The 124,077-nt window shown below is 40.1% G+C and overlaps 1 protein-coding gene across 2 annotated transcripts; it reads right to left on the bottom strand.

The window, feature by feature from the left end:
* Positions 1–14,470: 14,470 nt before the first annotated feature.
* GASK1B (golgi associated kinase 1B) lies at positions 14,471–94,901 on the bottom strand. Of its 2 annotated transcripts, none has more exons than XM_027567223.1 (5): positions 94,701–94,901; positions 92,354–93,497; positions 73,856–74,070; positions 21,867–22,093; positions 14,471–18,398 (listed from the first exon to the last, which is right to left on the bottom strand). In XM_027567223.1, exons 2-5 carry the CDS (start codon positions 93,261–93,263, stop codon positions 18,191–18,193), a joined length of 1,560 nt encoding a protein of 519 aa, XP_027423024.1. In that variant the 5' UTR covers positions 93,264–93,497; positions 94,701–94,901; the 3' UTR covers positions 14,471–18,190. The 2 variants fall into 2 exon arrangements, with proteins under 2 accessions (XP_027423024.1, XP_027423023.1); XM_027567222.1 differs by lacking the exon at positions 94,701–94,901 and adding an exon at positions 94,205–94,431.
* Between the last annotated feature and the right edge of the window lie 29,176 nt (positions 94,902–124,077).

Consider the following 124,077-nt stretch of genomic DNA (forward strand, 5'->3'; position numbering starts at 1 on the left):
TCAAGGCTGTATATTGTCACCCTGCTTATTTAACTTACATGCAGAGTACAGCATGAGAAACGCTGGGCTGGAAGAAGCACAAGCTGGAATCAAGATTGCCGGGAGAAATATCAATCACCTCAGATATGCAGATGACACCACCCTTATGGCAGAGTGAAGAGGAACTCAAAAGCCTCTTGATGAAAGTGAAAATGGAGAGTGAAAAAGTTGGCTTAAAGCTCAACATTCAGAAAACGAAGATCATGGCATCCAGTCCCATCACTTCATGGGAAATAGATGGGGAAACAGTGGAAACAGTGTCAGACTTTATTTTTTGGGCTCCAAAATCACTGCAGATGGTGACTGCAGCCATGAAATTAAAAGACGCTTACTCCTTGGAAGGAAAGTTATGACCAACCTAGATAGCGGAGATTGAAAAGCAGAGACATTGCTTTGCAAACAAAGGTCTGTCTAGTCAAGGCTACAGTTTTTCCAGTGGTCATGCATGGATGTGAGTGTTGGACTGTGAAGAAAGCTGAGTGCCGAAGAATTGATGCTTTTGAACTGTGGTGTTGGAGAAGACTCTTGAGAGTCCCTTGGACTGCAAGGAGATCCAACCAGTCCATTCTGAAGGAGATCAGCCCTGGGATTTCTTTGGAAGGAATGATGCTAAAACTGAAACTCCAGTACTTTGGCCACCTCATGCGAAGAGTTGGCTCATTGGAAAAGACTCTGATACTGGGAGGGATTGGGGGTAGGAGAAGAAGGGGACAACAGAGGATGAGATGGCCGGAAGGCATCACTGACTCGATGGACGTGAGTCTGAGTGAATTCCGGGAGTTGGTGATGGACAGGGAGGCCTGGTGTGCTGCAATTCATGGGGTCGCAAAGAGTCAGAAATGACTGAGCGACTGAACTGAACTGAATAGTAGTTATTTTATATTATATTTCAGTACCATTGCCTAGGCATTTTCTTTTTTATATGTTCTCAATGTTACATTCTGATAGAAAGATTTTATCAAACATTTCAACCCTAATGGAAGAATTCTGCATTTTTTGATACTTTTTATGGATATTTTTTAATCTTGCAGGAACTGAAAGCACCTGGGTAATTTCTTCTGCTTTCATGGATTTTAAATTTCATCCATATTTTGACAATTCCCAACTATATTTCTAAGCCATTCATTCTCAGTCAGTGGTGGTTTTACCCCTGAGGACATTTGGCAATGTCTGCAGACAGGTTTATTGTCAGAGCAAGAGGAGTGTCACTGGCATATGGTGTGTAGAGGCTGGAGATGGCACTGAACATTCTACAGTCTCCAAGATGTTAACTGGACCCAAAATCTCAAATGACACCAGTGTTGAAAGGCCCTGACCAGCTCACACCTCACATCTATATTTAATGTCTCCACTCAAATGCACAATGACTTCTGTCAAACAAAATATTCTTTTTTTTTTAATTCACCAAAGTTGTTTCTCACTGGATAGTTCCCATTTGAGTCAAGGGCAACATAATGAACCTGATTACTCAAGTTAGAAACCTTGTGGTCATTCTTGAAAACATCATTTTCCATCTGGTAGATGGAAGATACACTTTAAATACTTTAAATTCACTGATTTTCCATCTCCACTCCCCATAATGGTTCACCATCTCTCATTGGAGCTGCTGGGTGGCCTTCTGTCCCATCTCCCCTCCCTCCACATTCGTTAGAAAAATTAAAATGGAATAAGTCATGTTCAAGTTCAGAAACAGGAAAGCAGGACTTTGACCTGCCTGGACATTGCCTGGATTCCATGCCTACAAGAACAGCAAATCAGATGGCACTCTAGATAAGAAATGGAGTGGGTCTTACAATTCTTGAGCCCCTGGAGGTCTAGTCAACTCCCAAGGTCTAACAAAATCCTATGACTCACAAGGTAAAACAAATAGCATTGCAAAAAGGTTGAAGTAAAAGTGGAGCTGCAGTTTTGCATGCAATTTTGATGATGATATCTGTGGCCTGGAATTATAAGCAGGAGACCCACAAACTGCAATTTGAAGTCTTACCCATGGGGTTGATCCGCCACTCAGGAACTTTTCCCAGTTAGGACTCCAGATTGCTATTAACAAGGGACTTCACAGAGCTGTTTAAGGAATGTTGGTCGGCCCAATTTGGTGATGTATGTGCTGTTACTTTTCTCTATTGTTTCTATTTCTTTTCTTTTAATGACTGCATATTTAAATTAATTCAAATGATCATCTATAAAAATTTAAAACTATTTGTGTGTGTAATGAGTGGTGTCTTTTGTTAATGAATCCTTCAAACCTAAAGCAAAAGTAAAACTTTCAGGAAAACAACATTGCCTGTCTCCCACTCATTCTCCACATGGACTCTAGAGTGATCTCACCAAACCTGGGATGTAATCCAAATTACTTAGCAAGGTCTTTGGGTCAGAGGTGCACGATCTTGGCCTCTACTCTCATCATCCACCTGCAGTGTCTCTCCCTCATTTGCCATATTTCATAAGAGCTTTATCTCATTTTATGGAGGACATGGAATATTTTTCCACTTTCAAGGTTTTGCATGTGCTGATGCTTCTGCCTGAAATGTTCTTCTTCCCATTCTTGGGGTAACTGCTTCTCAGTCCTCTGACCTCAGCCTCCACATCCCTTCCTCTGGGGGCCTTCATTTCTGCCCTAATCAGTAATACAGCTCTCTGCTCACAACTTTCACTGCAATTTTCAATGTTATTATACATATTCTTCCCTAAATATATGCTCCAAAAAGTCAAGAATCATATGTGTTTAGTTCAGTACTTCTTTTTGGACTTGAGGATATGGCAGGTGTTCAGGAAATATTTATTGAAGGAATTAATTAACACATACCAGAAATTAACCAGGAGTGGTCACTTGATAACACCAGCTGAAGAGTTTCTGAGGATCTTGAACTTAGAATGACTTCAAATTTCTGGTGTATATGCCTGGACATATGCTGTGAAATGTTATACACAGTTACTAAATAGTTAATGCATTATATAATGTAGATACATATATGTACACTATGCACATCATAAATGCATGAGTGTATACATTATATAGGGCTTCCCTGGTAGCTTAGTTGATAAAGAATCCGCCTGTAATGCAGGAGACCTGGGTTCAATTCCTGGGTTGGGAAGATATCCTGGTGAAGGGATAGGCTACCCGCTTCTAGTGTTCTATCCTGGAGAATCCCCATGGACAGAGGATCCTGGCAGGCTGCAGACCATGGGGTTGCAAAGAGTCAGACATAATTGAGTGACTTAGCACAGCACAGCACAGCATACTTTATATAAACATGCATGTGAGTATTTAATATGTATATATTTTATGCATCTGTGTGTATTAAATATATTGTTGTTTGTTATTCAGTCTCTAAGTCATGTCCAGCTCTTTGCAGCCCCATGAACTGCAACACACCATGCTTCCCTGTCCTTCATTATCTCCCAGAGTTTGCTCAAACTCATGTCCATTGAGTTGGTGATACTCCCCAACCACTTCATCCTCTGTTGCCCCCTTCTCCTCCTGCCATCAATATTTCCCAGCATCAGTGTCTTTATATATACATATCTATGTATATAATATATGTAAACATAATATGTATTTTCTATGTATGTATAAACATATAGTGCATTAAATCTCTATTTATATATGCTATATGATAAAGCCTTTGGCTTTAATCTTAAAGCTAATATTAACATTGGTGAAGCTTAATGCCGCTGTGACATTGATGACATTTCTCTCACACATTTGTCCATTTTCTAATACATCAATTGTCCTGGTCCTAAAAAGCTCACTGATTTTCTTCTGTTTTGTGAGGTCCTATACACCAAACTTTTCAGAAGAATCACTCTATTTTTCAATCTTTATTTGCTATGGGTCAAAATTCAGCTTCCAAAAGTTCATCATTTGCATTTTTATGGCATAAGTGTTTTGTTACTTATAGCTTCAACTGGGAGCAAGTGAAACCAGGTGCTTCAAGTCCTTTTGCAAATGACATAGGGACAGACATGAATAAAAATAAATCAGTGCTGTATGAATGCATATCTTGATAGATGGAATTGATGGAGCTTTGTTTTCCAACAGTAGCCTCTTCTAAAATGGGTCTTGGACTGACCAGTTCTTCAGGTATTGCTTCTCATATTTACATATGGCATTGGAATGGATTTTGATAGCCTATTGTCTTCATGAAAAAGAACATAATATTCTAAAACAATACCTTATCTCCCACACAAAACACTGGACTGAAGCCATGGATTTTATACTGTTCTGTGCATTACAGGCTCAGATAGCCCCCCGGCTATGAGCTTTGACATGGTTTCATGCTCATGATGAGATAGATGTCAGGTTGGAGAGTCCAGTGTGCTTAAAAATCTGCTCACAACAATAAAAGGAGAGATGTCTATTTTTAACTCTCAGTCTTCCACAATCCTCAATATAAAAGTTCCAGAATTCCACATAAACCAGCTAGTTAGATACTGGATTGTTAAATATATGGTGGGGACTTAATATCATTTTTAAGAGTATTGTCATTCATACAACTGGCAACAGGAATGCCAAAAAATGCTTCAATCAAAGCCATGTTAAAAAATTTTAAAAGTATCACTTCTTGATCATGAAAATAAACATTTTTATATGCCTCTCAGTGAAAGTAAAAATTTGTCCCCAGAACAGAGCTGATTTTATATGAGTTTAAATCTGCTAATTGTTTTTTCAATCTCTCGCTTTAAAACACACTAACTAATCAGTTGAACAAAGCTCTAACTGGCTATTATATCTACTTGCAAACTAGCAAATTCAATTTTCGACATAACAACACAAAGTAAAATGAAGTGGAATGCTGTGATTTTAAGGGGGCTTTGCCCTCCTTTGTTCTGTGAACTTCACCAGCTTTCACACCACAGCAATCTCACAGCCCTTTGTTCAAACTCACAACATCGAATGTAAAGAATGGCTTTACATTGTGATTTTCTTACCCGAGGAATCCAAATGCATCAAGAAAAATGCTCACCAAGGCTTGGAACAGAAAGAGGTATTTATTTCACATGTGCCCGAGTTCTGTGTAACTCAGCATCATGGCAAATGGATTGAGATTGCAATTCTGAGCTGAAATTCTGTCTCCTGTGAATCAGGAGGCCAAGCATATGGACTAAGAAGATAACGATTTTAAAGAGTAGGTACCCATCTGGGAAAATGGTCATTGTCATTTCAATATGCTTGAGTAGAATCAGACATGAGAGGGACACTGAAAAACTTGAGGGGCTGACCCTTCTCTCAATTAGATGGCTGTGAGACAATGTTTCCCCTTCAGCACCTGGCCAAGGTTTCAGTTTATCTCGGTGTGTATAAGTGATACAAATTCTCTCAGGGAAATGAGTCACTGTGACAGAGTGGAGAGTCCTGGGTCGACTTGTGTAGGCCATGTGGCCTGACTGTCACAAGCGGAGCTTGTAAAGTTGGGTGGATTTGGATATGAATCTCAGATTGTCATTTCCTGGCTTTTCTTGGACAAATTATTAACTTCATTCTTTAATTTTCTCTTGTGTCAGAGTGGAGAGGACTAAAGTAGATACTATTTTTTGAAATATATCACAGTATATATAGCAGCCTCAAGGTGTGAACCTGAAATGGTAATTATCTTTTTTTTTAATTTTCATTTTATATTGGAGTATATTTAATTTACAATATTTGGTTAGTTTCATGTGTACAGCAAAGTGATTCAGTTGTCCATTGTCTTTCAGGTTCTTTTTGCTTACAGGTTATTACAGAATAGTGCCCTATGCTATATAGTAGGCCTTTGTTGTTTATCAATTTTATATTTAGTAATGTTTATATGATAATCCAATCTCCTGATTTTTTCTTCCCTTGCTCAATCTTTCCCTTTTGGTAACCATAAATTTGTTTCCTGTGTCTGTGCGTCTGTTTCTGTTTTGTAAATAAATTTATTTAGACTTTTTTTTTTTAGAATCCACATATAAGTGATATATTTGTCTTTGACTTACTTCACTCAGTGTGACAATCTCTAGGTCCATCTATGTTCTTGCAAATGGTATTATTTCATTCTTTTTATGGCTGAGTAATAGTCCACTGTACATATGTACTGCATCTTCTTTATCCAGTCAACTGTTGATGGACATTTAGGTTGCTTTCATGTCTTGGCTATTGTAAATAGAACTGCTGTGAACATTATTATGTTGCATGTACTTTTTGAGTTTTGCTTTTCTCCAGATATATGCCTGGGAGTGGGATTTCTGTGATCATATGGTAGCTCTGTTTTTAGTTTTTTACAGTGCTTGCATAGTGGCTGCCCCAAATTATATTCCCACCAACATTGTAGGAGTGTTCCCTTCTTTCCACACCATCTCCAGCATTTTTTTCCAGCATTTATTATTTGTAGAAATTTGATGATGGCCATTCTGACTGGTGGGTAGCTGTCATTATTAAATTAGGAGATCTATGTTGTTACAACCTTCTATAACTCACAGATTATCATTTTCAAAATATAAATGAAAATTGATACCAAATGAGCCTACATAATGACCAGTTCTCCAAGTGTCTCATTCTACTCATTATTTGCCTCTTTCTTTATGTCCTGCTCTTCTCCGTTGATTCAAATGGTATCCAGTATTTATTTAAGAAACTTCCAAAGAGCTGAAATATAAGACAAACAAGAGGTTTGTATTCATTAGACAAAGCTGATTTAGTTGTCATTGTCCCAGGCAGTAGAAACAAAGCTATGCATTTCTTAAGAGAAACAAGATGAGAGGGGGAAAAAAATGGGTAGTTTTTAAGGGAAGCAGGAGAACAGGACAGAATATCAAGAGCTATATCTCTGTATCTCAGAGAAAGAGGATAAATCTGAGTTAGTGGAAAAGGGAAAGAACCACTGGAGATTTTACATAGATGAAATGGCTGCATATGGCAGAAAAAGATTCCAATAGTCAGACATTGCATTGAAGAGGCTTTTTACCTAAAACAAAATAGAAGGTAATGATTCTGCAATGCACTAAAAACAAAATGGAAAGAGAGGAATACAACTGATAATGGAGGAATAGATCTAAGACACTGAAAGCTGTTGAAGGGGATGATGTTGCAACAAAGGGAAGCAGATTTACAGGAACTGGCTTCTTGAACCTTGCTGTCTGGTTCCCATTACTCTTTCTCTTCAAAAAAATGTCACCCATTCCTTTCAGGGCAGAACATTTTGCCAAATATGCTATTTAAATATTGATTTTAGAACATTTCCTTGATCTGAAAGCATGCTACCCAGATTGCCATAAATCCAAGTTCTTTCTTTCCAGAGTCCTTGTCATGATTTATTCGAGGAGTTTTTTTGTTTTTTTGTTTTTTTAACCAAAGATAAAAATCAAAGAAGAACAGACCATCAAGGGCACAAAATACACAATTCCTGACAATAAAGTGCATTGGCTGGAGCTATCATGAAGGATATTTGAGATATTACATAAGAGATTTTGATTCATAAATATATCTGAAAAATAACATGCCTTTTTTAGTAGGAACAGTTGAAGAACAAAAAGAAAAGGCTAAAGGAACTCTATATAAAATTAGTTTTTCTTATGTGTGAAAAAATTAGCTAATGATTCTGATTTCTATTCTACCACATATAGACAGATATTAACCTTTACAGTTTCATGATCAAAGATTTGAAGAAGGAAGCTGCTGAAAAAAAGTGATCCCTTATTTTCCTCTACTAAATCCCAAGATCTAAGGCAGTGCTTGGCACATAGTTGGCACTCAAGAAATAGTTATCACATGAACAACTCAATAAAGCCTTAAGGAAATAAAGTTAAAAAATTATGTAGTCATCACCAGTTAAGAGCTAATTATACCAGAAAATCCTGAGATCTGGTTTAATCTCATGGTTTGGGGCACCCTCACTTAAATTAAAAGCCTCAATTCTGATAATAGTAAATCACTTGGTTTTGAATCAACTGTGAAATCAGCCTTTTCATCAAGGAAACCCTCCCCCCCCCCAAAAAAAAGAAAGAAAAGCAATCTACCTCTTTATCTAGATTTATTGTCCTATGTGTGTTGTGTGTGTGTGTGTGTGTGTCCCTCAATCTTTCTGAATCTTTCTCAATGATACAAACTCAGGTGACCTTCTCTGGTAAACATAGTTCCCTTTAGAGATGACTACTGATGAGATAACCACAGGTGCATAAAATGAATCTACGCCAGAGCAGACTATTTCTATTGCATGGTGTTTCTGGAGTATCTTTTCATGTTATCTGCCATAGCCATGACAGTTTTCTCAGAATGGTTAGTTAATTCCCTCCAAATCTCTATGTAATGGCCTACAATTATGTATGAAAACTACTTCAAAATTAGACCCATCCTGCCTCACTCCTTGATTTCTTTGTAACTAAGTAACTTCTAGAGCTTTTAGATCATGTTTCCACATCCTCTCCCCCAACACACATTCCAGTCCACCCCAACAGACTCTTTTCTCAAATGATTCTCTCCTTTAAGAACAGAAAAACTCATTAAAAAAACATGGCAAGGGATAGAAGACATGTGATTCTTCTTCAGAAACCACTGAAATGAATGAAGAAGATGCAAAAGGGAAAGAATGATGTGCCTAGTATAAAGCTATAAGATGACCATCACCAAAAGCAGAACGCAGAGTGCAGATTTCTTTGAAAATAAACAAGGGTCTAAGAAACCTAACAAAGAGAAAATGGGATTATACCACCAAAGACACCGCCATTTTGAAATCAAAGGGACAGAGAAAGCAGGATAGAATGAAGGAAGGCTGTCAAACTCGCTAACTGCAAATCACAGGACTACTCAGGCTGCATGATTCTACAACACAGGACTGTGAAGCTCTTTAGTTATGAAGGTACCCTCTTCCTCAAGGAAATGGAATGATGATGCTGAAGGTGATTAAGAGATCATCAGAGCTGATACTCTTACCACAGGCTCGGGGGCCACAACTAGTTCCTTCTGCTTTCACTGGGCCAGGATGCCTCTGCTCACTGCCCTCCCAGACATCAACATGAGCAGGACCCTTTCAGAGAGCAACAGGGACAGAGCTGTGGGGGTGATGCTGCCACCTCAGTGATCCCAAGAGGTGGGGCATAGAGTCAGAGAAGGTTATTCGCAAGACTTAAGAGCCAATGAAAATCACCTTTCTAGGTTTTGGACTTGCTTGGCACTTTTCCCTCCTCCCTTCGTCCCTATTTTTCCCTTTCTGAATGGTAGTGTTTATCCTATGCTTGTCCCGTCATAGTATTTTGGAAGCAGTTAACTTGCCTGGTTTCCCAGGTTCACAGCTGGAGAGGAATTTTGCTTCAGGATGAATCATAACTCAAGTCTCCTATGCATGTGACTTCGATGATTTTTAAATAAAACTTTGAACTTTTGACTTTAGAGATGATGCAGAAACAATTGAGGACTTGAGGGTTGTTTGCGTGGAATTAATGCATCTTTTATGCAAAAAGGATGTGAAGTTTGAAAGGCTAGTGCTATAGAACGAATTGTATCACACTTAAAATTCACGTGTTGAAGCCCCAACTTCATGTGATGGTATTTGGAGCTGGGGGTCTTTGGGAGGTTTAGAAGAGGTCGTGAGGATGGAGCACTCATGATGGGATTCGTTCCCTTGTGGGAAGACACCCAGGAGCTTGCTTCCTCTCTCTCCACCTGCACACCCCCAAAAGGCCATGTGAATACACAGCAAGGAGTGGCCATCTGCAACCCAAGGAGAAAGCCCTCCCCAGATACTGGCCCCATTGGCATCGTGATCTTGGCCTTCCCCCTCACCAGTACTATGAAAAGTAAATTCTTGGTCTATGGCATTTTGTTATGGCACCCCAAGCTGCCTAAGACAGAGACCAAAACCCTAACCTAGATGTGTTACCTGGCAGATGAGGTTAAGATAGAGATTGGGGAACAGCAGCTGTTGCTGAGGGTGGCACATGAAAATACACAGAGACACCTGTGCTCTGCAGCAATGCTAGCCAGTAGACATTCTATAATGATGGAAACATCCTCCACCTGTGCTGAGATGAGGACAGAGTATCCATTAAAGCACCCATGGCTACTGAACATTTAAAATGTTGCTAGTGTGACTGAGAAAATACAATTTTAACTTTATTTCATTTGAATTTTACTTGAAAATTTTCAGAAACTATTTCCTACAGCCTCTGAGAAAATTCTAAAACTCTTTGAAAAACTATTTCACCTAAAAAGATTAAAAATTTTTAAAAATCAACACAGAATTAATATAGAAGCAGAAAATTAAAACTGAGTTTTCAAAAAAGGAAATTTGAAGATAAATTCATTTAGAAGAATTAAGACTAATTAGAACCAGTAAGAAATAGGATACATACTGCTGAGATAAAGTTGGAAATATAAAGAAAACCTTTGAGAAAATAGTAAATTTTGTGAAGGAAAAATATAGAGAAAATTAAGTAAATAAGGAAAATACAATTCAGAGGCAGATTCCATACACACATCATACATATCTCTTTATCTGAAAACCTAACAAATAGAACCAAATAATATTCAAATATATATTGTAAAAGTATTCCTGAAATGAAGGAAAATATAAATATGTTGATTCCTTGTGTTCTAGGAAAATCTGATGTAGAATGACCAGCTTTAAGACATGTCTTGAGAATTTATTAAAATTAAAGAATGAATAAAAAACACAATGTGCACCAAAATTTGTAAAGCAAATGACCTACAAGTTAGAAGAATCCAGGGTGACCTCAGAAATCTTATTAGTAATGTTCAAAGCCAAATAATAGATTTGCAATGTCTACAAACCTCCAGGGGCATTTTTGTTTTGAAAATAAAATATGAAATCCAAATTTCCTATCACCAAGCTGTTGTTTAAATACATCAATAAAACACTGTTATTCACAAATGAGGATGTCTCTGTGAATATAGAACTCGTGAGTAAGTCTGTAATAATCATCTGATGAAGAAACGTGTCAGCAAAGAGATAAGGAGGAAAAACAAAGACCTCAGGAATGCAGAAGCTATAATTGATGGCAGGCAGGAAATCCATGCACACAAAGCAATAAGGCACCTGTGAGAGGCGGAAGCTAGAAGGTAAACAGTAAGAAGATTAACAATGTGAGCATGATGATACATATTTCAGAAGTTAGTTCATGAAGGAAAGAAGTAGGGGAAGAACATCTAAGAGCATGGACATCTTCATCTGTCATTGGAAAAAAATCATGACATGCTTTCCAAACTTGGCTTAGAAAAAGACCTAAATCAGAGATGTTTCTGTTGATTGCAAGCATTAGAAAAACAATCAACCTAGATTAAGTTGAAGCAAAAAGGTGAATCAATGAAAGATACTGAGCCATTTCAAGGAAAGAACAGGAAGGCATCTCCAGGGCAACAAAGGCAGCAGAAACAATAAAACCATGGGCTCAGCTACACCCGTTGTCAGCTCACGAAAAAGAAAATCTGACTAAGATCTCCAGAATATTGCCCATTAGTACTTTAGTTCTGTTTTTTCTCTTTTCCAGATCTAAAATTCTGAGGCATATTCTCCTAGTCAGTCAGGCGTTCAATTCTGAACCGATCAATGATGACAGCAAACGAAGCTAAATAAAGAGATGTTGTTTGCCCAGTGGAAATCACACGTACATCCCTGAACCTCTCAAATAGGGCCTGAGGGCCCTGACAGAGGGGAAGTGACACAGTGGGTTCCAGGTCCCCAGAAGAAGAGGATTGGTGGATAGACAAAATAAGATGTAGGTTGTATTTGCTTCAAATATAATGAGTCACCATTTATTTAATAGCTCTCACCATCCACTGTAGTTACCAATGTTATTCACCAGATAGTTCATTACCTGATTCTCAAACTGCTTTGTCTGATGACTTGTAACTGAAAGTACCAGCCCTTCAGAACTTCCCTTCACTCAGGCACAGCAATGGAAACATCCAGGCTGCTCATCTGCTTGATTCTCCAGTTTTTATGAAAAGCAAAGCCTTCCTGCCAAGCCGGAATGGACATTTGCCAGTAGAAATCTAACTTAGTGGTTTCCAGCCATGGAGATTTGAAGGTACTTTGTTCCTGTGACACTACTTGATCTATTATATCGATATTCTAACCTTTTCTTAGATTTCCCATGTGATTATGCTTTGCCCTTTGGCTGCAACTGCACCCTGGCCCAACAGTTTCTTTCTAATGCACTTCATTTCTCTTTCTCCTCACCTGCTAATAAGGAAACACCTGCCACAATGTCTGATCTTCTGTCAAGGTAGAGGAGGAGGTTCCTAGGACTGTTAGGTCCTGAGGAGAGAATGCCTTCTTTACAGACCAGTCTTCATGTCAAAGGACACAGATACTGGCCCCAGAGACAGAAGAAGGTAAAGCATTTTTACCACCACTCAACCCAAAATGTTTGCCTTGGCGTTTAATTATTTATCATACTGCTACCAAGTCCAAGCTCACTCTGCTCACTGCACGACAGGCCAGTAAATCCAAAAGACGAAGTGTTGAGGGAAGGAATACAAAGTTAGTAGACTGAGAAGATGGCAGACTAATGTCTCAAAACAACCATCTTATTGGGGTCTGGATTCCAGGTTCTTTTATAAAACAAAGATGGGAGTAAGTGAGGAGGAAAAGTAAAAAGGTCATTAATCTTGCAAATATCTCCTGGAATGGCCAGCTTCAGGGAAGGGGTGTTAATTTCTTCCTTACTGCAGCCATCCACAGGTGGACAGGGTCCTGAACAAAACATTTTGGTTTAGCATTCAGGCAGAGGGGTAAGGGTTCCCTGAGGCAGGCCATTATGTATAAACAGTATCCTTTTAATGAACAAAAGAAATGGGAAGCAAAGGTTAAAGTGAGAGAAACAGATGCAACATGGAGTCAGTTCTTCACTCTAATAATATGCTCCCAGATATATTTTTCACCTAAAATTTGTATTGATGAGCCCAAGGTATCTCGTCCTCATGATTTTCATGTGGCTTATTTCTAGACCCCTTCCCCCAAACCGTCAAACCTCTTGGGAATCTGATTGATGCCATAAAACATGGCAACCCATTCTAATATGAAGAATTGGACAATCTTTATGAATGTGAGAAGACAAAAGAAAATTAAAGGTGTACCTTCTATAGTGGGGCAGGGGGGTGCTTTTTAATCAATGGACTAAAGCTGTAGTTCTGAACCTTAAAGTGATAGCTTTGCCTTTCAGGGGACAGTTTGCAATATCTGGAGATATTCTTGGTTGTCACAACTTGGAGACCTGTTACTACTAGCATCTGGTAAATAGTCTAGGGCCAACATCAAAATTTAATTAGGAATCTAAGTCCTTAATTAGGAACTTTCTACTTTGGGTGCCACCATGTCACTTCTTTTTAAACATATTCTCTCTGCTTGCAACTAACAATACAGTAAAATGGAAATGACACAAATAGTACTGCCATAATTGTCAGTGAAACTCTCAGGAAAGTCCTATATTTTAACTGTCACTTGTTACCTGATTGAGAGAGAAGACTGACTCTCTCCTAGGAGATGCTATCCATTTTTCAAAATTCTCTTATGAAAGACCTAAACTTTGCAAGTTTAACTGTAAAGTATTTTCACCAAGTTAGAGAGGATATGTGAACTGCAGTTAATTTTTTTAAAGTATTATATGGTCAAAAAATAACATTGACTTCAAATTTTAGTACTCCTGAGGGCCTGAAATGAGGATGTAGAACAAGATCTCTTGTTCTCCTAAACAGAAGTTGAGCCAATAACATAGAGTACTTTATGAGCCAGATAATGTCTGGTGTCCTGGAGCTAAAGAAAATGTTGGCACGTCTTGCAAAATCACAGCTGTTTCAGTCTTATTTAGTGACTGGCCACAATCCCTGCAGCCCAGTTTGCCTTTTGAAATATAGCTCAGCTAGCTATTCTGCAGCATGACAAAAAGGCCCCTGACAAGGAAAGGTTTTTTTAATCTCTTTGTCTCAAAAGCTTTAAAAATCTTGACAAGCACTGCTAAGAAACACACATTATTTTTTAAGAAGATGCATAGAAATTTCTTAATGCATGCAAAATTGTGTATGTTTTTATAAACAAATAAAATGCACTTTGGAGACATGAGGGTAAAAAGATACCTTTCTAAGAAGAAAAACAAAATGTTGAACTAATTTAACTATATGCAGTGCTAGTATAAGAAAGGATTTCTGTGACTTCGTTCATGTACAATGTGCATTTTAGACTGCAAAACAAAGTCTGCCTGTAACCCATCTGAGTCAGACCTTTCAAGCAGATAATCAACTAACAATTTTTAATCAATTAAAGGATGAAATGAAAATAAACTTAAGCTGTTGATCAAATGGTAGCATTTAGTTTTTTAAATGATGTGACTCTGTTTTGAAAGTTGTTAAAATTTCAAAATTTTAAAATCATGACACTCAAGTAAATACAATTATAAGACTCTACAGTCAAAAGTTTATTAAGCCAAAATCTTAAAAAAGGTAAAACCGCAACTCTTATGCAAATATAAAATGAACATATTCAAAGATTTTATTAAAATAATTAATAACAAGAAAACTAGTAAGAAGACACTATGATTTCAAGAGGGCTTCAAAAGCTAAATATTTACAGGCAAATGTTAGGATAAGATTATTGGACAAATTAAAAAAAAAAAAAAAACTGGTTAATGTCCAACAGGGTAATAATTTGTAAAGCCATTAAGGTAGGATTGTTTTATCCACCAGACAGAAATTATTTGCATCTCCCTGGGGTAAAAATCTACAAGTTAACCTCTGCCCTAGAGCATTGTTAAATAGTCCATTCAATTCAAAATGAAGTCCAGCATTGCACTGAAAGAATACTTGGGGCTATTTCCAAGTGTCCAATACCTTTTCTGACAAGTCAAATCATCTTTCATTCATGAAAGTTCCTGATTCTTGATAACATTATTTATTCTTGAGAGAAATACCGTCATCATCTTCATTTGACTTATGTATCAATGCCATTTCCATATCATATTTTCAGGCTAGGGCTCTAATGTGCCTTATTTAATCTGTACTGAGATAAACATTAGAATTTCATAAGACAATATATAGATGAATCTACATTTAGGTTATTTTATTTCAGTCACTGGATATAATTTACCATATATCTAAAAGCACAATGGTATAAACAGGCTATTACAGAAGTTTAGAGATTATAAATATTTTGAACATAAGTCTAAGACATTTTATATTTTAATAAGTTCCCCAGGTGCCTAATAAATTTAATAAATATGAATGCTACCAAGGAAGCCTTAAATATAATAGTAAGACTCACATCAAGCAAAGAAAACCCCAAATTAGTATCTTTTTATAATTTATGATATCTGTTAGTAATTTGCATACCACCTAAAAGAGTGCTAAATGTACACCAAGGGAAGGCATAATATCATTATTAATGATATCAAATATATGCATACACAAACACAGTCTAGTGTAAGTCTCGACTATACAATTGTTTCTTTTATCATGGATAAAGGTAGCAAACACTCCCCCAAAGTTCACTTCTGAAAAGCAGTTTACCTATAAAACAAGATAAAAACAAAACAACAACAACAAAAACACTGACAAAATAAAAAACACACATCTTTAATTTTTAACATTTTTATGACATATTTTTAAGATATGTATTTATTTTCATAATATCAGTTTAAAAAAAGAATCACACAAGAATAAGCTTCGGTATGTCTGCCTACGTAAACTGCTCTATTTTAAATTTATCAAATTGTAAATAAAGCCCATAATGTGCAATGTGAACCAAACTGCAGCCTAATGAGTACATTTGAAAGGCAGAGTATTCTCATTGTTTCAGTAAGAGAAGAGTATTACTTATTAGAATGAAAAGCCTGGCCTCAAGTCATTCATCATTCAAAAATAACATAGCATGAATTATCCACTGATTCTAAAACAACATATACTGTTAAAAAGCAAAGGTGACTAAATTAAACATGTGTTCCTGGACCTGTCATTTGATACTTTGCATTTCAGAAAAACTGGAGGCAAATAAACAATGAGACCCACCAGCTGGAGGACCAAGTTGTCCAGAAGTGGTATAGGTTAAGATGCAAAATCAAAGCCACTTCTGAGGAACCTGAGATTTCCAGCACCAGTATCACAAAGTTGGACAGGATGGTATATTCCATGAAAGGCATATTAAAATGCAAATATGTCACCTAGATTAAGACAAGGTATAAGGCAACTTGACAAAGAGTTATTTTAATGTAGAGTTTGCATCTCCAGACTTCTGTTAGGCCAATTTCTCATTAATATGCTGATTATTGAGACACAAAGTGATCTTAAAAGACCAAATATAGCAGGTAGCAGTGGAGACTCAGCAGAGTCCACATGTACTTAGAAAGTATGGGGCGGAGGGTGGGAGAGGCGCACTCAGGGCTACGGAGGGAACGCTGAAGACAGCATGGTCTGGAGGCCAGCTCTCCAAGGGTCAGCTGAGAAGTGAGGGTGCTAAAAAGTAGGGCTTGAATGTAAGCCTAGAAAAGTTATAGAGGATCAAATGATTCCCTTTTCCTTTGACTATGTTTTCTTATAATCTACGTTTTATTATGTCACTTTGCCTCAAACGTTTGTATAAATTAAAATCTATAGATAGGTTAGCCTTTATCATACTGTCTTTAGTAGTTCTAATCTTCAGTGATGCTGAGTGACCCTTATTAGAACACAGAAAATGGGATGCACTTTAGGAATAACATGCAGAATTGAGAAAACAGAGGATAGAATGCATTATAAATATTCTTAAGTTATTTTTTTAAACTGAAAGAAGTCAGTATAGTAGCTTCTTAATAAGAGGTGAGGGGGGAGGGTCACAGCCATTTGTTCAAGACTTCAAATCTCTATGTGAACATCTATCAAACACCATGATGTAGATGCCTCCAAGGATATGTGGTGCAGTGGTAAAGAATCCACCTGCCAAGCAGGAGACATGGGCTTGATCCCTGGATCAGGAAGATCCTTTGGAGAAGGAAATGGCAACCCACTCCACTATTATTGCCCGGAAAATTCCATGCACAGAGGAGCCTGGAGGGCTGCAGTCTATGGAGCCTGGAGGGCTGCAGTCAATGGGGTCACAGAGTCGAACATGACTTAGTGACTAAACAACAGAGTTCAGAGAGAATTGTTTGAGGTTAAATATCCTCCAATTTCCTGTTTCTAGTCATGTGATTTCACTTGAGGAGAACTGATCAGAGTTGGATTTTAACTTATTTTGCTCCTATTTTTCATATTGGAATAAGTCAAACAATGTATTCAAACATACTCAATATCTGGTCCTATTGTCAATATCTGGACAATATCAATTAATTCTGTTTAAATATAATTACAAAGAACAAGCTTGAAGAAATCCACTATTATTTATGAAATAAGCAGAAATTATAGCCTATCCTTAGTAAAAATGACAAAAAATGTAAAAAGAACATCCGCCCAACCAAAAGACACTCAATAAGCGTAGTTTCACATATGCAACTTCATACCTAAACATTGAATTTTTAAGCCACCAGACATAAGTTGGACCAAAACAGAGAGTAAAACTACCTAATGTATAAACTCTCAGATGTAGGTTTCTATACTGATGACAAAATGTTAATACATTTCCAAAAGGGAATGGAAAATGCGATTCTTGTGTTGAGGATCACAAAGCTGGCTGATCATTTTTAGACACAATAGAATATACACTGGAGGTTTTACAAATAAACCAACATTTCTCCTTAAAATTACTATAGAGTCTGAAGTTTCTGAAGGTTATACACCTCCATTTTCCAGCGTAGAGTTGCCTCTGGGTAGTGTTGAAACTGCTGTCTGTTCTAACAATCAACAACAGAAAGATATCCAGAACTGTTCCCATTAGTATTTGGTTAGACCAGCAAATGGCATCAAACCTGATTTATTAAAGGAATCACCACTTCTGGTTCATACTATCCTGTTAACCGATGTGACAGATGCTTTAATACAACTAACTGGGATCAAAATTGCAACTATTCTGTGCTCAGATGTTGAGACTCCGAGTCATGATGTTAAAGGAAAATGTAAACAGATACATCTTAGCAGTATATTTGCAAAAGCTTTTAAAGACTGCTATTGTGCTCAGGTTCATCGTATTTACTAGATTAAATTCATTTACTTTGTGTATTCATCTCCACTGCCTCATCTCTAAAAGGACTGGACCGCTAGCCAGAAGACCTTTTCTTATTCATTCATAGGTAACACTTTGGCCCCGTGTGCGTTGATGTAGGTGAGCAGGATTTTGGCTCTCTGTTCTATCACATCGATTAGCTTTTCGATGCCCTGTCTACCTCCCTGACTCTCCCAGTAAACTTTATCAAGAAACAGAGACTGAAGGAGTTTCTGCCGTAAGTGTTGGCTCTTCAAAACAGAAACTGCAGATTCGGGAAACCTGAAAAGAGAAAATGATATTTCATTCTTCGTAATTGCTTGGAAATATTATGCCCTGCCCAGTGGTTCAGCCAGTCATTAATCTGTTATAAATCATACTATCAGATAATATCTTGAGGATCGAAACATTTCTGTCAGCGTCTAGCTTACACTTCTCAATAATTATATACTAGAAGAACAGATTTCAAAGGGACTGAGTTTTCTATACCACTGAGAACTTGACATACCAATGTCTTACTTAAGATCATTATATGTAGGCAAAGAGAGGGACAGAATTAGCAAGAATTCTGATAATCTGGAAAAGTACTTTCCTCAAATTTAAACTCCATTGAGCCCATAAGCGAAGAAGGCAATGGCACCCCACTCCAGTACTCTTGCCTGGAAAATCTCACGGACGGAGGAGCCTGGTAGGCTGCAGTCCATGGGGTCGCTAAGAGTCGGACACGACTGAGCGACTTCACTTTCACTTTTCACTTTCATGCATTAGAGAAGGAAATGGCAACCCACTCCAGTGTTCTTGCCTGGAGAATCCCAGGGACAGGGGAGCATGATGGATTGCCGTCTGTGGAGTCGCATAGAGTCCGACACGACTGAAGCTAAATAGCAGCAGCAGCAGCAGCACCCATAAGAAACCACTTTAATCTGTTGAGTAGAATCCTATCCTCTTAAGTATCAGCATGAGATTATATGCAAGAAAATATGAGAAGCAAAAAAAAAATGCTGACATTTCAGTAAATTACTCTTCCTGAAGCAGAGTTGCATGAATGAACTTAATGAGAAATTATACAAAATACATGTGGTGTAAAGAAAGAAGTCACACCAAAATGCCCAATTAAAGACTGAAATGCTTTTTATTCAGATAATACTTCAGAAATTCTAAGAATCTGGAAACATTATATTAAACCAGAATATTAATTTATTGTCAAATAAATTTAACAAAACTCAAGTTTGAGGGCCAGGGCACTCCACAAGGAAGCACCTTTCTGGAAAACCTGAGGTCAGTTTAGAGGGATCCTTGCTGAATTCCCTAAAGAAGGGCATTATGATTCCTGCTTTTCATTTAGAAATAATAAAGGCAGGGATACAGCACATACATTATCTAAAGGATTTAGTAAAATTTCTCGTTCAAAATTATAAGCAACATTTTGCTGAATCTCCAATTTGGCCTCTCTCCCAGCTTTCATTAAAATGCTGATGAAAGTACAGTACAAATACTGGGGTTTAAGAGTAAATTTAGTAGTTCCTTAAAAACTAAAACAGAATATATATTTGTTCCAAGAGTACAGTTTGCCAAGAGCTTCAGTCCTCTAAGCATCTTTTCCAAATGTCAATGGATCACGCTGGGGATGGCACTGAGGGGGCATGAATACAGCAGTCCATATGTTCCAGCATTTCTGATGCTGCAGAGAGACCAAAGGCCAAAGAGCTGGACATGCTTAATGAGTCTGAGTAAGTGTGGAATTAAATAATGTTAATCAGATGCTCTGAGCACCCCAAAGACATGTCCTTTATAGTTTAGTAACCATAGTATTAATTAAGCATTTTTGCTATAGGAAGTATTAATAATCCATGATTTATTAATTCTCTGGCCCTTGAACTAACTTAGCTGTGGCAGAATGTACAAGATGAAACCACTACATTCATGGATCTCTTTAGTGTCTAATCCTTGCATAAAGGAAAATCAAAAAAATTACCTGACTCTGCGCTATGCTGCTTAATGGAAATATTCTATGCATAAATCTGGTTAGTGAAATCTTCATTTTTGCCTTTGAATGTGGAAATTACATATTCAAAGAAGATTTAACTTTAAACCTATTACTCCTTATAATGCATTTAGGGTTAAATCTCCTTTGAAAGCATAAGTAAAATGTTACTCATATTTTTATGAATGTATGAGAGAGATGGATTCTCCAGGCACTATTAATTCTAAGAGGAAATTCAGGGATTTAAGAAGACTCCATAATATCGACTCAGTAAGTGATGCCACTGGTATGTAAATTTTCCTACACATAAAATTTCCTCACCTCAAACACTTAGCAGACACTTATATTTTACCTTCCATCCACAGAGATATAAGGAATGGGTATTAATAGAGAAAGTCATGGCAAAAACTCATGAAAATGGATGTCCTGAAACTCATTAACTCTAGCGTTGGAAATACATAAAATTCCCCATTACCTAATTCATGGTGCTAAGAATTATTAAAATATGCTTCAGAGTTTTGTTAACAAGAGAAATAGTAACAGCAGAAATGCCACAAGTTACTGCAGAAAAATGACTGGACTTGGTGTTGGAGGACCTGGGTTCTACTCTCAGTTTTAGACTTGCTCATGTGTCCCCAGCAATCCCTCGGCTTCACAAGGCTGGTGGACTGTTTCCCTAGAGCACCCTTCTATTTTCAAGTCTCAGACACACCCCCCAGTTTCTTAGTGACCCTGATTTCTGACTAAGGTTGAAAGACAATGAAGGGAACTTCCCTGGTGGTGCAGTGGATAGGAATCCACCTGCCAATACAGGCGACACAGGTTTGATCACTGATCCAGGAAGATTCCACTTGCCTTGGGCAACTAAGTCCATGTACCACAACTACTGACTCCACACTCTTTACCCTGCGAGCCACAACTACTGAGCCTGTGCTCCACAACAAATAACCCTCATTCACCATAACTACAGAAAGGCCGCATGCAGCAATGGAGACCCAGTGCAAACAAAAATTAATTAATTAATAATTAAGAAAAAAGAAAGAAAGACAATGAATAGGTGCTTATGAAGGGAGGCCTGAAATGTAGCTTCAGTCCCCATGTTTGGGGGTGAATATCTCAGACTCTACAGTGAGGTCCCTGCCACTATGGAATGTCTTAGTTTCCTTTATTTCCAAATACTTCTTGAGTGTAAGCTCAAGATACTTGTCCCCATAATCTATGTCTACAGAAGGATTTCCAAATGCTCAGAAACCCTCTTACCTGAATTGAACTGCCATTATTCTTGGCTACTGTGTTCTACTCAGCAGGTTGCCTCTAACTTCCCATGTGTTCATCAAAGTCACTGAGTTTATTCTGCCCTGGGATATCCTGCCTTGTCAGTATTTGAATGTCTGTTGGTTTCCCCATCCTGCACCCTGGTAATGGAGCCCCTGTGACCTGCTCACCTCCACCAGGCTAGCTCCTATTCCAGAAATGCCTGCATGCTTCCAACCTCATACCACCTGGATTTTCACATGAGGGCCAAGCAATATGATGCCTGTGAAATGCAGCAGGACCTCTGTAGGTTGCACAGGCCAGTTACAGTGAAACCTGGCTGCACCTTTTTTCTACTTCCCTTGGGTTTGGTTCCCTTCTCTGGGCCTCCATTCCCAGATTCTCTTTAAAGGTTAAACTGATCAGACATAGGATATGAGTCTTCTCAAAGCTTACTACGTATTCAATAGAAATGCAATGTCCTGCAGATGTTACTACATCAGGAAACTTACTCTCTGATGCCTTCTAGGAGTTTGAAGTTCAAGTTATCTTCACTTCTGTCAAAGAAACCCTTGTTATCTATAAAAACCAAGTGTCTTGGGTCCTGCTTTCGCTGGACAATGTGGGCTAGAACCACAGTATCCTGGTTGTCGCATTTTGAACTCTGTCCACTCTGTACACAGGTATCTTCCTTCCGAGGTCGGAACCCACAGCAATTTGTATCCAGGCGGTTATAAATCTGAAAGGGAAAGCAAAAACAAAATCTAAGATGCTGAGTAAAAACAAAACTTGGGAAAGTTAGATGTCCAAAGAACAAGTACTTTCTAAGTGGCTGACTTGCCAGAATTTAATTGGGGCCAGGTTTGTTTAATTAACTGTCAGAATAAGTCCAAATTTCATATCCTTCTGATCCAGCTCAGTTAACAGCTCCACAGGCAGATCATCCAAACTAAGCATCTCCACCCTTCACATTCAGAGTTCCCACTGACATCATATGTCGATGCGTGGCCAGAAGAATCTCTGATGCTACTTGGGACAGAAGATACAGATCACTGTACTTGGATACATCCAGAAAATCTGGGTCACCTCAGTGGCTCTAAAAGTTTACTGCATTCCCTAACTCTCTCTGGATTTCAGTATTACAGTATAAAACTTTAAGTTACTGAGAATAAACCTATGGAAAAAACGTGATAACCGATAATGATAGCCAAGAACACACCACATATGGAGCCCACAGTTAGATTCTAAATGAACAAGCAGAACACTTAGGCTTATTGGGGTTTATTGTGGGAGTAGGGCGACCACCCTATAGAGGGCAGACACTAACTAGGAAAGGGAGAAATGGGTTATTTACATGTCTTTTTGGAAAGGGAAAAAATTATATTAATCATGGTAAGTTAAAGCCTAGGCTAAGGAGTTAGATACATTTAAACTCAAGTCTCCTCTTTGCAGTTCCGCAAACTTGTATAGCTCCCTTTACGTTACTGAGTCTCAATTTAATTTTCTGTATATCGGAAATCATACTATTAGCCTTGTACTTTTGATGGGTTAAGGACACAAAAGTGTCTGGATACACCCCAGCCTGACCCAGGCATCTAGAAGATACTTAAGAATGGAAAACTGTCATTACTATTGTTGAGACACACATGTACACAGTGTATGAAATGATTGACCACAAAACAAGCTTCTGAAACAAAAGGTAGTTTCTCCATTGCAGTGAAGGAAAACTGAGCCTTGGAGAGATTAAATATTGTACTCTGCATAGAATTTTAGTAAGTAGCAAAGTTAAGATTCAGACACAGTTGTGTTTGTCTTTGAAGTGTACATTTCCCCCTAAAACACCACATTGAATAGTTTGTCTAGTCAAATATTGTACGTATGCTCAAGATTCAAAAGATGGCTCGACACAGATTGTCTTTTGTTTTTTTAATTTTTGGCAGTACCACCCAGCACATGGGATCTTAATTCCCCGACCAGGGGTTAAACCTGTGTCTCCTGCATTGAAGCACAGTCTTAACTACTGGACCAGTAGGGAAGTCCCCAGGCTGTCATTTCCATTCTTTTGTCATTTTAAGTCTTTTATTTACTAAACTCCCATCTTTTCTCTTCCTCCTGTTTTTTTCCATATCTTATAGGGCTGGTCACTATAGGTAGTCAGTTGCTAAGACAGAAATGCAGAAAGAGTAGTACCAAAATTGAGCCTACGTTGCAAAAATCCTGTATTTATTCATCCAACAAATGTTTATGTAATATCTTCTACCACCCAGCAGTGGGCCAGGCACTGAGGCAAATGTCACCCAGGGCCAGCACCCCGCCCAAACCAGCACTACTTCCAGAGGGAGATGAATCAGTTTTGCCTCGCTAACACAGCAAACCCACTACCAGACAAATGACCCTCCTCTCTGTTTTCTGCAGGTAAGTAGACTTCACATCAAAAAGCATACTTCAGAAAGCAGTGATTATAAGAGAAGTTAGCATAAGCCAATTTTCTATGAAATTTATATAAAAGTAGTCACATGGGATGAGGTGCTCCATGAGCCACCAGCCTCTTGGACAGATCAGAGGGTACGGTGCTGGTCAAGAAACAGTCTACAGATCAGGGGACCTTGGCAGAGCTAGCTTCAGGCAAGCTGATCTGTGGGGTCATGGGCCTAACCAGGGGTTTATCCATAAATGTCACACAGGCTGTCTCCAGGGCACAAAAGCTCCCAGGGCTGGTTGAATGTTTTCCAAAGGTGAGCAAGAGAGCCCCAACCACATCACTGTAGGTTAAATGAAAAAAAGCATAAGCTGGAAAATACTAGAAAAATGAAAAATGAATTGACTCCTTTCTCCTCAATTTGATTCCTTTTATGTGTTATCTTGACAGATTTGAGTATAAGGGAAATCAAATGATATGAAGAGATGGTATGTGCTTGCTAGTTAATCAAGTTACCATCAAGAGGTCAGGGAGAATGTAAAAAATAACTCTCCAGGGAGCTGATTCTCATTTAATGTCCCTTTTTGTTATATATAGTAGCTAATAATTCTCAAAAAGTCTCTATACCTTATTCCTGTCATCATTGTATGTTTTTATCCAATTATAATGACACTATATATGAGAGAAAGCTCAATCTTACTTCACTTTTGCTGTAACATCAATGTGTGTTGTGTTGGATAAGTGTGTTTAGAGCTTTACTTGTAAGGACACATCTACCAACCAGTTCTTAAATGGTCTCTGAACCCTAAGCTCTTTCTCCATTGTTGATTTCTAGTAGTGGGAAAGGACCAAAACAAATAGCATTTCTGTTGTCACACAACAAAGCCAGGGGTATCACATACAATATTGTGTGATAACAAGCAATGTACCATCTAGGCCCTAACCTCCAGTACTCTATAAATAAATTATATCTTTCTGTTTTTAGACTACAAGAAAGCATTAAGAGTTAGAGGTGAGACAGAGCAACTTGGAGAAGGCAATGGTACCCCACTCCAGTACTCTTGCCTGGAAAATCCCATGGGCAGAGGAGGCTGGTGGACTGCAGTCCATGGGGTCGCTAAGAGTCGGACACGACTGAGCGACTTCACTTTCACTTTCCACTTTCATGCACTTTCCATGGCAACCCACTCCAGTGTTCTTGCCTGGAGAATCCCAGGGACAGAGGAGCCTGGTGGGCTGCCGTCTATGGGGTCGCACAGAGTCGGACATGACTGAAGCGACTTAGCAGCAGCAGCAGCAGCAGAGCAACTTAGAGCATCCTTTTAAAATTATTATTGGAGTATATTATTGGAGCTTTACAATGTTGTGTTAGTTTCTGCTGTACAACAAAGTGAATCAACTATAGATATACATATGTCCCATCCCTCTTGGATTTCCCTTCCACCTGCCATCCCACCCCTCTAGGGTCACAGAGCACTGAGCTGAGCACCTTGTGCTATACAGCAGCTTCCCACTAGCTATCTATTTTACACATCATAATGTATTAGTTTGGTGCAGAAGTAATTGCAGTTTTACATTGTTGGACTTTGCCATTTGATGTTGGAATACATTCTTAAATAAATGGGGTTGTGTTATACATCATTTTAACGCACATTTCTTGCTTTATTTATTTTGCTGCTGCTGCTGCTGCTGCTGCTAAGTCACTTCAGTCATGTCCGACTCTGTGTGACCCCACAGACTGCAGCCCACCAGGCTCCTCCGTCCCTGGAATTCTCCAGACAAGAACACTGGAGTGGGTTGCCATTTCCTTCTCCAATGCATGAAAGTGAAAAGTGATAGGGAAGTCGTTCAGTCGTGTCCAACTCTGTGCGACCCCACGGACTGCCGCCTACCAGGCTCCTCCATCCACGGGATTTTCCAGGAAAGAGTACTGGAGTGGGGTACCATTGCCTTCTCCATTTATTTTGCTAATGACTTATTACTTGCTGTTTATTTTATATTTATTTTAGACTACAGAAATGATGTTAGACACAAAGCAAATTCGAGTGACTTTTTATTCAAGTTCAAAATGGGTCATAAAGCAGCAGAGACAACTTGTAACATCAACAGTGTATTTGCTCCAGGAACTGCTAATGACTCTTCAGTGCAGTGGTGGGTCAAGAAGTTTTGCAAAGGAGACAAGAGCCTTGAAGATGAGAGCGTAATGACGGGTCATAGGAAGTTGACAAGGACCAATTGAAAGCAATCATCTAAGCTTATCCTCTTACAACTACAAGAGAAGTTACCAAAGAACTCAACATAGACCATTCTATGGTCATTGGGCATTCGAAGCAAATTGGAAAGGTGAAAAAGCTTCACAAGCAGGTGCCTCATGAGTTGACCACAAATCAAAACAATTGTTTTGAAGTGTCTCTTCTCTTATTCTATGCAACAACAATGAACGATTTCTTGATTGGATTGTGACATGAGACAAAAAGTGGATTCTTCTATACAACAACCAGTGGATGACCAGCTTAGTGGTTGGACTGACAAGAAGCTCCAAAGCACTTCCTAAAGCCAAACTTGTACTAAAAAAAAGTCACGGTCACTCTTTGGTGGTCTGCTGCCGGTCTGATCCACTACAGCTTTCTGAGCCTTGTGAAATAATTACATCTGAGAAGTATGCTCAGCAACTTGATGAGATGCACTGAAAGCTGCAGTGCCTGCAGCCAGCATTGGTCAACAGAAAGGGCCCATTTCTTCTCCACAGCAACACCAAACTGTATGTTGTACAACCAATGTTTTAAGAGTTCAATGAATTGGGCTACAAAGTTTTGCCTCATCTGCCATGTTCACCTGACCTCTCGCCAACTGACTACCAATTCTTCAAGTATCTCAACAACTTTTGCAAGGAAAATGCTTCCACAAGTAGCAGGAAACAGAAAATGCTTTCCAAGACCGTGGAATCTGGAAGCATGAATTTTTACACCACAGGAATAAGCAAACTCATTTCTAGTTGGCAAAAATATATTGAGTGTAATGGTTCCTATTTGATAAATAAAGATGTGTTTGAGCCTAGTTATCATGATTTAAAATTCACAGTCCAAAACTGCAATTACTTTTGTACCAACCTCATAACATGTTTCAAAGCTAGTCTCTCAACTCATCCCACCCTCTCCTTCCCCTGCTGTATCCACAAGTCCATTCCCTACATCTGCATCTCTATTCCTGCCTTGCAAATAGGTTCACCCGCACTATTTTTCTAGATTCCACGTATATGCATTAATATATATATTTATTTTTTTCTTTCTGACTTACTTCACTCTGTGTGACAGACTCTAGGTCCATCTTTTTACTGCCTTCCCAATGTGAGATTGTTTCCAACAGTGTATTTATTGTTTTGTTTTGTTTTGTTTTTGTTATTTTTTTTTTTTAATTTTAATTTCAAATTTCAGGTATACACATGCTCCCCATCCTGAACCCTCCTCCCTCCCCCCTCCCCATACCATCCCCCTGGGCCGTCCCAGCGCACCAGCTGGGACCAACAGTGTATTTTTAAAGCATTTTGCCTGATCCAATTTGAATCACTCAACAGTCTATGATAATTTCACCGCTTCCCTGTCAGACTGTTGTGCCCTTCAAGTCTCACAGACCTTGTTATTGAAAATAGGTGTGTGATTTCAGCCTAACTTCTCTTCCAAAAATGTTTATCACTCTTTTTATTCAGATAATGCATGTACTTGGTGGGTATAATACCAGTTTTCAAATGTGAGCTTTGTGTGTGTGTGTGTGTGTGTGTGTGTGTGTATGTGTACATATACAGAGAATCACATTGTTAGGCTTCAGATAATTATTTTACTTTGTTTTTCTTAGCCTCCAACTATAGTAAATTATGTCTTTGTTTACTGGCCTTGTCTCTTAAGGGCCTAGTTCAGTTCAGTTCAGTCGCTCAGTCATGTCCGACTCTTTGCGATCCCATGAATTGCAGCACGCCAGGCCTCCCTGTCCATCACCAACTCCCGGAGTTCACCCAGACTCACGTCCATCGAGTCAGTGATGCCATCTAGTCATCTCATCCTCTGTCGTCCCCTTCTCCTCCTTCCCCCAATCCCTTCCAGCATCAGAGTCTTTACCAATGAGTCAACTCATCACATGAGGTGGCCAAAGTACTGGAGTTTAAGCTTTAGCATCATTCCTTCCAAAGAACACCCAGGACTGATCTCCTTTAGAATGGACTGATTGGATCTCCTTGTAGTCTATGGGACTCTCAAGAGTCTTCTTCAATACCACAGTTCAAAAGCATCAGTTCTTCAGCACTCAGCTTTCTTCACAGTCCAACTCTCACATCCATACATGACTACTGGAAAAACCATAGCCTTGACTAGAAGGAACTTTGTTGGCAAAGTAATGTCTCTGCTTTTGAATATGCTGTCTAGGTTGGTCATAACTTTCCTTCCAAGGAGTAAGCATCTTTTAATTTCATGGCTGCAGTCACCATCTGCAGTGATTTTGGAGCCCAAAAACATGAAGTCAGCCACTGTTTCCACTGTTTCCCCATCTATTTCCCATGAAGTGATGGGACCAGATGCCATGATCTTCATTTTCTGAATGTTGAGCTTTAAGCCAACTTGTTCAGTCTCCTCTTTCACTTTCATCAAGAGGCTTTTTAGTTCCTCTTCACTTTCTGCCATAAGGGTGGTATCATCTGCATATCTGAGGTGATTGATATTTCTTCCGGCAATCTTCATTCCAGCTTGTGCTTCTTCCAGTCCAGCGTTTCTCATGATGTACTCTGCATAGAAGTTAAATAAGCAGGGTGACAATATACAGCCTTGACGTACTCCTTTTCCTATTTGGAACCAGTCTGTTGTTCCATGTCCAGTTCTAACTGTTGCTTCCTGACCTGCATATAGGTTTCTCAAGAGGCAGGTCAGGTGGTCTGGTATTCCTATCTCTTTCAGAATTTTCCACAGTTTATTGTGATCCACACAGTCAAAGGCTTTGGCATAGTCAATAAAGCAGAAATAGTTTTTCTGGAACTCTCTTGCTTTTTTGATGATCCAGTGGATGTTGGCAATTTGATCTCTGGTTCCTCTGCCTTTTCGAAAACCAGCCTAAACATCTGGAATTTCACAGTTCACATACTGTTGAAGCCTGGCTTGGAGAATTTTGAGCATTACTTTACTAGCGTATGAGATGAGTGCAATTGTGTGGTAGTTTGAGCATTCTTTGGCATTGCCTTTCTTTGGGATTGGGATGAAAACTGACCTTTTCCAGTTCTGTGGCCACCGCTGAGTCTTCCAAATTTGCTGGCATATTGACTGTAGCACTTTCACAGCATCATCTTTCAGGATTTGAAATAGCTCAACTGGAATTCCATCATCTCCACTAGCTTTGTTCATAGTGATGCTTTCTAAGGCTCACCTAAGCAGCTCTTAAATATCACTCCCTGGGTCTTCCCAGAATTGTTTTTATAGGCCTTCTTTCTAACTGACATTCAATGTATCCAAAATAATTGGAACACAAAATCGTTATCCACTCCTTTAAATTAAGTGTCATTTTGCTTGGCATTTAATTCAGTTATAACTTGAATATATTTCTGCTTACTTTGAGTAGAGTTCACCTACTTTTTAAGCCCTAACAAAGCATATTCTAGCCATCTATGTATCCATAATATGGTTTTAATATATTCACTTGTCTAGAGCACGCAGTAAAACAATCTTTTCATTTAACTATCACATGATCAAAATTGCAGGAAGAAAGATCAATAACCTCAGATATGCAGATGATACTACCCTTAAGGGAGAAAGCAAAGAGGAACTAAAGTGCCTCTTGATGAAGGTGAAAGAGGAAAAAACTGGCTGAAAACTCAACATTCAAAAAACTAAGATCATGGCATCTGGTCCCATCACTTCATGGCAAATAGATGGGGAAACAATGGAAACAGTGAGAGACTTTATTTTCTTGGGCTCCAAAATCACTGTGGACAGTGAATGTAGCCATGAAATTAAAAGGCACTTACTCCTTGGAAGAAAAGCTATAACAAACCTAAGCAGCACACTAAAAAGCAGAGACACTGTTTTTCTGACAAAGGTCTATCTTGTCAAAGCTATGGTTTTTCCAGTAGTCATGTATGAATGTGAGAGTTGGGCCATAAAGATGGTTGAGAACCAGTGAACTCATGCTTTTGAACTGTGGTGTTGGAGAAGACTCTTGAGAGTCTCTTGCACTGCAAGGAGATCAAAACAGTCTACCGTAAAGGAAATCAGTCCTGAGTATTCTTTGGAAGGACTGATGCTGAAGCTGTAGCTCTAATACTTTGGCCACCTGATGCGAAGAACTGACTCATTAGAAAGGACCCTGATGCTGGGAAAGATTGAAGGCAGGAGGAGAAGGGGACGGCAGAGGATGAGATGGTTGGATGGCATCACTGATGCAATGGACTTGAGTTTGATCAAGCTCCAGGAGATGGCGAAAGACAGGGAAGTCTGGCGTGCTGCAGTCCATGGGATCGCAAAGAGTCAGACATGACTGAGCAACTGAACAACAATCACATGATCAAGCACGATAGTTACCATCTCCCTGACTATGTTTTTAGATAATAATCCTACAAAAAAGCCAATTTGGGGGGAAATCTTGTCAGTTAAGCAGTTACGTGTTGATCACCATTGCAGCAGCTTGCTCAAATTCATATCTTCTCACTCCTTAAAACAAGGAAAGTCTTTTGCAAAACTGATCTTCTGAAGGCTTCTGAAGATTGATGACAATCATTATTTTCCATAAAATTACTCTTTGCTCTTTTAGAAAAATATATATTTTCAATGTTTACCTAATTAAAATTATACACAGAAAATTCAGGTGTCCCAGCCAAATATTTTGTTGGTGGGGGTATTTTTAGATATCTGGCCTTTGTGAAGTTTCTTTTTCTAATCCCATTTTCCTTTTGGTGGGGTAAGTTTTGTCTATAAGAAAAAGTATCTGTGAGTGACTCAAGCTATGTGTGCAGAGTCCAAACAAGGAAGTCTTAGCTGCCCCGACTAGCTCTTTAAAACCCAGAAGAAATCTGCAGAAATCCAGTAACTTCCCAGACTTCTGAATCCCACCCATCCTAGCTGTGTCTTCAAAACATGGGTCTGTCAACACAATTGTGGGAGTTTCTTATCTCTTTTTTCTCAAAGTAAAACAGTTAAATGACTAATTTTATTGTGTGAACAAAGGCAATTAAAATATTCCAAACTTGCTAATATTAATAATGAAAAACATAATAGCATTCATTGATTGAGTGCTTTGTATATGCCAGGAATTGTACACTTAAATATTTACATAGATTATTCAATCTTCATAGCAACCTTAAGACCTAGGTGCTACCAAGGGTCCCATTTTATAAATGAAGACATTGCTGTGCAGAGAGGCTAGCTGATAACTCAGGGTCCCTCAGTTCATACGTGATGAAACTCAGGATTCTAAAGCAGGTGTCCACCCCTTCAAAGTGCATCTCTTATCTATCCTGAGTGTATCTCCCAGGGACAGCCTTCAAAGATGCTATAGAAAGACATGTGCGTTTGAACAGAAGGTTAAATGATCCTACTTGCAATAACCACTGGTCACAAGGTTTCTGCAGAAACACAATGAACTTCAATGAAAAGTTCAGGCAAAATTCATATAGGAGAGGATATTACAGTTGGGATTTAAGAGATAGGTTCAGTTCCGTTCAGTTAGCTAAAAAACAGGCAAAGGCATGAAGGTAGGAAATCAAAAGACATTTTAGAGAACCTGAGGGAATGTTAGATGGGCACTTCTCAAATGACCTACGGTGAAAAACCTGGTATTTTTGTCTTTTCTCTCCCCAGACTTCACATTCCATGTGGACTGTTGCTTTGTTAAAAAACAATAAAATAGATATCATCATATTAACTGAAATAAGACAGAGAAAGACAAATATCATCTGATGCCACTGATACATGGAGTGAAAAACAAATTATATAAATGAACTTATTTACAAAACAGAAACAGACTCACAGACATAGAAAGAAAATTTATGGTTACTGAAAGGTAAAGGGGGAGGGATAAATTAAGAGCTTGAGATTTATATATACACACATAAAACATATACACATATAAAACATAACCAAAAAGGGCCTACTGTTCAGTACAGAGAACTATATTCAATATCCTGTAATGACCTATAATAGGAAAAAAATCTAAAAAAGAATGTGTATCTACATTGTATAACTGAATCACTTTGCACTACACCTGAAATTAACCAACATTGTCAATTAACTGTACTTAAATAAATAAATAAATGAACATCATCACTCATAGTTAGAAGTGCTTCCATTAGATTCATCTAATCATCTCAAGAACTCAGGGAACAAGAGCTTCATAAAGACCACACTATGATAAATGTTCTTACAAATGTATTCACTGTCCTTCTAATGAAACTTTTTTTAAAAAGATAATACAAAAGAATAAAACAATTTATTACAAGAGAAATGGAATTTTAAAAGATACAAAATACCAACCAAATATCTTGTTAGACTCAACAGACAAAACCACTCTACTAAACTGATATCAAAGTTTTTAAATGTTCATCTGCAGTGTTTGCCCTTCTCTCTCCGTGGATGGGTCTGGACTGACCAGGTGCCTGAACGCACCTGGAGCAGCACAGTCTGAGCCCATTTCCCGTAGGTAAAGGGGGCATGAAGCCAAGGACTCAGAGCTGGAGAGGACCAAGGGCCCGATGCCTACAGGGAAAGCTGAGAAATGGATGTATCTGCAGGCTCCACCACCACCTCCTTCCCAAGGCTGGAATAGAAGAAGACAGGGAGCAGGGCATCAGGAGACATCAGAAGAACAGGAACAGAAGGGAACCAAGGCCAGATGTGCTCAGAAGCTGGAGAGACTAAAATGAAGAGATACTTTCAAACAGAGATGAGAAACTCTCCAATCCAAAAATTTCATTCATTCAATTCTTTTAGGTAATGTTATCACCCTATTTTTTTACCTGTCTTTCCACACTTATTTGAAGGTTTGAGTGAGCACACGCATGTGTGTGTGTGAGTGCTTCTGGTCTGTTAAGTCAATACCTCAAGCTTCTCATCATCTCTTTTCAAATTATTTGTTTTAAAAATGCCACCTTTTGGGGGGAGAGAGATAAATTGGAAATTGGAGATTAAAATATACACATTACAAGGTATAAAATAGATAAACAACAAGAGAACACAGGGAACTATAGTCAACATTTTTTAATAACCTCTAATGGAAAGTAATATGAAAAAGAAATGTGTGTAAATGCTCAGTCGCTTTAGTCATGTCTGACTGTCTGCGACCCATGGACTGTATGACCTCAGGCTCCTCTGTCCACAGGATTCTCCAGGTAAAATACAGGAGTGGGTTGCCATGCCCTCCTCCAGGGGATTTTCCAGACCCAGGGATCAAACTCACGTTTCCTGTGTCTCCTGCATTGCAGGCAGATTTTTTACCACTGAGCTACCAGGGAAGCCCCAAAAAAGAAAAAAAAAATATATATATATATATATATATAAACATATATAAAGCTGAATCACTTGGTCATACACCTGAATAATTATAAATCAAATACACTTAAATTTTAATGTTAAAAATTATAAATAAATAAAATAAAAATTAAAAACTGCAATTTTACAAAGAAAGCTGCATTTTTAGAGAGAAAGCTTAAATTGTGCAATAAAATAGGTAAAGTGTTAGCACAGTAACTCATCCAATGCTTGGCACAGAGCAACCATTTGATAAAATTTTATTGTTAAGAGAATTTTCCTGATGATTGGTATCCACTTTGTATCTGGCTATTTACAAAGCTCCTCCAAAACGCTCTTCTTTAGGAAGAGTCAAGTAAATAAAATCATGCTGGCAGAGTAAGACATGGGTCTTTTAAAAACAGCATCCAGTATTAACTGGAGTGGGGAAAGATGGGCAGGGAGCAAAGAACAGAGCTGCCTGTGCTCGTCATCCCCTCCTGGTCGGCGTCTCTATGTGGATTCAGTGTCACTAGCGAACCAGAAGTCTCACATCCCACAGGGAGTCCACGTGACATCCTGCTTGTAAGAGACGTTTGATAAACACTTGACAAGAAGATGTGACAGAGGTAACAAAAGGACTGCAATTCGCAGTTTTCTGGAAGATTCCTTTGAATTTCAGTGATCTTATTTGACATCTCATTTGTTTTTAGAAAATGTGTGAGAATCACTAGCATTACCATCCCCACCCGAGAAAGAGAGAAACACAAACAGATGGGCTTATTTATTCATCAGCTAATAATTCACATTAGAAAATCCTTGTACTTGGGTTTGTCTTGATGTCGATCAATACATGGTTGCCATGTCATCAGTGGAGCCATATTTGGATCCCTGTGGTCTAATAGATGTGTGGATCTCTACCGGATCATAGAGAAGGGCAACTTCAGACAAACCCCACAGCTCCCACAGTACCTGTGATCACAGACCTGGCCTGATACCTTGGGAACTCGACAAAGCAAAAACAAAAGCAGAGGTTCTCACCAGCCTGCATCTGTCTTGCTGGGGAACTCTCACCTCAGAAAAGAATAGGTTTCATTTTTGTTCAGTGTTACCATGGCAACAGGTAGACTGTTAAATGAGTATGCATGCCAATGCCCAGCAGAGCAGCTTACGAACAATAAGGAAAGTAAAAATCATTTACAGTACATACATCTAACTATGGGCATGAGTTCCCCTGTGCTTTGGCCTCTGTAAACAGGCTTTGTACCACCTATGCTCCAGAGCTCAGCATTTAACAATAACAATTATTGAGTACCGGTTCAAGACAGACTCTCCAGCTTACATCCCATTGCTGAATAAGTAAAGACATAATAGTATTTTTTATATATAAGTAAAGCTATTTTTAATGCTACAACATATTTGGATCTGTTTCTACAGATAGAATAATTTTGTTTGTTTGTTTTTGTTTTGACCATGCCACATCGCATGTGGGATCTTAGTTTCTAGACCAGGGATGGAACCCGCACCCCCTGCAATGGAAGCACTGAGTCGTAATCACTGGGCCTTTGGGGAGGTCTCAACAGATGTGATATTTTGAATTCATGTAACTCTAAATAAATACCAGAAATCAAACATCATCCTGCCACAAAAAGACTCTGGAAAGAGTCACCAGGGAAGTGACAATCTATTTTTAGAGAAAAGAAAATTCACGTTCTGTAATCTGCACAAGTAGGGCTGCATGGAAATAGCCTCTATCAAAGGTGCACCCACCGACCGTAGTGCGGGGGGAGGAGCCAAGATGGTGGAGGAGTAGGACGGGGAGAACACTTTCTCCCCCACAAATTCATCAAAAGAGCATTTAAACGTCGAGTAAATTCCACAAAACAACTTCTGAATGCCGGCAGAGGACATCAGGCACCCAGAAAAGCAACCCAACTCTTCGAAAGGAGGTAGGAAAAAATATTAAAAACAAACAAAAAAAAAAGAGACAAAAGAGGGAGGGACGGAGTTCCGTCCCGGGAAGGGAATCTTAAAAAGAGAGAAGTTTCCAAACATCAGGAAACCTTCTCACTGCCGAATCTGTGCCGAGCTTTGGAAGCACAGAGGGCAACATAACAGGGAGAAAAAATAAATAAACAATTTAAAACTCGCAGATTGCGAGCCCTACGGTAACTCCCCCAGCAGAGAAGCAGCACAGACGCCTGCATCCGCCATTAGCAAACCGGGGCTGGGCAGGGAGGCGCGGCGTGGGCTGCATCGCTGAGAGTAAGAATCTGGCCTGAATACCCTGAGCGCTATCTGAGCGAAATAATTTGGGCTAGCAAACCAGACTGTGGGATACCTACCACGCGAAAAGCCAGCCCTAACCTAAGACCGCCAGGCCCGCGCACGGAACAAAGGACTGAACAGAGATAGCCGGCTGCAGACCTTCCCCCTCCGGTGACAGGCAGCCAGAGCCGGAAGGGGGCAATCGCAGCCCCAGAGAGACATTATCTATAAAATTGTAAGCAGGCTTCTTTGCTAACTAAAACTTCTTGGGGGTCTGGACGGTCAACATCTGCCTGAGAAGGTGCGCCGGTTTTACATCCAGATAACCGAGTGGCGGGGAGGCGATAAGTCGCAGCATTGGCGCTCGCCTGGGAAGAGCAAATTGGCGCTCGGACCTGGGAAGAGCACAAAACGCAGGCCCAACTGAGTCTGCGCCTCTGAGGACTACCCGAGTGCCAGAACCTGAGCGGCTTGGACCTGGGAGGTGCATGCAGCCCAAGGCCAGCCTTGGATTGTTCCCGGCGGAACAACCTAGAGTCCGAGCAGTGTGGACAGGGAGGCTACACGCGCCGTGAGCGGGGGCAGACCCAGGGTGGCTGAGGCACTGCGAGCCCACGCCAGTGTTATTTGTTTGCAGCATCCCTCCCTCCCTCCCCACAGCGCGACTGAACAAGTAAGCCTAAAAAAAAAAAAAAAAAAAAGTGTCCTCCACCGTGCCCTTTGAGTCAGGGCGGAAACCAGATACTGAAGAGACTAGCAAACAGAAGAAGATATAACAGAGGGAAACGCCTTGGAAGCTACAGGCAATAGATCAAAACCCTGTGGTTACTACGGACTACATAGGAAGGGGCCTATAGATCTTGAGAAATATAAATCTGACCAAGGAACTAGCCAAAAATGAACTGAACCCACAACACCCACAAAAAAAAAAAAAAAAAGTCCTAGATATATTTTTATTATTTTTACGATCATTCTTTCTTTTTTTTTAATTTAAAAAAAAAAAATTTTAAGTCCTCTATTGTTCCTTTAATTTTCACCTTTATATCCTATTACTTTGCAAAAAAAAAAAAAAGACCCTATTTTTTTCTTCTTCAACAAACTTCATATATATATATTTTATAATTTTTTGACCTTGTTTTTTTTTTGTTTGTTTTTGTTTTTTCTTCTTTTCTTTAACATTGTATTTTTGAAATTCTAAACTCTACTCTAGATTTTTAATTTTCGCTTTTTGGTATATGTTATCAATTTTGAACCTATAGTTTTTTTTTTATATAATTTCTGTGACTTTTTTTTTTTTTTTCTTCTTCTCTGTTCCTTTCTCTTCTTCTTTTATATAACATTGTATATCTGAAATTCCAAACTTTACTCTAGATTTTTAATTTATGCTTTTTGGTATTTGATATCAATTTTGTACCTGTATTTTCTTTATAATTTTTGTGACATTGTTCGTATTTGTTTGTTTGTTTTCTCTCTTTATTTTTCTTCTTCTTTTTTTTTTTTTTTTTTTAACATTGTATTTTTGAAATTCCAAACTCTACTCTAGATTTTTAATTTTTGCTTTCTGGTATTAGTTATCAATTTTGTACTTGTACTTTCTTTATAATTTTCGCGACCTTGTTTGTTTTTGTTTGTTCGTTTTTTCTCTCTTTCTTTTCCTTCTTCTTTTCTTTAACATCATATTTCTGAAATTCCAAACTCTACTCTAGATTTTTAATTTTCGCTTTCTGGTATTAGTTATCAATTTTGTACCTGTACTTTCTCTATAATTTTCGCGACCTTGTTTGTTTTTGTTTGTTCGTTCTTTCTCTCTTTCTTTTCCTTCTTCTTTTCTTTAACATCGTATTTTTGAAATTCCAAACTCTACTCTAGATTTTTAATTTTTGCTTTTATGTATTTGTTACCAATTTTGTACCTATAAGGACCCAATCTTCAGGACCCATTTTTCACTAGGGAGTGAGATTACTGGCTTGACTGCTCTCTCTCCCTTTGGACCCTCCTTTTTCTCCACCAGGTCGCCTGTGTCTCCTCCCTAACCCCTCTCTACTCTACCCAACCCTGCGAATTTCTGTGTGTTCCAGACGGTGGAGAACACTTAGGGAACGGATTACTGGCTGGATCTGTCTCCCTCCTTTTCATTCCCCCCTTTTATCCTTCTGGCCACCTCTATTACCTTCCTCCTTCTTCTCTTCTCTGTATAACCCCGTGAACATCTCTGAGTGGTCCAGTTGTGGAGTGCACATAAGGAAGTGACTACTGGCTAGCCCACTCTCTCCACTATTGATTCACCTCATCTCATTTGGGTCACCTCTAACTCCCTCCTCCCTCTTCTCTTCTCCATGTAACCCTGTGAACCTCTCTGAGTGACCCTCACTGTAGAGAAACTTATCATCTTTAATGTAGATGTTTTATCAATGGTGCTGTATAGAAGGAGAAGTTTTGAAACTACTGTAAAAATAAGACCGATAATCGGAAGCAGGAGACTTAAGTCCAAACCCTGACTCCAGGGAACTCCTGACTCCAAGGAACATTCATTGACAGGAGCTCATCAAATGCCTCCATACCGACACTGAAACCAAGCACCACACAAGGGCCAATAAGTTCCAGGGCAAGACATACCAAGCAAATTCTCCAGCAACAAAGGAACACAGCCCTGAGCTTCAAGATACAGGCTGCCCAAAGTCACCCCAAAACTATAGACATCTCATAACTCATTACTGGACATTTCATTGCACTCCAGAGAGAAGAAATACAGCTCCACCCACCAGAACACCGACACAAGCTTCCCTAACCAGGAAACCTTGACAAGCCACCTGTACAAACCCACACACAGTGAGGAAAAGCCACAATAAAGAGAACTCCACAAACTGCCAGAATACAGAAAGGACACTCCAAACTCAGCAATTTAAACAAGATGAAGAGACAGAGGAATACTCAGCAGATAAAGGAACAGGATAAATGCCCACCAAACCAAACAAAAGAGGAAGAGATAGGGAATCTACCTGATAAAGAATTCCGAATAATGATAGTGAAATTGATCCAAAATCTTGAAACTAAAATGGAATCACAGATAAATAGCCTGGAGACAAGGATTGACGAGATGCAAGAAAGGTTTAACAAGGACCTAGAAGAAATAAAAAAGAGTCAATATATAATGAATAATGCAATAAGTGAAATTAAAAACACTCTGGAGGCAACAAATAATAGAATAACAGAGGCAGAAGACAGGATTAGTGAATTAGAAGATAGAATGGTAGAAATAAATGAATCAGAGAGGATAAAAGAAAAACGAATTAAAAGAAATGAGGACAATCTCAGAGACCTCCAGGACAATATTAAACGCTACAACATTCGAATCATAGGGGTTCCAGAAGAAGAAGACAAAAAGAAAGACCATGAGAAAATACTTGAGGAGATAATAGTGGAAAACTTCCCTAAAATGGGGAAGGAAATAATCACCCAAGTCCAAGAAACCCAGAGAGTCCCAAACAGGATAAACCCAAGGAGAAACACCCCAAGACACATATTAATCAAATTAACAAAGATCAAACACAAAGAACAAATATTAAAAGCAGCAAGGGAAAAACAACAAATAACACACAAGGGAATTCCCATAAGGATAACAGCTGATCTTTCAATAGAAACTCTTCAAGCCAGGAGGGAATGGCAAGATATACTTAAAATGATGAAAGAAAATAACCTACAGCCCAGATTATTGTACCCAGCAAGGATCTCATTCAAGTATGAAGGAGAAATCAAAAACTTTTCAGACAAGCAAAAGCTGAGAGAATTCTGCACCACCAAACCAGCTCTCCAACAAATACTAAAGGATATTCTCTAGACAGGAAACACAAAAACGGTGTATAAACTCGAACCCAAAACAATAAAGTAAATGGCAACGGGAACATACTTATCAGTAATTACCTTAAATGTAAATGGGTTGAATGCCCCAACCAAAAGACAAAGACTGGCTGAATGGATACAAAAACAAGACCCCTACATATGTTGTCTACAAGAGACCCACCTCAAAACAGGGGACACATACAGACTGAAAGTGAAGGGCTGGAAAAAGATTTTCCATGCAAATAGGGACCAAAAGAAAGCAGGAGTAGCAATACTCATATCAGATAAAATAGACTTTAAAACAAAGGCTGTGAAAAGAGACAAAGAAGGCCACTACATAATGATCAAAGGATCAATCCAAGAAGAAAATATAACAATTATAAATATATATGCACCCAACACGGGAGCACCACAGTACGTAAGACAAATGCTAACAAGTATGAAAGGAGAAATTAACAATAACACAATAATAGTGGGAGACTTTAATACCCCACTTACACCTATGGATAGATCAACTAAACAGAAAATTAACAAGGAAACACAAACTTTAAACGATACAATAGACCAGTTAGACCTAATTGATATCTATAGGTCATTTCATCCCAAAACATTGAATTTCACCTTTTTCTCAAGCGCACATGGAACCTTCTCCAGGATAGATCACATCCTGGGCCATAAAGCTAGCCTTGGTAAATTCAAAAAAATAGAAATCATTCCAAGCATTTTTTCTGACCACAATGCAGTAAGATTAGATCTCAATTACAGGAGAAAAACGATTAAAAATTCCAACATATGGAGGCTGAACAACACGCTGCTGAATAACCAACAAATCACAGAAGAAATCAAAAAAGAAATCAAAATTTGCATAGAAACGAATGAAAATGAAAACACAACAACCCAAAACCTGTGGGACACGGTAAAAGCAGTCCTAAGGGGAAAGTTCATAGCAATACAGGCACACCTCAAGAAACAAGAAAAAAGTCAAATAAATAACCTAACTCTACACCTAAAGCAACTAGAAAAGGAAGAAATGAAGAACCCCAGGGTTAGTAGAAGGAAAGAAATCTTAAAAATTAGAGCAGAAATAAATGCAAAAGAAACAAAAGAGACCATAGCAAAAATCAACAAAACCAAAAGCTGGTTCTTTGAAAGGATAAATAAAATTGACAAACCATTAGCCAGACTCATCAAGAAACAAAGGGAGAAAAATCAAATCAACAAAATTAGAAACGAAAATGGAGAGATCACAACAGACAACACAGAAATACAAAGGATCATAAGAGACTACTATCAACAATTATATGCCAATAAAATGGACAACGTGGAAGAAATGGACAAATTCTTAGAAAAGTACAACTTTCCAAAACTGGACCAGGAAGAAATAGAAAATCTTAACAGACCCATCACAAGCATGGAAATTGAAACTGTAATCAAAAATCTTCCAGCAAACAAAAGCCCCGGTCCAGACGGCTTCACAGCTGAATTCTACCAAAAATTTAGAGAAGAGCTAACACCTATCCTGCTCAAACTCTTCCAGAAAATTGCAGAGGAAGGTAAACTTCCAAACTCATTCTATGAGGCCACCATCACCCTAATACCAAAACCTGACAAAGATCCCACAAAAAAAGAAAACTACAGGCCAATATCACTGATGAACATAGATGCAAAAATCCTTAACAAAATTCTAGCAATCAGAATCCAACAACACATTAAAAAGATCATACACCATGATCAAGTGGGCTTTATCCCAGGGATGCAAGGATTCTTCAATATCCGCAAATCAATCAATGTAATACACCACATTAACAAATTGAAAAATAAAAACCATATGATTATCTCAATAGATGCAGAGAAAGCCTTTGACAAAATTCAACATCCATTTATGATAAAAACTCTCCAGAAAGCAGGAATAGAAGGAACATACCTCAACATAATAAAAGCTATATATGACAAACCCACAGCAAACATTATCCTCAATGGTGAAAAATTGAAAGCATTTCCTCTAAAGTCAGGAACAAGACAAGGGTGCCCACTTTCACCATTACTATTCAACATAGTTTTGGAAGTTTTGGCCACAGCAATCAGAGCAGAAAAAGAAATAAAAGGAATCCAAATTGGAAAAGAAGAAGTAAAACTCTCACTATTTGCAGATGACATGATCCTCTACATAGAAAACCCTAAAGAGTCCACCAGAAAATTACTAGAAATAATCAATGACTACAGTAAAGTTGCAGGATATAAAATCAACACACAGAAATCCCTTGCATTCCTATACACTAATAATGAGAAAACAGAAAGAGAAATTAAGGAAACAAGTCCATTCACCATTGCAACGGAAAGAATAAAATACTTAGGAATATATCTACCTAAAGAAACTAAAGACCTATATATAGAAAACTATAAAGCACTGGTGAAAGAAATCAAAGAGGACACTAATAGATGGAGAAATATACCATGTTCATGGATTGGAAGAATCAATATAGTGAAAATGAGTATACTACCCAAAGCAATTTATAGATTCAACGCAATCCCTATCAAGCTACCAACAGTATTCTTCACAGAGCTAGAACAAATAATTTCACAATTTGTATGGAAATACAAAAACCTCGAATAGCCAAAGCGATCTTGAGAAAGAAGAATGGAACTGGAGGAATCAACCTACCTGACTTCAGGCTCTACTACAAAGCCACAGTTATCAAGACAGTATGGTACTGGCACAAAGACAGAAATATTGATCAATGGAATAAAATAGAAAGCCCAGAGATAAATCCACGCACATATGGACACCTTATCTTTGACAAAGGAGGCAAGAATATACAATGGATTAAAGACAATCTCTTTAACAAGTGGTGCTGGGAAATCTGGTCAACCACTTGTAAAAGAATGAAACTGGACCACTTTCTAACACCATACACAAAAATAAACTCAAAATGGATTAAAGATCTAAACGTAAGACCAGAAACTATAAAACTCCTAGAGGAGAACATAGGCAAAACACTCTCCGACATACATCACAGCAGGATCCTCTATGACCCACCTCCCAGAATATTGGAAATAAAAGCAAAAATAAACAAATGGGACCTAATTAACCTTAAAAGCTTCTGCACATCAAAGGAAACTATTAGCAAGGTGAAAAGACAGCCTTCAGAATGGGAGAAAATAATAGCAAATGAAGCAACCGACAAACAACTAATCTCAAAAATATACAAGCAACTCCTATAGCTCAACTCCAGAAAAATAAATGACCCAATCAAAAAATGGGCCAAAGAACTAAATAGACATTTCTCCAAAAAAGACATACAGATGGCTAACAAACACATGAAAAGATGCTCAACATCACTCATTATCAGAGAAATGCAAATCAAAACCACTATGAGGTACCATTTCACACCAGTGAGAATGGCTGCGATCCAAAAGTCTACAAATAATAAGTGCTGGAGAGGGTGTGGAGAAAAGGGAACCCTCTTACACTGTTGGTGGGAATGCAAACTAGTACAGCCACTATGGAGAACAGTGTGGAGATTCCTTAAAAAACTGGAAATAGAACTGCCTTATGATCCAGCAACCCCACTGCTGGGCATACACACTGAGAAAACCAGAAGGGAAAGAGACACGTGTACCCCAATGTTCATCGCAGCACTGTTTATAATAGCCAAGACATGGAAGCAACCTAGATGTCCATCAGCAGATGAATGGATAAGAAAGCAGTGGTACATATACACAATGGAGTATTACTCAGCCATTAAAAAGAATACATTTGAATCAGTTCTAATGAGGTGGATGAAACTGGAACCTATTATACAGAGTGAAGTAAGCCAGAAGGAAAAACATAAATACAGTATACTAACACATATATATGGAATTTAGAAAGATGGTAACAATAACCCGGTGTACGAGACAGCAAAGAGACACTGATGTATAGAACAGTCTTATGGACTCTGTGGGAGAGGGAGAGGGTGGGAAGATTTGGGAGAATGGCAATGAAACATGTAAAATATCATGTAGGAAACGAGTTGCCAGTCCAGGTTCGATGCATGATGCTGGATGCTTGGGGCTGGTACACTGGGACGGCCCAGAGGGATGGTATGGGGAGGGAGGAGGGTTCGGGATGGGGAACACATGTATACCTGTGGTGGATTCATTTTGATATTTGGCAAAACTAATACAATTATGTAAAGTTTAAAAATAAAATAAAATTAGAGAAAAAAAAAAAAAATAACAAAAAAAAAAAAAGGTGCACCCACCTTCCTGTAAAGATTTCTAAAGAGCACTTGGACAGACAGAAACAATAATTTTTACATTTTATCAAGATCTCATTTATAGAATGGATTTAAATGAAGCAAATAAATTTAAAACAGCAATAAAATAACCTTAATTATAAGTACTGTTTCTTAAAAATGCTTTTTTTCCAATGAACCGAGACAGCATTTTTCATGATTTAACATTAAATAGGGTTGCCCGGTAAGTTTAAAACAATGTACATTTACATCTCAGGGCAGCATCATTAAAAGCTTTTGCTTTGCTCGACTCGACATGCATTCACTTTTAGCACTTTTATGAAATTTCTATCAGTTTTATTGTCCCCTATCATGTAGTATTTTATCATAAAGATAGTGACAAAAATAAGTAAAAATAAATGACTGCACTAAAACATAATTCTGATTGTCGTGACACAACTACTTTGCTCGACCAAACTTTAGTTAGTCTCCTGAACTCTCCTAAGCCTATCTGTGTACTTCCTTATAAAATTAACTTTTAGCAAGAACCCTGCAAAGTCCTTACTCTCGAAGATACCTGATCACACTTAATAGCTAACTTGGGTCCTCAGCTTTCACCATCCTCAAGGTGAGGTCTTGTCACTTGTCTTTAGCAAGAATCTGGTCAGGCCACTTTACCTGGAACTCCCCTTCCCGTGATGTTTGCTCTTAGCCCTTGTCTATCCCATGACCCTTCCTCTGCTCCCTGGCTATAAGTCCCTATCTGCACTGCTGTATGGAGCCCCATCTTTCTCCCTGCCTCCCTGTCAAATTCCACCACAGTGATCCCTACACCTATCTTGATGGTCCTGGATAAAGTCTCATTCACCATCTTCAACAAGCACCATGAAATATTTTTTCTTTTACAGTGATTAACACAACTTAATGTAATATATCCTAAAGATATTGAAACTCATTATTCATGGAAACTGGTTCCTTTATAAAAAGTTAATTCTGCTAGACTGATTATTCTCTGGCTATTTAAAAATAAATATTGCTTGAGGGTGGGATGGTGCTTGCCAGGGGCTGTGGAGTGGGTCAAACGAAACAAACTTTCAGTTAGAAAATGGATAATTTCTGTCTACAGCCATACCATCCTGAACACACCAGATCTCATCTGATCTTGGAAACTAAGCAGGGTTGGGCCTGGTTAGTCTTTGGATGGGATAAGCTGGATAAGTTCTGAGGATCAGATTATATTTAACAAAAGTGTATTGTACACTTGAAATGTGCTAACAGAGTAGATCTTACACATTCTCAACATATACATAGACAAAAGTTAACTCTGTGAGGTGATGAATCTGTTAATTAGCTTGATTGTGGTAAATATTTCATAACGTATATATAAATCACATCTCTAAATTGCAACATTGTACACTTTAAGTATATTCAATTATATTTGTCAATTATACCTCAATAAAGCTAGAAGGGAAAAAAGAAAATTAAAAAATGAATTCTGCTTTATTAAACTTAAAAAAGATTACTTTTACACATATGCATAGAATTTCCTGTTTGAAAATGGATTTGTTTTTATGCTCCCTGGGTTGGCAAAAAGCTATAAAACAAAGCCCTTTATGTAGTTTGGATATAAAATCCTAGGCTACTGCCACAGCAATTTGTATCATATAGTTTCTAATTATTAAAATAACCCAAAAGGTTGGTGGTGGTGGTTTAGTCGCTTAGTCATGTCCGACTCCTGCGACCCCACGGAGTATAGCCCATCAGGCTCCTCTGTCCATGCGATTTCAGTTACACACACATATGTGTTCTCAGTCACTCAGTCACGTTTGACTCTTTGTAGGCCCATGGACTGTACCCCACTAGGCTCCTCTGTCCATGGGATTTCCCAGGTAAGCATAGTGGAGTGCCATTTCCTTCTCCAAGGGATCTTCTCGATCCAGGGATTGAACCTGGGTCTCCTGCATTGCAGGCAGATTCTTTACCATCTGAGCTAAAGGTATCATTTTTTTTTTCTCTCATATTAACAAATAAAAAAAAAATCTCAATGAAGCTAAGGAACCTGCCCAAAGAGACACAGCTATGAATGATGTGGGTTTCTACCAACTTTTACCTCTTCCACACTGCCCCCAGTGTAGAGAAGACAAGATTCCTGCTTTCTGGGAGATTCCAATCTATCACCTATAAGTGTGATTCACTGTACATCCTCCACATTGACCACATCAGGTTTTGTGCAATGTACATACTCAGCAAAGTCTGTGGGGAAAAATGAAGGAATAGATGCTGGTTCCTACTGAAGTCTGTCTGATGGAGATACTAACCTACTAAAAGACCTCTTATCAGGCCGGACCTCCATGTTTTCCTCTATCCAATATCGTGTAAAAAGCTCAGAGTCTTAAAATCAAAATCAAAGAATATTAGAATTACAAAAATGTAATGATGCTGAAGTTTTTAGAGCCTATACAGGTAAATAATTGCATACGTGTGTGCTCAGTCATGTCCAACTCTTTGCCACCCCATGGACTACAGCCCACCAGGCTCCTCTGTCTATGCAATTGTCCAGACAAGAATACTGGAGTGGGTTGCCATTTCCTCCTCCAGGGGATCTTTCCCACCCAGGGATCAAACCTGAGTCTGCTTCATTGCAGGTAGATTCTTTACACTGAGCCACAGAGGAAGCCCATACAGGCAAAGGTAAGTTTATTCCAGAAAAATTACCCTAGAGCCACAGTGCTCCAACGTTTTTATTTTAGAACTTTTTGACATTTTTAAAAGTATGGGAGCCTCAGAATCCTCCTTGATGTGGTTATCTACCATATAGAAATTAAAACTGATAAAAATTGAATAGTTATGCATTAACTCATTGAAAAATAACACTGATACACCTATTACATGTTAACACTTCTATAAGAAATTGCTACACTTTCTAAAAATAATAAGAGAAATGAAATTGTTCTCACAAGTTAAAATAGTTTTAAAAGAAAACTCTGCAGTGAGCTCAGCCCCTGATTCAAACAACTGAATAAGCAGTTTTCCTCAAGACAACCACTGCACTGTGAGAAGCAGTAGAAGTGCTTTATATATACTTTCCATTTTGTTACCAAGAATATTCAAAAGGTGTACACTTAAAGGTAAAGACTTAAAAACATCATCAACATACAAACACTGCTTCATCAAGGGCTTTCTTAATTGAATCAGGCATGTATTCCATGTGTCTTTTCACATGAGTCCATTGGCCACAGAGAGCAGTTTGACCCTTCGGAGGTTCTGGTGCCAGCTTTGATTCATCCTAAGGCACCAAGAGGTTAACCCATGATTGCAAATTTTGTAAACATCATTTAAAAAAAAGCAAAACCTCTTTCAATGTTATTATAGAAATAGCTGTGACCTCATGGAACCCATTGAAAGGGCCACAGAAAAGCCACTGCCCCAAACAGTCCCATTCAATGTGACCACAAACAGTAACAAATGTTAAAAGCTCTCATTATCTCTTAGTTATCTGCATCCATAAACAACTTGAATATGGTTGGGAAGAGCCTTGTGCCAACAGAATCGTTATGGACCAGCTCTCCCCTAAGTGTCTCTGAGTCTATTCAGTTGGCCCAAATGAACCATAAATCTTTTTAAAATGATTACATACAAAAATATAATATATATTGAGCCAGATAAGTATCTGCTTGCCCTCTCATTGTCCCTGTGGCAATACTGTTGTTGCCTTTTCCATGGATTTTTATTTACTTTGTGGCATATTTATCTAGAGCTCCGAAACTTAGACCTCATATTTTACTGGAACAGAGCAGTCAAGGATGGTTTCAAAGTGTCTACATTTCAATGGCATAGGATTAGTGGGGAAACGAATCCCAAAAGCTAGCTCAAATGATGCATTAAACAGTCTTTGAGTCTCAAAAGATTATTTATGGAATCACACAGACTTCCTCCAATCCCTGATCTTTCCAACCCATCTATGGATACAACAAGATTTAGGGCTGATACATACTGACCATGTACTCATCAATTTCAACACAGTCTAAAAAAAGCATGGCAAGGATTGAAATAAAAAATGACCTGTTATTAAGGAAAATACACTGCTTTTGATTAATAGCTAAATTAGAATTGACCCAGAAATGCTCAGTTGGTTGTCATTTAGTAATACAAGGTTTATGAATATAATGTATTTGACGAGACACTTCCCCTTTGATTCAGAAAGATACAATAGCAAAGACCTATGTTATCCAGCCCACATTTTATGCAAATAAGGCTTTAGCATAATCCATCCTGGAAATCTCTGAGAATAAGTGCTAGACAATAGGTAAAAAGGATATATAAAATTCTAAAGGTTTTGAAGTCAGAAGAAGACGTCTGAGCATCTCTATGCCTCTGAAGAGGAGGCAGATGCTTTGAGACACATAGAACCATTATAGGAAGTGGGCCAGGTCAGAAAGGTCCCCTTGTGTAGAAAATGGCAACCTGACCCTGTATTCCCTCCTGAAAAATTCCATAGACAGAGAAGCCTGGTGGGCTATAGTCCATGGGTTTGCAAAGAGTCAGACACAACTGAGCGACTGAACATAGCACAGTACAGGATCTACAGAGACACCTTCCTGTTGTAGAGGCCAGGTCACCTCTATCACGCACTAGGCATAGTGTAACCGGGCAACTCTTTCTCTTCAACGTTGTTTCCATGAAAAACCAAATAAATAGCTTAAATTTTCTAGAGTGAGAGAATGTAGTCTCTAAAAGGTCTCCACCAGAGAAATGATGCCCAGACCACAAAGACAGATTGACAAATGTCAAGACCTTTGTACCATGAAAAAATACTTGAGGAGATAATCATTGAAAACTTCCATAAAATGGGGAAGGAAATAATCACCCAAGTTCAAGAAACCCAGAGAGTCCCAAACAGGATAAACCCAAGGTGAAACAACCCAAGACACATATTAATCAAATTAACAAAGATCAAAGACAAAGAACAAACATTAAAAGCAGCAAGGGAAAAACAACAAATAACACACAAGGGAATTCCCATAAGGATAACAGCTGATCTTTCAATAGAAACTCTTCAGGCCAGGAGGGAATGGCAAGACATACTTAAAGTGATGAAAGAAAATAACCTACAGCCCAGATTACTGTACCCAGCAAGGATCTCATTCAAATACGAAGGAGAAATCAAAAGCTTTACAGACAAGCAAAAGCTGAGACAATTCAGCACTACCAAACCAGCTCTCCAACAAATGCTAAAGGATATTCTCTAGACAGGAAACACAAAAACGGTGTATAAACTCAAACCCAAAACAATAAAGTAAATGGAAAATGGATCATACTTATCAATAATTACCTTAAATGTAAATGGGTTGAATGCCCCAACCAAAAGACAAAGACTGGCTGAATGGATACAAAAACAAGACCCCTATATATGTTGTCTACAAGAGACCCACCTCAAAACTGGGGACACATACAGACTGAAAGTGAAGGGCTGGAAAAAGATTTCCCATGCAAAGAGAGACCAAAAGAAAGCAGGAGTAGCAATACTCATATCAGATAAAATAGACTTTAAAACAAAGGCTGTGAAAAGAGACAAAGAAGGACATTACATAATGATCAAAGGATCAATCCAAGAAGAAGATATAACAATTATAAATATATATGTACCCAACACAGGAGCACCCCAATATGTAAGACAAATGCTAACAAGTATGAAAGGGGAAATTAACAATAACACAATAATAGTGGGAGACTTTAATACCCCACTCACACCTATGGATAGATCAACTAAACAGAAAATTAACAAGGAAACACAAGCTTTAAATGATACAATAGACCAGTTAGCCCTAATTGATATCTACAGGACATTTCACCCCAAAACAATGAATTTCACCTTTTTCTCAAGTGCACACGGAACCTTCTCCAGGATAGATCACATCCTGGGCCATAAATCTAGCCTTGGTAATTTCAAAAAAATTGAAATCATTCCAAGCATCTTTTCTGACCACAATGCAATAAGATTAGATCTCAATTACAGGAGAAAAATTATTAAAAATTCCAACATATGGAGGCTGAACAACATGCTGCAGAATAACCAACAAATCATAGAAGAAATCAAAAAAGAAATCAAAATATGCATAGAAATGAATGAAAATGAACACACAACAACCCAAAACCTGTGGGACACTGTAAAAGCAGTGCTAAGGGGAAAGTTCATAGCAATACAGGCATACCTCAAGAAATAAGAAAAGAGTCAAATAAATAACCTAACTCTACACCTAAAGCAACTAGAAAAGGAAGAAATGAAGAACCCCAGGGTTAGTAGAAGGAAAGAAATCTTAAAAATTAGGTCAGAAATAAATGCAAAAGAAACAAAGGAGACCATAGCAAAAATCAACAAAGCCAAAAGCTGGTTCTTTGAAAGGATAAATAAAATTGACAAACCATTAGCCAGACTCATCAAGAAACAAAGGGAGAAAAGTCAAATCAATAAAATTAGAAATGAGAATGGAGAGATCACAACAGACAACACAGAAATACAAAGTATCATAAGACTACTATCAGCAATTATATGCCAATAAAATGGACAATGTGGAAGAAATGGACAAATTCTTAGAAAAGTACAACTTTCCAAAACTGAACCAGGATGAAATAGAAAATCTTAACAGACCCATCACAAGCACAGAAATTGAAACTGTAATCAGAACTCTTCCAGCAAACAAAAGCCCAGGTCCAGATGGCTTTCACAGCTGAATTCTACCAAAAATTTAGAGAAGAGCTAACACCTATCCTGCTCAAACTCTTCCAGAAAATTGCAGAGGGAAAGTAAACTTCCAAACTCATTCTATGAGGCCACCATCACCCTAATACCAAAACCTGACAAAGATCCCACAAAAAAAGAAAACTACAGGCCAATATCACTGATGAACATAGATGCAAAAATCCTTAACAAAATTCTAGCAATTAGAATCCAACAACACATTAAAAAGATCATACACCATGACCAAGTGGGCTTTATCCCAGGGATGCAAGGATTCTTCAATATCTGCAAATCAATCAATGTAATACACCACATTAACAAATTGAAAAATAAAAGCCATATGATTATCTCAATAGATGCAGAGAAAGCCTTTGACAAAATTCAACATCCATTTATGATAAAAACTCCCAAGAAAGCAAGAATAGAAGGAACATACCTCAACATAATAAAAGCTATATATGACAAACCCACAGCAAACATTATCCTCAACGGTGAAAAATTGAAAGCTTTTCCCCTAAAGTCAGGAACAAGACAAGGGTGCCCACTTTCACCATTACTATTCAACATAGTTTTGGAAGTTTTGGCCACAGCAATCAAAGCAGAAAAAGAAATAAAAGGAATCCAAATTGAAAAAGAAGAAGTAAAACTCTCACTGTTTGCAGATGACATGATCCTCTACATAAAAAACTCTAAAGACTCCACCAGAAAATTACTAGAACTAATCATTGAATATAGTAAAGTTGTAGGATATAAAATCAACACACAGAAATCCCTTGCATTCCTATATACTAATAATGAGAAAATAGAAAGAGAAATTAAGCAAACAATTCCATTCACCATTGCAACAAAAAGAACAAAATACTTAGGAATATATCTACCTAAAGAAACTAAAGACCTATATATAGAAAACTATAAAACACTGGTGAAAGAAATCAGAGAGGACACTAATAGATGGAGAAATATACCATGTTCATGGATTGGAAGAATCAATATAGTGAAAATGAGTGTACTACCCAAAGCAATCTATAGATTCAATGTAATCCCTATCAAGCTACCAACGGTATTCTTCACAGAGCTAGAACAAATAATTCCACAATTTGTATGGAAATACAAAAAACCTCAAATAGCCAAAGCAATCTTGAAAAAGAAGAATGGAACTGGAAGAATCAACCTGCCTGACTTCAGGCTCTACTACAAAGCCACAGTCATCAAGACAGTATGGTACTGCACAAATACAGAAAAATAATGGAACAAAATAGGAAGCCCAGAGATAAATCCACATACCTATGGACACCTTATCTTTGACAAAGTAGGCAAGAATATACAATGGATTAAAGACAATCTCTTTCACAAGTGGTGCTGGGAAAACTGGTCAACCACTTGTAAAAGAATGAAACTAGAACACTTTCTAACACCATACACAAAAATAAATGCAAAATGGATTAAAGATCTAAACATAAGACCAGAAACTATAAAACTCCTATAGGAGAATATAGGCAAAACACTCTCCGACATAAATCACAGCAGGATCCTCTATGACCCACCTCCCAGAATATTGGAAATAAAAGCAAAAATAAACAAATGGGACCTAATTAAACTTAAAAGCTTCTGCACAACAAAGGAAACTATAAGCAAGGTGAAAAGACAGCCTTCAGAATGGGAGAAAACAATAGCAAATGAAGCAACTAACAAACAACTAATCTCAAAAATATACAAGCAACTCCTGCAGCTCAACTGCAGAAAAATAAATGACCCAATCAAAAAATGGGCCAAAGAACTAAATAGACATTTCTCCAAAGAAGACATACAGATGGCTAACAAACACATGAAAAGATGCTCAACATCACTCATTATCAGAGAAATGCAAATCAAAACCACAATGAGGTACCATTTCACGCCAGTGAGAATGGCTGCGATCCAAAAGTCTACAAGCAATAAATGCTGGAGAGGGTGTGGAGAAAAGGAAACCCTCTTACACTGTTGGTGGGAATGCAAACTAGTACAGCCACTATGGAGAACAGTGTGGAGATTCCTTAAAAAACTGGAAATAGAACTGCCTTATGATCCAGCAATCCCACTGCTGGGCATACACACTGAGGAAACCAGAAGGGAAAGAGACACGTGTACCCCAATGTTCATCGCAGCACTGTTTATAATAGCCAGGACATGGAAGCAACCTAGATGTCCATCAGCAGATGAATGGATAAGAAAGCAGTGGTACATATACACAATGGAGTATTACTCAGCCATTAAAAAGAATACATTTGAATCAGTTCTAATGAGGTGGATGAAACTGGAGCCTATTATACAGAGTGAAATAAGCCAGAAAGAAAAACACCAATACAGTATACTAACGCATATATATGGAATTTGAAAGATGGTAACGATAACCCTGTAAGTGAGACAGCAAAAAAGACACAGATGTATAGGACAGTCTTTTGGACTCTGTGGGAGAGGGAGAGGGTGGGATGATTTGGGAGAATGGCATTGAAACATGTATAATATCATATATGAAACGAATTGCCAGTCCAGGTTCGATGCATGATACTGGATGCTTGAGGCTGGTGCAGTGGGACGACCCAGAGGGATGGTACAGGGAGGGAGGAGGGAGGGGGCTTCAGGATGGGCAACATGTGTATACCTGTGGCGGATTCACGTTGATGTATGGCAAAACCGATACAATATTGTAAAGTAATTAACCTCCAATTAAAATAAATAAATTTATTTTTAAAAAAAAAAGACCTTTGTACTGACTTTCTCCATCCTGCCATGTTCTTGTAGAGAATTTTTAGCAACAGAAGTACATTTCATGTGAGGGCCATAAAAAGTAAAATTGTTTGCCTTTTGAAATATAGGCCAATATAATTCTACTGTTGGTTTTCTAATCTCCCCGAGGTTTGGGGACAGCTCTATTCTTAATGAAAAGGAAGCTCTAATGGGTCCATTTCTGCAGATGTTACTGACTCTGTAGATGGAACTGGGTGTGTGAGTCTACCAAGGGGCCTTCTGGGAGGAATCACACTGAGAAAGGAGAGAACAATAGTTCCCAGGCCCGGGAATGACACGGAGTCAGATTTGAGAGCCAAGACACAAAACCTGAAATGATGACTGAGGATGTCTAGCTAGCCAGAACACAGAAATCCCTCAGTCCAAGTTTGCTGAATTTAATTGAACCCTGTAAGCAGTATCCTGTACACTTAGAATTCCTAGTTTTGTTTATAAAGCAAAATAAAAAGCAAGAAGATATGCTTACAGGAAAAATAGAACAAATGGTTATAAAGCAAATTATGTAAACAGAACACTGATGAAACCAAGCAAAGCTTTTCACATAGTGTTAAAGAGTTCAAAAGCAATAATGTGGGATTTGTCGCACTAAGACTCCAGTTCCAATCCTGGAAAAACTTTTTGGCTGCTGCTTTGTAGACCTATATTCTTAGGAATAGATTCTCCCTAATATCCACTTCCCACCTCCCTCATCCTAAAACCACAGCCTGGCTAGACCCTGCCCCTCTTGAATTGTTACAAGTATAAGCAATTGGTAAAAAACCAGCAGTGACAAGATACAGGAAAATGCATGTACTCAACTGCATTTTCAATATGTAAAACTTTTTAAACACACAGATATCCATGTACTGTGCGTGTAAAATAATTTTTAATTGGCTGAAAAATTGTATACTAATGTCATGACAGTGATCACCTCTGGGGACAAAGTGCAGCAAGGGGATATGAGGTGATGGTCAAAGGGACTTTCACTAACTTTTACATATTTCTATCTCTAAAGAAAATTCTGAAAGCCAATATGCACAAGAAGTTGACAGGATAATTCTAGAAACTGAAAACACATTACTTGTTAGGACCATTGTTCTTTGGTATTTTTTTGTCTTGACAAGGAGATCTCAAGGAACAGAATATGAGAATAAAATCCCAGATAGTTTCCTGAATTCTGTCAGTGGAGAGCCCTGTAATTAACAAGCACCAAAGGAGGTACTGTCTGCAGCTCCCCTAATGTATGCAAAAATGCCCCTCACCAAAACCTGACCGGATGGCAGGTCCATGGAAATGGTCTCCCATGCTCTCATGGTTCCCTGCAGCAGCACCAAAGGCTACCAGGAGCAACTCTACACTGCAGAAAATTCAAAGATAGACCTACATGATTCCCACCACTAAAGGTTTGCAGTATTTGGAGATTCAGGAATTCACACCTTTCATATAAATTCAGTTCCTATAAATGGGGTGGTTATAGATGATAACTACGTTGATCTATTGAGTACTTGCTCTGTATCAGTGTCTTAGTCCATTAGTCTGGTTAGTTTATAAATGAGAAGCATATATTTCTCATAGCTCTGGAGGCTGAAAGTCTGGAGGCTGATATCATGGTGCCAGTGTGGTTGGGTTCTGGTGACAGCTCTCTTTGGGGCTACACTCCTGACTCCTCACTGTGACTGGAGTGACAGAAGGGACTGAGTCGGGGAGACTTTGTTGGGCTTCTTCCCTAAGAGGACTGATGCCATTCTAGGGGCTCTGTCATCAGGATCTCATCAAAGGCCCCACCTCCTAATACCATCACCTTGTGAGGGCAGGAGTCTCATATGAATTTGGGGTGAACAAACATTCAGCCCTTGCACAGCCAGGTACCATGGTAAGTACCTCATGTGAATTATTTCATGGTATTCTCACAGCAAATCTCCAATGGAAGTAAAATCATTTTCTTCTTCATATAAGAAGAAAGTAAAGCTCTGAGAGGTTATAAACTTGCCCAGGGTTGCAGAGGTGACTTGGAAGAAGCTGGGGTTTAAACCCAAGTCTGTTCTACATGAACGCTATCCATGCCATTTCTCTGTGTATTTGGTGAATTAAAAACTTGTAGGATTTTTTAAAAAATTGTATTAGACATTCAGGGGGGAACAGGAGCTTACTCAGATTAAGTTAGTCCCAGAGACTCTACAGACAGAATCTGAGCTGGACTTGGAGGGGTGAGCAGCCTGTACATCAGGTAGGAGCAGGAGCAAGAGCAGTGTTTTGGTGGTGAGCAGAGAGTAAAGAAGAAGTGGGGGCATGTTCAATGACTGACAGTTTGGAATACACCAAACTACGAAATTCACACACTCACACACAGAGTTAACACAGGCAGTTAACAAACACATACCTCCTCATTCTGCTTGTTAGTAATGTTGTCAGCCTATGGTACGCAAATACTATATAAGAGAATCATAACAGATGAGAATAAAAAGGAAGTTAGAAGCTCATGTCATGATGTTTCTTAAAAGTAATGCTAATTTTCTCCTATGTAAACCATACCTCTAGATAAACAGATGCTACATGACCTGTACCACTTTGAACCAGATAAGAGATGAAGGGAAATTACTCCCTAAAGAAGTATTCCAACTAATCAATAAAGAAATAATGACAGAATTAGAACACCCTCATTTTCAATGGCTAGTGAATGCATGGATCAATATTGAGCATACACAGTGATACTACCTTGAAAAATAGAACCAGCTAGACACCCACCAGCAAGCCCCTAGTGCAATACACCACTATCTGTGAAGAAGTCTAGATAAAATCTGTTACATCTAAGTCTGATCAAGTCTCTAAGCCTGACACCTACTTACATGAAAAGAGATGACGGGAGGACAAAGTAAAGTCACCAAGAAGTTCAACTAGCAATTTCCAGAGTCCAGAACTCTAAAAACAGGCAACCTAGTTTCTTCAATAAGTAGAATGAAGGGAAGAAAAGAAGAGATAAAGTGGAGTTTATTCATTAAAAGACATACCGACTGTTCACAAAGGGTAGCCTTCATTTTAATCCTGATCAAAAACAACTGTGAGATAAATGGATAGATAGATACATATATACTATAATACATAGGCAGACGCATAGATAAATACATAGAGAAATATTTAGTAGACAATTAAAAATTTGACCACTGACAAGATATCTAACTGAAATTGTTGATAATTTTTTATGCGTGTGATAATGGTAATGTGCTTATGTGTTTTATCTCCCAAAATACATACTAAAATATTCACAGATGAAATACAATATTTGGGACTTGTCTCAAGTAAATATGGGTGCAGGAAGTAGGTAGATAGAGATGAAACAAGACCAGCCATGAGGTGACTGATTGATGTATATAGATAACAGCTACCTGAAAGTTCATTATAATGTTCTACTTTTCTATATGTTTAATTTTTCTATAACACATTTTTGCAATGCATTGGGGCATTTAAAAATTCACTTTCCAATCAAATAGAAGTCTTAGGAGAATTTTTTTTTCACAAGAAGTAATACGATTAAGGGAAGTAGAAGAGACGAAATCAGCAGTGATTTGCACAATAAATTGTGCTGGGAAAGGCCAGATACCAGGAAATCACTTCAGAGTCTCAGCATCTTGACCCATAGGGGTGAGTCTGATTCGGGTCTGGGTTGTTCCCAGCATTAGTAGGAATGAAAAGAAAAAAGTAGAGTCATTCAGAAGAACTGTCAAAGTTTAGTGCTATTCAAATACAAATCACCCAGGAAAGGAAGATGCAAAGATGACTCAAAAATTTTAAATCTGGCTGATTCTAAAAACAGGAATGTCATAAATAGAAATAGGTAAGTAGAGAAAGCACACTGTTAGGGAAGGAAGTGACAAATTTGCTTCCAAACTTCAAGTTTGAGAGGCTGAAGAGACAACTTGCCTTTATTAAAAATAAAATTTTGTCAAAATAAAAGGTTTTACTTTTATTTGTTAAAAGCAAATTACATTTTAACTATACATGTACAAAAATGATGTTCTTCATGCTCTCTCTCTGACTGGAAGGACTCATTTAAAAATAAAGTGTTATACATTCAAGTTTTATAACAAAATAATTAAGTAAAAAATGTATGTTAAATCTTGTTGGACTTAATATTAAAATAGCCTAAATTCTTCTTTAATAAAAATATTTTCTTAGCATGGCTTAGCCATTTTATTTATATCCTTTTCCTGCAGAAATCCCTATACTCTGACTGCTATCAAAAAGTCTGTAAAAAATAAATGATGGAGAGGGTGTAGAGAAAATGGAACCGTCTTACACTGTTGGTGGGAATGCAAACTAGTACAGCCACTATGGAGAACAGCATGAAGATTCCTTAAAAAACTGAAAATAGAACTGCTATACAACCCAGCAACCCCACTGCTGGGCATACACACTGAGGAAACCAGAACTGAAAGAGACACGTGTACCCCAATGTTCATTGAGGCACTGTTTACAATAGCTAGGACATAGAAGCAACCTAGGTGTCCACTGGCAGATGAATGGATAAGAAAGTTGTGGTACATATACAAAATAGACTATTACTCAGCTATTAAAAAGAATGCATTTGAATCAGTTCTAATGAAGTGGATGAAACTGGAGCCTATTATACAGAGTGAAGTAAGTCAGAAAGAAAAACACCTATACAGTATATTAACACATATATATGGAATTTAGAGATAGTAACAATGACCCTATATGCAAGACAGCAAAAGAGACACAGATATAAAGAACAGAGTTTTGGACTCTGTGGGAGAAGGTGAGGGTGGGATGATTTGAGAGAATAGCATTGAAACATGTATATTACCATATTTTAAATAGACCACCAGTCCAAGTTTGATGCATGAAACAGGGCACTCAAAGCCAGTGCACTGGGACAACCCAGAGGGATGGGATGGGGAGGGAGGTGAGAGGTGGATTCAGGACATGGTGACACATGTACACCCATGGCTGATTCAGGTCAATGTGTGGCAAAAAACCACCACAGTATTGTAAAGTAATTAGCCTCCAATTAAAATAAATAAATTAATTTAATTTAAAAAACAAACAAAAATCCCTATATTCTTTGATATCATCAGGAGCAAATATGCTTCTGTTACCTCACTTCCCTATCTCTACACATAAAACATAAAAAATAATAAAGCCACTGTAGGGCACAATGGTACCAAATTTTCTACACAATTTGCTCACATATTGGCAAGCAGTACTCAGAAGGTTGAAACTATAGTGTCACAAGATAATCCATAGTCTTCTGAGGTCTCTTCAATAAATAGTCCCTGTATTACAGCATCATTAATACTAAAACAGTTTCTTCTAGTAACAGTGTGAGGATACATATAGTAGAAACTATGTCAAAGTCAGACTTTTGAATATCAAAAGGGCAAATTTAGTTTTATACTTTGAAAATTTATTAGTTAACCAGAGTACATTTCAATGCTGCAAAGTTAGAAGCTTGTCATTTTTAAAGCCGAGACTGACATATTCTCCATGACTCTATAGTCAGTGAACCACTGTGAGTTTTTAACAAACAATAAAAAGCAGGAATGTGATGTTCTCTAAATCCTCTCATCATCCTTGGCAGTCTTTGTTCCCTAGAGCCCAGCTACTTCAGCATGCCAACAGATATTGCCAAAGCTAATCCCAGATTTTCTCTGCTACTTGAAGCCAAGATAGAATCCGGCGGGATCATCCCTCATTATCTGCCAGCAAAGGAATCAGAACCTATATTTGCTTGTTTGGACCCACTAATACATACATGGCCAGGGCCATTTAGATTGGCAGTGTGCTAATTACACAAAAACAATAAAACTGACCCAAATTATGTATTTGAAATACCAGTGTCTGGGTCCCTGGATTGCTATGTCCTTTGCTGTCAGAACACCTACCTGCTTGTTAGTGTTTTTCTGCACTAACCTCTAAAGTTGGCAGCAAGGCCCTTGATCACTGAGCTGTACGGATAAAGGGGAAGGATTCTTAGAAGCCTGTCATCAATACCATGGAGACCATAGCTGGAATCTTTCTTTGCTGGACATATAGAACATTCCTACAGACTCAGTTTCCTTTTAATGAAGAGTAATATTTACTCTTAATAGTCAGTTGAAATTTTTACTTTTACTATTTGCTGTGTGAGCTAAATTACCTCAGTAGTGTCTGACTCTTTGTGATCCTATGGACCATAGCCCACCAGGCTCTTCTGTCCTTGAGATTCTCCAGGTAAGAATACTGGAGTGTGTTAGCCATGCCCTCCTCCAGGGGATCTTCCTGATGGAGGGATCACACTTTCATCTCGTATATCTCCTGCATTGGCAGGCAGGTTCTTCAACACTAGCACCATCTGAGAAACCCCTTTTACTATTATCACACCATTAAGAGAAAAAAATAACCCACAGAATAAAGAGTGGGGAAGAACAGGTCAGAGTTTAACACATACTAATTGATTCATTAAATTGACAAATTAAACCCTGAGCCAAGGTAAAAGTTAGGAGAGAGCGTGCTAGGGGCCAGGCTTACCAGTTCACACTGTTGCTATGCACCGAATCTATGATCACAAGTTTACTACTCACAGACATCTGGGAGAAACTACCTTAATGGAAGAGGAAGTTTCCAAAGCATCATTCCTTCCACTCAGGGAATTTTTCCTCTCTTCCAGTCCTTTGTTAGCATCCATCCCTCTGAAACTCTCTTCCTAACTCCTGTGCTCACCTGATTTCTGCCAGTTCTTACGTTTCTATATTAAATGTCACATTCTCTGTCCATATTTTTTTGCCTCAAACTCCATAAGAACTAATAATATCTAACTTGTTTCTACAAGTTATTAAACTCAATTATTAGACATAATATATTCCTCTGTGATGGTCTGTCTCTTCTATCTTATTTAATGACTCTTGTGGGCATGGAAACAGTCTCAGCATTTTATCCCAGCAGTAAACCTACCGAGTGTCTGGAACAGAAAAGAGCTCATTTCAGAGTAACATATATGAACCATTATATGTGAAAGAGAAAACCAACAAGGATCTACTGTACAACACAGGAAACTATACACAATGCTCTGTAATAACCTAAATGGGAAAAAAGAATCTGAAAAAGAGTGGAGATATAGATATATAAATATAAATAGATAGATATAACTGAATCACTTAGCTCCATACACCATAAACTAACACAGCATTGTAAATCAAATATTTTCCAACATAATATAAAATTAAATCAAAAAAGCAAAAATAAAAATTTTTTTAGAAAAGAAAAGAGCTCGAAAAGCATCTGTCAAATCTAACTGGAAAGAAATATGTGTGACTTATTTTGTTTATGGTGAAAGCCAACATCTCCCAAGATATCTTTATGTTGGTCCCTCTCTATAGAAACAGCCCTTAACTTACCAACAAATAAACAAAAAATATAAATACAGGGAGGACTTTACTAAATAGTAAAAATATTAAACATTTTCTATTCATTTGATTTTCATTTTCTAAACATCTCATTCTCTGCCTATAGCAAAATTTTATTTCTTTACTGCAAGGCAAGTACGCTTTTATTTCTTTTACTTTTAACACTTTTAATTTCACACTTTGGATTTAATATTTTGATATAATCAGGTAGTTTTCTTTGATCATCAAAAAAAAAAACAAATGCCCTGAGTAACTCTAATATTTTCAGACTTGCTGCTGCTAATTGAAAGGTTACAAAGTTGAATAAGACAGGGACTTGCCCTTGAGAAATTCACAGTTTATTAAAGAAGACAGAGTAATCAAAAATAATTAAGACTTAACAGGCTAAAATCTAAATGTAAGTATGAAAGCACATGAGAGTAGAAAAAATGGAATGCTTTGGGAATAATTTATAATTTAATACATGAAACTAATGATAAAATACTTTAATTCTTATGTTGCTATTTACCTCTACTATTATTTCTGGGTGATCAATTTCTTAATTAATATGAAATACCCACTGAGCACCTCCTGTGTTAACAAGCATTATTCTATATCCATTATGTGTATACAAAGTATTGAATCTTCTAAATAACAATATGATTGTTATTGTTATATAAAATCTATATAAACAATATGATTATTCCTATTTTACAGTTGAGGAAACCAAGACCTAGAAAAAAAATTAGTCATTGGAAATTAGAATTCAAGCTTAGCAAGCTGGTTCCAGAATCTCAGTTCCTATTATACAGACTATATCTGAGGTTAAAAAGCAAGTTTTCTACCTCCTAAATCTTCTTCTATTATTTTATTTAATCTTTTGAAAGAAATCTGACCAAATCTTGGAAACTCAAATGCTCTCTAGAATACTATTCTTTGTTATACTAATGGAGAAGAATTTTTATCCACTCTGCTCAGAACCCCACGCTTCAAGAATAAAAGGTTACTTGTGCCTCTATCACATTTTACAGACCCAGTAAAATGCCATTGCTTTGGGGAATGTAGATTTGTTAAGTGGGTGAAACAGAAAGAATGTTGTGTACAGAAAATTAACAACTGTGTTCTGTATTCCCTTGTCCTTGCTGCAACATCCCAGAGCAAGTGATTTCAATTTGTTTCAAGCATAACTTTTCTAAGATTGCTTTCAAAATCTATCCACTACAATCCAACATATTCCCAAACACCACTTAAATATTTGACTTTAAAATAAAAATTTCAAAGCAAATGATGGGAAGCATTATTGTATAAAAGATAACTATTCATTATGGTACTCATGAAAAATGGCCAAAGCTTGCTCATTTATTTGCTCAGTAAACACTTTCAATAAACATTGCATCATGCTAAATATAAGAAGTAAAATGATAAAATATGACCTTACAAAAAATGTAAAATTTCTCTAGCGTAAAATATACTATTGGAAAACTCAAAAGAAAACAATAAAGAAAAGTTGTCTGAGACATTTAGGATTGGACAATGGCTAATTTTCCAGATATAAAAATGCTTTTATAAATCATTAAGGAAAAAATTATGGAATGCGATAAAAAGATCAATGATATGAACAAGCAATTCACAGAAAACAAAATGTAAATGATCAATAGGTGAAAATATGATATCCTCAATCTCACTTGTAATGAAAGAACTGGAATATATGCAAGACCTTATAATCCTCCATAAAATCAGCAAAAACATTAGTTTTCCGTTTACCAAAGTAGGAAAGAGAGGGAAACAGACACTCTCATACATTACTGGTAGAATTATAAAACACTTCAAAATCTAGTAAAAAATTAGCCTTTTGTTTGAGACTGTGGGAGGAAATGTTGGATGAATTTAAAAAAAAATGTAAACCCATTCTCACAGATGCCATCCTTGTGTGTGTGTGTGTGTGTGTGTGTGTGTGTGTGTGTGTAGTTTGATCCATTTTTGTAAAACTGACCAAATTAACTCTTATCAACCAGATTAACTTCTGACTTTCAGATTCAGTGCTTTAACTGTAGCTATAATTAGGAACTCTAATCTTTGTGTCTTTACTTGAACAGTTTCAGGAAAGGCTTGCTGAGATCTCATTCTCATGAATTATCAAGGATGAGAAAGACTGCCTTCCCCACCTAAGCAGCAGGAGCAGAGGGTAGACTACAAATAGAGCTGATCTGCCAAGAGCATCAGTTCCTGCTGAGGTAGTAGCCTGATGCCTGGTGTCTCAAGCCAAAGGTGACCTTGGCTCATACAATTTGAGTGTATTGGAGGGAATCATCCAGTTAATAAATGGCAAAGCCTGAACTAACGTAAGAGTGTGAACTATACCTGAGACAAGATGGCTTGGTGAGATATCAAGGACTGTCATTGTGTGGATGAAAGGGCAAGTATCCTGAAGCACCTGCACAACTCCAAATTTTTGACTTGGAAAATTGGAAGACAACCATCCACCCCCCACCCCCTACTCCACCCGCCATAAAATGAAAAGGAAGAGGCATTGTAGGAAATTTATCTCTCAAGTTGGAACACTTTGAGTCTGATTCCAGGTTCTATTGCATACCAGGTATATGATTCAGGTCATTATTTAATTTCTCTTTGTCTTGATTCCTCACCTCTAAAATGGGAATAACAGTATCTACTTTATAAGGTTGGTATGATAACTAAATAAGTGAATACTTTCATGCTTAGGAGCAAGTCTTAGAACAGTGCCAGGCATATAGCACACTTATACAACTAATAGACCATTAATAGTATTAGTTTAAGAATTTGAAATATTTATCTTTGTTGAAAACTGATTAGAGTGATACCCAGATGCATCCTCACAACTACAGGCAATAGACACAGTGATGATAAAAGCTGATGTACTCATGAGACTGTGGCTCAGCTGGGATTGGTTTTTGCTGAGTCAGGATAATGAACAGAGAGTTACAACATAACTATATTTTTTAAAAATAGCTCTCTTCCTCAATGTTCTATTGTATCTCTTATAGACAGAGAGTATAACTGCTCCCCTAAATAACTGCTTCAGACAAATGGTATACAGACATATATCATTTTATTGTGTTCCCCAGAAAATGCGATTTTTACAAGTTGGCTTTGTAGTAGGAAAGAACAAATCTGACTCCATATTTTACTTTAACTTTTGTATTCTATTGCTTTTGCTTCAAGTTAAGAATGTTGCCTAGAGCCATATATATACATGATAGCCCATTCTCAAGTCTCTAACTTTTAAGGGTATAACATTTCTCCATTCATATAGGGGAAAAAAGCTGCAGATAGAGAATAACATTTGTCTTGTTGGAGGTTCACAGGAACATGGTGACCTTGCCTTTAAAAATACTTTGCTGAAACCTTTGGGAGAGTTCCAGGTTTTGGAGTTTCCTTGCATGGCCCTGCAATAAGCATTTCTCTGTTCTAAACTCCAAGTTTCTGTTTGGTCTCACTGTGTATCAGGCACAAGAACTTGCATTTGGTAAGTCTGTGGCAACTCTGCATTGAGCAAGTTGATTGGAGTAATTTCTCAGCAGCATTTTTTTTTTAATTAACCTAAGTACATTGCTTTATTTAGACATAATGCTATTGCACCATTAAGAGATTATAATAGACTATCAAGCTAACTTTTACATGCACTGTGAAATGTAAAAATCTGTGTGACTCACTTTATCATCATATTCACTTTGTTGTAGTGGTCTGAAAAGGTATAAAAGAGACTGTTCGTTGCTCAGTTGTGTCCAGCTATTTGTGACCCCATGACTGTAGCTTACCAGGTTCCTCTGTCCATGGAATTCTCCAGGCAAGAATACTATTGTGGATAGCCATTCCCTTCTCCAGGGGATCTTCTCAACTCAAGGATCAAATCTGGGTCTCCTGCACTGTAGGTAGATTTTTTACCATCTGAGCCACCAGAGAAGCCCAGTGGTCTGAAACCAAACCCCAAATCTCCTGTGATGTGCCTGTATTTAGGATATCCTGAGTATCACAAGAACATTGCCAATCCCATGTTCTTTCACACACTTTTCTTATCTTCTTTATCATTCACAGCCTATGACCCTACTCAAACTTCCTCCTTACCATTTTATGGCAAAAGGTTCTTCTTTTTTTTGACCTCATAACAATAGGAACTTATATCATCTCAGTCAGCCATTTTACATGGATCTATCTTTTTGTTTTATACACTCTATTTTCCTAATTAAATAATGTTTTACAAACCAAACTTGGGGTAGGGTATTGGGGGATAACCATTTCACATGACTTTGCTGCCCCTTCATAGTGGATGTTGCATAAATATATTTTCATTGGATGAGAACAGTTAAAGCTTCCTTCAACAGAAAGGAAAATGATAAAGAGGCTGTTGAGATTTAGTTGAAGGTTCCAAAATTAAATGTCAGACTTCTCTGGTGGTACAGTGGATAAAAATTTGCCTGCCACTGCAGGAGACATGGGTTTGATCCCTGCTCCAGGAAGATCCCACATACCTGACAGTAACTAAGTCCAAGATCCGCAGCTACTGAAGCCCTTGAATAGAGCCCATGCCCCACAACAAGAGAAGCCACCACAATGAGAAACCATGCACCACGATGAGGTGTAGCCCCCACTCACCACAACTAGAGAAAGAGCACACACAGCAAATCAAGAATCAGGGCAACAACAACAAAGAATCACCAGAAACAAGGCTTGCTGTCTAAGCATTACTGGTTAGCTCTTCTGATCATAGGCTGCAAACCTCAAGGTCTTTCTTTTCTTGTAGATCTCACCACTAGTTTCACGAACTTCCACTCCATCCTCTGCTCCCCCAGGCACCACCCTCAGGACTTGCAACAACTATGCTGCTCAACCCCGACAGTGAGTACCTTTACATACTTCATCCTAGATGTCTTCACACATTCTCCACTTTCTTGCTACAACAGTTTATCACATCAACTTCTTTCATTAAACTAAAAATAACTTGGCAGTTGTAAAATAATAGTGTAAAATATGAGAAATGCAGTTAGACAAACGCTGAAATCTCTATTTGGGAACTTTCTAAGTAACAATGAATGAAAGAGATAACTGTTGAGAAACAATTCTTCATGGCATTTCTGCACATCTTACATCAACCTTTGTTCTGCAACCTTTGTTCAAGGATGTCAATATAGCAGAAAGCATTGCAACTTACAAAGACTGTCTCCTTCTGGGATGGAATATAGATTTTCTTCCTGACCAAATAATAAAAATAATGTCTCCTTCTGGGGCAAATGTTGGGCAGGTCTGCTAGCAGCACCTCATTAGATTGGTGGTTTTCTATAGCAAACATTATTCTCAATGGTTAAAAAGTGAAAGCATTTCCTCTAATTTCAGGAACAAGACAAGGGTGCCCAATCTCATGACTATTATTCAACATAGTTTTGGAAGTCCTAGCCATGACAAACAGAGAAGAAAAAGAAATAAAATGGATCCAGGCTGGAAAAGAAGTAAAACTCTCACTGTTTGCAGACAACATGATACTATGCCTAGAAAACCCTAAAGATACTATCAGAAAATTACTAGAGCTAATCAGTCAAGTCACAGGATACCAAATCAATACACAGAAATCCCTTGCATTCTTATACACTAACAATGAAAGATCAGAAAGAAATTAAGGAGTCAGTCCCATTCATCATTGTAACAAAAATAATAAAACACCCAGGAGTAAACCTACCTAAGGAGACAAAAAAGCTGTATACAAAAAGTGTATAAGACACTGATGAAAGCAGTCAAAGACAAAATAAACAGATGAAGAGATATACCATGTTCCTGCTTTGGAAGAATCAATATTGTGAAAATGACTGCACTATTCAAAGCAATCTACAGATTCAATACAATCCCTATCAAATTACCAATGGCATTTTTCATAGAACTGGAACCAAAAATTTCATAATTCATATGAAAATACAAAAGACTCTGAATAGCCAAAGCAATCTTGAGAAAGAATAATGGAACTGGAGAAATCAACCTTCCTGACTTTATACTACAAAGCTATAGTCATCAACACAGAATGATACTGGCACAAAAACAGAAATATAAACCAATGGAACAAGATAGAAAGCCCAGAGATAAATCCATGCACCTATGAGGCACCTTATCTTTCACAAAAGAGACAAGAATATACAGTGGAGAAAAGACAGCCTCTTCAATAAGTGGTGCTGGGAAAACTGGACAGCTATATGTAAAAGAAAGAAATCAGTACACTTCCTAAAACTATACACAAAGATAAACTCAAAATGGATTAAAGACCTCAGTGTAAGAGCAGAAACTATAAAACTCTTAGAGGAAAACATAGGCAGAACACTCTTTGACTTCAAGATCCTCTATGACCAACTCCCTAGAATAATGGAAATAAAAACAAAAATAAACAAATGGGACCTAATTCAACTTAAAATCTTTTGCACAGCAAAAGAAAGCATAAACAAGATGAAAAGACAACCCTCAGAATGGGAGGAATTCACAGCAAATGAAACAACTGACAAAGAATTAATTTCCAAAATATACAAGCAGCTCAGGCAGCTCAATATCAGAAAAACAACACAATCAAAAAAATGGGCAGAAGACCTAAACAGACATTTCTCCAAAGAAGATATATAGACGGCCAATAAACAAAATGCTGAGCATTGCTTATTATTAGAGAAATGCAAGTCAAAACTACAATGAGGTATCACCTCACACGAGTCAGAATGTGCTTAGTTGCTCGGTAGTGTCTGACTCTTCGCAACGCTTTGGACTGTAGCCTGTCAGGCTCCTCTGTCCATGCGATTTCCCAGGCAAAAATACTAAGTGTGTTGCCATTTCCTTCTTCAGGGGATCTTCACCCAGGGATCAAACGAGTGTCTCCAGTGTCTCCTGCATTGCATGTGGATTCTTTACCTGCTGAGCCATCAGAATGGCCATCATCAAAAACATCTACAAACAGTAAATTCTGGAGAAGATGTGGAGAAAATGGAACCTTCTTGAACTACTGGTGGGAATATAAATTGATACAGCCAGTATGGAGAACAATATGGAGATTTCTTTAAAAACTAGGAATAAAGCTACCATATGACTGCACAGTCCCACTACTGGGCATATACCCTAAGAAAACCACAATTCTAAAAGACAAATGTACCTTGATGTTCACTCTAGCACTATTTTCAATAGCTGTGACATGGAAGCAACCTAGATTTCCATCAACAGATAAATGGATAAAGAAGTCATGGTACATATAATGGAATATTACTCAGCCATGAAAGGAACAAATTTTAATCAGTTCTGGTGAAGTGGATGAACCTAGAGCCTGTTGTACAGAGTGAAGTAAGTCAGAAAAGAGAAAAACAAATATCATATATTCACATATACGGAATCTAGAAAAATGGTACTATTGAAGCTATCTGCAGGGCAGGAATAGAGATGCAAACATAGAGAACAGACTTGTGGACATAGCAGGGGAAGGAGAGGGCAGGACAAATTGAGAGAGTAGTATTGACACATATACATTACCATATACAAAATAAATAGCTAGTGGGAAATTGCTGTTTAAGACAAGGAGCTCAACCTGATCCTCTGAAAATCTAGACAGGTGGGATGGGGTGCAGGGTGGGAGAAAGATTCAAGAGGGAGGGGACATACGTATACTTATAGCTGATTCACATTTTTATATGGCAGAAAGCAACACAACATTGTAAAGCAATTATCCTCCAATTAAAAATAAAAAATAAATATGCTGCATTTATAAATATTAATTATGAACCATCAGAAAGAGAAATTAAGAAAATAATCACTTTTACAATTGTATCAAAAAGAATAAATTAGCTAGAAATAAACCTGATCAAAGAAGAAAAAGATCTATACTCTGAAAACTATGAGAGATTGAAGATGACAAAACATATGGAAAGATATTTTGTGCCCATAGATTGGAAGAATCGTTATTTGTTAAAATGACTATACTACTTAAGCAATCTACATATTTAGTGCAATCCCTGTCAAAACACCAATGGCATTTATCACAGGAGTAGAGCAAATAACTCCAAAATTTGTATGAAAACAAAAAAGACCCAAAAGAGCCAAAGCAATCTTGAGAAAGAAGAAAAAAAAACAAAAAACTAGAGTTGTCACAGTCCCTGATTTCAAACTATACTACAAAACTACAGTAATGAAAGCAACATAGTACTGGCATAGAAACAAACATATAGATCAATGGAATAGAATGGAGAGCCCCAAAATAAACCCAAGCTTATATGGTCAATGAATCTACAACAAAGCAGGCAAGAACATAGAGTGGGGAAAGACAGCCTCTTCAATAAGTGGTCGTGGGAAAACTGTACTGCTGTGTACAATAGAATCAGTCTGGACTACTTTTTCATACCATGTGAAAAAATAAAGTCAAAAATGGATTAAAGACCTAAATATAAGGCCTGAAACCATAAATCTAGGAGAGAACATTATCAGTATGCTCTTTGACATCTGTCTTAACAGTATGTTTTTTTTCTGGGATCTATCTCCTCAGGCAAGGGAAACAAAATGAAAAATAAACAAATGGGACTACCAAACCTAAAAGCTTTTACACAGTAAGGTAAACTGTCAACAAAAGGAAGGCCACCTTCTGAATGGGAGAATATATTTGCAAACTATATACCTATTAAGGGGTTAATATTCAAAATATACAAAGAATTCATACAATTCAACATCAAAAAACAATTAAAAAATGGGCATAGAATATGAATAGACATTTTTCCCAAAGAAGACATTCAGATGGCCAACAAGCACATGAGAAGATGCTGAACAACACTAATCACCAGGGAAATACAAAACCACAAGGGGAAAAAATCAGCAAAGAAAGGGACTTCCCTGCAGTCCAGTAGTTAAGACTCCACACTTCTGCTGTAGTGGGTGAGGGTTCAATCCCTAGTCAGGGAACTAAGATCCTGCATACCAACTGCTCCACTCCCCAAAAAATCAGCAAATAACCACAAGGAGATACTACCTCATGCCTGTCAGAATAGCTATTATCAAAAGATAACAAATTTTTGGCAAGAATGTAGAGAAATGAAAAAAAAAAAAAGAATGTAGAGAAATGGGAAACCGTGTGCAATATTGGTGGGCATAAAAATCAGTGCATCTGGTCCCATCACTTCATGGCAAATAGATGGGGAAACAATGGAAACAGTGGCAGACTTTATTTTCTTGAGCACCAAAATTACTGCAGATGGTGGCTGCAGCCATGAAATTAAAAGCCACTTGCTCCTTAGAAGAAAAGTTATGACAAACCTAGATAGTTTATTAAAAAGCAGAGGTATTACTTTGCCAAAAACGGTCTATCTAGTCAAAGCTATGGTTTTTCCAGTAGTCATATATGGATGTGAGAGTTGGACTATAAAGAAAACTGAGCACCAAAGAATTGATGCTTTTGAACTGTGGTGTTGGAGAAGACTCTTGAGAGTCCCTTGGACTGCAAGAAAATCAAACCAGTCAGTCCTAAAGGAAATCAGTCCTGAATATTCATTGGAAGGACTGATGCTGAAGCTGAAACTCCAATCCTTTGGCCACCTGATGAGAAGAACTGACTCATTTGAAAAGACCCTGATGCTAAGAAAGATTGAAGGCAGGAGGACAAGGGGACAACAGAGGATAAGATGATTGGATGGCATCACCAACTCAAATGGACACGAGTTTGAGCAAGCTCTGGGAGTTGGTGATGGACAGGTAAGCCTGGCATGTTGCAGTCCATGGGGTCACAGATTCAGACATGACCGATCAACTGAACTGAACTGAACTGATGGAGGTTCCTCAAAAACTTAAAAATATAACTGCTATATGATCTACTAATTTCACTTCTAAGTATTTACCTGAAGGAAACATTAATTTGAAAAGATATATGCACACCATTGTTCATTGCAACATTATTTACAATAGCCAAGATGTGGAAGCAACTTGTGTCCAGCCATAGATGAATGGATAAAGATGTGAGATATCTATATATATATGTATGTATATATATATATATATATATATAAAACTTCTTAGCCATAAAAAAGTGAAAACTTGCCATTTGTGACAACGTGGATGATCTAGATGGCATTATGCTAAATGAAATAAGTCAGATAAAGACAAACACCATATTTATATGTACAATCTTAAAAATAAACAAAAAATCAAAACAAAAGGAAAACTTACTTCTAAATGCAGAGGGGAAAAAATGGGTGGTTGCCAGAAAGGAGGGAGATTGACAGGTGAAATAAGTGACAGGGGTTAAGAAATACAAACCTCCAGTTATAAAATAAACAAGTCACAAGGATGTAACATACAGCATAAGGAATATAAGTAATAATACTGTAATGACTTTACCAGACCACCTGATCTGCCTCTTGAGAAATTTGTATGCAGGTCAGGAAGCAACAGTTAGAACTGGACATGGAACAACAGATTGGCTCCAAATAGGAAAAGGAGTACATCAAGGCTGTATATTGTCACCCTGCTTATTTAACTTATATGCAGAGTACATCATGAGAAATGCTGGACTGGAAGAAACACAAGCTGGAATCAAGATTGCTGGGAGAAATATCAATCACCTCAGATATGCAGATGACACCACCCTTATGGCAGAAAGTGAAGAGGAACTCAAAAGCCTCTTGATGAAAGTGAAAGAGGAGAGTGAAAAAGTTGGCTTCAAGCTCAACATTCAGAAAACGAAGATCATGGCATCTGGTCCCATCACTTCATGGGAAATAGATGGAGAAACAGTGGAAACAGTGTCAGACTTTAATTTTTGGGGTTCCAAAATCACTGCAGATGGTGACTGCAGCCATGAAATTAAAAGACGCTTACTCCTTGGAAGGAAAGTTATGACCAACCTAGATAGCATATTCAAAAGCAGAGACATTACTTTGCCAACAAAGGTTCGTCTAGTCAAGGCTATGGTTTTTCCTGTGGTCATGTATGGATGTGAGAGTTGGACTGTGAAGAAGGATGAGCGCCAAAGAATTGATGCTTTTGAACTGTGGTGTTGGAGAAGACTCTTGAGAGTCCCTTGGACTCCAAAGAGATCCAACCAGTCCATTCTGAAGGAGATCAGCCCTGGGATTTCTTTGGAAGGAATGATGCTAAAACTGAAACTCCAGTACTTTGGCCACCTCACGCGAAGAGTTGACTCATTGGAAAAGACTCTGATGCTGGGAGGGATTGGGGGCAGGAGGAGAAGGGGACGACAGAGGATGAGATGGCTGGATGGCATCACTGACTCGATGGACGTGAGTCTGAGTGAACTCCGGGAGTTGATGATGGACAGGGAGGCCTGGCGTGCTGTGATTCATGGGGTCGCAGAGTTGGACACGACTGAGCGACTGAACTGAACTGAACTGAACTGAACTGAATGACTTTGTATGGGGACAGATGAATGCTAGCTTTATCACACTGCTCATTTCATAATGTCTGCAAATGTCAAATCACTGTGAAGTATTCCTGAAACCAGCATAATGTTGTACATCATTTCATTTTTCAGTTAAAAAGAAATGAAATAAAGACTGGAGGTTTTCTTCAGTTCAGTTCAGTTCAGTCACTCAGTCATGTCCGACTCGTTGCAACCCCATGAATCGCAGCACGCCAGGCCTCCTTGTCCATCACCATCTCCCAGAGTCCACTCAAACTCACGTCCATCAAGTCAGTGATGCCATCCAGCCATCTCATCCTCTGTCGTCCCCTTTTCCTCCTGCCCCCAATCCCTCCCAGCATCAGAGTCTTAGAAGGTACAAAAACCCACTGTGTGCGCTTTCAGTGAGGCCACTCCATAACTCCCCAGTGGGCTTTGAGGGCAAAGGAACATGGGTAATGAAGTCATTTGTCTCTCATCTGGTAGTCCTTTATCTTCTGCTAACATCTATGGCTGGCTAACCTGTTAGCCTACAAGCAGAGTAAGACCTCAGACACTTCACAGTTCTCAATAATAACCTCTTTACGCCTCAGTGACTTTAACTGTACAATGGACAGAAGGTGTCTACCTCATAGAGAGAGTGTGCTAATAAACGAAATAATAAGATTATACATATACTGAGCCCGGCCTGAGCCTCACAGATACACAGCTCATCAGTATCTGGTGCTTCGTGATGGCCTCCTCCCCAAACCAAGTGGTCTGCTCCCAGCTCAGTTCTCACTGGTGGCTCTGAGGCATGGACAGCAGAGATCGTCTCTCCTCGAAAGTTCCTAATCCCTGTCCTGTGGCTCTCACCAAACTGGGTTTCTTTCTACACTTTTTTTTTTTTTTTGCCACACTGCATCTTGATTGCTGCCTGGGCTTTCTCTAATTGCAGTGAGCAGGGGCTACTCTCTAGTTGCGGTGCACAGGGTTCTCATTGCAATGGCTTCTCTTATTGTGGAGCACAGGCTCTAGGGGGCTGGGGGCTTCAGTAGTTGTGGCGTGTAGGCCCAGCTGCTCTGAGCATGTGGGATCTTCCTGGACCAGGGATCAAACTCGTGTCCCCTGCATTGGCAGGCAGATTCATAACCACCAGATCACCAGGGAAGCCCTTCTTCCTACATTTTTGTCCCTCTCTAGTTCCTTGCTGAAAAGGCACACACACACATATGCACAACACAAAATTAACAAAAGGAGAATGTTTTGTAGATGTCCTAAGATAGTCCTAAATTGCCACAAAAAGTACTAATTAACAATACAACAACAGGCAGCTTTTCTAAAGTGGAAGAAGAGAAAAGCAGTAATTGGAACGAGGGGACAGAAAGAGTCATAAGATCCTCATCAGAAGGAGATAAAAGTTATAAGAAACCTATAAAACATTTAATCGTGCAGTTATGTAGATGGCCAATATTTATTATTCTCCAATGTCAATCTTAATGATGTATTTACAAAGAATTACTGGACAGAAAACAGGAAATGGTGACTGTAAGAAAAGTGACCAAGGGACCCCTGAAACAGTGTGGAAAAATAGAAAAAAAGCCAAACTTTTACTATCACAAGATCCCAGGATTCCAGCCCCGTTTTGAGCAGTTGTGACAACTTGGGTGAGTTACTTAACCTCACCAAACTTCAGTTTACTTACCTTCCAAGTGCTGTAAGACTAGCTACCTTGAAAAGCCACTGATGGGTTATCATAATAAATTGTATCTATGATAGATATGATGATTCTAGTAGTAATGTACTGAAGAATTACCTATTCAGAAATTAATAAAAGGACTGAGGGACATTTCTGAACATTTCTAAAAAGATATAATGTCTTATGACATTGTACCAGGCTTGCCAAATACAACATTATAGAATTTAAACTACACTTTCATAAAAACCCAAAAGGTGCAGAAACTTCCTCACTACAGACTTCCATAACTCAGTGTTAGTCTCAGGTAACTACTTACTTGATTAAAAAAAAACTTACCTGTAACAAAAAATCAAAGAGGGCCATCTTGGACCACTCGTGGTGATGTATTTCAGTACAGCCCCATTCAGGCTTGGGTACTCGACCATTCTGCCAGCACTTCTGTTTCAGCAACTGCTGATAAGTTCCCCAAGTGAGCTTAACAGAAGAGTGGGTCTCATTATTTGTTGGAGACAAAGATGGATCCCAGAGGATGAAAGGACATGGGCGGCCATCTATAAAAGCAAAAAAAAAAAAAAAGAAGAAGAAGAAAAAAAACAGTTAGCAAGTTACTGACTCTGTGAGTGCCCTTGGATGTCATTCACTCTTTCACAGCCTTACACTCTCACCTGTCATGTGCTAGAATTGGATTAGATGACATTTATGGTCCCTTTGTCTTCTGAATAATTTAATATTCATATACCTTTATGATGCTTCCTGATAACAGTCTTATACGATGGAAAGTTACTATTAGACAAGGAAAGAAAAGGATTTTAAGAAAAGATACTTTACAGATGTGGCAGGAATAGGCCTGTAACCACCAATAACAACACCCTCTGGTTAATGTGGTTTTATTCCACATCTAAAAGCAGCCACCATGAAAAAGGAAAGAATCCAGACATTTATAATTGTCTATTCAGTGTCTGAGTGGAGCTGCACTCTATTTGTAATAACAACTGTCTGATTTTCTGAGGCCACAGTATGATATTAGGAAGAAAAAGAATTTTTAGAAGTTGCAAATTTAAAAGTGAAATTGTATGTTTCACACTAGTCACTATAATCTCCAAAGAAAGAGAAAGGAAGTAAGAGGTTTAGAGGTGTTTTGGATTTTTTTTTTTTTTCTTTTCTGATAGAACAATGGCACTGCTGGTAAATGGTCATTTATTCACATAAAACCGCATGAAGTACATTTAAGCAAATATCATCTTTTTCAATTTCCAGTGCATAGAATATATTTCAAAGAAAATGTCACTTGAATGTTTTTGATAGTTTAGAAATTTCACTGCTAAACTGTACATTAAATGATACGGCAGGCTTAAAACCAAAAGTATTTCTCTCAAGCCTCAATGTCTGTCAAATAAAGTCACTCAAAGAGGATGATGAGCAGCTTTGCTTGTAACTTAAAAATCAGAATGATCTCTTGAAAAAAAGAAAAGAAAGTAAGTCACAAGGATGTGAAAAATCACATTTAACTCATTCTTAACAAGCCTGAACAATAGAAGCCTCTGAAACTATGATTGGAATGTCAAGACACATCACAGGGATTTTTAAAGCTTTTTCAAATAACCTGAGAGGTTCTCAGTCTATAACTGTTTGTTTTTGTTAAAGACTTATTTTCCCACCCTGCTTGTTTGCCTTCTGTAGAGTTCTTATCTCTGGTCTTTAATGCAAGGACAGTCACTCTTCTAACCACTCTTCAATTTGGCGTTCCAGGGACCTCAATAATATTAATAACATTCACTTAATCATTCTAAGCACCTACATTCCACTTTTGTTCAAAAGAAAAATCTTTCTCCTTTTAGCCTTGCAATTTAGGCCAAGGCATGTAGAAAGTCCTTCAGACTGTGGAAAATAGGTCACAATCACTGATGTATAGTTAAAAGAAAAATAAAGAAAGAGGAACCATAACTAAAGAACTTAATTGTTATCTCACTCCTTTTTATTTCCTTTACTGTACTAAATGACTTGGTGCTATTGGGACCTAATTATCTTCTTAGATGCTAGATAAATATAATGTTAAATGTATATGCTTCAAATACTATGCCAATTTTAAAAATAATAATAATAAATTTCAGGTAGAAGCAGTCAATCCTAAAGGAAATCAACACTGAGCATTCACTGGAAGGACTGAATCTCCAATGCTTTGGCTACCTGATGCGAAAAGCCAACTCAGTGGAAGAGACCCTGGTGCTAGGAAAGATTGAAGGCAAAAGGAGAAGGGAGTGGCAGAGGATGAGATCATTTGAAGGCATCACCAACTAAATGGACATGAATTTGAGCAAACTCTGGGAGACAGTGGAGGACAGATGAGCCTGGCATGCATCAGTCCATGGGATAGCAAAGAGTCAGACATGACTTAGTAACTGAACAATAACAACAGAAGCAGTCCATCATGTAGTGGGAGACACGAATAAACCAGTGTAACCAAACACATGTAAGAGACACAGCATAGCTTTCAAAGATTTTTTGTTGTTGTTTAGTCACTAAATCATGTCCAGCTCTTTGGGACCCCATGGACTGTAGCCCACTGGGATCCTCTGTCCATGGATTTCCCAGGCAATCATCCTCCAATAACAAAAAAAGAACACAAATAACAAAAGCTGGAGAGAGTGTAGAGGAAAGGGAACCCTTCTACACTGTTATTAGCAAGGCAAATTGGTGCAGCCACTGTGGAAAACAATATGAAGGTTTCTCAAAAAAACTAAATATAGAGCTACCATATGATCCGGCAATTACAATGCTGGGCATATATCTGTAGAAAACAAAAATACTAACTTTAAAAGGTACATGCACCCTAATCTTTGCAGCAGCACTGTTTACAATTGCTAAGATACATAAACAACCTACGTGTCCATCAACAAAAGAATGGGCAACAAAGATATGGGTGTGTGTGTGTGTGTGTGTGTGTGCACATTCAGTGAATACTACCTGGTAATAAAAAAGAATGAAATTCTGCCATTTGCAACAACATGGATGAACCTGAAGAGCATGATGCTTAGTGAAATAAGTCAGACAGAGAAAGACAAATAATCTAAGTTATCACATACTTGTGGAATTTAAAAAATAAAGCAAATCAAATTATGTAATAAGACAGAAACAGATTCACAGACATAGAGGACAAATTAGTAGTTACCAGTGGAGGGAGGGAAGTAGGAGGGGCAAGACAGGGGTAGGGGATTAAGAGTCACAAACTACTATGCATAAAAACAAAGAAAAAACAGAGATATATTATACAGGACAAGAAAATATAACCATGATTTTTAATAACTTCAAATGGAGTATAAAACTACAGAAACATTGACTCACTATGCTCCACATGAAACTAATAAAATATTCTAATCAACTATAATACAAAGAAATATATATATATACAGCCTTAGAAAACAACAATCATCTACAATCTCCTATCCTAGTAACTTGTCCTATTATTTGTGTATTTTTTTTTTATTTGTGTATTTACATCAGATATTTTCCCATGTCTTTCTTCCACACCTGAAAAAATTAGTTGTTTTTAGAAATTTAAGGAGCATAGCTTGTGGTTAGAGTTCAGACTCTGGAACCCAAGAGACTTTCTGAATTCTGGTCACATTACTTCTTAGATTTGTGATGTAAGACAAGTTACATAATGTCTTCAAACCTCGCTTTCATCCTCTGTAAAATGTAGGCAATACTGTACCTTTCAAAATTAACTGCATTAGGGTTAATGAGATCATGCATTTAAAGTTCTCAGCATGGTGCCTCACATATATGCATATCCTAGAAAGGTTTTGCTTTGACCATGCCTGCATTATAAAATCACATAGTTCATCAGCCTTCCCTTAGCCCTTATTTGTTTATTGGGCATCTACTATATCTCAAGTGCTGCTCGAGGCCTAAAGCATACATATATACATGCACACATGCATACATGTCAGGTTTTCAGTTGTTTGGTTTTTGTTTGTTTTGTTTTTTTTGTGGCTGTTTGGCTTTCCTAGAACTTACATTTCCACCAAGGGAAAGACGCAAAAATTATAAAGGATGATAGACTATTTGGAATCATCTTACACATATAGTTTGTCATAACTGTCTCACTAAATGTTATAGTGCAAACATGTCTCTTACAATTAAATATTCTTAAGTATTATCACTTTAACTGTGGTATCTAGCCCTGTGGTCAGATGGTGACTGAGGGCCAGACAATGTCCATTAGCAGGCACTCAACTCCATTGCGACACAAAAGCAGTGGGAACAATACATACACAAAGGGTGGTGACTGAGTTCCAATAAAACCTTATTACAGACACTGAGTATACATGTTATATATTTGTAAGTGTCATAGTAATATTATTATGATGATATTTTTTCAACCATTTAAAAAATTGTAGAAACCATTAGTAGCTCACAAAACACAAAAATGGGCTGTGGGCTATCTCTCACCCACAGACTGTAGTGAATCAACTATTACCATTTCAGTCTATTGAGTATATTGCATTTCATTTACCATTTTCTTCCTTTTAAACCTTAAAATTTTTTGAACGATACATTTTCTATTAAATCATTTTAAAAATTGTTCTCAAATGGCCACAGGGAGCTTTCAGCAGATAGGAATAATTGGTTTTCTGTTAGTATCGACTGTTTTCCTCCACATCCATCTCCCGTTAGCAAATATTCTGACTGTCACAGAAAGAGGTTCTATCCTGCCCTCCCTGACATCAGTCACTACGGGAAAGGGGCTTCCAGAAAGCAGGGCCAGTGCCAGTTCTCAGAGTTGGTAGGCCACCCGCTCTTCCTCCCAACAAACAGGTCTTGCAGAGTATTTGTGCACGTTGCCCTCCCTTGAGGTACTGACAGCTGCCAGGATGGCTCCAGAGCTCAGAACTGTGAGCAGCTACTGCGAGGAGAACTCCACTTTGTATAAAATATGGCTGATAACAGCATTAAATGAACTTTGATAGATCTGAAGGCATGACAGAAAAATAGTCTCTGAAAGCAGGAAATGGGTTAAAGCAACTTACCTGAAGTGCCTCAGAGATGAGCTGCATTCATCTCTTCACATTCGGGTTTGTCAAAATGATGCAGCACTGTGCTCTCCAGAGAAATTTTACAGTGAAGAAATAAAATTCTAACTGTCAGAGTGGGGAGGAAGTGGGCTTTTAAAAGATATGCGGGTGCTCATGTAAACTAAAGGTTATACAGCTGTCTTTCTAAAAAATGAGACTTGCCAGTATAAAACTAATATTTTTTCCAAAATCTGAATAGTTCCCCTGAATTTTTATGTTCTCCCAAGTTTGTTCTTTATTCAAAAGCACAAAGAAGACATTCTTTTGAGAAGACGGATGTGAAAATCCACTAAGAATGAATGCTATACACAGCCTCCTCTACCCTAGTTGACTAGGTGCCCTTCGCCTGCAGTCAGTGACGGGTCTTGTTGAACTATAGGTGGAGTTGTCAGTCGGCATCTATCACTGGGCAAAAATAAGTAAAACATCCTGAGCTCTGAAATCAGAAGCCTTTTTTTTATCACGTGGGCCAAGTTCCAAGACTTCTTGTGAACAAGACAAAAAGGAAAGTGACAGTTCAGCTCAGAGCCTTTCATTAAAAATAACTCCAAAATCCATTAAAGAAAACAAAGACCAGCCAAACCTTGAGGCTCATCTTTGTTACGGGAAACCAACTGTGTCCAGTTCCATTGCAACTGTCTGATGCACTGAAGGAAAATTTGAAGGTTGCAAAACTCTAATCTGCTAAAAGCAGGTGTTGAAGGGGTGTACCTCCCATGAGAGGGTAGCAGGTGTCTGGTTATTAATGAATGATCTGCTCTATTTTTCTACAGTGCCTTTCACAGTAGGGTTCTGGTGACTAAAAATATTAGACACAAGTGAAAAAAGCAGGTAGGACCTCTTGGCTTAGTGTTGATGAACCTGGACAAGTTACTTAATGTGAGAGAGGGTAAATAAGAATGCAAGATTCTGATGGCCTTTCAGGAGAGGGTAGGGACAGAGAATAAGATACTCAGGTTTTTAAGCATCTTTTTATTCCAAAAGCATGTATTTACCATTACCCCTTAATTTCTGGACCCATTTTGTCCCTGTGTTTTGGATAGAAAGAGTTCAGAGTGAAGCATACCAAAAATGGAGGACCTACCAGATCCCAGTCCAGGCAAGACCCATGCTGTGGCTAGGAATTCAGCAGAATCAGACAAATACGTGTGTAATGATGACCAGGTTACATGTCTGCCAGTTGAAGAATGTTCTGAAGGGAGTGAATGAAGGACTAAAATAAAGGCTGAGCTCTCAGTGCAAAGACAAGCAAAACAAAATACTGCTGGGCTCCGGAATTGGGCTATAGCCGTTGTTGAGGAAAAGAACCTTCTCTGAAGAAGAGCTGAGCATGTGGGTGGGGTTGAGAAAGAAGTTACAAGTATTGATTGTATCCCACCCCCCCCCCCCGCTTTCTTTTTTTTTTTTTTTTTTTGGTTCTGTTGGGTCTTCACTGTAGCATTCAGGATCGTTAATTGTGGCATATGGGATCCAGTTTCCTGACCAGGGATAGAACCTGGGTCCCTTACATTGAGAATGCAGTCTTAGCCACAGGACCACCAGGTAAGTCCCAGGGTTCTACTCTTGACAGTATCTCTGGTCTCTGTAAGACTGGAGCCCAGTCCTCCAGCCACCCTGACTGAGGCACTGAGCACCCCAAGAGGTAAAAAGACCATCTTCCAAACCTGTCTGGCAGGGTGATGAGAGGTTGAGACAGACACTGAAATACAGCACTGTCACATATTAGGAAGAACCAATTTATATTAGGTTTTTATGATTTTAAAAGGGGAAAGCAACAGAGAGGCAGTGCAGACAATCGAGCCCTGAATACAAGGTCTTGTTTTAGGAATCCAATTTCTGGGTGATTTAGTTCTTGCAACAAAAAAATAAATGCATTTAGTTACTTTTCTGTTTCACTAGTTTTCTTGAGATTGAACTGAGTTTAAATAATCTCCACATTTCCTCAAGCATTAGCTAAGCGTGAAGCACTTGTGACTTCCTCCACCACAGACGACTCAAACAATCCAAACCATCAGTTCCACTTTAAAAAGTGTCCTTCTTTGTTCCGAAGCTTTGACTCATGGACAGGAACTTCTGCTTTCGAGGTCTGCCCAAGACTTCCGCTATGAAAATAGAAACTTCCAGACTCTTCCTGCCTCAATATTCCACTTTGAAAAACAGGAACCGACCTCAGCTTCAGAGGATCGTGAGGATGGGATCACTGCCAGGTTCCACAGACACAAAAAATCACATTTTGCCAATAAAGTGTTCGTCACATCTGGGTGATGCAGTCCTGGGCCATTTAGTGTTTGCTAATGTAGATGAAGAAGCCATGAACTCTTGACTGGAGTAAGCTTCCTGCAGTCCAAAGCCCATCACATCACCCTTCTTCTTCAGACTTGTCAATGATTCTCCATGGTCTGTGGGATAAAGTCCATGTCTTTCCATGACACAAACCCAATCATTCTCCATTCTCCCCCTCCAACCACTAATCTCCTTTTCCCAGAACTGTTTTCCAGGCACATGCTCTCTCCATATTTCTACACCCACCCATCTCTCACTTCATCCACAGTCTGACATTACTGCTTCTACATCTTTTTTCAATACCCCTAACTATCTCCCTAAATACACATCCCTCTCTGTGCCTGCGGGGTTCTCCAAAAATATCTCCATTGAGGTCTTTACCTGACCACTCTTGTAGGATAGGTTTGCTTAGCCACCTCCCGCCTTCCAAGCTGGGAGCTCTTGAGAACAGGGACTCATCACCAATCATCTTTGGTTCTCCAGCTCCTGACATAATGTCTAGACCAAGTATTCAAATATGCTGATGAATAAATGAGTGAATTTTTCAGAATCCCCCACTTTCCATCTCTAGACTGTAGGTTCTAAGCAATAGTCCATGGCCCCTGAATAAACACTTGGTTGATGTGACCTCCTAGTAAGTGGTGATTTCACTGTACTCAGAAAGTGAAGAGGAACTAAAGAGCCTCTTGAAGGTGGAAGAGAAGAGTGAAAAAGCTGGCTTAAAATTCAACATTAAAAACAAAGATTATGGCATCGGTCCCATCACTTCATGGCAAATAGACGGGGAAACAATGAAACAGTGAGAGACTTTATTTTCTTGGACTCCAAATCACTGCAGATGGTGACTGCAGCCATGAAATTAAAAGATGCTTGCTCCTTGGAAGAAAAGCTATGACACACCTAGACAGCGTATTAAGAAGCAGAGACATTACTTTGCCACCAAAGTCTGTATAGTCAAAGCTTTGGTTTTTCTAGTAGTCATGTATGGATGTGAGAGTCAGACCATAAAGAAAGCTTAGTGCTGAAGAATTGATGCTTTTGAACTGTGGTGTTGGAGAAGACTCTTGAGAGTCCCTTGGACTGCAAGGAGATCAAACCAGTTAATCTTAAAGGAAATCAGTCCTGAATATTCATTGGAAGGACTGATGCTGATGCTGAAGCTCCAATACTTTTGGCCACCTGATGTGAAGAGCTGACTCACTGGAAAAACCCTGATGCTGGGAAAGATTGAGGGCGGAAGGAGAAGGGATCGACAGAGGATGAGATGGTTGGATGGCATTACCAACTCAACAGACATGAGTTTGACCAAACTCTGGGAGATGGTGCAGGACAGGGAAGCTTGGTGTGCTGCAATCCATGGGGTCGCAAAGAATTGGACATGACTGAGCATCTGAACAACAACAGTATAAATGGATCAAAAAGAATTAGAGGCCCTGAGAAGTAGAAGTGGCGGCGTCAAGGGGTTCCAGGCCCTCATTCTACCATCCAGCCCCACATCTCCATAATTCTCTGAGACTGGGAATGATAAACACAGGAGTGGTGCAGATGCATTGCCTCACTCCTTGGGACCCAAAATCAGTGTCTTGAGAAGGGGACAGTTAAGGCATCCTGTCTCCATTCGGGAATTATACCAAAAGGCCATGGAGGTAGCAGGTTCTGATGTGGACGCTGATTACCTGGGAAGGCCCAGCCCCACCCGCTGAGAATCCATTAAGGCGAGAGGGTAATGGCGAAGGCTCATACAGTGATGAGGATGAGGCTGGGTCCCAGCCCCACTGCACACGACCTGCCAGCCTTTGGAGGACACGTTTACTCTCTGAGCCTCGTTTTCCCCGCAGGAAACCTGTTCAAGACTAACTGGTGTGTGTGGCTGCCATACAATTTGGTGAGATGAATGTAAAGTGCCTTGCACTCCATAAACAGGAAAGACTGGGATCATCCACCATCCACCCCAAGCACCTTCATTAAATGACAACATGAAGTGCCTGTTTATTTAGTTCACATAAACATCAATTTAGAGAAACAAACTAAGAAAATCTAAGGAGACATTATTACGAAGAGCTGAATTAGCTTAGAAACCAAATGAAAATAACAGGTAGCAATCACTGAGTGTCCTTTTGAGAGGGGTGGCGCTGTTATATATATTTTATCCACATCAGCTCACTCAATGCTCACACCTCGATGAGGTTAGTACCATTACCAATATCTTGATACTCTTGAAAAAATAAGGCAGAAAAAGATTAAGTCATTTCTCCTAGACCACACAATTCTCAGGTGGTAGAACACGGCTTCAAATTCAGGGAGTCTAGACTGCCAGTCGTTATGAGCTGAACTGTGTTCCTCCAAAATTCACATGCTGAAGTCCCAACCCCAGCACCTCAGAAGGTGACTGCATTTGGAGAAAGAGGCAATTAAGAGTGGTCCTAATGCAGTACTCTTGCCTGGAAAATCCCATGGACGGAGCCTGGTGGGCTGCAGTCCATGGAGTCCCTATGAGTCGGACATGACAGAGTGACTTCACTTTCACTTTTCACTTTCATGCATTGGAGAAGGAAATGGCAACCCACTCCAGTGTTCTTGCCTGGAGAATCCCAGGGACCGGGGAGCCTGGTGGGCTGCCGTCTATGGGATCACACAGAGTCGGACACGACTGAAGCGACTTAGCAGCAGCAGCAGCAGCAATGCAGTATGACTCATGTCCTTAGAAGAAGAGATCTGGGGACTTCCCTAGGGGTTCAGCTGGTAAACATTTCGCCTGAAATTCGGGAGAAATGTTCGATTCCTGAGTTGGGAAGATCCTCTGGAGAAGGGAAAGGCTACCCACTCCAGTATTCTGGCCTGCTTGGAGAATTCCATGAACTACAGTCCATGGCGTCACAAAGAGTCGGACACGACTGAGCGACTTTCACTTTCACTGATGGTCCAGTGGTTAAGGCCTCTCCTTCCAATGCAGGAGATGCAGGTTCAATCCCTGCTCAGGGAGCTAAGACCCACATGCCTCTTGGCCAAAAAACCAAAACATAAAACAGAAGCAATAAAACCTGTGCACATAAAAAAAGAATCCTAAAAAAACTTTTTTGAAAAATTTTAATTTTTTCTAAATAAAAGAAAAAGAGATTTGGACCCAGTGAGGGAATGCAAGGGGCCCAGGATCACACAGTTAAGCTCATAGGAGGACGCAGTGAGAAGGTGGCTGTCTACAAGCCAAGGAGGAGGCCTCAAAGAAACCAAACCAGCTGACACCTTGACCTAGAACTTCCAGCCTCCAGAACTGTGAGAAATAAAGGTTTAAGCCATCCAGTCTGTGGTATTTTGTGGTATCAGCCCTAGCAAACAGATATGCCAGTCCACTCTGTGAATTGCAAAGCTATTTGAATTTAAAACTCTACAGCTTCTTCCTCATGTTTAGAGTCACAAACAGAAAGTACATGCTACAAATTACAACCAAACTCAACTGAAATGTCAATATTTGCCCATTAACTGAGGTCAGCACCTATGTAGTCCTTAACCCACCTAGAGACAGCAACAGATTCAGTCCCAATAGAAAGGTCATGACCGTGGGCTCAGGCTCAAGCTGACTGAATCTTGAAAGCAGGGGTCATATAAAGAACCCCTCCAGGCTATGAGCTGTCACGTGATCCAACCCTGGAAGCTCCATGGGGACAGGGGTTCTTGACTGCTCTGCCCACTGATATAGCCCCCAGTGAAGAATGGCTGGCACATAGCAGGTGCTCAATAAATATTTCTTAAAAGAAAAAAAGGATAATGTGATGCTGGAGAAGGAAACAGACTGCATGGAACTGAGGAACATGCCATTTTCAGGCTGTGAGGACTGTGGCAACTATTAGCCACTGACCCTTCTATGCCAGCTTCGTGGGAGATCCAGGGGCACCTTCCAGAGGAACAGCAGAGAAGGCTCCCAGGTTCCCCTACTTGGCCAATGAAAGTATGTAGTGAGCAAACAAGAAAATAGCAGAGCTAAGCGCTGCTTGGAGCCCATGCTCAGTAAACCTGTGTGTGAAGCTGACCAACTCAATTTGATTGCTAAAGAAATAAAACCCTTAAGGCTTTTCTGATAAAGAACACAACATGTTTTCCTTCCAGCTCCTCAAAAATAAGACATGATTCCTATACTCTTGAGTTAATATTTTAAGAAAGTTTGCACCCCGTGTCCAAGATGTCTAGGATTTTGAAGTCAGGGTATTTCCAAGTTGTATGGGCATCTGGGTGATTCTTATAACTCCCTGAAAAACACCTCTGTCCTTACCTGAGAGCTTGAGACAACATGAATTGTGCAGCTGCGATCTCCCTGCCCTGGCAGTCGCACTGTCAGCCAGCAACTCATAGCACTGCTCACATGCACTCGAGAGGAGAGTGGAAAATACACAGCATATTTCTCCTGCTTTATGATAAGACGAGGCAGTACAAGGCGGAGAACAGTGAGCAACTTGGGATTTACAATGAATTTAAATGGAAGTTGGTGGGGTGCTTGCAGTTTGTCATCCAAGCAGCCTTGACACACGCAATTCCTGGAACTACCTTAATTCAGTCTGACATCTCTGTGGCAGTAAAGCAGCATCCTAAAAATAAAGCAAACATAATGCATCTTCTATGCTAGGCATGAAAAATAGTAGGATGCTTAAATGCTACCAAAATGGTAGCCCTTGGGATTCATTTGTGTAGCTGGGCAGACTGCCACAAAGGTTGGCCAAGCTGCTAAGTGGAGGACCACAGGGGCTGCTGGGTTCCTCTGCTCTTTACGTGGACATAATCTGCTTTGTCTTGCCTTAGATACATATTTGAAATATTTTATTAAAAACTTATCTAAATGTATCAACACCACACAGTATCTGGTGACCTCTGTCATGATTGATGACTTTCCCAAGGACAGTTTGGCAGAAAACATACTAATGTGTTCAGTCATATTTACATACAAGTAATTGTTTATGGTAAAACAAGAAGATCTGGGAGGCATTGGCTTGTATTTAAACAACAATAACCCTTGTAGCCGTGTTTAAAGTAGTATGCTCATACTTCCCTTGAGTGAAAATTAGTATCTATATTAAATGGTTGAGTTGAAAAAATAGGTTAAATAGAAAGGTTGGCATAATGGTAAATTAGAAATCACCAGGTTAAAATTTGCACATTACTGTCACTATCTCACGATTATATCAAGTTATGTTTGAGCGGTATTGTGAGTAAGAAAGCAACATGGGAGACTAGTATCAGACAGATCTGGGTACAAATTCCACTTCCACTGCTCACTAGCTATGTACCCTAACCAAGTCTCAGGATTCTCTGCTGTGTGGAATTGTTAAGTAATGCAACAGATAAATGATATCAAATGCAGTATAGATGTTCTGTGATACATAACACTAGATTCCTTATAGACTCACAACTAAAAAAATATTTCATTATTGCAAACATGGATTTTTTTTTCAAAGCTTTTGATGCTATCTTTCAATTCAGTTTTGTATTTCCCGCACAGGTATCATAGGATGGGACTCTGGCCCAGTGATCATGGCTAGACTTTGTAGGATGGTCCCCTCCTGAACCATCCCTACCTAATTACAACCTTACGCTTCCCCAAGTACACGCTTCTTATTTTCTAGGATATATTTGGAGTGACACCTGTCAGAAAATAGTTCAGTACACCATTCAGGGCCAGTATACCTGCTAATTTCACATACATCTATTTTGGGATTCAAGGAGAGACATCTAGAATTCATCAAGTTGTATAACCAAGAACCTGCCCCAGATGAACCTTAGCTAGTGGCTCTGGGATGACAGGATCACTTCTGTCAGTTTTACGAACAGACAAATAAAGAAATACCTGGAGCTTTATCAGTGGGGCCTTTTGTCTTCGGACTGAATGGGCAAAAAGCTTCATCTGAGGGGCTGCGACAGGCCCATCATTCAATCACAGCCTCTGATGCTCTTTTACATCTCCCTTTGCATCTTATGGACCCTTTTTACATCAGGGTAATTTATATGACTTTGAGAAAAGGTATTTAACTACGCTAGGCCTCTCCTTCCACGTCCACACAATGTCTCATAGAGTACCTGCATAAATAATGAGATAATACGCACACGGTACGTACGACTGTGCCTGGTACGTAGTGACACTCAGTGTTATGCTTGCTATGGTTACAGTGCTGTCTCCTTAAGAAATGAAATAGCCCATATTTGGGCATCAGCATGCAAGTCATCAGCATCTAGTTGTGCTAGATAACTGACTAATGAGTACATGAATAGGTTGTGGTGATGGGGAAAGAAGACACACTTAATTAAGACCCCTGAAATGATTTGGTGAGGAAAGCAGATGATAAACAGGAAGTTACAAGACAAGTGCTTGAATTCTTCCTGGAAAATAAACTCATTGTATGACCTTGAGCTGCTTTCTTCTTATCTTTCTTTCTTCTCAAAATTGAAAGTGTCTCCTGCATAGGTTTCTTTGAAAGATTAACTGAGATAAGCAAAATATCTGCATTCATCACACAAGATACACTAGCCATGTTCTTGTTACTAAGCATAAATTCATTTTCACAAACATTCATCAAAAGTCAAAGAAGAAAAACAACACTTAGAGCAGATTACTTATAGGACTGTCTCCCTAACCACTCTCCCAGATATTAAAAGCTTTACTCCCAGACCAAGCCAGATCATCAGAAAAATACATACCTGAGTTCCACTGCTCCTCCTACAGAAAACTCACTATCAAATTACATTACAGTATGAGGTTGCTTCCCAGGTGGCCCAGTGGTATGAGGCCACCGTACATTATGGTATGAGGCCATGTACATTATGGTATGAGGCCACTGTACATTATGTGAGGCCACTGTACATTATGTGAGGCCACTGTACATTATGGTATGAGGCCACCATACATTATGGTATGAGGCCATGTACATTATGGTATGAGGCCATGTACATTATGGTATGAGGCCACCATACATTATGGTATGAGGCCACCGTACATTATGGTATGAGGCCACTGTACATTATGGTATGAGGTCATGTACATTATGGTATGAGGCCACCGTACATTATGGTATGAGGCCACCGTACATTATGGTATGAGGCCACATACATTACGGTATGAGGGGCTTCCCAGGTGACTCAGTAGTAAAGACTCTGCCTGCCAAAAGAGGAGATGCAGGAGACATTGGTTCAATCTCTGGGTTGGGAAGATACCCTGAAGGAGAAAATGGCAACCCACTCCAATATTCTTGCCTGGAAAATGCCATGGACAGAGGAGCCTGGCGGGTTACAGTCCATGGGGTTGCAAAGAGTTGGATACAACTAAGTGACTGGGCACATGAGGTTGCAGACCATATTATATTGATGGTCCTCACAAGAATAAGCTCCATAAACCTTATTATTTGCATAATTCAGAGGCTGCCAAGGACATTTTTCATTACCCTTTTCAATGAGCTATTTATAAGATACTGCAGGAGAAAGACCAGCCTGGATTTAGAACAAAAAATGTTGTCCTGAGTTTTGAAAGCCTGAAGCAAATATAGATTTACTGTTTAGAGTCAGTGGAACAATCCAAAAATGCATTCTTACATTTATTCAAAAATATTTGCTGAGCACCTACTATGTGCCAGACTCTCCACTGGGATCCAGAAACACAGTGATGAGCAAGACGGGAGATATCTCTGCCTTCACAGACCTAAAGCCTAGTGGGATGGAAGAGATGATCAACAAGCAATTGTAGTTACAAAGCAGTGACACAGAATGAGCCAGAAGCAGATGCTGGGTACCTAGATGAGATCTATCATCACTTTAGGTAGATGCAGAGGCTCATATAAAGCTAAGCTTGGACCAAGAGAGGCCTAGGAGCACCCTAGAGGGAAGATACACATATCTGTGGAAATCAAAGGGAGAAAGACACAAGTCAGGAAAAAGCTAGAGCTAGTACCAGGAACCTAAGACTGTGTTTCCCCTACCATGACCAGAACTGATCTATGTATATTCTTTACATCAGTACAATGTCTCCACGAATAGAATCATATTGTGCAGAGTGCTCATAACTATACCTAAATTAGGTCCTAGCCTCCTGAGGAAATTGGCCTGATTTTATGACTCTCAATAACTACATTCTAGGAGAAAGAATCAAAGAAAGAACAAAGAAATTCCTAGTATTACCTAAAATACGATCTTTGGTATTTAATTCATCACATAGAGAGTCATGTCAATGCAACCTTGCCGGTTTCTTTCCATAACCACTTACTTCTGAAAGGAGAGGGGAACACCAATCTATACTGGGATTTTAAATGCCTCCTTCAAATTGAATGCAACTGCCTTCTTCATTTGCAAAGATGCTGGATACCTTAGAGGTATCCTGGCACCAAGAAGTTTCACTAAGCAAGAAGGACACCACAGTTTCAGTTCTAGTCCTGTCACATAAAGAAATGTTATGTATCCAGAGAAAACTAATTCAAAAAGACACATGCACCCCAGTGTTCATAGCAGCAGTATAAAAGCCAAGACATAGGAGCAATCTAAATGTTCATCAACAGAGGAATGGATACAGAAGATGTGGCACATATATACAGTGGAATATTCCTTACCATAAAAAAGACTGAAATAATACCATTTGCAGCAATATGGATGGACCTAGAGATTATCGTACTAAGTACAATAAATCAGACAGACAGAGAAAGACAAATATATGATATCACTTAGATGTGGAACCACCAAAAAAATGATACAAATGAACTTACTTACAAAATAGAAATAGATTCACAGACATAGAGAACAAATGTATGGTTACCAAAGAGCAGGGCATCAATTAAGAGTTTGGGATTAACAGATACACACTACTATATAGAAAACGGATAACCAACAAGGACTGACTGTATAGCACAGAGTATATTTTGTATATTCAAAGTCTTTTAATAAACTAAAATGGAAATGAATCTGAAAAGAATATATATGTGTATGTATAACTGAATCACTTTGCTGTACACCCGACACTGTCACAAGACTGTAAATCAACTACACTTCAATTAAAACAAAAAAGATGATAGATGAGGCTTGGAGGCTATATGAGTTCATTGAGGCTACTCAATGAAATTGGTACCTCATGTGCTTAGTGTAATAATAAGCTAAGCTAAGTCACTTCAGTCGTGTCCAACTTTGTGCAACCCCATAGACGGCAGCCCACCAGACTCCGCTGTCCCTGGGATTCTCCAGGCAAGAACACTGGAGTGGGTTGCCATTTCCTTCTCCAATGCATGAAAGTGAAAAGTGAAAGTGAAGTCGCTCAGTCGTGTCCGACCTCAGCAACCCCATGGACTGCAGCCCACCAGGCTCCACTGTCCCTGGGATTCTCCAGGTAAGAACACTGGAATGGGTTGCCATTTCCTTCTCCATAGCCAATATTTACTGAAGGTTTTGGAGAAGGAGATGGCATCCCACTCCAGTATTCTTGCCTGGAAAATTCCATGGACTGTGGAGTCTGGTGGACTACAATCCATGGGATCGCAAACAATGGGACACAACTGAGCGACTAACACACACACACACACTCTGAAGGTTTTCTATGGATTAACTAACAACAGCCTCATGAGGTGGGTATTGTTTCATGGAGGGTCACATGACTGGTAAATTCAAACTCAAGCAGTCTGGCTCCGGAGCCCAGGCTTCTAACTCTACTTCACTCTCCCAACTCCATCCAGCATTTTCCCAGGGAATCTGGAAGGACAGATCAGACTATGGTTCCTCGGGATACATTCAAGTGTGCATCACCTCTTCTGAAAGGCCTTTACAACGTGAAATGAATGGCAAGAGAGCCTTCCCTGGGAACCCTCTGTGCTGCTGGCCCAGGATAGCCTCAGTGTATGCCTGCTGTCTCTGTGCCCTCCTGGATCTCCCTTATCTCCAAGAACTCCTGTCTGGAGGAAGTGATACAGCCACCTAAGCCCAAAGGCGAAGAGCTGATGTCAGGAAGTTTGCTGGGCCTGTGCTCAAAACCCAGCTTAGCCATGAACACAAGGCCAATTACTTTGCCTAACTAAGCCTCAGTATTCTCATCTACTAAGTGGAACTAATAATAGCACCTACCTGCTGGCACTGTTGTGAGAAACATAGGAATCGAGGTGTATATGGACTGTATGTCTCAATTTGTGTAGTGTATAGCAAATAGCAAGCACCTGCTAAAAATGAGCTTTTACCAACATTTGATTGAATGTTAGAGAAGTTTTCTCACATTGGCCTCCTCCTGGTGAAGACTCTGTGAACTTGAGACATGGAAACACACCTATGAATCTAAAGCACTTAGCCATGAACCAGGATGAGTAAGGAATGACCAGTCTTTCTAAGCAAATCACAGGTAGTTCAAAAAGTACCCATTCTAAAGCTAAATTACACTCCTGAAGTCATTAAAATGCAGTTTGGCTTTTGACCACTCCAAAGGCTTTAATGTATTCCAGTCCAGACTCCACAGGGCCTGGGCTGAAATGCTTTTACGGTGACAGGAGGGGGCTTCCCAGGTGACTCTAGTAGTAAAGAACCCGCCTGCCAATGCAGGAGACATAAGCGAGGCCGGTTTGACCCCTGAATTGGGAAGATCCCCTGGAGGAGGGCATGACAACCCATTCCAGTATTCTTGCCTGGAGAATCCCACGGAGAGGGGAGCCTGGTGGGCTCCATGGGGTCCATGGGGTTGCAAAGAGTCAGACTTTGCATTCACTGAAGTGACCTAGCACGCACTCACATGGTGAGATGAAGTAAATCAATAGCCTTTGAGCTTACAATGTCTTTAGGGTTCTTTTTAGCAGCTGGCTGTACACCCTGGGACTTGACAAAGTGTTTATCACCTGACGGCATCTGGACACTCAGGTTCCATAAACCAGAGTCATGGACTTGGAGAAACCACCAGCTGATTAGTGCATCTATGGAACAAATTACCTCTTTTGATCTCATTAGCTTTGTAAATGAAAGCAATTAAATCCATTGTGAAAAATGAAGGTGTTGAATCTAACATGATCTGGCTCTGGGCCTCTTAGAAAGATTCCATCTGCAGAAAAAAGATAACCCACCCCCTACCCCTACCTTACTTTTAAAAACTTCCCATCCACAGCATTCTACTTACTTCCATAGTAGTATCCTACTTAACAATATGCCTGACTGTCTGCAAGTTCTTTTCTTCCACCCCACCTTCCACTCCTCGTCACTGAAATTGCCACTGGCTTTAATTAGGTTTAATAAACCTCTGGGAAGCAAGGTCAGGGACACAGAGAGCTCAGATTACCGCAGTGGGAGCTTTCTCTTGCCTGTGGAGGACAGCTTGCATCCTCCCAAAGCTGGGAAAATCAAGGATGCCAACCACGTGGATAGACACGCTGCTGCTGCTGTCCAAATGGGAACCGTGGGTGGAGAAAATCATTTAGAAAAAGAGAGGGAGGCAAAGAGAAAATCAAGCCCAATCCCCGACAGCTGCAAATAAGGAAGCCTGGGAAAGGGTTACCTTGGATGAACTCAGACTTCCTGCTCACAGAGGGCAGGGTCCGGTTGAGTCCCAGGATCCTGTCCAGGTGGAAGGCAAACACCTCGCTCATGTCCAGAGACTGCTTGAGCAGCCCGCAGGGGCTGGGACCGCAGGCGGGCACCGAGGGCCGGGTAGTCCCCTCCAGCACCAGCAGGCGTGCTCCGCTCCTGGACTGGGCCGGCTGTAGACCCGCCACGGCGCCGTTGGCCAGCAGGCGCATCTGGCCGATGTCTTCTTTGCTCAGCCACGATGGGGCGCTCTCGCTGTAGATCCTGATGTTGCTCTCCCCAGCCAGGGGCAGCTGCACATCTGCGCCCCCACCTCGTGCTCTTGGACCCTGGATCCACCTCCAGGGTCGCTCCCCAGCCTTGGCCAGGTTTCCTCCTGGGACGTGCCCGGGCACTTCAGAATCCACTGCCCTTGCAGCTACCTGAGGCCGAAGGGATGGTCCCACCAAAGCCCCGGGCCCTGGGACTCTCGAAGCCACCGCATACTTTTTCCTGCGCTTCGGTTTCACTGTGCCACGGATGTTGGCTGGCTTGCTGCGCTTCGAGCGCAGGGTGATGTACACCACGTTGGGCTGCAGCGTGGTGCCATTGCCCTGGGACTCGGGAGGGGCCAGCGTGCCATCCAGGGGTATCTCAGGGAAGGGGGCCTCGGTGGCAGCCCGGCTCCGGTGCGGCCCCTTTCCTGCCGGCCTTGCGTGCTGGACAGAGGCGCGCCCCACCTGACTGACCAGGAAGCCCAGGTAGATGGCGCAGGCGGTGCCCAGCAGGAGGTTCCTCCGCGTCCTGGGGCGCCGACTGCTCCAGAGTTTCCGCACCCTCGGGACGCACAGGGAGCAGAGGAACCAGTTTATGAGCTGCCCTGGCTTGTTCGGGCAGCTCATTTCTCCGCGGTGTCCACATGCTGAACAGAGTTTAAACTCGGCCGTTGGTGCCTGCTGACATGAAGCATGGTTTTCTGAACGCAGCTGTCGCCTCCGCTCAGGTGTTTAAGTGGTCTCCAGTGGGTCGAGGTGGAAGTTAGGCGTTGGTGATGGAGCCGGGAAGGCTTCTGACACTGGCCACAACAAACCTTTTACACCCCCATTAGTCTCCCCAAGGAGAAGTCTGACTAGTTCCTGGGAATGAATGGAAAGAGTGCACTGAGTCACAGTCTCAAACTCCCGTTCAGTTCCTCCACAAGAGGAAATTTTTAAAAAACGGGACCCTTTCCTTTCATTACTGTCACCACTAAATGAATTTTTAAATGGAGTTAAAAAACAAACAAGATAGATCTATACATTTGATATTCAGTTGCAATTAGTGAAAACAAACTACCAAAATCCAAGACTGTTTTATAACTTGTAGCTAGAGTCTTTTAATTTGATCCTGAAGGAAAAGCATTAAAATTGGACAAATCCAGTTTTTTCTCTTTGAAATTAAAAAGTGATTTAAGAAAAGCAACAAAGGGTTTTAAAAATCTATAGCTATCTTCTATTTATTTTTAGAAGTCTTGCATTAATTAACTGGGCAGAAGCTCCAAATATTAACATTCAAAATCAGAAATATATTCTCTTAATCTGATGGTACAATCTTTTCTTCATAATACATTTCATTATCTTACATTAAGAGTCATTATACTATAAAGCCATACGTGTTCACGTATCTTGGAAGTAATTACATTTATTCGGTCATACACACACAAACATAAACACAAAACACGCATCTAACTGCTTTTTATTCCTTTTCTTTCCACCAAATTCAGCTGAAAGAAAACCCAAAGCTCTCTAGCTGTCTTTTTTCACGTTATTAAAAAGAAGAAGAACTGGTAAGCAATGTTACTTACACAGCTGGCCCCATGCTTGGCTCCAGGAAGAATGTAATCTCTGACTCTAATGCAAAGAACTTTTAAAGGCTGAGGCATGTAAGTAGAACATATTTCATGGTCAAGAGTGTTCCACATTTCAAATATTTCAGCTCAGCTTTAAAAGTTCCCTTTAAAACTACTGATCGCAAAGCAAAACGGATACTTGTTAACTGGCTGCTGACAACCCAATTTGAAGACGTGAGGGTTTTTTTTTTTTTTTCATATTAAAAAAAATGAACTTTAATTTTAAATTCTGAAAAAAACAAATGCCGTCCAGAAGCAGTTTTCATTCAAATATTTCTCCACTTATTTTTAACCCCCGGGAGCCCTCTAGTGTCCTGTTTAGAAACAGACTCTTGGAATTCAAAGGCATTTGAGAGGGTTTGCTTAGCAGCAGTAGAATAAAGGCCTCCTGAGATGAATGCCATCATCCCAGAGGCCTGGGATTAGAGCATCGGAGTTCCCAGGGACTCACCTTTTCATCCTGGCTGTGGCCAGAGTCACATTGATCTCCCACCTCTTCTGAGAAGTGGCCTAGAAATTCATAAAAAGGTAAGAAAGGGTTAAGGCAAATGAAGGTTAAAATAGAACAGGCAAATAGGAGTACACATGGGTAGGAAGAGACGTTTACAGTGTGCTGTTGCACAGTACAACAGATCACAAAAAGAAAGTTGCGGATTCTCTCTGATTGGAGGTATTTAAAAAACAGGTTAGTGATTGGTTTAGGTGATTTGTGTGTCCCGGCACAGAGGCAAGGGTTGATGACCTCTGGGTCTCACTTAGACGTACCGTTTTTGCTTCTACAGCAAATAGAATCTAGAAGGCAAACAGGCAGGCACACTGGAAGCAGATAGGGAATGACTCCCCGCCCCGGAAAAGAAGGTTGTGATATGGGGGTTGGAGAAATTAGAGTATTGTCTGTAATCCTAAAAAGACTACATTTGACAATGCAAAAAAGATCAAGGCATTAGAATATATATAGAAGGAAAGAGTTAACTTCCAAGTAATGAAATACCGAAAATCATAATAGAACTGTTCCTTTAGCACTCAAACTCAGATCTTTCTTCCTCTTTAAAAGTTCTGCCATGTGGAGGAACGAGACAGGACAATTCCAGTACTGACAGAGGCCTAGAAATACCTGTAGATTCTGTCTAAGCTTAATTAGAATTTAAGCATCAAATTGATTTCCATTGTACTTCAATACTCTTTTTAAAATTTGTATTGGGGTATAGTTGATTGATGATGTTATGTTAGTTTCAGGTGTACAACATAGTGATTTAGTTATACATATATATGCGTCTATTCTTATTCAGATTCTTTTCCCATTTAGGTTATTACAGAGTATTGAGTAGAGTTCCCTGTACTATACAGGAGGTCCCTGTTGGTTATCTACTTTATATATAGCAGTGTGTGCACGCCAATCCCAATCTCCCATTCTAGCCCTCCTCCCTACCTGTCCCCTACTGGTTATCATAAATTTATTCTCTAAATCGGTGAGTCTGTTTCTGTTTCATAAATAAGTTCATTTGTATCCTTTTTAGATTCTGCATATAAGCAATATCATATGATATCTATCTTTCTCTGATTTACTTCACTCAGTATGATAATCTCTAGGTCCATTTATATTCCTGCAAATGGCATTATCTCATTCTTTTTAATGGCTGATAATAGTCCACCACATATATACCTCATCATCTTTATCTGTTCCTCTGCTGATGGACATTTAAGTTGCTTCCATGTCCTGGATATTGTAAACAGCCATACAGTGAACACTAGGCTGCACGTAGTCTTTCAAACCATGTTTTTCTCCAGATATGTGCCCAGGAGTGAGATTGCTGGATTATATGGGAGCAATACTCTTTAAAGCATACCTCCATGAGCACAGAATTACTTTCTAGATAATAAATATTAACTTCTTGAAAGAAAGCTATAACAAAGCTGGTTTGTAAAATTATCTTGTTATTTTCTTGTATTTAGAAGAATAACTGACCCGAACTCTTCAAAAATAAAAGTTAGTGTTTGGCAAAGGCCAGGATATACTAAGGGGAAAGCTCCACTGTTCCCAAAACTTGTTTTTTTAGTGGATAAATGTATAGGAAGTAGAAATGAATTGTCTGAGTTAGTGAACTTGGTTGACTGTCCCTCTTCTCCCCACATTTTTGTCCCTGACACCTCACTGATCATCTCAGAGGCCCTTCCCAGCCTTGGCCTCCTGACAGGGAGTCACCATTGCCCCAAAGCAAAGATCTCTGGTAGAGTTAGGAACCAGCTCATAGAACCATGGTTGTAGCTAACATGCTGATATTAAAAATACACTGGATAAGCAATGCTCAGCAGTAAGAATCAGAAAACTTTTCTTGTTGTTTGTTTGTTTTAGTTTTGGGCTGCATCGGGTCTTTGTTTCTGCAGGGGCTTTTCTCTAGTTGCAGAGAGCGGGGGCTACTCTTCGTTGCAGTCCATGGGCTTCTCGTTGCAGTGGCTTCTCTTGCTGTGCAGCACAGGCTTTAGGTACACAAGCTTCAGTAGTTGCTGCAAGCAGGCTAAGTTGCCCCACAGTATGTGGAATCTTCCCAGATCAGGGATTGAACCTGCGTCCCCTGCGTTGGCAGGCAGATTATTTACCACTGAGCCACCAGAGAAGCCCCAGAAAGCAATTTGAATCATTCTTCCCACTGCCTATTCAAACCTGCTCTGTGGACTAGTATAGCGCTTTTCAACTCCTTTGCATAAAAATTCAGACATAACTTCTATAGTCAGACTTAGATTATATTTTTAATGTCTCTATTTTAGTCACAGATATACACATAAACTAATCAAAAGTTAGATTCTATGTAATAGTCAAGATGTTCACATTTATGTTTACAGCATTTCCCCTCTCTGGAAGCTTGCTATTCCTCAGAAAGTGTGGCCAAAATCTATAGAAAAAGGAGAAAGGAAATCCACAGGGGGTTGTTTTCTCTGTCTAGCCCCTCCTGTACCTGATCCTCCCGCCCACTCACTCTGCCGTGAGTGGCTCTGGCTGTCCCAGAGGTGAAGGGTGATGGGGAGGCAAAGCTAACAGCAGAAACGGCCTTGCTTTCCTCTGACGCGATAAATTGGCATGCTGGCTCTCTGGACGGGGCAGGTGCTTAAAGCTGACCCTTGACCGGGGAGGGGGTGGTGCCCCGCCTTTGAAGATCATGGCCTCTCTGGCTGGCTGTTGATGTCTGCTCAGCCCTTTGGAATCTGACAGCCTACTGTTCCGTGGAGAGCTCCTTGTCTCTTCAGGCTGTCCTCTTGGGCAGCACTTAAGATGACCGGCAGGCTGACTTTCTCTTTTGGGCCTGTGTGTATTGCTCACAAGTGGTCCAACAGACAGAGCCACATCCTCTGCCCCAGAGACCTCAGGCTCCCCAGGGCAGCAGCTGCATTCCCAGGCCTGGTGAACCCACATTGAAATGTGTAACCATTCCCACCTTCTGTTCAAGGTTAAAATTGAAACTGAACACAAAGGTATTTTTTCCCATCAGGTATCATGGGCTCCAAAGAGTAGTTTCATTTACTTTTAGAAAAATAAGGCTGAATTCCTTGAATGAGTCATGGTTTGAAAATTTGCTGCCATGCTCTAATATCCACATATGCCACATAAAGACACATAGAACACTCAAAATATTTGCATTGCTATGAATATTATTAGCTCAGAGAGACTGATAGGATAATCCTCACACCTAACATTCTCTCTCCATTGAAAAATAAACCTATCAGGAGAGCAAAGTGGAAAAGTAGACAATGAGACAATGGTGTGGCCCATTAAAATAACCCACTAATTTTTTATACATTTATGGAGAAGTAATGTGCGCAGGCACTGTGGTATATGCTAATGTTCCACTTCTTTTTTTTCTTTTAACTCATATTGTACACTCTTTTTTTTTTTTTTTTTTTTTTGGCCTGTGCCACACAGCTTGTAGGATCTTGGTTCCCTGACCAGGGATTGAACCTGGGTCCCTGCAGTTAAAGAGCTGAGTCCTAACTACTGGATCTCCATGGAATTCCCTAATATTCTATCTCTTCACCTGCTGCTGCTAAGTTGCTTCAGTCGTGTCCAACTCTGTTCGACCCCATAGACGGCAGCCCACTAGGCTCCCCCGTCCCTGGGATTCTCCAGGCGAGAATACTGGAGTGGGTTGTCATTTCCTTCTCCAATGCATGAAAGTGAAAAGTGAAAGTGAAGTCGCTCAGTCGTGTCTGACTCTTAGTGACCCCAAGGACTGCAGCCTACCAGGCTCCTCCATCCATAGGATTTTCCAGGCAAGAGTACTGGAGTGGGATGCCATTGCCTTCTCCATTTCTTCACCTAGGTGGTATTCATTTGGGGATAGCTTCTTGGCTATCCATTTACTATTTGTGTATTTCCATACATATCTTATCCTTTAATAAAACTGAAAAAGATGGTGGGTAAACAAATACTCATTTATATTCTTTATATCATGATCATAGACACTATACCCTTATATAGAAAATGAGTAAGAGAGTAATACTTTTTTACATCTTTTTTAATTACAGTGAAGAATTTGTGGTTTACAATGATGAATTCATTGAAGTGAAGTGAAATGAAATGAAAGTTGCTCAACTGTGTCTGACTCATTGTGACCCCATGGACTATGCAGTAGCTGGAATTCTCCAGGCCAGAACACTGGAGTGGGTAGCCTTTCCCTTCTCCAGGGGATCTTCCCGACTAAGGGATTGAACTGCATTGCAGGCGGATTCTTTGCCAGCTGAGCCACCAGGGAAGCCCGATGTATTCATTATTTCAAAATTAAATAAAAAGTTAAAGAACAATGAAATCACTGAAAATTTGAAAAAAAAAAAAATAGATACCTATATTCCATCCAGCTCCCCAGAGATTCCCCTTAATTTCTGTGAGAAGGAGCCCAGAAATTCACAGTTTGAAAAAGTCTAGTGTGAAAGGTTATAAATCAGGCTTCTAAAAGTTAAATGCCTAGTTTCAGAAACAAATTTAAACTTATCTACAGTCAAGTGGAACATCTTAGGTTTCACTGGCCATGAAATAATCTTTAAATCTTTCAAGGCTTCCCAGGAAAAGATACACGTGTGGAAAGACTGTTTGTCCTTTACCTGAGAGAAGTCCAGGACCAGAGCAGATGGTGAGGAGGGCTCTCCTTTCCGCACATCTGTCAAGTATGCTATTTGCTGCTGACGTGGGCGCAAGCTCACCCACCAGACGGATGCCTAAGGGCCCCCGTCACTGAAAAGCTTAGCGGTAAACTTCTTGCTGTGCTTGACCCAGACTTGGTACATAAGGTACAGACCCACAGATGGATACTTGTTTCTGGTCTGAGGCAGGAGAAAGATGGGCCCCAGGCTAGATATTTACAACTGGCCTCCTGTTTACATTTCTTGGGGCAAGAAAAAGATGGACTTCGGGCCAGACACTTACAACCTGTTTGAATTTCCTGAAACGGGATAAGTGGGCTCCAGGTTAAGATACTTACAACCAGCTTCCTGTTTGCTCTCCGAAATGGCCATGACACCTGAAACAAGATAAATAGCCAGGCTTTGCTTCCTGTGGATACCTTAAGGTAATAATCACGGCAGGAATAGAGAGGGGCTAAATCTTGTTTGAGTCAAGGATCAAGAGGTCACATATTTCCCATCCTTGGAGCAAGGGAGACACTGCACATGCGCAGAAAGTCTCCTTGTGGGTCAAAAAGGAGGGGGCACCACCCCATAATAGGTGATGCTAATATCCCATAGGCCTCTGGGCTGGAATCTATCTTGGAAAAAATGTTGGGGAGGATCATAGAGCAGGTCAGGTGTGGGGGAAAAAAAAAACAAAAACAGATAATTGGCTAAAGGTAAACAAAGACCCGAAAGAACCGCCCTATATAAAAAGGACTTAACTGCCTCCTACTAGGAGGGGACACCCACACCCTTTCTCTTCCTGCATCTCTACCTTGCTATTGCTATTGCTAAGTCACTTCAGTCGTGTCCGACTCTGTGTGACCCCATAGATGGCAGCCCACCAGGCTTCCCCATCCCTGGGATTCTCTAGGCAAGAACACTGGAGTGGGTTGCCATTTCCTTCTCCAATGCATGAAAGTGAAAAGTGAAAGTGAAGTCGCTCAGTTGTGTCTGACCCTCAGCGACCCCATGGACTGCAGCCTTCCAGGCTCCTCTGTCCATGGGATTTTCCAGGCAAGAGTACTGGACTGGGGTGCCATTGCCTTCTCTGATCTCTACCTTAGTTCTGTCTTAACTAAAACTGTTTTTCTGTGTGCTTCCTCATTTGTGGTGCTGTGTCAGTAATAATAAACTTTGTACCTGCATTTACAGTTTTGCCTTTGCGAGACATGCATTTTTCAATGAGAGCAAAGATCCAGGGAAAAATAGCTTCTAGCCTCTAGCCCTTGCTGTTCTGATGGCTAGGATTTCTGGTTTTCATCCAGACTATGCAGGTTCAATTCCTGGGCAGGGAACTAAGATCTCGCTCACTGCTTCCTCTGTGAAATCAATTTGTGCTGACCAGATCTGTCCACTGAGTCCTGCCCTTTGCCTGCTGCCCTACTGATCTCTAAGATCCGCAGCTCTTCTAGAGCTATAATCCTGGCTTTAGCCTCAGTTCTTGGGCCCGACTCCTGTCCTACTCGTCGTGGGGAATTTGCTAGCACCCTTATCACCGATCTTAACATCAGGCCTGGGCAGCAACAAGCTGGCCAGGCCTGTTGCTGAAACACCCTTAGCCTGATAAGCTTTGAAATTTTTTTATAGATGGGTTTAATTGGTACCAAGAAATTGGTGGTTCCTTCAAAAGTGATCCAAATTAGTTCTGTGTATTAATCACTCAGTCATGTCCGACTGTTTGCAACCCCATGGACTGTAGCCCACCAGGCTCCTCTGTCCATGAGATTTTCTAGACAGGAATACTGAAGTATATAGCCATTCCCTTCTCCAGGGGAACTTCCTGACCCAGGGATCGGACCCTGGTCTCCTGCATTGCAGGCAGATTCTTTACCATCTGAGCCATCAGGGAAGTCCTAGATCTGTCTCTAAACCTTTATAAAGAAGTTACAGGTTTTGTGTTGTATGTTCTAGAAATATGTGCACTTTCATCTGACACTTGATGACTCACAGTTAAGGACATCTTTCCTGTTGACTCAGGCCACCACATCTAGTCTCAGTAGGAGTTGTTGTTTGTTGTTTAGTCGCTAAGTCATGTGCAACTCTTAGAGACCCCACGGACTGTAGCCTTCCAGGCTCTGCTGTCCGTAGAACTTCCCAGGCAAGAATATAGGAGTGGGTTGCTATTTCCTTCTCTAGGGGATCCTTCTAACTCAGGGATCAAACGTGAGCCTCCTGCATGGGCAAGCAGATTCTTTACCACTGAGCCTCCTGGGGAGCCTTGTGAAAGAAAACCCAGTGTTGCCTCTGAGCTAGCCTTACAGATCTATGAAGTGGTGCTGAGTGTCCTAGATTCATCTCTCTTATGTGGCCAGGAAAGCCCCCAATAGGACTATTTCCAGGGAACAAACTACCCAGTCTTTCACGCACTGGATGTCCTCCCCTCGGTCCACTGTTACACCTGATGAAGAGTTACCCTGCTGTTTCTAGGTGTAGGAATCCCCCACAACAGTCCCTTTACCCTCATCTCACTAGGAACGCTGGTTCCATTTATTTAGAGTGTGTTTGTGTTAGGATGGCCCTGCCACACGATCGGAAACTGAGCAGTGTTTCCAGGAAGCAGATGAAATGTACTTCGACCAGTTTGACATCTGTTTGCAATAACAGATATTCATAGGGTTGTCATCTCACTTCTGAATAATTAGAGGATCTATGCATGTCATAGGCTTCCCTGGTGGCTCAGTGGTGAAGAATCCGTCTACAATGAAGGAGACGCGGGTTCAGTCCCTGAGTTGGGAAGATCCCCTGGAGAAGGAAACGGCAATCCACTCCAGTATTCATGCCTGGGAAATCCCATCGACAGAGGAGTCTGGCAGGCTACAGTCCATGGGGTCACAAGAGTCGGACACAATTTAGCGACTAAACCACCACCATTATAACCATGCATGTTATAATAATCAGCATCTGTTTTATAGTTTTAAAACCCAACGACACCCAGAGTCATGGTGGAGGAACAGAAAAAGTAGGTAAGTTGGAGGTAAGTTCCGTTTAAAAGCCCCAGACAGTCTAGACAACTAAGCTTCTCTGTTTCCACTGTGGATGCTGAAGGCCTCAATTCTCTGCTTCCTGCCCACACTCCAAGGCCACACAGAAGAAAGCCAAGACAGATAGACACACTGGCCCTGGGTCGTTCGTGGCTCAGGACCAAACGTCCTGGGCAGCAGTGGTTTTCTGTCTGTGTCTCCATCCTTAGGCTCCTTGCAGGAACCTAGTGTGGACAAAGGATCGCTGCTGTAAAAGAAATAAGCTGCAGGCAGAATACACTTAAAGGAAGGGAGGTCCCTGGCAATCCTAGACGAAATTTGCCACATTAGAAATGGAGCTATAAATGAACACCTTAAAAGTACAGGAAAATAAGACCAGGAGAAACTGAGGTCCCGTTTTGCATTTCTATCCAGTCGTTTTGAGACTCCGTTGTGCTCCAGATGATGGCTCAGACACATGTGGCAAACCACACACACGTGGTTATGAACAGATAGAAAAAGAGGATTAGAAAAGACAGAATGTATGAGTGTCATGTATCCGACCCATTGACCCTAGGAGTTCAAGCCCCAGGAAAGAACTACAGGCAAACTCTGATAGAGGGATTTACGTGTTTTATTCTGAGACAATGAGGTACTAGCAGCACAGGTCGGTCTCGAGGTAAGAAATAGAGTCAGGGAGCTACCCCGCTCCCTGCTCCCACTTCGAGAGAATGGCAGTTTGGGAAACAGAGGGGTGGCACTCCTGGTGTGGGCACCATAGAAGGTGGCAGCAGTGGAGAGAGGGCTGGGCAGTGAGTCCCTTGTAAGTAGCTCCACAGAGAAAACATCCCGGAGAGAGACTGGCGTGCAGTGATCAGAACTGAGCGGGTTTATAAACACACCAGTGACAAGTCCCTGTGGCAAAATAGTGCTTTTTGAGAGCTACTGGAGGTCTGCTTTCATGCAGGAGATGGGGAGCATCAGTGGAGTTGGAGTCAGTCCCACCAAAGAATGCTTGGTTCCCACAGACTGCCGAGACTCGAGGAAATATAGGTTGGACAACAAATTAACATTTATTAAAGACTCACTAAATAACGAAATGGACCAGGACTCTATGGTCCTAGCCCCCCATGTCCTCTGCCCACCTTTTGTCTTTGAAAATATCTTTAGCCAAAGAATAAGCATAATCAGAGAAGTGAGAAAAAACAGTCAGAAGCAAAGAAAAATAGTCAAAGGAGACCAAATAATAACAATGCAGTCAGTAAGCAAAATCAAGGGCTTGCAGTTCCTTCTCAGGGGCTATAGCTAAGATTCAGAGTCATATCCTGTGAGCTATTTTGCAGGTACTGAAACACCCACCAGGTGGAAAAAAATGAACTACATTATGACCAGACTATAGCCATGACATAAGCTGCCACAGTTCCAAGAACTGGCCTCAAGGAAAGGGGAACAAACAGACCCTGGAACTGAAGATTAACTGTACCTAAAACAATCAAGACGACACTGATCAGACCACAGATGACCAATTTCAAGACGACTATTAGAGCTGGCTGTGCTGTTTCTGCATGTAGACTCCCCCACCCCCAACTATAAAAGCTCTTGTCCCCGATTGTCAGTAGCGGGGTGGGGGATTGGGTCAGCCTTTGGACAGGTGTCCACCCTTCCCAGGGCTCAGATGGTAAAGAATCCTCCTGCAGTGCAGGAGATGCAGGTTCAATCCCTGGGTTGGGAAGATTCCCCTGGAGGAGGACATGGCAGCCCACTACTGTATTCTTGCTTGGAGAGCCCCATGGACAGCGGAGCCTGGCAGTCTATAATCCGTGAGGTTGCAAAGAATGGGACATGACTGAGTGACTGAGCACACACACTACCCTTCCCACTCATTGCTGGCATCCAAAGTGAAGCAAACTTTCCTTTCTACCAACCTGGCGTCTTTATTGGCTTTTGAGCCAGGCTCCACTTTCAGTTACAATACCAGTCCCTAAAGCTGGGTTCTGTCAGGGGAATGGTGTGTCTAAGACTCAGTAATGTCTCACTAAACACTGAATGAATGAATGAAAAGATTCAGATAATAAAGCACAGTCCCTAGACCAGTGGTTCTCAGACTCTGGCCCTGGACCAGCAGCTACCACTTCACTTGGGAATTTATTAGAAGCAAGTTCTTCAACTGTGCTTCAACCCAGCCCTCCCTCCAGATAATCTGATGCGTGTTTATGTTTGAGAACCATTGCCCTGATGGACGAACCCTCAAAAGAACTAGGCAGTCAAGGGAGAGAGGAAAAATGCCAAAAGAGGAAGGAAAGGAAAGAAAAAAGTTGTATGAAGACTCAAAAACATATTATGCAAAGTCATTCTGTACCTTTTCTCCCTTTATGAGTGTTCTTTTTCCTCCTCGACATTTAATCTGTTGGATTAGAACAGATAGAACAGGTTAATACACATATCTAGCCAGCCAGTCACCCAGCCCTCTGGATCCAAGCCCCTTTCTCAAAGCAAGGTCATGCTGTATAAATACTGGGGAAAGGAAAAATTTGAGAGAGACTGCAATTCACAGTCCATGAAATGAAAACCAGGAGCCCTCGTGGCTGGGTGTGGAGGGACTGAGGAAAATTGCAGGAAGAACTCAAAGCTTCCTCGGGCCAGCACCAGTTCTGTGCCCATAAAGACACCTTTTATGGTAAAATCACACTGGTTTCCAAAAAGCAGTCCTCAGGTTCCCATGGCCACATAATGTGTATTGCAGCCAAAAATTATAAGCCAGAAAACTTTGGTGAGAAGCCTGGAATGGATTCTGAAACTAAAAAGATGAATAGATACAAAGTGCTGTAACACATAGAAGAAAATCAAATATTTTTCTAAGAACGAACATGTTGTTTCTCTAAATATAACACACCCCAATTATTTCCCCTCAGGAAATCTTTAGTGAAGAAGGCATCATTTTGCAGTTCCCTGGGGGATGAAAACAACCTTGATTGAGGTCATCACCAGCTCAAAGGCAAGCTTCTTTGCTTTATCTTTGCACTAATTGCTTAGGATATAGAAATAACCAGACAATAGAGCTGATGACAGGAAATCTGCACTTGAATTCAGTTGAGCTGAGGAATCTACAAACAAAATACTCTTATCTCAGTGAGGTGCTTTTGGCAAGTGCTGTGGATATCTGTGTCCCCTCAAAATTCACATGTTGAGACTCTGATGACCACTCTGATGGTGTCCAGGCCTTCGGGAGGTCATGAAATCATGAAAGTGAAGCCATCTTGGTGGAATTAGTGCCCTTAGAAGAAGAGACAGGGGCTTCCCTGGTGGTCCAGTGGCTAAGACTCCGCAGTCCTGATGTAGGGGGCCCGGGTTCAATCCCTGGTCAGGGAACTAGATCCCACATGCTATAACTAAGATCTGACACAGCCAAGTAAATAAAATAAAATAAAATAAAATAAAGAGGCAGAAGAATTTGCTTCCTGCCTCTGCTCTGTGTTGTATGAGGACACAGCAAGAAGACGGCCACCTGCCAACCAGGAAGAGGGCTCTCAGTCAGAGTCCCAGCATGCTGGCACCCTGATCCCAGACTTCCCAGCCTGCAGCACTGTGACAAAGAAATGTGTGTTGTTTTAGTCGCCCAGTCTGTGATAACTTGTGATAGTAGCCTGGACTAAGACACCAAGAAATTTCATTTTGCTCAATTTCCTCATCTGAAAAACTGGGATTATTGTATCTAGTTCAAGGGTTGTGCTAAGAGTCAAATTACATATTACATGTATGTAAAGCACTTAGCACCATGCTTCATACACAGAAGAAGTCATGGCTTATTCACCTGCTCCCTTTTTCTAGCAAGGATGATGCTGATGACTGAGCATTCTCTAAGGAGGCTGCAAGAAAACAGCGGTGGGTAAAACACTGATCAGCACTTAGTTTCAGATTCAACAGTCATTAGTCTTACTGAGTTATTAATATAGCAAATTATTCAGAATTTGACTATTTCCTTCTACACTTAGCAAAGGACTTAAAGATAATCAGGTACGTCCTGCTGGTTATTTTGGATTCAAATCTTTGGTAATTTTTGCCTTTATTCAAAATCAGTCTGTGGTAACCACGGGAGGCTATAGTCGATGTTCTTTAGCAATGTGATGGCCATGGGCAGGGGGCACTTGTTATACATGGTCTTGTGTGTAGATCATACCTGGACAGACTTCCCCTCAGGTAAATTGACATCTTCAGGCTGCTTAGACCCCTGGCAACATTACCAGAACAATAATGAATGATGTCAGTAGACATATAATAGATTAATGTTCATTTTACTCTTCTTAATAATAGCTTTCCTTAGGGTTGCTGTAAAGGTTAGATGAATTAATAAATAAAAGCCCTTAGCATATCAAAAAGGAGTTACCAGGACACTATACCAGGACACTATAGTGGGGGAAAAAAAAAAAAAAAGACCTTAGGAATGTTTACTTATCATGGCCAGAAAGAGATTCAAGTTGATCACACCCATCTGCTCAGAACTCAGGGGAGCGGTCACCAGTTGCTGGACGGTTTTAGATGTCCCTTCTCCAGGCAGGTGTCTCCCTACTATAGAAACACTTGTAAGGGGTTTATGAGAGCCTGAGGTGCCTGTTGCCGTGTCTTTAGGCTCCTATATTAGTCTTTTGTTTTTTTTTATTTGAAGTCTTTTTGGAGTAGCTACTCTGCGGCAGTCACTGTCAAGTCTCTTTGGACATAGTCATGGAGGAGAGTCAGTGGTGCCACCATCAAGAGGAGTATGGGATCCCACTGTCCAGGCCAGACTCTATTTTGGAGCTTTCACCCTTTCGGTTCTCCACCTCTTTCCCAGCCACCACCTCAGGACCTGCCCAAACCTAACAGATACATCTGGCTTCAGATCTAAATTCCTCCCATCCTGTCTTGCCCCAACACAGTCAAGCTGATCCCATCTACACACAGCCTCAAACACGACAATCCTAATCAGGCCAAATTTGTCATCTGCCAAGTGACTGAGCTAGAGTGCTTTGATTAGTTTTATAGATTATTCATTTTAGTTTGATGAATAATTCAACTGCCAACCTGTCATAAATTTCAAACCAAACAGGGGCTTATTTTTATGTATTCATTTATTGGACCTTGGGGGAAAGACATTGTCCTTTTCCTTAAGGGAAAAAAAAAAAATCTTTCAAAATGAGTTGAATTTTAACTAACATGTAAATAACCTTCCCTCTAAAATATATTAATTTTTAAATAAATAAAACATTTAAAAGATGAGCATGGAATTTCAGCAGCTAAAGGTTTTAACTGCCTGAGAAGCTGAGTGAATCTAAGTTCATCACTAAACATTTCTATCACTTTTATAAGTTTTCCACAGAGAACACAATTCAAGATTAAAATGTATATTTTCTGCTTCAGCATTATGTCAAGATAGATACTCTCACAGGCTTTTGTATTTTAAATCTAGACCCAGAATAAATAAGGACAAATAGAGAATCCACTGTTTGCAACTTCTCTAAAATGAAACATCTCTCAAATTTAAATTTTCCATAAATGGATATAAGTTCGTATGAGGTGAATATAAGAAATAACAAATATTAAAAAGAAAAAGGAGACATTTTAGAATTAGAATCCAAACATATATTTAGTATGCACTATACAAATAATGTTTAAAAGACAGCAAAGTGAGTAGGCAATAAGAAAAGATTAAAATGATTGAGTGCATATTTAAAAGAAATTTTAAAATGCCATTTAGAGATGGCATTAATTTTAATTTAATAGAAATTAAAATTCAGTGGATACAATTTTGAACCCTGGGCCCAACAATGTAGCTTATACTGAATAAAATCATCTACCAAAAAATGACTTTGAAGTTGGAGAAACATATAAGCAATCCTTGGAAGATGGCTTCCCAGGTGGCGCTAGTGGTAAGTTGAAGGCCTTGGAGAGTTAGCACAAGTGGATTGGAGAAGTTGGAATCCTTAGAAAGGGAAGTACACGGGGTACCCGAGTGACCTCAGACATCTCCCGTGGGCATCTTCCAGATTGTGGCCAGGGTGACGAGGGCTCCAGAAAAAGGCACAAGTCTTACAGGCTCGGACAGACATGGAGTCAGTGATGCCAAAGGAGCTGGGCTTTGAGGAGAGGGGGTTCTCAGACAGGCTGCACTTAAATCTACATTCACACTTCCCTCAAACTGTTGGTCAGCTTTCCACTGTGGATGTACAGAGCAGACCTGAAGAAAAGCAGGAAGGTGAATGCTGTCTGGGTTAAGGATAAAGGCCTGGTGCTCAATGGAGTCCAGGGGGCTGTGAACCAGAGGTCAAGGAAAAGTACAAAAATGGTGTTGCTGGCTCCCCGCCTCCCCCGAGAGCCCAGACACACCACCGGGCTTTGGAGGGGGACCTCCACCTGATCTCAGGGAAGCAGCAGTGAGTGGTGGCTTGAAGCAAGATCTTAGTTCTCTGCCCAAGAACTGAACCTGTGTAGACTGGATGAAAGGGGCTTCCCAGGTGGCGCTAGTGGTAAAGAACCTGTCTGCCAATGCAGGAGTCACAAGGGACACAGGTTAGATCCTGGGTGGGGAAGGTCACTTGGAGGACGGCAGGGCAACCCACTCCAGTTTCTTCATGGAGAATCCCATGGACAGAGGAGCCTGGTGGGCTACAGTCCATAGGCGAAAAGAGTCAGACACGATTGAAGCGATTTTGCATGCACCACTCACAACATGGATGAAGGCCAGGAATCCTAGCCACTAGTCCACCAGGGGCTATGAACTTGAAGCCAGGAAAAGTGGAAAAATGGTGCTATGGGCACCCTTCTCCCCATCCACAGCCTAGAAACAGCCCTGGGCTTTGGAGGGGGACCTCCATCCAGGGGTCAAGTTGCTGCTGTGCAGCGAGGGCTGCGATGTTCATCCCCACAACAGGCAGTGAAGCCTGGGCTCAGGCTCCCGGGGGATCATAGTGCACCCTCCTGGGCACTCAGCCTGGGTTAGGAGAGGCCTATTTCTCCATCAACCATCAGCAACTATGCAGACAGAAACTCTTCACCTCATTACAGAGGACACTTTTGGATCTTTCCTGTACTCCTTTCTCCAAGATGGAGCTAGCTGTCACCTCCTCCTGATTTATTCTTGCTCTTTATGTCTCTCCTTCCCTCTTTTGTTTCCAATATTTTACTTATTCCGTGATATTGTCATTTGTCACTAGTGCGATGCTGTTTTTGTTTGCAGGCAGCAGGAAACCTAAAACTCGATTCAAGCTACAAAATTCTACAAAAAAAAGTCAATCTACAAAAGAGAAATTGTCTTGGCTGGGATTGCCAGAACATCCAGGGTAGAGCCAGCCATTGGTCTGTTGGGTCACGTCTGGCCATGTTTCTGTTTTCTTATCCTGGCCTTGCCTCTGTCAACAGCTGACCTCCTCAGGCTGATCACCAAGTGGGTGGCTTCCTGGAACAATAGACCCTCCATGACCCCTCTTTTACCTCTAGCTGTAAAAAAAAAAAAGTTATAAGCATGGCACCAAACAAGATTTCTGAGCCTCATGCAGAAGACAATCAGTATAGTTAAAATGGTGCCATATAGGGTTACACCCTCATTGCTGAACCAATACCTGAAGTAAATGACTTTCAATTGTCCCTGGAGCTGCATGTGATAGCACTCCCATACAAACCCTTAATCTTCTGGCTGCTACACGGTGGGAAACAGACTGGTATTGGGAGACAAACAAAACATCCATTTTAACCACCATCTATTGCCCCATAAAACCGTGAGCGCCTGTAAGAGAAACAGTCCTGACATACCTCTGTGCCTTCAGATGCTACCTAGTGGCTGGCATAAAATCAAGATTGGATATTTGTCTGAATGAATGAGCAAATAAAATAATAGTTGATCACCTCAAACATGTATTTGTCACCAACCATTTCTGTAATTCTTAAAGCATATTGTAGTTGTGACAGTATTTGCACACCACCTCATTTTCAACCCCATCCTGCGTGGATGTAATTTTTACCTATTGCTTGCTGGGTCTTTCACTTGATTTCAACACATTACCGATTATTTTTAGAGCTGCTATTAACACAGACTTCAATTGCTGTCCTGTTTTTTCCCCTTGAGCAGTGAAGCAGTTGCTATGGAAACAGAATCCAATACCTCTGTCTCGAGCTCCACATCAATGCAGTTTGATGAGAGAGACTCACACACCACCTCCTACCTCTTTTTTTTTTTTTTTTAATAAATCTGAAGATATATTACTTCCCAAAGATGCAAATCATTACTGGGGTGAGGCACCCTTGATGAAATGTGGGTTTGACAGCTTGTCCCAGAAGATGTATCAGAGCTCTCATCTGGAAATAATTCCTTAATCAGAGTTAGAGAAAGGTTTGAATGCTTGACTTGACGGAAAAAAAAAAAAATCGAAATCATGAGGTAGATTTCATATAAAGATGGGAGGAGGATCATTTTAATTGACAGCATGCAATCAGCACAAAGTCACAAAGTCACAGATCCACAACCTTTGCAGAGAACTATGTCTGGTGATTATATGGCTGAAGCATCTTTCCTCCCAACTCCACCTACGAGTGGAATGAGATTTGAAATCTGATCCAAGTGGGCTGCTGGGGAAGGGAGGAGTAGGGTCCTAAGCCTCTCTGGGAGGGCCAGGTTTCATCAGCCAAGGAAGGGTGAGGGCCATTCTCAGGAGGAAGCTTGAGCTCCTCTGCTCAAAGCAGCTATGGGAGGGCACACCAGCTACAGGAACTCTGTGGGAACCAACTGCCTCAACTGCATACAAGAAGAAACGATTCTTCACCAAGTCCTAAACTCTCAGAAGGAATAAATTTTCCAAGACAAAGCTTTGACCTTGTCAGCACTCCAGAATCTTTTATGTGATAGCTGGATGGGCTGTGATGGAATTTTCTATCCTGCAGTGAGATGTTTGCACAGAGTCTATCTCTGTGAATGTATCTCTGAGAGAACCTGGATTAACCCAAGGACGTGATCTAGAAGAAACCAGGATGGGGTGGATGCAGGGGACAAAGGGGAGCAGGGGAAATGTAACAGGAGGGAAAGAGGCAAGGCGCAACTTTTGAAAGAATGACATAGCCCAAGGACACAACATAAACCAAGTAGAATCAAATGGGACTAAGATGGCAGACAAGACTAGGCCTTGATCCTCAGTCAGCAAGTGAAATGACACACCCAGAGGTGCCATGACAGTTCCAAGGCACTGTTAAAAGACCAAGGAGTGGATAGTGGCCCAAATCCTGGAAATCTCTGCCCCTTCCCGAAAATAGGTGGAATAGTCCTCCCACTCACTAGCATATGAAATTAGCCAGCCTATAAGGACTAACCATGACACATTCCAAGACTGCTGTGCACTTGCCCTCTGTGATGGCCCACACTCGGTCTGTGGAGTGTGCTTCTCTCTGAATCTGAATAAATCCACTTTATACCTATCACTTTGTCTCTCACTGAATTCTTTCTGTGATAAGACATCAAGAACCTGAGCTTCACTAGGTCCTGAAACCAGGTACTGTGGATTTTGGCTGGATTCGAGTCCCACCCACATGGCTTCAAGTCCAAAACTGGGTTTTGGCTGGGTTCAAGTCCCAATCTGTGGCAAATGGTTTCAGAAGGATGACAATATGAGAGTCTCGTGTACCATTGGGTACCAAAAGCATAGGATCTAGCCAGAAGACAAACCACAGCCGAGTTATAATGAGGGTATTGAGATACAGGCTAACAAGCAGCTCAGGGATCAGACACCAGCCAAAAAGGTGTGTGTCCAGACCAGAACAAAATCAATAGACCAGTAGCAGAAAAGGAGAAAAGATAGAAGATGAAGCCAGGCTGAGGACAACAGATGGATCTCACCCTGATTCTTCTGCGAAATCTGGTCGATTTTGTTGCAGGATCTTTTACTCAATACAGTGATGTTTTGGTTTGGGGGGTTTTTAAAGTTTCTTATTTTTTTTCCTAAGTCTTATTTGAATTTGTTACAGTACTGCTTTTGTTTTATGTTTTGACTCTTTGGCCCCAAGGCATTTGGACTCTTAGCTCCCCTACCAGGGATTGAACCTGTTCCTTCTGCACTGGAAGGCAGTCTTGACCACTGGAACACCAGGGAGGTCCCAAGTGCAATGTTTTTAAACTGAACAAGCTAAATATCAGTTTTTATATTTGTTTTCTTTTCGATTATCTTCTTGTTTGGTTTATAATCCCAACCTTATCAAGTTGAGACTTTAAAGATAACACTTAGTATATTTGCTCTTGACCTATGATTTTTCTGCCTCAAGAAAAAGAAGATTATCCATGAGCTGGACTGAGACCAATTCTCCCAAGTGCCTTTGTTTTGTTCTTTGCTGTGTTAACCCTCGCCCTAACCCTAAACCCATCCCAGCTGCTCCCAAGGAACATTCAGTTCCTAGTCGCTTTTCTAGAAGAGAAGCAGGTCAATATTATTAGTGGAGCATGTTCTACATACCACCCGATTTGGAAATACTTTTTGTCCAGACATGCACAGGCTTCCTAACTTTGAATACTCCACAACAAAGCCAGACCACACTTCTCCCACGTCTACCTAGGACTAAGGAGTATTGAAGGTTGCCAGGTTCTCTGCAGGTACTAGTTGGGGATTTTTTATTGCCTTCTTCATAGCAGGCCCATTTCCAAGGTACCCATTACAGATCATACTTTCACTTGCTTTGCTTTGGACAAAATTCCAAATTCCAAAATTGGACCTGCTCCTCCTCTGCTTCTTACCACTTAAACCTGCCCGCATGCCTGCACCCACTGCATTCAGTCTCTCCGTCTTCTTTCTCACTTATTCTTGTTTTAAGAGTTCTACTGTATTCCCCATGGTCACTCCACTCTAGGATGGCTAGGATGCTCAGTCTGGATGGACTGAGAGGGTTTTTTTATATCCCAGGAGAGCTCAGAACAAGGCCGAGGCCACTGTAAGAACACTGGCTTTTACTCTAGAGAAATAGCCACTGGAGAGTTTTCAGCTGAGAAGTGGATTTAGTCTAAAAATGATGCAATAGGATCACTCTGGGGATGGTTTTGTTTTTAATCTGTGAGATAAATGTTATCAGCATTCCCTTTTTATGAATGAAGAACTTGCTGTGCAGATCGCTTAAATGATGTGTGAATGTGGTTGCCATTAGCTGAGAGGGACCCATCTAGGAGGTGAACATATCTGAAGCAATATGAGGGGTTTACTTTTCTACTTTCCAAGGCCCAGAGACCACTAACTGCCCACCTGTCTAGGCTCAGTACACCTGTGCTCTCATGGTACACACTTCTTTCTGCAAGGGTTACATCAGATACTTCAGGTTGACACCAGGACTCCCACTGCTTGGTCTTGCTCTGAAAACAGGGGTATGCTGGAAAATATTTCCCAGTCCCTTGGGGCTGGGGGGAATAGCGTTTTTGAGTATTTGCTGATTTCTGTGGTTGGTGTAAATATTCAAATTCTAGCTCCAACAATGTGATTTTACTGAATATGGAGTTTGGGAGAGAAGTACAGTCTCCTGTCAGCTGAAGTTTACCCTTCACTTGAGCCTTTATGATAATTTTAAAGGGTTAGTGACAATCTGCCTATCTATCTAGTATTTGTACCCCTGAGCCATGCTTAGTCACTCAGTCATGTCCAACTCTTTGTGACCCCTTGGACTGTAGCCTGCCAGGCTTCTCTGTTAGTGGGATTTTCCAGGGAAGAATACTAGAATGGGTTGCCATGCCCTCCTCCAGGGGATCTTCCTGACCCAGGGATCGAACCAAGGTCTCCCGCATTACAGGTGGATTCTTTATCATCTGACCCACCAGGATAGCCCAAGAGTACTGGAGTGGGTAGCCTATCCCTTCTCTAGGGGAACTTCCTGACCCAGTAGTCAAACCGGGATCTCCTGCATTGCAAGTGAATTCTTTACTAGCTGAGCTATGAGTGAAGCCCATTTGGGCCCCTAAGTCAGGAGAATTTATGGCTGGAGATAAGGCCAAAATAGATGGGAAAAGTAATTTAGACTTGAACTAGAGGTTGAAGGATGGATGATAAAGGAAAATTAGAATAAATCCAAGGTTGTGGAATTATGACAGGCTACATAGCCAAAGGAGAGCTCAGTGGTTGAAATCACTGATCCTTGGCTGATGGCTCCAGAGTCCAGAGCAGAGATGACTAGGATGTAAATCTGAAGAGATTCCAAAGTCAAGTCGGCCAGTCAGAGGTCTCAGGAGTAAGTAGAGGAGGAAAGCCAGTCAATGCAAAAAAGAGGCTCAGAGAACCAGATAGTAGGCAAAAGCAGACACTAAAGCATGGTATTTGCCAAAGTCCTACTTCTGCAAACCACCTGCTTCAGACTCTCCAGGAGTTCATTTCAAAAAATATTTCTGATGTAGAGTATCTGGGTTGAGTCAAGGAACTATGTGACTTTTAAAATCTTTCTAAGCTATTTATAGAGAATATCATGCTTGGGAACATGGTAGATATCAAAGGCAGAAGGAGTCAGGATAGTGAGGAATCCCAAGAGCCAAAAAGAGACACTGAATTAGATTAGAGTTTAGGGCCAAGGCAGCGATGCCTGAAAGGAATAGGACCAAGCTAACAGGATAACACACCAGCCAAGGTACAGGATATCTAGCCAGGAGCTGATGCTGAGACTTGAACACCAGGCCCATGTGAGGCATCCTCAACACAGGTTTATAAGGGTCCTGAATGCATCACCAGGGAGTTTTTAACTTCTTGGCAATGGGTCCAAGAGAAAACTCTATTCAGGAAGCGACATCATGATCATTTTACTTTCACGGTGAGATGGAGGAAGGCAAAGAAACAAGATTAGAAATAAGGAACTTCCCTAGTGGTGCAGTGGTTAAGACTCCACACTCCCAATGCAGGGGGCCTGGGTTAGATCCTGGGTCAGGGAACTAGATCGCACTGCCACAACTAAAAGAGCCCAGTGATGCAAGTAAGACCCAGTGCAGCCAAATAAATAAACAATAAAGTCACTATTTTTTTTTTTTTAATTAAAAAGACTAGCAGTAAGGAAACCAATGAAGGGAGCAAATCTACTGAAAGATGATGAAGGCATGAACAGTAGCTGAGACCATAGGGATGGAACTGTGAGGTTAGTTTTGGAGACATTTCAGAACTAGAAAGTTAGAGACATTTCGGAGCTAGAACTAATGTAGGATATTTGATTGAATGTGCAGAGGGAAGGATAAGCAGAAATGGAGGCTAATTCCCACATTTTTGGATAAAGGGAGGGAGAGATAGGAAGAAATGGAAGAAGATTCCCACATCTCCTAGTAGGGTGGCTTGGTAAACAGCATCCTGCTGGGAGCAAGGCACGTAAGATGAAAAACAGAGAGATCAGGATTCTTAATGGCAAATGAGATAAAACAAGTCAACTGGCTAAGACCCCCAAAAAAGGCTTTTTCTGTTGAATGAAATCAAAGGGAGCCTTGAACCAGCAATGGAGTAGTGGACAGTGGTAACTACAATTGTCTTCTCAGAATGCATTTTCATAACCCTTCTAATAAGTCTCCAGTTTTTAAGTACAGCAACGTCTGATCTACCCACAAACATAGGAGCAGTGAAGGAGCCAGGGCTGGCCAGTGTGCCCACACTTTTTCCAGAGTAATCGGTTCAGAGGTGGTCTGAAGACCTGAGCATGCCAATCAGGGCTTCATGAGACTTCTCCAGTACCGCCAGCAGGGACTTTCTCCTGGAGTTGTCGTCTTTGGGGAAATGTCTAGGAAGAATGAACAACTACAGCAGCAAGCAACCCTCTTCCACAACAACCTAGAAAAAAGTGTAATTGTATGAAGTTCAACAGAGACCAACTCAATTGCTGAGACAAGCAGAGTTGAAAAATGGAACAGTGTGAGTTCCGGGCATAAGCAGAGGCCTGGGTAATGCAGGTATTTCTTTGATCATATTAGCTTTTTCAACATCCCTCCCAAACAATATGAGGAAATAAAGGCCTTTTCTCCCTTTGGCTAGTTAGCAATGGGACTCTGAAATATAAAACATGAGATTCTCCATGAATACTTGCTGAGAGGCCAGAGCTACAATTGGGCCTCAGGGAAAACTCAGTCTGGGGACTGGATTGTCAGACTGTCAGCAGAACCCGGCCCGCCTTTCCTCTGTGTGTCTCTGTGGATGCTGGTCTCCTTTTCTCTCACTACAGACTACTTTCCATCGTTGGCAACGTGACCACATACAGCTCCCTGGGTTCACTCTTCATTGGTTCTGTCTCTGTTTCTGAACCAGGTTCTATCTCTATATTTGAACTTGAAAGTGCAGAGAGTACAAGGCAGGCAGTTTTACTCTCTACCTTTTATTCTCTGTGCTTTTAAGTTCAAAAATTCTAAGGGAGGAATCTGATCAACTGCCTTGCAATCGTCGCTAGGGTTTTGCAGTCCTACCCCTAGCTTAGGTTGGGCCAGGATGATACCCCTGAACCAACGAAATGAAGTCAGTGGGGCAGACTTGTGTAAGAGAACAGCCATGCTCATGGAAACCGCAAAGTCAGAGAAGGGAGAGGAATAATTCCAAGAAGGACAGGCATACTATTCCTGGAAGAAGGGCAAACACAGCATAGGTGTCCCTTACTGAAAGGAAAATGTTTCACATATGCTGAATCTGAAGGCCCCCCAAAAAAGTGAAAGTGAAAACCACTCAGTTGTGTCTGACTCTTTGAGACCCCATGGGTATAGTCCATGGAATTCTCTAGGCCAGAATACTGGAGTGGGTAGCCTTTCCCTTCTCCAGGGGATCTTCCCAACCCAGACATCGAACCCAGGTCTCCCACATTGCAGGTGGATTATTTATCAGCTGAGCCACAGGGAAGCCCAAGAATACTGGAGAGGGTAGCCTATCCGAAGCCCCATGAATGATGCAAATGAGGCCATGAAAATGTGAACAGTTAACATTATTGCTCAACATCTATAAGAGACAATTTATGCATGTTATTGATTCTAATGAAACAGGTCATCTTAGCCGAAACTTCAAACTGTAAAGTGCGTGTAAATTTACCATGAAATTATCTAGAACTTTCATTTTCAGAGGAATTTTTGTTCACTTTGAAATGGTTATGGGCTATAGTAGAGTGGGTGTTCACAAAGAGTTGGACACGACTAAGCGACTTCACTTTCACTTTTCACTTTCATGCATTGGAGAAGGAAATGGCAACCCACTCCAGTGTTCTTGCCTGGAGAATCCTGGGGACAGGGGAGCCTGGTGGGCTGCCGTCTATGGGGTCGCACAGAGTTGAACATGACTAAGTGACTTAGCAGCAGCAGCAGCAGAGTGGGTGTTATAAGAGCAAAGAATGGGTCATAAGTCACAAAAAGGCAAGAGCTCAAGAGCAAAACATCTAGATTTGTATTTCTCCCTTCTGGGGCAGGAGACAAGGTCATGAGCTAGCAGAGTCTCAGAACCCCAAGATTTTTGATCTCAGCCACTCGAACAACAGGGTTACCGCTGATGGAGAAGGGGAAGTTTATGAGCAGGGTAGGGCTAGGGTAAGTTTGAGTTTTCTCTCAGGTGCTTACAAGGAGAGGTCAAGGGAGCTATTAGAGGGACTTCCTTGGTTAAGTGGCTAAGACAACGCCTTCCGATGCAGGAGGTGTGGATTCTATCCCTGGCCAGCAATCTTAATCCCACATGCCTCCTGGCCCCAAAAGCAAAACATAAAACAAGATAAACATTGTAACAAATATAATAAAAGACTTTTTTTAAAAGGGTCCACATTTAAAAAAATCTTAAAAAGAAAGGAAACTGTTAGAAATGTGGGACTGGATATCAGAAGAACAGTCTGGTCACTGCTGCATTTTTTTTTATTGAATTACTGGTTTTATTTTTTGTGATTTCCTCTTTGTTTTTAACATTTGACTTTCAGGGTGGGTGGATTTCATGATTTCAACTTATATATCCTATGTACATTTTGGTGACAATCCGTTTTTGGTCATTTTTTTTTTTATTGAAGTGTCTTAGTTTTACAAGGTTGTGTTAGTTTAAGGTGTACAGCAAAAGGATTTAGTTATACATACATTCATGTCTGTTCTTTTTCAGATTCTTTCCCTTGTAGGTTATTACTCAGTGTTCAGTAGAGTTCCCTGTGCTATTCAACAGGTCTGATATTAAGAGTTCAGAAATAAATGAGGAACCATCCAAGCAGGTTGAGGAAGCCTTCAGATTATGGGAGGAAAACCAGGAAGAGGGATGTTCTGAAGACATGTCAATGAAAAACATCAAAGAAAAGATCACTGTGACAGTCCCGCTGAAGGGTCACAGAAGAAGTGACTAAGGATTAGTCATCGATTTAGCAATGTGGCTGACATCGGTGATGTTGACAGTTTCCATGAAGCGATGGCGCTCAAGGCAAAAGTCACATTTAAGCTGGGAATGCCAGCACAGGAATCAGAGATTAAGTGGGACACTGTCCTGGAAACAGAGGATCCTAAGACACAATCCCTTAAGGCTCTGGTTCCTCCAGATGCCTAACCTGGACCACATTGTAGACTTTAAATATGTCCTAAGACACAATCCCTTAAGGCTCTGATTCCTCCGGGTCCCTAATGCCTCATAAGCCGCACCTTCCCCCCAACCCCTGCATTGGAAGAACAGGGGCTGGGAGGCTATTTGATAAACTAAGCACTGTTTGCGCTGTTTTCTTATGTTATTAAGAGAATCTGAGCACTGAATAAAGCTTTTAACTTAAAAGAGCTGCTGCTACTGCTGCTAAGTCACTTCAGTCGTGTCCGACTCTGTGTGACCCCATAGACGTCAGCCCACGAGGCTCCCCCGTCCCTGGGATTCTCCAGGCAAGAACACTGGAGTGGGTTGCCATTTCCTTCTCCAATGCAGGAAAGTGAAAAGTGAGAGTGAAGTCACTCAGTCGTGTCCGACTCTTAGCAACTTAAAAGAGCAAATCCCACTAAATCCTAAATCAAAGTTCATGTTCTCCCTCCTTACCAGCAGGTGGGGAGAAAGACCAAGTCAGAGACAGACAAAACCAAAGGAACTGTGTGGTGTCCTCGTATTGGATTTGCTGCCTGTGTTAATAAGTTTGTACTCTAATTGGAATAAAGTTTCATGGTAACTTTTTTCAATTTTATGAAGTTATAAAGAAAATCATACATATTTAAAGTCTACCATGTGGTGAGTTGATATACATACATTATGAAATGATCCACAATCAAGCTAATTAACACTTCATCACCTCCCACTGTTACATTTCTGTGTGTGGTGAGAATGATTAAGATCTACTCTTTCAGCAAATTTCAAATATACAACATTATAAGAAGGATAGTCACACTGCCATACATCAGATCTCAGAACTTATTCATCTTCAAACTGACACTTCCAAACCTTTGACCAGCATCTCCTCATTTCCCCCACCAACCCCCAGCCCCTGGCAACCACCACGTTACTCTCTGCTTCGGCTTTTTTAGATTTCACATAAAAGTGAGATTATGCCCTTTATTTCCTTCTGTGACTGGCCTATTTCAGTATGCATAATGTCCTCCAGGTTCATCCCTGTTGCCTCATATTGCAAGATTTCCTTCTTTTTTATGGATGATAATATTTCATTGTAATATATGTATAGTAGCCTCTTGATGAAGGTGAAAGTGGAGAGTGAAAAAGTTGGCTTAAAGCTCAACATTCAGAAAACAAAGATCACAGCATCCGGTCCTATCACTTCATGGGAAATAGATGGGGAAACAGTATCAGACTTTATTTTTCTGGGCTCCAAAATCACTGCAGATGGTGACTGCAGCCATGAAATTAAAAGACACTTACTCCTTGGAAGGCAAGTTATGACCAACCTAGATAGCATATTCAAAAGCAGAGACATTACTTTGCCAACAAAGGTTCGTCTAGTCAAGGCTATGGTTTTTCCTGTGGTCATGTATGGATGTGAGAGTTGGACTGTGAAGAAGGCTGAGCACCGAAGAATTGATGCTTTTGAACTGTGGTGTTGGAGAAGACTCTTGAGAGTCCCTTGGACTGCAAGGAGATCCAACCAGTCCATTCTGAAGGAGATTAGCCCTGGGATTTCTTTGGAAGGAATGATGCTAAAGCTGAAACTCCAGTACTTTGGCCACCTCATGCGAAGAGTTGACTCATTGGAAAAGACTCTGATGCTGGGAGGGATTGGGGCAGGAGGAGAAGGGGACGACAGAGGATGAGATGGCTGGATGGCATCACTGACTCGATGGACGTGAGTCTGAGTGAAGTCCGGGAGTTGGTGATGGACAGGGAGGCCTGGCGTGCTGCAATTCATGGGGTCGCAAAGAGTCGGACACGACTGAGCGACTGATCTGATCTGATCTGATCTGAATGTTGTTATATCACATTTTCTTTCCCTATTCATCTGTTGATGGGCATGTAACCTGTTTCCCTGTCTTGACTACACTGAAGTGAACCCAAATGGGCAGATATCTCTTTGAGATATAGATTTCATCTTCTTCTAATACATATCCAGAAATGGGCTTGCTATATCCATTATAAATTTCTGTTCATAAACTTCCCGTATCAGTGAAAGTGTTAGTTGCTCAGTTGTTTGAGACTCTTTGTGACCCCATGGACTGTAGCCTTTCCAGGATCCTCTGTCCATGGAATTCTCCAGGTAAGAATACTTGAATGGGTTGCCATTCCCTTCTCCAGGAGATCTTCCTGACCCAGGGATCAAACCAAGGTCTTCTGCATAGCAGGTGGATTCTTTACCATCTGAGTTACGGGACCCGTAGCTTATTGTTAACAGTTCTTTTCAAACACAGCTGGTCTTTTTCTTGTGATAATGGGACCTGTAGAGCCGCCTCTTACTCTTGATTTTGGTCCCCAAAATTGAGTTATAACCAGCTGAGATCCTACAGGGAGAAACTGATAAATTAAGTTTGAAAATGGGACATCCACCTGAAAAGTATAAAAACACTCGGAACAGAGTCAGACTAGCAGAGCTTTGAGGTCAGGAACAAAGCAAGTAAAGCTGTAATGGATCAGCGGTGGATGAAGCCAGCTTAGAGAATTTTTGAACATACATGTCAAGCTGTATAGATGCATTACAATTTTTTACTTGCTCAGCTACTTAGATGCACGTTTCAGGTCTCTTAGAGGTCAGAATGAGGCATCCATGACATAATATTTTAGCAAGTATATAAACAATGAATAACCCAAGCATTGAAATCAGAGAGATTTTGACTTGAAAATTAGCACTGCGACCGACGCTCTGTGTGAATCTGAGTTCACTTTTCAAACTTTGCTCAGCATCCTCATCCATCAAATGGAGGCAGTAATGGCATCACCCAGTTGGTCTAAAAACTGAACAAGATAATGAAGAGAAGGGTCTATTGTAAACATCTATAGTAAATGCTCAGTAATTACTAGTTAGCATTAATGTAATTATCCCCCATCCAGAAGGTTTCCTCTTAGGGCCCCTTTGGTGACCTTCTCTCCTGCCTTCATATCTGACCCCACTACCAGTTCTCATCAGCAGTCTCCATCAGCTGCCCCATGACCTTGCTCCCATGTCCTTCCCCACAGGTGTTTTGTTACTTCCCTCTTACCCTGTGAATTCATCAACTGGAAACAATGTTGAGGAAAAATTACAGTCACACAAGACTTTGCTGGTGGTCCAGTGGTTAAGAATTTACCTTGCAATGCAGGGGAAACAAGTTTGATCCTTGGTCTGGGAAGTAACATCCCGCGGGGCAACTAAAGCCTGCAAGCCACAACTAGAGAGGTCGTGCTCCACAGCAAAAGATCCTGCATGACCCAGTGAAGATCCTGAGTGCTGCAGCTAAGACCTGACACAGCCAAATAAATAAATAAACATGAAAAAAAAATACATTCATGCCAACAAGCAAGCAAAAAGAGGCCGGTGGGTTCACCGGTAGGCATTTAAAGATTACTTTATCCCAGATAAGATTGGACTCAGCAAATTTTATATTTTTGATGAGTAAAATCAAGTAAAAACTTTTAATTAAATGTGATACTAGAAGAAGATTTTGATCTCCAAACACAGAGAGTTTAAATTACCTGGACCGTGCCATTACCTTGTTTTTAGAAAGATCCACAGACCAGCCCTTTGACTACACACTTAAGGCAAGTCCTTTGTTTCTGACAAAGATGAGGTGATCTGTAGGCTGAAGTTAGATGTTGAGGTTTGATCAGTCACCACACAAGGTAGAATGAGCTGGATCTCTGGGAATATAGACATCCTTTCTTTATCATTATTGTTGTTATTGGTTGATTTGTTTCTTTGATTTTGTTTCATTTGCTTACTTGTTCAAAGCATTGAGGATCATTGGCAGGTGATGAGGCCCGGGAGGAAGAAGCGGCTCAGCCAGGTGAATGAGATGGAGTGGAACTGCTTCAAGGTCCAGGGGACGTTCTGAGAGGCAGGGCTTCCTCTGAGCTTCTTGAAACAACAGTGTCCCATGCCTGGGGAGCTGCAGCTATAGGAGCACAGGTGTGGTGCCCATCCCATTCGTTACAGATACTGCAGGTCTTTCCCAGACAACGGGATGCTGGTAGCTGGTAGCCTGGGGAAACTGAACAAGAAAAGAAGATGAAAGTGTCACATGGGCACTGTGATCACCTCAGAGGCCTCCTTTTAGGGACTGGCAGGTGCTGAGGGATGGTGTGGGAACTCAGATGCTGAGATCTTGTAAACGTACTGCAAGAGGCATCGTAACCTCAGTATTAAACATAAAAGGGGTCTAATTTCATAAACCAACTGGCAAGGAATTTCTTCAACCTCCTTATATTTCAAATTGAAAATATGAGGTACAAACTATTTAAGTGTCTTGACCAAGAGTACGCAGGAAGGGAGAATGACATTTGCACCAAGATTTTGAGCTCTACTTTACATATCTTAATTCATTTAATCTGTGCAATGACTGTATGAGATAACCTCTTTACACATAATGGAAGTGAGGCATATAAAGTTTTAATGGCTGTATAATATTTCATAACATAGATACAAAATTACTTAACCTTTTCCTATTGTTGAACATACAGGTTACTGCCATTTTTTTTATATCATTAAACTACATTTAACCATCAAAAAAAAGATTTTGAGATTTACTAAATTATAATAATACAGAATATAGGGCTTCCCTGGCTGCTAAGACAGTAAAGAATCTGCCTGCAATGCAAGAGACCTAGGTTTGGTCCCTGGATCAGGAAGATCCTCCGGAGAAAAGTAAAAATTGACTTTGACCAATAATAAGCATCTTCCTTACAATTCACCAATCCATGTTCTGAACTTCAGGCAAAGCCAGGTGCAAATTTATCAGAAAATAGTAATCCTTCCAAATACACACTACAGCCATAAAATGTCATAGCAACCCAATTCTTGGAGTGACCACAAATTTCATACTGAAAAATCTTACTTTCTGAAACCATGGACTACCAGGAACATTTCTGTTGGAAATCATTTCAGTAAGATGAAATATCCAAGTGTGGTCTGAAGGAGTTTAGTTATTGCATCACAGAACTTGATTTGTAATTCATGTGCAGAGTTTTGCATGGCAGTCTTGGATATAGCATTTGACATCTCTATTAACTTCATTTCCAAGGAAACAGATCCACAGGTCCATTTCACAGGCCATAACTGATGGTGACCTCTTTACACACTGTCCTACTTTGCTTGGAGCCCATCAGAACAGTGCTTCAGGACTTCCCTGGAAGCCCAGTGGTTAAGACTCTATGCTTCCACTGAATG

This window comes from Bos indicus x Bos taurus, chromosome 17, assembly GCF_003369695.1.
Source record: "Bos indicus x Bos taurus breed Angus x Brahman F1 hybrid chromosome 17, Bos_hybrid_MaternalHap_v2.0, whole genome shotgun sequence".
Taxonomy (NCBI): Eukaryota; Metazoa; Chordata; class Mammalia; order Artiodactyla; family Bovidae; genus Bos; species Bos indicus x Bos taurus.

Excerpts from the sequence above, each read along its gene's own strand:
- GASK1B (XM_027567223.1), bottom strand. The coding sequence starts at position 93,263 with ATGAGCTGCCCGAACAAGCCAGGGCAGCTCATAAACTGGTTCCTCTGC. Across the intron at positions 74,071-92,353 it reads GAAGTCTGAGTTCATCCAAG|ATGGCCGCCCATGTCCTTTC; the intron begins GTAACCCTTTCC and ends TTGCTTTTATAG. Across the intron at positions 18,399-21,866 it reads CTCCTAGAAGGCATCAGAGA|GTTTCCCGAATCTGCAGTTT; the intron begins GTAAGTTTCCTG and ends TTCTCTTTTCAG.